General features: G+C 35.5%; 1 protein-coding gene and 1 pseudogene across 3 annotated transcripts; both read left to right on the top strand.

The window, feature by feature from the left end:
- Positions 1–16678: 16678 nt before the first annotated feature.
- On the top strand, positions 16679–23021 carry LOC123235668 (annotated as a pseudogene).
- Positions 23022–64381: 41360 nt separating this feature from the next.
- DICER1 (dicer 1, ribonuclease III) lies at positions 64382–133971 on the top strand. 3 transcript variants are annotated; one of them, XM_044664578.1, is made up of 28 exons: positions 64382–64461; positions 71919–72107; positions 72762–72924; positions 74317–74447; positions 76189–76323; positions 76970–77130; positions 83940–84108; positions 86137–86609; positions 88936–89068; positions 90535–90777; positions 92343–92497; positions 94661–94793; positions 95531–95606; positions 96352–96491; positions 103748–103927; positions 104188–104401; positions 104857–105010; positions 106982–107164; positions 107453–107558; positions 107680–107855; positions 108775–109564; positions 114352–114507; positions 119337–120219; positions 122684–122743; positions 125927–126195; positions 132130–132292; positions 132380–132455; positions 133722–133971. In XM_044664578.1, exons 2-28 carry the CDS (start codon positions 71964–71966, stop codon positions 133885–133887), a joined length of 5832 nt encoding a protein of 1943 aa, XP_044520513.1. In that variant the 5' UTR covers positions 64382–64461; positions 71919–71963; the 3' UTR covers positions 133888–133971. The 3 variants fall into 3 exon arrangements, with proteins under 3 accessions (XP_044520513.1, XP_044520514.1, XP_044520515.1); XM_044664579.1 differs by lacking the exon at positions 64382–64461 and having other exon boundaries at positions 71826–72107; XM_044664580.1 differs by lacking the exons at positions 64382–64461; positions 71919–72107; positions 74317–74447; positions 122684–122743 and having other exon boundaries at positions 72892–72924.
- Positions 133972–144179: the final 10208 nt, after the last annotated feature.

Here is a 144179-nt window from a genome sequence, read left to right as displayed (position 1 = left end):
CGATCATTAAGAAAGGCAAGAAATTATTGGCTAGCCCTCAGAAGATGATTAGATAATTGAAGTCTTCCATTAATATAGTGTCATGCTTCTATCTAAATTTATGATACATTTCCTGAATGCTTCATCTATGTGTTTCTTCTGTCCAGATAATCTGTAGTATAAAATATAGCTTACTTCTCCTTTGATTTTCACGCAAGTATTTTCTCTATATTTCCACCCCATTCAGTTTCTGTATTTCCTTGAGTTTATCTTCTTAATATATAATGCTACATTGCCTCCTCTTTATCCATCTTGTTCCTTTCAAATAAGGCATAATGAGTTTGAGTCATATTCTAGCTAATGTGTCCTATCTCCCAGAGATACTTATAAGGGGGTCACATTTGCTTCTTCGCATTATGATAGTTTTCTATGCCTATTACCTATACGTCATAAGGCATGCTCTTTATTGCTAGCACCTTTCTTTGATTTTTGTTTTCTGTAAATTACTTGGGCATTACAAATGTTATTCATCTCACTATTTCATATTTATGGTCTATAATTTCATCAAGATATAAAAGTTATCCAAGCAAGTACATTCTTATCAGACTCAATAACTATATTTCCTTTTCAAGAATCCATCATTCCTGTTTTTTAATTGTGATCTAGAAATACACTGTTCTCAAACTCTCATTTAAAAATTTTTTTTGCTTTTGTATCAATTTTTTTCTGAACATTTCCATTCCCCATCTCTACACAATGAGCTATCCCTGTAATAAAGAATATTTTTTTAAAAGAGAGGGAAAAAATAGTGCAGTAAAACTAAACAACACATCAATTGAGTCTGATGACATATATACCCGCGATGGCAAAGCTATGGCATATGTGTCAAAAATGGCATGCAGAGACCTCTCTGTGGGCACAGGCATAGTCGCCCACCAGAGTTACTAAAAAGGCAAAGGGACTCATGGAGCTGTTCCCTTTACTCTCTACACTGTGCCTCCCAGCCCCTCTGCCCAGCAGCCCAATGAAAGTGGTTACTCCCTCCCCTGAGCAGAGGGCTCAGGCCACTCTCCTCTCTCCCACCTCTATCTGAGGTAAGGCAGCTGGGGTGAAGTGAGGGGCAGGTCTGGGACAGGGTACAGCAGGCAGTCTTTGGGGTCAGGGCACAACACATGATCTCTAAAAGGTTCGTCATCACTGGCATACATTAATAGTTAGCCTTTACATAGCACTTTAAGATTTGCAAAACACTTTTCAAATATTATCTCATTTTATCCTCAAAATAGCCCTGGAAGGTAGGTGCTATTATTATCCTCATTTTACAGATAAGATACCTGAAGCAGAGAGAGATTGAGTGACTTACCCAGAGTCATATAGCTCAGAAGTATCTGAGTCTAAATGTGGTCTCTTCCAGATTCTAAGTCTAGCACTCTATTCCCTGCACAATCTAGCTGCAGAGTTCCACATCTATTGTCCCTCATCTCTGCAAGGAGGGAAGAAGCTACATTTTTTTCATCTTGACCAACATTAGGCATTATAATTACATAGCATTCTGTTTGGGGTTTTGTTTTCCTTTACATTTACATCATTATGATATATATTATTTGCTTCTTTTTGCAACATATCCCACTTTTTTACCTTTTTCTTCTGAAAATCCCTACCATCAAGTGGCACAATGGTGAAAACATCATCTGTACCCTAAGATCTTCAGTTTCTTGCCCAGGATTTCATAAACTACAGTTCTTTATGAAAGTAACATGTGTCCCCATGGGAACTGCCAGACATGATAATGGTCATTTGATTTGATAGGTTCTCTATCAGATCTCAAATACATGCCCCAGGAAGATAGCAAACCCTTTAATGCCCATTCAAAAAAATGTTTGCTCGGAGCGTGACCAATCATCATCATCTTTTCTTCCTCTGAGTCCACTAGAATTATTCTCATCCCCACTACCTTCCTTAAAAAGGGCAGAAAATGGCAGAAAGTTCAGCTCACTCCACTTTATATCTGCCCTTCACCCAATTTCAGCTCCATAGATCAAGATGTCCCCACACTAGTTATCCCCTGGTGTTCTCCCCATACCCTCTTTTCTGCTTCCTTTTCTGTGTTTTCCCACTTTGGATTATAAACTCCTTAATGGCATGGACTGTCTTTATTAATTGTATCCCTAGCACTTAGCATGGGATTGGATTAAATGAACTCTCATCTGATGATTCATGTTGATCCTTATAATAACTGGGAGGCAAGTAGTTGTCTAGCCTTTGTTTTAAGACATGTAGTGAGTGGAATCTTCTAAGTAAATATATTACACTTAGGGAAAGTCCTTGGGGCTTTCCTTGCTAGGTATTTGATACTTATTACCTTGTTATTTAGTCATTTCAGTCTTACCCAATTCTTTGTGACCCCATTTGAAGTTTTCTTGGGAAAGATACTGAAGCGCTTTACTGTTTCCTTCACCCTCTCAGGTCGAGATCTCTTTATCATCTCTGATAATCTGATAAGGACAGTTTAGTTGATAAGGAAATAACAGGACACTGAACATCTTTTACCTCATGCTTCCAGTTCTGGCTCCAGAAGCATGGAGTTTATCATATATGTTTCAAGACTCATTTCACACAAAATAACCACCCCCCTGAAACTTTGAAGATGCGTAGAAGTTATAAATTATGTCATATCAAAACACAAAACATTGGCTTCAGAATAGATCAAGGCCAAGGCTGAATTTTGACTAGGTTCTTATCAGAAAGACAAGTTAGGGAACGTTCCTCCCAGGGTCAAATTGCCCCCACTAAGGTTTTGGCCTTGGCTATACCAGGCAGCTGCATTCCCAGTCAAAAGGGAACGGTGTTAACCCTTTAAATTTGGGTTTGCTAGGAACAAAGCTTTTCAATAAGGCCACAATACTTTTCAACAAGAAATCACAAGGATCACAAAAGGGGTCAAAAGAGGAGTCTCAGATTTTTATCTATTCTCTTATTGGCTTCCTGCACTCTCATTTTACAGATGAGGAAACTGAGGCAAACAAGGGTGACTTTCCCAAAGTCACACAGCTTGGAAGTCTCTGAGGCCAGATTTGAACTCAGCTAGATAAGTCTTCCTGACTCCATGTCAGGCATCCATTTCCCCATGTGACTTTAGACAATTCATTTAACTTTCCTGGACCTCAATTTTTTAACGTGTAACATGAGGGACTGTTCTGAATAGCTTCTGAGGTCCTTTCCAGCTCTATATGTATAATCCCATCAATTTTTCCTTATACAGGGCTGAAAAAAATCTGTTTGCAAGATCTATCCATAGCACCTAGTTCTAATCCCCACTCCCTCCAAGTCTGGAGTTAAGCAAAACATATCTAAACCCTCTTGTTCTTGATGTTCACTTTCAAAGAGTTAAAGTCAACTATCCCTCAGGCTTCTCATCTCCAGGATAAATCTCTAAACAGTCCACCTCACTCTTAAAGTAAACAGAAATGAAAAGAAGTTAAGTGCAGTTTGTGTGTTGCTGAGTCCTAGACTTGAACACAAATTCTGGGTTTTAATTCCACATCTATCATTTTCTAGGCAAAGACTTGATCTCTATGAACCTCAGTCTCTTTATCTGTAAAATGGGAATAATACCACTTGAATCACCTGTTTTATGGGGCTTTTGTAACAAAAGAACTCTATTAAATGTGAAGTACCACAGAAATAAGAGATGTTGTTATTATAAGTTATGATTTTAATTGTGATGAAACATTTTCTTCTTACGCATGTCAATTATTTACTGATTTATGTTCTATCATTTGAGTCTTAGTCAAAGAACTTAGTTGCTTCCTACCTGCTTATGATATCCCTTTTGATTTGGAATATTTGGAAACGATATATTCCTCCAGATTCACCCACCCCCACACCATTATAAACCATCCTGACAACCTTCCTTTGAATAGCTCATTGGGCATCACAGATGAATTGATAGACATTATGGTGAAATGGACAAGTCATTTCATGTCTCAACCTTATTTTCCTCATCTGGACAGTAGGCATTCTTGCCAGTCTCCAAGAGACATTTTCCCCAAGGCTGTATTGAAAATGCAATAATAGCTGTGAATTCAACTCTACAAACACAAGTGACTGTTATATTGTTATTCAATAAGCAAAAAGCTCAAAAGCAATTGGTTCTTAGTGTTTATATATGTCTCTGATGAAAAAAAATCTTAAGTCAAATAAATAATATGCAGAAATAGTCCCAAATCACCTTTTTTTAAAAACTGAGTTGTTCATTAATATTTTCCTTCTTATCTTGAAAGTCATTTGGGCAAAGAGATACCCTACAGTCCTTCCAAGTGGCTGAATTTTTAACAGCACTATAAGATAATAATAAAAATAGCCCACATTCATTCTCAGTGCTTTAAGTTTTGCAAAGCACTTCCTCTATAAAACATTGTGAAATTATTATCTCTATTGGAAAGATAAAAAAAACTGAGATTATAAAAAATAAGGTAACTTGCCCACAAAATCACAGATAACAAGTAGGTAGAGCTGAGATTTAAACTTGGTCTTCTGACTCTAAGTTCACTCAATCCACAGGATGGCAATTGCTTGTCATTTTCCACAGCAATCCCAACAGAATTTGGAATATGCCCAAATTAATGATTTGTGTAGAGGATTTTTTTAGTCAGGGCTTCAATTTCTTCATTGGAGAAAGAAAAATCTGTTTAAACTCCTTGCCTCTCCCAATTTTGAGTTACCATACTCAAAGGTACTGGGAAGCTTTATTTATTTATGTTTTTAAGTTGTTTTGAGAACCTTGATGAAAATCTATCTTCTAGTCTATAATTCTCACACCATGGTTATAGGAACAGACATGCTGTGAAATCAGTCGTGGTTTCTGGGAAAGGCAAGCTCTATTTATTTGTATATGACATACATAGTCATATTGTTTTTAAACACACTCGTACCTCAACCCAACTATTAAGTCAGAATGTGTGACAAACAAACTTGTTCAATGATGTTTCATCCTTTGAACAATTCTAGTTTCCCTGCTCTGATATCCATTCAGAATCACAGACTTTTTTATTTTAATTTTTAATTTTTTAAATAGTAAGACTATGCAATGTATTTTCACCATTCCTATTTTGCAATATGGTCGAGTGCCTGAGTTTTAATTCAGAGCCCACCGGTGGTGGGCTACAGCAATAGACCATATTGAAATAAATGTGGTCATCTCTTTAAAGGAGACAGGAATGAAGGAAGAAATAGTAGAGTGAATATCTGAGTGAAGTTGGATGAAGAGAAAGAGGAAATTCTGGCCAAATGACCTCATTTTTTTTTTAGTGAAGATTGCTTCAGAATCACAGAATTTCTGAATAATTGCTCAGTCAGTCAATCAATAAGCTTGTATTAAATACTAACTCCATGAGAGATCTTGTTAAGCTTTGAGAATACCAAGAAAGGTAAATGTAATCCTTACCCTCAAGAAGCTCACATTCTAATGGGGAAAACCATAAGCAAACAACTATGTAGAGATAATCTGAGAGAGAAGACATTAGCAGTGGTATGGGTCTCTTGCAGAAGTTATACTGACTTTCCCTTTCCCTTCAATTCAACCATGATTTTCAACATTTACTAACTACCTACTATATTCGTGGCAGTGTAATACAAATTTAGATAGGACATGATTCCTGCTCCCGTACAGAAGGTGAGATTTTAGCCAAGTATTGAAGGAAGCCAGAAAAGCAAAGGACTTGCCTTGGATGGTCCTTAAGTTTCCTTCCATCTCTAAAAATTTGATATTAGCTAATTATGTCTTAATTTTTTAGGGATTTGCTGCCCCCAGAAAATGTTTTAAAATTGCATTTTGATCACTAAAGTGTCAAGAGACTTGAGTTTGTGCCTTAATAATGAAACAATTTTATTAAAAATAAAAAGTTCTTATGAGAAAACAAATGACAAGATTAATGGGCTGACTCATAAGGTATCAAAGGTAACTGGAAAGTTTTCATCTTAAGTGCTGTGTTTCAAGAATAGAGAAGCAAGTTTGAGAGGATGACAGGGAAGGGAGTTAACTTTTTTGGAAATTGGTTCCTAATGCTTTCCAAAACTGAGTAGTATTTCGAATCTCTTAAAAGCAGTTTCTATGAACTTGAAAGTACACGGCAGGTAGAAATGGATCTATGTGCTCTTTTTATCTAAAACTTGTGACTTTCTAGTTTATTTCTAGTGATTAAAATAAACATGTTCAAAATCATTTGAACAAGTTTTATTGACATAATTTATACATGTGGAAAATTAATTTACATATTAGATATTTGCCTGTTTTCTACAGAAGTAGAATAGTGATGCAGGGTTCTTTCCTTGTCTCCCTCATTAGATTATGATAAGGATTTTTTTTTGTTAGGGATTTTCCCCTTTTCTTTGTAGCCCCAGTGCCGTAGCCAAGTGTCCAACACATAGTAGGCACTGTCTTAACTTTACATGTAAAAGTTTTTGCTTTTTTTAAAACACAAATTTATGGACTGATCATTCATAGATGAAGATACACTTTTCCCACAAAAGCAATATTAGCATATTCCTGGCCACTTCTCTGCCCCACCCCAAAATAGACTATAGGACAACATATATACAAAAGCGTAAGAGAGATGCAACTTTCTTCTTCCGGTTTTAACTATAGTAAGAATGCTAAGATTATTATGATCTAATTCATTTGCAGTTTATGCATTCACTGGCCACCATTGTCCATCAGCAATTTATATTCAAGTAGAGGAGAAGATTTTGGGAATGCTTTGGGCTTAGGGTGGAGCTAAAGGATCCATACTGCCCAGATGTTCATAAACAAATGGAGACTATGACTGAGGTTAAGACCTCCAGGCCTTACCATCACACCCTAATTCTCCTACTAGCCCAATGCACAACAGTCTATAAGAACCTGGTTCCAAGGGATCCCTATTTTGTCTAGTTCACCAGTGGTTCCACTAGCTGCAAGAGAGGGAGGGATGCACACTGGACTTCAAAAGCCATCAATCTCCTAAAGGGAGAATACCTGTGGGAATGGAAGTTTGGCACATCCTTTCAGTGGGAAAAGCCATAGCTATATAGCTGGCACATAAAGGAGCCCTGAGAGAGAGTGCTTATAAAATCATCTGCACTGCTTCCTAAGTTGTGGTCATACCTGACTAAGTGGTCTGCAACTGAGAAATAATAAGACTGGGCAGTTAAAAGTATTTGCCTTTGCTATCAGGTCTGATGGAAGAATTTGACCATCACCTCCCCCAAATATAGTTTGTTTGTAGAGTATGCCAGCATTCATCAGAGGATGACACATGAACTAAACAACCAGGATCATGCTATTCTAAGAAAGTTTGGGGAGTGAGTTCATTTCCAATCTGATCATGGGGACATGATGCCTCGTAGTTAAGGGCAATATAATACCCCTAAGCACAATTCTGCCAATCAAATTCCTCATGCCAGTCAGACCACTACTACTGAAAATCCACTATTGAGTGATCTTAAAACAACAGCTTTGTCACCCTGCTTCTGACTATGGGGCTCAGGTGTCCTACCTGCCAGAAGCTGTGTCCTCAATGAATCAATACCATCCTAAGAAGGAAGTGGCCTTTCCAGCACAGCAATTTCTTGGATTAGCAGTCCCTGCAGACTTAAGTGATAGGGGTAGAGATCCCCTGATAGGGATTATTTTGGATATATTTTGGTTGATCTTCCTTAATCTTTCTTTATTTTGTCTCCAACGCAGTTTCCCAGCATCAAGGATACTGCCCCATTAAAGGGTTCTATCATTCCTGGGAAATGCCTCAGGCCTCCTTAACCAGGAGGTCTCCTTTCCTCTATGATAATTTTTACAAAACTTTCCTTTGGGTTTGAGCAATCAAGGCATGGAATTGTTGGAAGATAACATTGCTTTCTAATGACATGAGATGAAACGGTCTCTACATAACTATGGTGTATATGTATATTTACCTGAAAGAAAGGGATCCTTTTACAGAGTTGGAAGTAATTCTGAGTCTCTGGATGAAGGTGAGGGAAAATCCTTGCATAGCCCTCAAAAAAGAAAAGTACAGTCCCTAAATGGTGGCCCCTAAAATGGCAAAGATTTAGTATTAACACACAGTGGGATTTCTAGGAAATGGGAAGTCCTATTGAGTGGGCCAAAGAATACTGAGTGGTTGGTGATGCAGGACAACATTGACCCTATCATTTTGATATTGATCATAGCACCAATCTAGGTTGTGTGCAAAGGAGTAAGGACCTCTTAGCCACTTTACTACAGGTGAACCTAACCCTTAAGAGAATCAACGGTCTTTTTTTTTTTTTTTTTAAACACAACTTCTTTTGTATTGGATCATAGGCGGAAGAGTGGTAAGGGTGGGCAATGGGGGTCAAGTGACTTGCCCAGGGTCACACAGCTGGGAAGTGTCTGAGGCCACATTTGAACCTAGGACCTCCCGTCTCTAGGCCTGACTCTCAATCCACTGAGCTACCCAGTTGCCCCGAATCAATGGTCTTTTAAGAAATGCCACCATCTATTCTGTGGCTTCACTGTTCATGGTGTAGCTCCTGCTCATCACTGCTTTGGACCAAGAGCCCCACTGTGAACTGCAAAACATTTGGAATCATTTAATACTTTGACCAGATGGTTAGCATCTGGGACTTGATATTTTTGGAAGGGGGGAAATGAAGCCTGGGATTTCTGGTCTTCATTCTTCATATTGTCACTTCCTCAAGGGGCTATTATATTTCTCCTGTTTTTTGGCCTTGTATTTTTGTTTTTATTTTACTTCTATTATGCTCCTCCTGCAATTCCTATTCCCAAAGTTAGAATTATCTGATAATATTCCTAAAGTGATTTTAAATGGTGGAAGATCTTTAGTACTTTGCTACGAAGATGTGAGGTAAATTAGGAGCAACTAGGGTCTCTGCCAACTAGGGAAAGCAGCTCTAAAAGGCAGGTAAGCCATCCTTGAGACTTGATTGATCCAGAGGGCCAGAGCTTGAACCATTCATTGGCCATAGCTTCCTGGTCACTTATGTGCTTAAAAAAAAATAAAAGCTCAGCATGTGAAGAGTCAGGGTTCCTCAGACTTGACAGATCCATCTACTGCCATGCAATCCAACACATCATTCCAAACATGCATTTTTCCATATGGAGACAAGGACTGTTTCAACTACATAAAACAATTCTATACTCTTGCCAAATATGCTTTCTATGCTACTATTAAGTAAACTTCCTTTTTGTTAAATATTGATAAGGGTTGTTTCATTCATTGTATTTGTATCCCAGAACAATGCCTGGCACATAGTCAATATTTAATAAATATTTGCTAATTAATTAATTATTGATTGGTTAAATGGTCTATAAATGCCTCTTCCTATTCTAGTCCTAAGCTTGAATCAGCAGACTGACTTGAGAAAGGTCTGGCTCAGGAACACATCTAGTAAGAGGGAATAATCTGGAGATGGTATATCAACTGCAAAGAATAAATGCCCTATACAGAGCCAGAACTAATTGGAGGCCTCTACTGATTAGAGTTCTCCCTGTTCACCTCAACACAAAAATGAAATGGCATAGTCCTTGTCCTAGGAGAGTTTTTAGTTTAGCAGAGAGAAGAGAAATACAAAGAGTAGTGATACAATCTAATATATAAATGCGTGAGAAATATACAAGAATAGAGGGGAAAGATCTGGAGAGGGAGAAGGGAATAATTTCTAGAGCAAAGGTTTGGGGAATGTTTCATAGAGGAGACGTAGGTTGTGAAGGAAGAAAGAGATTTCTGAGACAGGGGTACTGAAAGCATTTTCTGGGCATGGAGAATAACTTGTACAAAGTCATGGAGGTAGAACTGGTCAGAGTAAGAAAATGGTCATAGTTAAAAGACGTATTTCTTGAGAGTAGCAAATAAACTAAGCAGAATTATTTTCTCTCTAACAATGTGTTCATTTACTTTTTCTCTCACATTTCTTTCATGGTACTGAAAATTATTTCAGTACATATTAATACACTTTCTTTGACTAAAATCCCTATGAAATAGTGTTTCATTTTGGATTCTGTTTTCACAGCATAACAATCCTGTAAATACCAATGTTTTGAAACCAAGACTTGGGGTTGAAGCAAGAGATTAAGTCAGTTTATATCAGCTCAGTTCCCTGGAATTCGAATTTGGCTCTGATGAGGAAATTCAGATCACCACAAAGGAAAAACTAGCTGGAACTTGTTGTCTCCCTAGGTTTGGTGGTGACTCTGCAAAATCATACAATATCCTGGTAAAGCCATCTGGATTGGGGCAGCTGGGTAGCTCAGTGGATTGAGAGCCAGGCCTAGAGACAGGAGGTCCTAGGTTCAAATCTGGCCTCAGACACTTCCCAGCTGTGTGACCCTGGGCAAGTCACTTGACCCCCATTGCCTACCCTTACCAATCTTCCACCTATAAGTCAATACACAGAAGTTAAGGGTTTAAAAATTTAAAAAAAAAAAAAAAACATCTGGATTATTGAAAAACTCTGGCCTGGGTGTCAGGAGAATTGAGTTCAAGTCCAATTCTACTACTACCTGGCTAGCTATGTGGCACTGGGCAAGTTGTTTTTCTTTTCTGGGTCTCAGTTTTTTCATCTCTGAAATGAGTATATTGAACTAGATGATCTTTAAAATGCCTTTTAGTACTGGCATTCTGGACATATACTTGTAATCATATTAAAGTTTTATGCTATGAATATTGAATTTTGTTAAAGGCTTTTTCATCAATTGATATAATTAAATGGTTGTAGATGTTTTTGTTTTTAATGTGATTCATTATTTTGCTTTCCTATTATTGAACCATACTTGTAACCCTGATATAAATTCACCTTGTTTATTATAAATAATTTTTTGAATATTTTATTCCCACTTTTATTCCTATTATTATCTTCCCACTAGGACTTTATTTAAAATTTTTATATCAGTACACATTAGTGATATTGGTCTCTATGATTCTCTTTCTTTGATTCATTCTTCCTTGGCTTAAATACTAGGGCACAAAAGGAATTTGGTAGAGCTTTTTCTTTTTAAATTTTTGAGAATAATTTGTATAATAGTTGGGTGATATGGTGGATAGCGCATTGGAGTTGGGAGTCAGGAAGAATGAGCTAACCTTGAGTCTCAAACACTTTCTGATATATTATCTTATGCAAGTTACTTAGCCTTTATATGACTCAGTTTCTTCTTTGTCTAGAAATTGTAAATGTATGTTGAATATTTTAAAAGTATGAATTGTTTGGGTTTATCTCTGAGAAATGATTATACCTAAGGCAGTGATGGGCAAACTACAGCCCAAGGGCCATATGCAGCCCCCCTGAAATATTCTATCTCTCAGCAAAGCATTATTCCTAATCTGATGAATACGAGTAGGACACAATACAATGAAATTTTGAAAGAGTTGCCTTAGAAACAGACTGACAGATGAGCATTTCCTTTCCTTTGGCCCCCTCTTTAAAAAGTTTGCCCATTACTGAACTAAGGGGAAAAAAGCTGGAAAAGAAACAAATATTCTTCATATAACAACGGCTCAGATTTCTATAAATAGTACATTTATAATTACTCTCCAATAAATTTCTGCCTCCTTTTCCCAAACTTTTTCTTTCTTCTTTGGAAATGATTCTGGGTTCTCAAATCATGGCAGGTCCTATCAAACCGGAAGTGGATTGTGTATGTTTATCACCCTAAGATCTTTTAACTAAGTATGGAGACAATTATTTTCAAAAAGAGGAGTACCAGCTGATTTTTTTTTGTCATGGGAACTCAGGAAAGCCATCTGATAAGTGGGGGAAGTGAGAGAGAGGAGAATCATCATCCATTTTGATAAAAGAAGGGCTGAGATCAATGATGTTTTAAATGCTAACGTGTTTTTATTTGCAAAGGATTTCCACCTGTTATCTCATTTGATCCTCACAATAAACCTTTTAAGCAAACAGAACAGGAATTATTACTATCCCTGAACAAATCAGGAAATTATGAAAAGCCAAGTCAGTTATTATAATAATTATTACAGATGAAAAAGGGAATGAGCTTTTTTTTTGTTAAAAGACCTACTATGTGCCAGCACCATGCTAAGCACTTTGCTAATATTATCTCATTTTTCCTCACAAATATATTGTAAGGTAGGTGCTATTATTATCTTGGTTTTATGGTTGAGGAAAATGAGGTAGACAGAAGTTCCTTGCTCAAAGTCCTACAGCAACTGTGTCTGAGGCTAGATTTGAATTAAGGTCTTCTTGACTCCAGACACGGTGCTCTATCCACTTTGCCACTGAGTTACCATGAGGAGGAAATTAAAACTCAGAAAATATGAGTAACCTAAGGCCACTCAGTGACAGAGCTCAATACCTCTAAACCCTGAAAAAAATTCAAGTTTAATGTTTTTTCCGCTTCCAGCAGTGGAGTCTTTGTTAGCAATTCAGTTAATCAACATGCAATTATCATTCTTTTCCTTCAGATAAACATTTTGATTTGCTTGTAATCTCTGCTTAAGCTCATCTGAAACAAAGCTGTGTATGAAAGCAGCAACAATGATTATTTAAAAGTGGCCCACAAGACTGTGATAGAGTAATAGAGGGGCTCACATTTGTAGCTTGAATTCTGCCACAAACTAACTATAAATGGTGTCAGTCAGTATTTATTAAGCACCTACTATGCTAGACAATAACTATTTAAGCCCTCATCAGTAAATGATGACCTGTTCACTGACCTGAACTGAGAAAAGGATGCAGAAAGGACAAATGCAGCTAGAATTTGAAGCCTATGAACTTCTCTCTCAGATTCGTGCTGGCAAGCACAGACCACTTGCCATTTGTTTCTCCCCTGAGTCCCTCCTTTGATAGGTCACTTTCCTTACACTTTGTGCCTACGTGAAGGCTTAGAGCCTGAGGTGCGTAGCTGCATACACATGGTGAAATCTTCAGACCTTGCAAGTGGTACATAATATGTCGAAGGAATATATTTCATCTAATTTTTCCTCATACCAATGAAAGGAAACATAGGAACAAAATTGGAAGGCAACTCAGAAGTTATCTAATTCAGGCAAGTAGAAATGAGGGCCTCTGCTCCAGGGGTGTCAATAGAAAGAGAGAAAAATGTATTGGCGTGAGATTTTTGTAAAGGTGTTATCCACAGGCTTTGGTAATTCAGAATATAAAAAAGAGAGAAAGAAGAGTACAGAATAAATCCCAGATTTTGGATATAGCATATTACCTATGGCCCAGAACAAAAGCTTGGATTTGATATAAACAGGTACTCTTTTCACATCACGACTTTCCTCATTCCAATTTTGATATATCATGGACCAGCAAAAGAAATTAAATGGGAATTTTGGGTGAGTTTTGCAGAAGCTACAGATGACATGTGAAGGCCTGCAGACAACATAGAAAAAATTTTAAAGTCAGAAATACATAAAATATATGTATTATATTATACCAGTATTATATAATATAATATCAATATAGGTATGATATTATATATTATATAATTATGATTATATAATATCAAATATATAACATAATATCAGTATCATAAATATATACAATTTCTTTTTTAAAGTTAAAATAANAAATCCCAGATTTTGGATATAGCATATTACCTATGGCCCAGAACAAAAGCTTGGATTTGATATAAACAGGTACTCTTTTCACATCACGACTTTCCTCATTCCAATTTTGATATATCATGGACCAGCAAAAGAAATTAAATGGGAATTTTGGGTGAGTTTTGCAGAAGCTACAGATGACATGTGAAGGCCTGCAGACAACATAGAAAAAATTTTAAAGTCAGAAATACATAAAATATATGTATTATATTATACCAGTATTATATAATATAATATCAATATAGGTATGATATTATATATTATATAATTATGATTATATAATATCAAATATATAACATAATATCAGTATCATAAATATATACAATTTCTTTTTTAAAGTTAAAATAAGTTAAACATTAAAGCTGGTGAAAACGCAAAAGCCAGCAGACAACCCACAAAGGCTGGAAATTTAGAGATATCTTAAAAAGTTTAGTAGCTACTAAATGCATATGTTTAACACCCCATAAAAGAAAAAGAAAAGCTTGGACTTCTTCTCTGGTATGAAGGGAGGGTCAAAAAATTTCTTGTGGATTTTCCAAATTACCACTCCCCTAACCCCCATAGTATAGAAGGGATAGCTGGACTTAGTTCAATCTTAGAGATTTCTCAATAATCAGATTTCAAGTTTTGTTGTTATTCAGTCAGAAATACCCAGTTCTTTGAGTACTCACCGGGAAAGTCCATGATGGCAGTGGGAAATGGGGCTTCAGTCACACTATACTGAAGAGGGTACAGGGGTGAATAGCAGAGAAAAAATAAAGACAAATGGTAAAAAGTGAGAGGAATATAGAGGTAGATGGCATGAGGACAGGGATGGAGTGGTAGAGTAAGGCAGGGAGTATGAAAAAGGAGAATGGAGATGGGGAAAGGCACAGAGATAACTCATGTAACCAGGGATTAGAGTTGGGAGCACTCAATAGCATGGATCCAGAGGGAGAAAGAAGAGTACTTGTGGAGCAGGAATTTGTAGTCTAATTTTTATAGGGTTGGGTTTTTTGTTTTTTTTTTTTGTGCGTGTGGGGATACAGACTAATCCTTATCTATACCACCTTGGGTTTAGTTCATTAGCATGTCCAAATCATTTCAAAGTTGTCAGTAAAACTTTAAAGTTAACATGTTCACGTTTCCCAAAATTATCAGCATCATTTGGTGTTCTCTTCTGCAGATGTCTGGAACTTATCTGAGATTTACATATCATAGGAGTGTAAGGCTCTGACAGCAAGGTCTTGATGGCTTCCTCGATTTAACACATGTTCACAGGATGTGAATTCTGGTTAATATATGATACAGTTTGCAAATTGTGCTCCTTTGATCTTTGGAACAATCTGTATATGACTTTTAGGTTCTCTTTTGCAATCTTATTTCCTAATATTGTTACTTTATGCTGAATACTTATAAACTTATATGGATTAGAAGAGGAAGTGAGGTGAGCAGGGGCATTGGAACAAGATACAATTTTAATAATTAGTAAAAGACAAAGTCTCTGCTTTCCCCTCTAGACTGTGAAAGTGTGGAGTCTGACCTATGTTGTCCCTTGGCCCATCTCTCATTTGATTCTGGCATTGCTCCATTTGATCCAGGAATTCATATTCCCACCTAGAACTAGAAGGAACTTCAGAGGTCATCTGTTCAACTCCTTATTTTATTCATGAAGAAACTGAAACCAAAGATCATAAGTGACTGACCTTAAGTCACAAAGGTAAGCGGTGACAGAGTTGGTGTATAAAATCAGGTCCTCTGTTTTTCAATCAAGTCCCCTTTCCCAATCTACCATGTTGCCTTCCTGTCTCCTAATTTGGGTTCAGGAGGTTTGGTTCATGAATTCCTCTATTATTTTATTATTGCCATTCTACTGGCACTAAACCATATTCTGTGTCTCTTGGGTTGGCCCAGGAATGCTTCAACACTCTGTCACTTTAGTCCCTGTGGTGAATAGTTCTTTGGAAGACCTTGTTCCTTGAGGAACATGGCAACATAAATTTATCTGCCTATATCCAATTGTCTTTTGTCTGTTCATCCTTCCTCTTCTAGTTTTCTCTAGCCTTCAGCCCATTTTCAAAGGTTAATCTTTAAGGATGTATACTAGGTACAAGTATTAGCCAAGAAACATCCATCATCATTAATGTAGAGCTAAAGGGGCAATCAGTAGTGGGGCAAGATGATTTATCAGCATTAATTGTGTAAAGTGAGTTTCATGTCTTCTTAGGGGTATAGCATCAATGCTAAAATGAAATCCTTATCAATATCATGTATGTAATATTACATATATACAATATTACGCATAATATATGTACGATGTTGTATAACATATAATATTTTATACATATAAAATCCTGATGAATATTATATAGGGAAACATCAAAAGGCAACTAGGTGGCACAGTGGGTAGAGTGCTGGATCTAGAGTCAGGAAGAGCTGAGCCTCAAACACTTACTAACTTTATGATTTTGTATAAGTCACTTTAACCTATTTGCCTTAATTTCCTCATCTATAAATTGAGCTGAAGAAGGAAATAGTAAACTATTCCACTGTCTTTTCCAAGAAAACTCTCAATGGGGTCATGAAGAATGACTCAACCACCACAACAAAAGGAGACATCATCAAAATGAAAATAAATTCTTCATCAATGGAGCAACAAGAACTTAGGAATCTTTTGGCATATCCACTACAAGGAAGGCAAGAAAAAGTATGGTATTACAGATAGAAAAAGTAAAACCAGAAGGAGTAGCAGATCTGGGGGAAAGATAAACTTGTTTTGAGATTGGTGAAAAAAATAGTGCCAATGAAATATCAAGGTTGAGATAGCCTAGCAGGGGGTTCTATGATGTTGTTTTCAAAAATATTGTGATAACTATTTCAACATCATTAGCTTCCTCTGTAATATTATGTATATTATTTTATGCATTTACATTTTTTAATTCAGAGAAGGGGGCCATATAGTACCAGCCTGCCAAAAAGGCCCATGACATAAAACAAGCTAAGAATCCTTGTCCTGACAGAAGTTGGAGGTTTGGATTTTCCCTGCAGGATCATACAGGATATGTATGAAGACATATATGAAATCAGCTTCCTTGTCCCACCTGAGTCTTCTTTTCTACATGCTAAAGATTCCCAGATCTTTCAAGTGACCTTCATATAATATGTATTCAGTACCCTTTACCATTCTGTTTCTCTGCTCTGGATGCAAACTTTTGGACAGGAGCCAGGGGGAAGTTTGAAGATGAGAAGTGAATAATTGGGATATACTTTCTAGAACATGTAAGTGTTAATGAGATTAGGCAGATGTGTGAGTCTTAAGAAGGAGTTGAGATAACTCTCCTATGACCAGTGGGACTAGACAATCTCCCCAGGTTAGGACTTAGCACAATGCCTTGCACCATTCTCAGATGAATCTTGGATCTCATCAATTCAGAAATTCTCTTTAATCAGTCAGTCAACAAATATTTATTAAGTACTTAGTTTGGGCCAGGCAGTGCTAAATATTGGAAATACAAATAAAAGCAAAAATAACAGTTCCTGCCCTCAAAGAGCTTACATTTTAATGGGGGAAGACAACTCATTAAAGGAAATTGAAACAGGGAAGGGGGAAGAAGTTACCCGGGATAGTGGAAAAATCTAGAAGAGAACAGCTTAGTGGGAAATGAAGAGATGGTTGCCCTAGGTGCTCTTTTTAAATGGGTTCTGGGAGGAGGCCTCCTCTCCAGTCAGAGGAAGGGTCCCCAGGGCAAAGGGTATTGCTGAGGTATGAGTGTAGGATACAGGGATAAAGTGATCTTCCAGAATGAAGAGCTTTCTGGGGCATGATAGAGAGATCATGACCCTTCTATTCTTACCTAACCTGTAAGACTCTTATTCAAGTCCTCTCAAATTCATATCCTGCCCAACATTCTAGAGTCCTTCCTCAAAATTTCCTGGCACTTTGAGGATGCTAATGAAGCAATCTGGCTGTCCACAATTTCATTTCTCATTCTTGCCACATGACCAATCCACTTTTTATTCCTGTTCTTCCTTCATGGTATTGCTTAATATGTTCTTCAATTGAAGAACACAATCAGGAATTTAGCAAGCATCAGATTATGGAATTTAAAAATTAAATTGGATGTTTATAACTGATTATGATTATATAATTTATTTTAGAATGGCTATCTATAAAATATTAGGACAATCATTAGGAAAATCAAATATCAAATAGAAGGAAAAATAAAAATGAGAGGAAATAGAAAGTAAATTAGGCAATTCTAACCTGACATTAATAGATTATTTATGTAGAAAAGCATGTGATGTGGATAAAGAAACACAAGGTGATATAAACTATTACTATTTCCTAGGCAAAATGAATTAATGTAAATTAAGCTTTCCAAAGAGACAAAAAGAAGTTAGAAAACACCTCAGCCAGCAAACAATTTCCTTACCAAACAGAAAGATGTGGCAGCTAACAGTAACACTAAATTAACATACAAATTCATTTGTAACTTTTCAGAGAAGCATGGTGGAAGATTAGGAACATTATTAGCTAATTAAACTATAAAAAGAAGTGTAGAGAAAAATAAATTTGCAGAAATCTCAGCAAAAGAGTCAACTGAACCAGAAAATCCTAAGGGCATTTAAAGATAAAACTGCAAGAACAATAAACAAAAGAAAAATGGAAAAAATTAATCATTATTTGTTTAACAAACTCCTTTATTCATCAGTGGTATTTGAATTCTAGCATTCTAGCCCCTAACCTGTATAGCCTGAGGAAATAGAAGTAATTTTTAAAAGGATGAAAAGAATAGCTGAAATAGATCAAATATATAAAGAGTTGATTTGTACTAGAAGCAACAGAGCTTTGAGAGGATTGGTAGAATCAGTTCTCAAGCTATATGAAAGGAGATGATGCTAAATACTTAGAAAAATTCAGATTTGTATAAAGCAATCAAGAAAATATTAGTAACTTTGTGGTCACTTGGTACTATTATAGAGAGGATATTATTCAAGAATGAGTTGGACTTGATGACTTCTAAAGTCCCTCTCAATTGAGATTCTGGGAATGTGTTTTGCTCTGTTTATAATTTTAGGGAAAATATTGAGGTTTGTGCTGGCCAAAAGGAAGTACAGTCACTAGCAAGTATTCATAATAAAGGTAGGAATGTAGACCAGAAAAGACAATGATTGCCTTGTCTAATTTACTATTGTCTTTTGTTCTTACTCCATTTTAATTTATGTAACAATCAGGAATGACTTCTGAATAAAGGGGAAACTATAATCTCCCTAGTTCCCATATCCTCAGGAACCCTCTAACTGGGTTTAGGAAGACACATATAATCAGGGATTTAACAGAAGTTAAAAGGAATTTCTTAACCTTAAGTCAGATAATTGTCTGAAATCAAGGAACTTTAATCAACATCAGAAGAAAGGTAATCAAAAGAATAGATAATTTTGGCCAGAGACATTTCTGTGATTTTTATAACTCATAGCCTTTGGCACCAACAGAACTATAACTCTCTCTCCTTGGAAGTTAGACACTAAACTCAGTAGATGAATATCAGAAGAGAAAGTTAACAGATAATCCTAAAGAGGTTAACTTGGCTTTGAAGAAACTAAATACTAAAAATGGATAAGATTGTGGAAGTAGTAACTCAGTGACCATAGACGAGTGAAGATAGCCAGAAGAGACAAGACACCTAGAAGAGAGTTATGGTGAGGTCTAACAGACAAAAATATAGATCCCCACAGTTAAACAGAGGTTAAAGCCAAAGATGGTTCTGCAACATCAGACCTGTGCATTACTCTGACCATGCATGTATCTTGACAATACATGTCCCTATCTATGTGTGTGTTCTCTCTTAGTTTACCTTGGCTACATGGTTTTCTTTATTTAAAAAAATTACATTTCATTTTTTCAAAGAGCAAAAATCCACCTTCCTACTCTCCCACCCCAATACCTCATCTCACGAGAGCTAAAGAAAAAGAAATCCAATTACAAGCATACAAACTAAATCAGAACAAATTTCCATGTTGGCCATGGTACATGGTAGCACAGAGATTTATTTTTACAAGTATGTGCCTATAAAGATATAGATATATGTCTCCTTCTGCATTCTGAGACCCTCACCTCAGTCATGAGATGGGCAGTATATTTCATCATTACACCTCTGGAATTGGTGTTTCTGCCAATAAGAGTTCATAATTCTTTCCAAGTTTGCTTGGCTTTACTATATTGCTATTATTATATAAATTGTTGTTTTTATTCTGTTCATTTTACTCCACATCAATTCATACAAGTTCTCCAAGGTTTCTCTGAGACTATCCTCTTCAACATTTCTTATAAGGCAATAATATTCCATTGCATTTATGTACAATAACTTGGTCATTCATTTCCAAAATTATAGGAACCCTCTCAGATTCCTATTCTTTGCCATCTCAAAAAGAGCTATAAATATTTTTGTACATCCTTTGAGTTCGTTTTGCTTAGTACTAATCACTCTCAGTCTACTTTCCCTCTAATTCCCCCTCCTCCTGCTCTTTCCTTTCTCTTCTATTTCTTTGTTGAATGAAATGTATTTCTCTATGTGTGTGTTTTCTTTCTTCCTTTACCCAGTTCATATGCCAGCTGCTCCCCTACTCCTTCTTCCCTGTTTGTATAGATGTCTACTTATGCACCATAATTGTGTAGGATTATTTTCCGTAACCTTCCTTTTTGCCAACTCCACCCCTTCTAGTCAATCCCTCTTCCTTTTCTTTCTATTCTTCTCTTAAGATACAAATAATAGCAAACATTTATATAGTCTTTACTACATGCCAGACACTGTGCTAAGCCGTGACGATTTATTCTCAGTTGATCCTTACAATAATTTTGAAAGGTAGGTGATATTTTGCATTTATTTTGCTATTTATTATTTTTACATTTATTTATTCCCCATTTTACAGAAGAGAAAACTAAAGCAAACAGAGGTTTAAGTACCTTGACCAGGATCATGTAGTTAGTAAATATCTGAGGCCATATTTGAATTCAGGTCTTTCTGACTAGCTGCCCAAGATCATCAAGACATAACAGAAAGGGGCTGCTAGATGGCTCAGTGGATAGAGAGCCAGGTCTGAAGGTGGGAGGTCCTGGGTTCAAATCCAGCCTCAGACACTTGCTAGCTATGTGTGACCCTAGGCAAGTTACCTACCCACTAAGGCAAGTCACATTGCCTAGCCCTCTCTTCTCTTCTGGTCTTTCATCTCTGTCTCATCCAGCAAGGCTGCTTGCAGACAGCTTCCTCCCTGTGCTCTCCATCACAGCTGTCACTGTCTAGGCCTTCAACCTATGGATCTCTTACTCCACCTCCCACTTCCCCTCAATTCTGCCTTCCTCCATCCCCTAGTCACCCAATGCCGCCATGGTGAAGCTAGGGAAACCTAGCTGAAGAAGATGGCCCCTCTTTCCAAGGAGGTAGAAGACAGTGAGGATGAAGACATGTCAGAAGATGAAGATGAAAGCAGCAGAGAAAAGGCCATGGCTGCTCAGAAGGGAAGAAGGTTGCAGCTACACCAGCCAAGAAACCTGTTATTGCTACCACACCTGCCAAGAAAGCAATTGTAACTCCTGTTAAAAGGCCACTGTGACCCCAGCCAAGAAAGTGGCCACCCCAGCCAAAGCTGTCTCCACGCCAGGCAAGAAGGGAGCTTAAGCAGCAGCCACCCCAGCCAAAGGGGAAAAAATGGAAAGAATGCCAAGAAAGTGGGAAGTGAGTCTAGTGAACTTGAGGATGATGAAGAATTTGAGCCCCCCAGGTGGAAGCAGCTCTGTCCAAACAAGATTCTGAGGAGGAAGAAGATAAGGAGGAGGAAGAGGACAGTAATGAGGAGGAGGAAGATGAGAATGACTCTGAAGTAGAAGCAATGGATACCACCCCTGCCAAAGGGAAGGCCAAGGAATTCCAGGATGAAGAGGAGTAAGACGAGGAAGAGGAGGAAGAAATGCCCATCAAAGAAGCCCCAGGAAAGAGGAAAAAGGAAATGGGCAAGCAGAAAGCCCCTGAAACCAAGAAGCAGAAATTGGAAGCTGAAACGTCTAGAAATTTAAATCTCTTTGCTGGTAACCTGAACTTCAACAAAACAGCTGCCAAGCTAAAAACTGCCATCTATACTTTTTATTTTTTTTTTCATCCATACTTCTTTGCAAAAAGGGACCTTATGGTTGTGGATGTCTGTATTGGTGCCATCAGGAAGTTTGGCTTTGTAGAATTTGAATCTGCTGAAGACATGGAAAAGGCTCTGGAACTCAGTGGCGCCAAAATGCTTGGCTTGAAATGAAGCTAGAAAAAGCAAAAAAGAAAAAGAAAGATCAAGATGCCAGGTCACTCTTTGTCAAGAATTTACCCTATAAAATAGATCCTGAACAATGACACATGTAAAATCCAGTGGAGCTGCTTGTTGGCTATGGGAGGGAAAGAATATGAATCATGTAACCATGATTCATAGTCTAAATATTCTAAATAAATATTCTAAATAAATTAATTAAATTAAAATTTTCAAATTAAAAAATAAGAATTTACCCTATTGAGTTTGAGGAAGCATTTGAAGCTACTATTGAGATCAGACGAGTCTGCACCAAGGATGAAACATCCAAAGGAATTGCCTACATTAAATTCATGACAGAAGCAGATGTGGACAAGGCCTTGGAGGAGAAGCAGGATCTGAGATGGATGGCAGGGCCCTCATTCTGGACTACACAGAGGGAGAGAAGTCAAGGACAAGAGAACTCTCCAGGGAAGAACAACTCATGGAGCAGGAACAACAGCAAGCCGTCAGACTCAAAGACTCCGGTGCTTAACAACCTTGCCTACAGTGCCACAGAGGAGAGTCTGCAGGAGGTGTTTGAGAAGGCCACATCCATCAGCTTACCCCACAACAACCAAGGCAGGCCCAAGGGCTATTCGTTCATTGAATTTGCCTCTGTGGAGGATGCAAAAGAAATTTTGAATTCTTGTAACAACATAGAAATTGAGGGCCAAGCCATCTGGCTTGAGCTAAAGCCGGCAAATGCAGCTCCCAGGAACCAGGCCTACAAAACCTTGTTCATCAAAGGCCTGTCCGAAGACTTGACAGAAGAAACATTGAAAGATTCTTTTCACAGTTCAGGAGGTGCCAAAATAGTCATAGACAGGGAGACGGGGTCGTCGAAAGAGTTCAGTTTTGTGGACTTCAACTCTGAAGAGGAGGCCGCGCCTGCAAGAGAGGCCATGGAGGATGAGAACATCTTTGGAAACAAAGTCACCCTGGACTGGGCCAAGCCCAGCAGCTGCAGTGGTGGTGGTGGAGGAGGCTTTGGAGGCCAAGAAGGTGGCAGAAGAGGCTGAGGGGGCTTTGGAGGCTGAGGCAGAGGAGGCAACTTTGGAGGATGAGGTGGTTTCTGATGAGGCCGAGGAGGAAGAGGAAAACAAGCCACAAGGGAAAAAGTTGAAGTTTGAATAGTCCCCTGCCCATTGGATAGAGGGTGGAGGGGAAGGGGGTAGGATAATGTGGGGGGAGGGGAGGGGGAGGTTGGAGCCTGTTGGCCAGTGACTGATGGAGCCTTCTGAGGACATTCCAAGTGTGTGAATGGAATTAGCTCATCCTCATTCATTTGTTTAGACTCTAGCCAACAGGAATAATGCCACCCCACCCAACTTAGAATTAAGTGGGGAAGGGGAGGCCTGTGACCTACATGTGATAGTAAGTGACAAATCAAAAACAAGGGACTGCCCTTTGGGCAGTCCAAAACAGTGCTGAGGCTGCCATTTGTGCACTTGAAATTGGAGATGGATGAAGGAAGTGATGAAAGCTGCTATCTTTTGAATATGATGGTAACTTCCTGCAGGGGGCTTTAGGCACTTTGAACTTGGTGTTGAAGGATCTCTGATGAGACCTCAGACTGCTTCCCTTTGAATTGTCATGTGGGTAAGTTAGGCTGACTCTCTCTTCCCTTGGTGTTTCTGGAGGCTCTAGCCTCAAGGAGGCCTCTCTTATTGGAGGAGGCCTTGTGGCTAGAAGCCTTGTTTAATTAACCTCTGTGCCCCTCTGCTGGGGCCTCTAAATTCCTACCTGGTTTGGGCCTTTGGTCTGGGCCAGAGTTTCTCTCTCTCAATTTCCCTACCTTCAACCTTCCTAATTGTAAATAAACCACCATAAAAGTCATCCTGTCTTCGGTCTCTTTTATTTTGAAATCGAGTTAATCGATTTCTGGCAACCACACCTTAAATATCTAGTCTCCTCTCTTACATAAGACAAACATGTGTTCCAAGGAATCAACTTGGAGAAAGATGGATGACATCTCATGAGAGAGAATGTTGGTTTTGACAATGGATGCTCCATAGAAACTTTTGCAGAGAGGAGTGATAGATGTGGGAAGTTGCCCTTTTTGACTATGAGTTGTCTTGAGTTTATAATGTTATACCCCATGTACAAAACCATTTTTTCCTACAAAATAAAAGACATAACAGAATTACTCCTGGGCCTTCTTTGTCATTTTGAGTTTCTTTCAGGAGGTGACTGATGGATTCTTTCCATTTCCATTTTTCCCTCTCCTCCTAAGAGATCTGAGCAGTCCCTTACAAACATCAGCTAAATCAAGTTCAAAATTTGTAATTATACAGAATAAGCACAAACATCAGTGCTTTAGAACATAGGGAATTTTCCTGGAGTCCCAGAAAACCGACTGTTGGTACCTTTGAAACCCAAATAAAACAAATGCACATTAACAATCCATATAACAGCCATGGCATTATACAGAGCATCATCTGGGAAGTTACTGTAGTGACATGCCTGACTACATATAGGACATACCACATACACACGTTGCAAAAGTGGATGCATATCAGGGTAGGTGACTCAGTGGATAGAGAGCTGATCTTTCTGCTCCTCTGCCAGTTGATATGGGCTGACCATCAGACTTGTTTGCCTATACCTAGCCTGGCAGCCGTGTTTTGTGGGTTGGTCTGTACCCCTGGGGTCTTTGTAGTAGTTTTGGACAGGAAAGAGTTGCCTCTGGATTCAATTCTCCTGTCCCATAATAATATTCAGTGAGATGGCACAGGAGAAAGAGCCCTGGACTTGGAATCAGGAAGGCTCATCTTCACGAGTTCAAATTCAATCTCAGATATTCACTAGCTGTGTGATCAGGCAAGTCATTTAACTCTGTTTGCCTCAGTTTCATTATTTGTAAAATGAGCTGGAGAAGGAAATGGCAAACTACTCTTAGTGACACTTGGAAGTATTGCTTTCAAGAAAACCCCAAATCAGGTGACAAAGAGGCAGACACAACTAAACAACAACATCACACTGCTACTAATAATAGGTACAGTCACTCCAACACTAGATGCATCATTTTCAGTGCCCATAGTTGGGTTAGAGAGTTTTTTGTACAGCTGGGGGACATTCTCTTTTTCTCAGCCTTTGCTTGGGTGAGTATCCATCAGTGCTTTCCACCTACTCATTAGAAAGTTCCATTCACTCAATGGACAATAGATAATTTAAGTGTATGTTCCAGCTAGGGTCCCCTCAATTTTCTGAGGCTATTTTGCAAATAGCCAAGTTGCTTAGTATCAATAATTTTGTATAAATTAGTTTTCCATTGGGTCAACTAACTTATAAGCCCACAAACAGATGAAAGTAATCTTTTTCTTGTCTTTTTCAGACAGAGGAATTTGATAGTATCCATGTCACAAGTCCAAAACTGAAAAATGCTAGCTACTGAATAGGAAATCCAGGGCATCTTGCACCCACATGACATGGTATAAGGGTATATTTTAGTCTGTTTGTTCAAAGCTCATTTTTCTTGATAAATTTGTATCTTTCTTTTATTTTCTTAGATAACCATTACTATGGATGTTGCATAGTGGCTGCTGGATTCTTTGATGATGCTGCTAACCAGCATTTCTTTGAGAACTCCTGAGTTTCTGAGATCTTCCATTATAGACAGAGGAATCCTCTTAGATTTTTCTCTGAATGGTTGGGAATTGGTCAGCTGGATTCACCTTGAGCATAGTCCATATCCCACTTGTGCAATGAGGACATACCTATCTCTTGCTGAGTTCTAACCTATCCTTTTGCTCTTGTGGTGCTGGGAAGTCTCTAAAGTCACATACCTTGGGATTCAGTTCAAAGAGTGAATAGTTAGGGTTGCTGTGATATATCACTGGAACTTTGTGAGTTTAAACTCTTTTAAGTCTCTTTAAGTTTCTATTAATAATGATTCTATGTTTTAAATATGATAATGGCCCTGTAAGATACTTGCTGAGATATTTAAATTTTACAATTGAATCAGTTTTTAAAATTTATAAAGATGGAAATGGTTAAATGCTATTTTTTTGTTAACAGTGGTGTGTTTATTTTGTGTATGTTCCTGATACATAAGGAACTCCCCCCAATTAAAATAATTCCAATGAACAAATAAAAAAAAAAAAGGATGGCTCAAGTGTGCATGATCCAAGGGATTTCAATTTGTTACAGTACCCTGCTAGAATTTTTTTTTACTTTTTAAAATTCCATGTAGAAACAATTTTTGACATCTGTTTTCTGACATTTTATGATTCAGATTCTCTGCTTCCCCTTGAATATTTGAGCTAAAGTTTTTATATATTCATTTTAGGTAACCTGTGGCCTTGCCTCTGTGAGGTCATTCACTGATACTTTAGTTTGGGCTATTTGTCAGTCTCATTATTTTATCTGCTTTTGGGGCTTTCTAGTATCTTAGGCACACTCTCCCAAAGTTGTTCTCCTGGGGAACACAGTTGAAGATGAGAGAAAACGCTAATTTGGGGCCTATGGTATTTGCCTACCTCAGAGAGTATAGCCTCAGACTTACTCACAAATGAAGTAGAATTCCTGGTCTCTCTCTCTCTCTGTATGAATACCTCTTTTGGTTGGAAGGGCTCCTATCTCTTTAAGCAATTTCTCAGCTTTAAAGGGTCAACTAGGCTGAAATTCCTCCAGCAGTCTCTGAGGTCAAAATACTCAGGTAGGACTAGAAAAACTTCCTGTGTCATCTCACCTTCCTTTACATCAGTGACCTTAATTGTATACTCTTCTAGTCTTCTGACTTTCTTATTCAATATCCATAAAATATCCTCATCCTTAAATTGTTGCTTTACTCATAATATAAGGAAACCTGCAGAAGCATGACATCACCCTTCAATTATGATAGCTCCCATTTTTTCTAGAGATTATATGAGTCTACATCTATATGAGTTTACATCAATTCACAAATATTAATGCAGTTAATAAATGTACAATATTATAGCAACATGGGTCTACTGGATTTATATACTATATTTTAGCAATAAAATAGTGCAGCAAAAGATATGAATTCAAATCACGAAAACGATATCAATTACTTTTCCCATATATCAACATATAGCACTTTTTTGTGTTTTGAAAAATTTCATTTAATTAATTAATTTAGAATATTTTACCATGGTTACATGATTCATGTTCTTTCCCTCCCCCTCCCAACCCTTTCCCAAAGCCAACGAGCAATTCCACTGGGTTTTACATATTATTAATATTTACACTAGAGTGATTGTTTAGAGTCTACATCCTCAATCATATCCCCATCGACTGTTGTGATCAAGCAGTTGTTTTTCTTCTGTGTTTCTACTCCCACAGTTCTTTCTCATAAGTCCCTCAGAATTGTCCTGGATTACTGCATTGAACATATAGCACTTTTAAAAAATACAACATATCAAAAAACGCTAACTTCAGGTTAGGATGAAGCTAAATCAGGATAAGCTCATTGTACCTACAAAAAAAACCCCCCAAAATAATAATCATATTTTTGAAATTCCAAGATACAACCAGGAAGAAACAGTTATCTATGAATCTCTTAAAAAACAAAAACTGTATTTTAAGAGGAAAAAAAATAAAAGAAAAGCACATGGACAAAATATATTTTCCAGAATGGGAAGACAAACTTTTCTGAGACAGAATTGGCCACAGACCCCTCCAAAAAAATTTGCCTAAAACTTCCTAAGTTGAAGAAGTTTCCTAGCTGCTTGCTCAGACTACTTTCCTGAGGCAACATCCATTCAACTTGCAAAGGGCTAGATAAGAACTGGCAACCTGATTGTGTAGTGGATAGAACGCCAAGCTTGAAAGTCAAGAAGACTCATCTTTCTGAGTTCAAGTGTGGCCTCAGTCACTTCCTAGCTATTTGACCCTGGGCAAATCACTTAATACTATTTACCTCAGCTCTTTATCAATAAAAAAATACTGAAAAAGGAGATAGCAAAACACTCCAGTTATCTTTGCCAAGAAAATCCTAAATAGAGTCACAAAGAGTCAGAAATGACTAAACAGCATTAATAAGGTTAGAACTGAGGCAAAGGAGATGATATCAGAATTTATTAATACACAAAAAAACTGTCTGAAAAAAAAAGATCTTCATCCAAAGTTGCTCACAAAAAACTGCTAATATATAAACTGTAAACCAGGGTGTTTGTAGAATTAATTACTATTTAATTAATTTCATCAGGTTTAAATAAACCCAAACAATGGGCTTTATAGAACTGAATGCAGGAGCTTTTAGGAGCCATTCAATAAAAGTCTGAGTTAATTTGGGTTAAAAGTTGTACTCAAGTTGCCCCATTCAGAAAACAATCAGCTGTTCTTTAGAAAAAATATTGAACAACCACAGAAGGACAAGAAAAAATAAGTCCAAGGCTTTTAGAAAATTAAGAAAAAACACAATTTCTTATAAAAACAGCAACTGAACGTAATGGACTTCTCTAACTAGCAGCAGTACAATGACCCAGGACAATTCTGAGGGACTTATGAGAAAGAATGCTACCCACATCCAGAGAAAGAACTGTGGGAGCAGAAACACAGAAGAAAAAGCATTTCCTTGATCACATGGTTTGATGAGGATATGATTGGGGATTTTGAATTTAAATGATCACTCTATTGCAAATATTAATAACATGGAGATAGATCTTGATCAATGATACATGTAAAACCCAGTTGAATTGCTCATTGGCTATGGGGGGGGGGAGGAAAAGAATACGAATCATATGACTAATTAAGTAATATATTATTACTTATAATTAAATATGCATATATTTAATTAAGTAACTACATTTAAAAAAGAAAAAAAAAACAGCAACCAAAAATGATAGCTATAGTCTTTACAGATTGAGTCCCAACACGTAACAAACAGTTGTGTGTGTGTGTATGTGTGTGTGTCTAGTTTTTCCCCACTCTTCTCCAGAGGAGACTTTGAATCCTACCAAGAAAGAAATAAGTGTTTGGGGACCAGAGGCTGGCCACTTTGCTCTTCTCAGAGAGAAGGGGACCAGGCAAAGATTAAATCTTCAATGGGGACTGTCTCATCCAGTTAGCCCTTTGAGCCAAAGGTTATTCCTTTATTCTTCTTAATTTCATTTCATAGGATTGATTGACCATCTTGCTTGGGTTTCAGGTCTCTAGGGACTTCTGGGATATCTCCATCTCCATCCCATCATCTTTCCCCCTTTTTGACTCATCTCCTTTTTATGTGTTATCTTCTTTTGGTAGAATGTAAACTCCTTGAATATAGACATATCTGGTATGTCTTGCTTGCTTTTATTTGTATTTCCAGTTGTTAATAATGCCTGACATATTGTAAATGTTTAACAAATGCTCATGCTGTCTATATCTATCTCTCTAGTTGTCTTTTTTTGCCTTATTCTTTCTGGGTTCTCTAGCCCACCCCTACACTTTTCCCCATTTGCTTTTAGGATTCAAAGTCCAGAAGGATTAAATATATAGTTCAATGATGCCTTATTTATGCCAGATTGCTAAAGGAATGAACTGTTCCATCAAAGTGACATTTCTTTCTTTTTAAAAAAAGGTTCCTTGATGCTTTTTTAAAATATCATTGTTATTTCCCAATACATCATAGCCCAGTAAAGCAAAACAAACTAAAATATCGATTTCATCTGTCAGCCTATGCTTTATTCCATACCTACAGCACAGTCAACCACCTTGAAACATAAAAGAAAGATATAGGTGGAGCAAGACATTGATCTGGGTTCTAATGTCTTTTACTGTTATTTTCCTCTATGTTATTGTGCTTCTTCAATATATTATTATCCCAAAGCAAGTTTTCCATACAAGTGTGATAGTAATTAACTTGTTTTAAGTTTAGGGAATAATAAAATGCTCTGTAAGTCTTTTGGTTTTCTCTTTGGCTTTAGGTTCCTTAGTTTAGTCCTGAGTTCAGTCCCAGCCCCCCAAATAGGAAAAGTCCTAATATTTATGCAAAGATAGGGCTCTTTGCCTCACTCTAGTTAACTCCTATATACTTTGTGTTGAGGCAAAATTAAATTTACAACTGGGTAATGGAGGCAGCAGAGTATATTTTAGTGTCTTTAGATTGTGAATAAATAAGCTAAGGAAGGGGAACTTGGGGAAATGGATGATTTTTTTCTCAGAACTTCTCTCAGCATGAATTTTCCATTTGAGACACCTATGGAGTTAATGACTCTCCATGATATTTACAATCTTTGCTTAGATAACTCCTCTTTGTGCTCCATTCTTGCTCCTTCTTCTGGAATCCAGATGCTTAGAATTTCTTCCTATTTAATTTTGAGATAGCATCTCCCTTTTATACAAATTGCTTATATGACTGTTGAAAAAATTTACTTTATTAATTCATCAAAGTATATAGACCCGCTCATTTCAATTATGATTGATTCACTCAAAAAGTGAATCACCTAGTCAAGGCATCAGAGCCGGATTTGATGGTTTTGACTCCCTGTTCCCTGACATAGGTATAGTCTATCCCAGGGGTTGGCAACTATGGCTCTCAAGCCATATCTGGCTTTTTTGAGGGCCAGATATGGCTCTTTCTGCAGGAGCCATAGTCATTTTTTTTCAGGCACTGTTACAGGAGCGCGCACTGTGAGCACTGTACGGCTCTCACGAAATTACATTTTTAAAAATGTGGCGTTTATGGCTCTCACGGCCAAAAAGGTTGCTGACCCCTGCTCTATCCCTTTAACTGCTGAAAATTAGAGTAGAAGTCTTTATAAGATGTGCTACATATTTGTCTGTTGTTTTTTTTAATTTTATTTATTTATTTTTTAAATCCTTAACTTCTGTGTATTGGCTCCTAGGTGGAAGAGTGGTAAAGGTGGGCAATGGGGGTCAAGTGACTTGCCCAGGGTCACACAGCTGGGAAGTGGCTGAGGCCGGATTTGAACCTAGGACCTCCTGTCTCTAGGTCTGGCTCTCAATCCACTGGGCTACCCAGCTGCCCATTTGTCTGTTTTTTGAGACAGATAATAGTAGATGTCAGGGCTTTAGTCACAGCAAACACATTGGGTGAATTGAACTGAATTGAGAGGCAGTGGCAAGCAACCTTATGCAAGTCACTTTACCTCCTTAGGTTTCAGTTTTCTCAGCTCTAAAATGGCATGAATAATACTACAAATGATATTCATGTGTGTATATACTCATGTGTGTGTGTGTGTGTGTGTGTGTGTGTATGGTACTGTGAGGTTTACCAAAAATGCTATGTAAATATCTATTGGAACCTTTGAACAACTTTAAACAATCTTATTTGCTTGAAGTATATCTCTTTGTGTCAAGTGACAATGTTCAAATTAACAGAATAATCAAAACTCATCAATTTGTAGATGCAGACAAAGCCTGACCTAAATGATATTGAAAGCATGCTCCTCATTGCACAAGGACATGTTTCCTAGAGTAATAATTAAGTCTAGTCAAGTTGTCCTTTTAAAAGGGTGTTGTTCTTTTATGTTCTTTTCAAGAGAAAGCAAAATACAGACAGATTATTGTGTGCTTGAAGAAGATGTTAATTTGGAGTCAGAAGAGCTGGTATTAAATACTGGCTTTCATACTTTCTACCTTGGGCAAGTCATTTAACTTTTATGGATCTCAGTTTCCTCATCTGTAAAATAAGGAAAGTTTGACTAGATTATCTTGAAATTCCTTTCCTACTCTGAATTCTCTCATCTTAAATATGAGCACCAGTTAATAGGTATGAAAAAGTCTAGCTAATGTCCATTACCAAGACTAATAGGACTTTGCAGATTTATCAGATAGGCCAGTCATTGCTGAAATTACTAAACCCTTTTATTTGGCATGTTTTTGGCAAGTCTATATGGCTTGACTGGAAACATCCTGAACAACTCAATTTACCTTAATGAAAGCCCCTTCCTGGTAGTTATCCAGGATATACCTTGTTTTTACATAGTTGTTTGCACGTTGTCTTCCCAATTAGATAGTGAACTCCTTAGGAAGAGGTAATATTTTTGCCTATTTTTGTATCCTTGGCACTTATCATGGTGTCTGTTCTATAGTAGGCATTTAACAAATGCTAGTTGCCTGATTGTTTGGTGTATTTTAATTATCAAGGAGTGTTTTGTTTACCACTTTCTGTTCTTTATTTTTTCCTAAAATTTTTTTTTTACCAATTATATGTAATAACAAATTTCCACACAGGTTTTCCAAAGTTAGATGATTTAAACTGTCTTCCTTGCTACTTCCCTCCCCCATCTTGGAGGCAAGTAATTCAGTTTGGGTTATCCATGCATTATTACCCAAAACATATTTCCATATTGTTCATTTTTCTAAGAGATTCATAAAACCAAAACACCCCAAACAAATACCCAAATAAACAAGTGAAAAATTGTATGCATCTGCATTCCTACTCCAACAGTTCTTTCTCTGGAGGTGGATAGTATTCCTTGTCATAAGTCCCTAAGTACTGTCCTGGGTCATAGTATTGCTGATAGTAGCTAAGTCTCTCACATTTGATCATTCCACAATATTGCTGTTACTCTGTAGAGCATTTTCATGGTTCTGCATCATTTCATGTAGGTCTTTTCCAGCTTTTTTTCTGAAACCATCCTGTTGGACAGAGAAAGAATAGTACTAAAAAATCTGGCCTTTCCATACTAACAGCAGGCCCAACACTACCATTTTCTCAAACTTCATTCTGGGGTTGGTTTGTTATATGAAAATGCTCACTGTGCTTTTTTTTTAAAATTTTATTTTTTAGAAAAAAATTTTTTCCATGGTTACGACTCATGTTCTTACTCTCTCCCCAACACTCTCCCCCCCCAAGCCGACACGCATTTCCACTGGTGTTTTAAGAGCCTTGAACATTTCTTTTTATTGTACAACTGAGACTAATACAAAAGATGAGCCATAGTTTCAGAACTATATGACACCAAGTTATTTTTACATATGGATAAGTAGGTTTTGTTTAAATTCTTCCGTCATTGCCCTTTGTTTTAAATCTAGAGACAACAATGGCGTGCTCTAGATTTTTTTCCACTTCATCTTTTTATGGAGGATTTATTTTAAAATTTAAGATCTGCCACTTTTAATGAAATGTGTCTAGTTGGTTATAAGGAACAAGAGGAAAAAGGATAAGGGAGGGTTTCTGCAAGCCAGTAGTCTTTGGGAAGATACTTCATAGGTTATGTTGCAAGGTCAGATAATTAGGGCCCCTGCTACTTTCTAGATGTGTCAACTTGAGCAAGTCAATTAACCTCTTTGGGCCTTGGTTTCCTCATCTTTAAATTGAGAGGTTGGAAATGAAAAGCCCTTCTAGCTTTAGTAGTCTTTGCGTATAGTGCAATTTATCTAGTTTTGGATTTTTGAGAGTTTATGTTCCTCTTTCTCTTCCTGTCTCTCTTGCTTAAAAATGCTCATCACCATCATCAAAAGGAGTGTAGAACTAGTGTGTTCAATTTTTTATTCCATTTATCAGCAATTGTAATAAAGCATTATTAAGGGAAGAAGTTAAATCTGTTTTTGAAATTAACCTTCTGGCAATGGCATATGTATTTTTTCTACAATCTGGCCTAAATCTATTCTTTTAGCCTTATCTTTACTTCTCACACTAGAGATATCCAACGATTATTTAAGAGGATATGTCAGAGGCTCCAAAGGTAATTCTACAAAAGGATGGCCCAAATAAAATGGGTTCCCTTTTGGAATAAGTACATGGTCTCCAAAAGTGAAAATTCTAAAGGTTATAATCATTTGGATTTATAAATTCCAAGATGTTAAAGATACTTAAAAAATTCTTCCACCTCTCTATTTTATAAACACACTTCAGAAATCACAACTCCAAGAAAGTAATGACAGCAGCAAACAGTATGTAATCCCATATAAACAGGGAAACAAATACAAAAGGAATTCGGTCAGTCCTCCCATGTTTGAGCCTGGCTCTTCCTGATCCTTCTGGGGCAAAACATTTTTTATTTTCGAAATACAGAACAAATTAAATTACCACCCTACACTGATGTGCTCCTACATGAAGATTATCTTGGCTTCTCAAGGCAACCTTCAGGAAATTAAGGCACTTAGAAGTTACATGAAGTACTTAAAGTTAGATGGATTGTTTCAAAGGAAAAACAGAATTACAGATTATACAGAAGATTTGCTGATAATTTGTTGTTTCTCCTCTAAGAGGACAAATGTCATCGCTGGGTAATAGCTTAACTTTTGAGTGAATTGGATTTAAATGTGGCAGAGTTGCTCAGAATCATCAGCCTCCCTCTTCAAGTCATCAAAGTTCAGTGACAAGATCAAGGTTAGGATGACTGATGATGGATGGCCTTGGAGTCTTTGATATCTGGCCAAGTTTTACCTGCTTCAGTCACCCATATTGCTGTTGGAACAATTTATTCTCATCTACTCATTCCATCAGGGGAAGTTTTCATATGCTTGGAGTCCTATCTTCCTAATTTACCAATGGGTTTAAGGTCTGTTGGTTACCCCCATCTTGGTTTAGCCCATCTGCAGAAAGTTTTACTAGGTTGTGGCAACTCGTCATGTTATAGCTTCTTGGAATTACAGGTGAGAGTTGGGTGAAAGGTGGATACTAAAGGTGTGTGGATTGGCAAGCTTCCATAACAGAGGTGCTAGTTGACCCTGAAAATTCCATATGCCTCATGATAGTGTTTAAATATTTAGATGACATTCAGGGTAAATTTTAGTGTCTTTAAATAGAAAGAAGGAAGCAGGTAAGTTCAACTAACAGTGAATTAAGGGAGGCTGCCTAGTAGAATGGGAACATGAGGTTTAGAATTCAGAAGACCTGGACCCTTTCACTAGTTTTCCATGTAATTTTTGACAATTCTCTTCCCCTTGAAGAATCTCGGTTTCTTCATCTACCAATTAAGAGACTTGGTTGGGAATCTGCAAGGTCCCTCTAACCATCAACATTCCATGTCTTATAATTCTGAGGGACTTCTGATAAAAAATGACATCCACTGCCAGAGAAAGAACTGTTGGGAGTTGGATGCAGATTAAAGCATAATATTTACCACATTAGTTTACTTATGTTTTTATTTGGAGTTGTTGAGGTTATGTGATCATTTCCTTACAATGACCAATATGGAAGTATGTTTTATATGATAATACCTATATAATCCAGATGAAAATGCTTAATTTCAGAGAGGGGGGAGGAAAGGGAGAGAGAGGGACAATTTGGATCTTATAATTTCAGAAAACATGTTGAAAGTTTTTACATGTAATTGGGAAAATAAACTATTTTTGAATTTAAAAAAATTCTATGTCCTGCAAATCTAAGATCTATTCCCACACACATTCTATGAGTCTAAAGTTTTTAAGATCATTTCTAGCTCTGACACTCCATGTTCCATTTCATCTCTACCATTCTAAAATTTGGATTCCCTGAGGATGAAGCAAATTGCATGAGGATGAGTGGTTTGTATGGTAAAAAAAGTGCTAGATTTGATATCTACATTTGCAATTTGGCTCTGCCACTTGTGGGCTATGTGGCAAGTTATTTGAATTCTCTAGGATTCAATTTTCTCATATGTAAAATAAAAGGGTTGGACTAGTCCAGGGTTTCTTTACTTATTTCTAGTTTTCCCAAACAGTTTTTTATAAAATTGAGAGTCCTTTCCTAAATAATTTATGTTTTTTTAAAAAATAGGACACTGGGTTGTTGAGTTCTATTGTTTTTGATTTTCCCTTGTCTTAATCTGTGTATTGATCTATTCAAAGCCAAGTGACTTATGTTTTATGATAGTTTATATAACCCCTGTAGACCAGGGCTTCTTAACCTTTTCTGTGTCTTGGACTTCTTTTGCTATCTGGTAAAACCTATGGACTCAGAACAAAGTTTTTAAATTAATAAAATAAAACACAGACTACTTAAAATGTTTATTTGTTATTTTAAAATAAAAATTCAGGTTACAAAGAAAACCTTTTTGTTCAGTTGTATTTGACTGTGACCCCATTTGGGATTTTCTTGGCAAAGATACTGAGCAGTTTGCCATTTCTTTCTCCAGCTCATTTTATGGATGAGGAAACTGAGGCAAACAGGGGTAAGTGACTTGCCCAACACCACATAGCTAGATAAATCTGAGACCAGATTTAAATTCAAGTTTGAGTTTTGACTCCAGGGCCCAGTGTTCTAGCTCTATCTGTTTCACCACCTACCTTACAAAGAAAACTAATTATATTCAAAAAAGGTATCAAAATACCAAAACAAGTTCACTGGTCCCAGGGAATTCCCTGAGATAAGGGTCTTCTCGGTATTTCCAGTGCCTGGCACATGATAGGCACTTACTGAATGCCAGATGATTGAGCTTTAAGGTCTTTTCTCCATTTAAGCATGTGAGAGATAGGAGAGGGAAAACAAACCCAGGTTTCCTCAGGTCTCAAGAGGGAACCAGCCCCGGGGGGCAATCCTATGGTCCCCTTGATTTCCGGGTTCCTATCCTAGGCTAGTCCATGGTCTCATTCTGGGCCGCAAACAACACCCCCCCCTTCACTCCAACCTCGCGCCCTTCGGTCTCGCCACTCTTCGAGTTAACCTTTCATTTCCCCGGTCTGGGCCAATCGCAGACTCGCTCTCAGAAGGACAAGGAGGGGGTGACTGCGTGAGTGTGGAGGGAAGTCAGGGGGGCTGTGAGTGGCTGTAGAGTAAGGGAGGGGAGCAAGCAGAGAAGTGGGAGGTGTGGGGAGTGGTGGTGGTGGTGGCCGCGAGTCAGTGGTATTCTCAGAGCTTTTTTGCGCTGCTGTCGCAGGCCGAGCGCTGGGAGCTGCAGGAAGTCGGGTGCAGCCGCTGCGCTGTCTCCGCAAGTGCGGCGGGGAGGGGCGGGGGCGGCGGCGGCGCGGCGGCGGTGGCGGCGGCCGGAGGCTGATCCAGGCCCAGGTGAATGGAGTAACCTGACAGCCAGGGGAAGAGGCGGCGGCGACTAGCGAGCGAGCGAGGGAGCGAGTGAGAGCAAATGGCGGCGGCAGCAGTGGCGGTGGCGGCGTCGGCGGGCAGCGACACAATGAGGCTCGGGCTGTAGCGGCCCACGGGAGGGGGGAGTCAGGAAATCGGGGTCCGATGCTTCCCGGAGCTCTTCTGCGCCCCATCCTGCAGGTAAGGCCGGCTCCAGACGAGCCGCGCTGGCGGGGCGAGAGCGCCGCGCTGCCGGGCCTGTCCGCCCGCCCGCATAAAGAGGCCTGCCCTCCCGCTTGTTCGGCTGTCCGCCGCCGGCTGGACCAGGCCAGGCCGGGTCGGGACGCGCCAGGCCGCGAGAGGCCGCTACCCGCGGGCTCTCTGCCTACGGCGCCAGGGCCCGCTCCAGGCCTCCCTCGGGATGGCCCCGACCTCGCGGGCCGGCTTGAGCAGGGATTCGTTTCTTGGGCTACCTTTTTCTCCGGTTTCGTTCCTCCCGCCATCCCTCATGCGGTCCATGCATCCCCTTCATCCCATCGCAACCCCACCCCCTGGAAGTGAAGGGAAACAAAAACCTACCGGGGATGGAGCCTACGGCCTTTCTGCAAAATGTCTGTGCATTTTACGTGGGGTGGGGGGGTGGGGAGGGGGAGACCAAAAAACAAACTAACACTCAAACCATGCTTCGAGCTTTCTTTGAATTCTTCCCCCTCATTCTCTCCCTAATAGATAGTTAAAGCACTTAAAACCATAAAGGCAGCTAGCTATAAATGATAGAAAAAAAAAAAAAACAATTTAGCGTGGAAGGAGCGAAACATTGCCCCTAACCCTGTACCCTGTCGCCTGCTGCTGTGTGTTCCAGCCTCCCCCCATTATTATCCCCCTATTATTCGTCTTATTCGTCTCAGTTTTATGCCTTTTTTCTCAACATGGGCTGGAGTAATCTTAAGAAATGGCAGGACTGGAAGGAGAGCTTAAGGCTATGATATCACTTAGAGTGAAAAGCTTGCTTGTATTTGTTGGCAGATGACCAGAGGAGAGTCCTGAGTGGCAGGTGGGTAGAGGCCATCTTTTTGCCCCTCCTCCTATCAGTTTTTATGCATTGCTTGTTCTGCCCGGGAGCTGAAATGCCTTGAATCCCAGAGGGCTGTTTTTGGGAGTTGGGTGGTGAGGGCTAGTGGGAAATGGATGCTTTTAAGTAATGAAGGGACTTCAATTTTGGTTTGTATTTTTTTCAGAAAATCTGGTTTTCACTAGTGATCGGTTTGTTCGTGTTGCCTGGCCAATTAGTGCAACTTTAATATTGTTCTGGACATTTAAAAGACACAGTGCTGTGTACATACTAGGTTCTCAATACTTCACTGAATAAGTTCCAGCATATTGTATTTGAGAACATTCATTTAATTAGTTGAATCAGTGTGCTAATAGATAATTAACCTTTATGGAAAAGCCATGCCTTGAGGGAATATATAGACATCTTATATGTATGATTCCTTATGTTCATAATAGAACTCATATCTACCTAGGTCTGTAGTTTTACAAATTACTTCCCTGGAACAACTCTATGAAGAGGTATTTCCATTTTACAGATGATGAAACTGAGGCTCTGGGTAAGTGACTTAACCAAAGTCATTTAGCAAGTACTGTAGGCAGAGCTGGGCTCAAACCTAGGTTTTACTCTTTCCATTGAACCATACTATTATCAATGAATGTCTGACAGACTGAAAAAAAATTATACTCTAGTTGATTAACCATATATTTATTACCTTTAGAACCAATACATTAAACATTTAGGACATACTTTTATACAATGCCTTATTTTCTTATTTTAGTCATCTTGGCTTTTAAATTTTAATTGGATTTCCTTAGCATTTAAAATTACTCCTTTAGAGTATTAGTCTAGGATAGCCTTTATTTTGGAATAGATTACAGAGGAAATAAAAGTTCTTAAACAGAGAGGAATAAAGTAAGTTCAAAAGAGAAACAGAATATATGTTGACAGTGCTGTAGTAAACATTACTTATTAACTTATTTTTAAAAGGAACTGAGCCCTGAGTACTCCTTAAAATAATTTTAACAATTTGAGAAATAAACTCATTTTTGGTGATGGGATTATTAATATTTGTGGAGCTTGGTATCAAAATTGAAATCATCTATTTTGCTGTATGAGTTTTTTATGCTAGTAAACTTTTTTATGGTATACAGTTAGTGATCGTTATCTCATGATTGTATCATGAAGATCAGTAATAATACATTTTAGGTTAAAAGATGAAATCTACATAAAAATTATAGTCTTACAAAGTATTAGATCATTTTATTAATTGATAGCTGAGTTTACATTGCCCTTTTCTTTAACCAAATCACTTTTTAATCATTCAGTTTGGAAAAAAATGAAACAGTTAAGAGAGAATTTTTTCATTCCTTTTTTTACAAATGCCTTGTACAGAATAGAGTTTTTTTCCCCATACTTCTAGCAACTGCAATTTCAAGAAGTAGTGGTTCTTTGGTAACCTCCAAGATATTAAAAGAAAAAAAAAGTTCTCCAGTGAGTTGGGGTAGACCCTCTCTGGAGTATCTATGGAAACACATGGATAAGAATCATATAGGATGAGAAGGCTTGAGGGTTTTGATCTACATTGGTGGAGGGAAAACCTACACTGATGAAATCACAGATCCATCAAAGTAAGAAAGATGCGTTTTAAAGTGCTCTGATTCTGAAATTCTAAGAGTATAATATACATCATTGGAAATTAACTTGATTCCTTGAATGGAGTACTATGTCGATAAAGGTGATTATTAGTATAGTGCATACATTCTTTAGTTGCATTATTTTTGGTAACAGTTGAGCCTCATTGATTTTGGATGTAGAAGACATTTTTATTTTCGAATTCTTTGTAGTAGTGCAAGGTTTAAGAGATTGATAGTTTTTGGATTATAATTTTCAGTTCAATTCAATAAGCATTTAAGTGTCTCCCATGTGATAGGCACTGTGCATATACAAATACAAAGACTGAAAAAGTGAATCAGATTGCTTGCTCTCAAGGGACTCCTAAAATGAATGACTGTACTTCTGTAGTTATAGATATTAATTTCTTATTGCTTTTTTATGCTTAAAATTAAGCTTTTTTCCCATGTAATTTTTCATCTATGGCCATTTCCCTTTATTTATAGTAAAGAAAGTGGTTTTTAGGAGTGAATCTCATCTTACAGTTCAGACAAGCAAGTTATGACCCAAAATATTGTTTGATCCCTAGTGCTTTGAATACTTTGGATCACTTAATTGAAGTAAAAATCTGGCCTTGAATCTTGTCTGTGCTGAGTGATCTTGACCAAGTCATTTCAGGTTCCTAGGCCTCTGCTTCTTCATCTGTTAAGTGAGGGGCTTAGACTATGTGATGTCCAATATGTGATGTTCAAGGGCCCTTTCAATTAGAATGTATATCTGATCTTATAATCTGATGTTTCTTGGACTTTTGGACAAAATACATGACAGTGGAGTTGCATAACTTCACAGTAGGGGTTTGGTTATAATGGATAAAGGGTTTCTTATAAACTAATATTGGCAAGGGTCATTGGGTTCTACATTGCAGCATTGTCTATCACTGGGCTAAATGTGGCAGTAGATTAGTTTGATTTCAACTGCTAATACTTAATAAACTTATTAAAAGAAAACCTTAGTTATCTGAAATGCTTTGGAAATCTACTTTTTCTGCATAGCTGATAGTTGATCAATTTAAGCAGCAGTGTTTTTGTTTTATTTTATGGTAATACTTCACTGCTCCCTTAAAAAGCATATTAAATATTTGACTCAAGTCAAGGTCAATATGGATACCTATTGTTTCTTATTGTATGTCTCATTCTTTGCTATTATTGTTTCTTGAATCTTTCAGTTTTGTCCCTGTGTATATCCCACTTCAATCTTTCCTTGTAATTTGTTTTTTGTTCTTTAGTCAGCATGTTTCAAGAAGGCAGTTACATATGGGAAAAAACCTGAGCCAGAGGGACTCAGGTTTAATTCTCAAGTCTTTCCTAGCCACAGTGCCATGGGCAGATCACTTCCTTTCTTTGAGCACAGCTTTCTGCATAGTAAAGAGGGGATGATAATGCCTGCACTAGAGGCTTAGAAAGGTTTACCAATATCATATATACTGGCCCTAGAATATTCTTTGATGGTATTGTATGTATGTTGAAACAAAATTCTTTTTTTTTTTAGTTTTGTTTTTTAGAAAATTTTTTTTCTATGGTTACATGATTCATGTTCTTACTCTCTCTCCCCCAACCTGTCCCCTCCATCCCCCCCCCGTAGCCGACACACATTTCCACTGGTTTTTTCATGTGTCATTGGTCAAGACCTATTTCCATATTATTGATAGTTGCATTGGGGTGATTGTTTAGAGTCTACATCCCCAATCATGTCCGCCTCAACCCATGTGTTCAAGCAGTTGTTTTTCTTCTGTGTTTCCACTCCTGTATTTCTTCCTCTGAATGTGGGTAGTGTTCTTTTCCATAAATCCCTCAGAGTTGTCCTGGATCATTGCATTGCTGCTAGTACAGAAGTCCATACATTCTATTTTACCACAGTGTATTAGTCTCTGTGTACAATGTTCTTCTGGCTCTGCTTCTTTCACTCTGCATCAATTCCTGGAGGTCTTTCCAGTTCACATGGAATTCCTCCAGTTTATTATTCCTTTGAGCACAATAGAATTCCATCACCAGCATATACCACATTTTGTTCAGCCATTCCCCAATTGAAGGGCATACCCTCATTTTCCAGTTTTTTGTGACCACAAAGAGTGCAGTTATAAGTATTTTTGTACATGTCTTTTTCCCTATGATCTTTTTGGGGTACAAACCCAGCAATGGTATGGCTGGATCAAAGGGCAGGCAATCTTTTAGCACTCTGGGCATAGTTCAAAATTGCCATCCAGAATGATTAGATCAATTCACAACTCCACCAGCAGTACATTAATGTCCCAATTTTGCCACATTACCTCCAATATTCATTATTCTCCCCTAGCCAGTCTGCTAGGTGTCTTTACATATTTTTGTTTCCTTTTGATTTCTTTTTTCCAGAAACCTTGGATTTGGAGTGGGGGTACAAGGGAGGTTAAATGAAGATTTAGATAGTTTAATTGAGGTGTATTTTAGTGAAGATTCTGTTTAGGTAGTTGGTAGTATGTTTTGAGATAGTTTGTCTTTGCCTTGTATCCAGAAAAGGTTCCTAGAATCTAAGGTGAAATCTATTTTTCTCTATAAGATTAATGTTCTAATTGTTGTTCAATCCTGTCTGACTCTTCATGACCCTTTTTGGGGTTTTCTTGGCAAAGATACTGGTGGGCTTTGCCATTTCCTTTCCAGCTCATTTTACAGACAAGGAAACTGAGGCAAAGAGGGTTAAATGATTTGCCAGGGGTCACACAATTAGTAAGTGTCTATGAGGCTAGATTTGAACTCAGGGAGATGAGTCTTCCTGATTTCCAAGCACAGTGTACCATTTTGCTGCTCAGTGTTCTAGCCTTTAATGCAATTAAAAGGTGCTGGATTTCAGAGTGAATGTCAGTTAGGAATAAAGAATTTCCAAAATGTATAGTTTGTTACCAAAATGCTATTTTGGACTTAAAACCAGGTTTCTTAGGGTTTTTTGGAAAGTGATTTTTTTTTTTAAGTAAGACCAGGGGTAATATGAAAAAGTCATGTTAACTACAGCAAAGTGGCACAGTGGATAGATTGCTGGTCCTGTGTAACCTTGGGCTAATCACTTCCCCCTATTTGCCTTAGTTTCTTCATCTGTAAAATGAGCTAGAGAAGGAAATGGCAAACCACTCCAGTATCTTTGCCAAGAAAACCCCAAATGGAGTCGTGAAGAGTTGGACTGAACAGCAACAAAAGATTAATTGCATGGATTTTTCTTCTTCGGTTTTTAATAGCTAGACTTGAAATAACAGGTAGATAGTAATTTTCTCTATCAAAATAATCAGATAAAACTTTTTCCATTAAAAATGTTCATTTTAAAGGTGGTTAATGATAAAGCCTTTTTTTGTTGCTACATAATATATGTAATAAGTAGTAAATGGAATTTTGTACTTTAGATGTAAGAATGATTAATACCATCAAAATTAATTGATAAAACCATGGAAACCAAAACAGTAATGTAATTTGATTTGGATTTGAAATATTACTATTTTGGTTAGAATAAATTCATCTTTGAAATGAATTAATCCCCAAAAGTAACACTGATGTTTCTTTCGAGAGGATTTATTTTCAATGTCTCTTACTGTGAATCATCTTTTAAAAAAAACCAACAAACCCTTACCTTCCATCTTGGAATCAATACTGTGTATTGGTTCCAAGGCAGAAGAGTGGTAAGGGATAGGCAGTGGGGGTTAAGTGACTTGCCCAGTCACACAGCTGGGAAGTGTCTGAGGCCAGATTTGAACCTAGGACCTCCCGTCTCTAGGTCTGGCTCTCAATCCACTGAACTACCCAGCTGCCCCCTGTGAATCATCTTGAAAATTTTATTCATATTCACTTTTTTGGGGTAGTCTGTTTTTCTGGTCCATGACTGAATAGACTTCTTAGAGTTATCTCTTAGCACTGATGACAATTTTTAGGGCAGGCAGATAATGCTGAAACTAGTGTTAAGTCAGCATAGACTATTTATTCTTTTAATACTGAGAGTTAACTAGATCCTTATAGCCCCCATTTGGACTCTGTGGCTGCTTTTGCCCTTGATTTCTTTAGGGCTAATTCTTACTATTGGTTCTTTGCAGGGTAAGTTGGTTTATATCTCATATCCAATGGCATATACTTAGAGCCCATTATATTGACATTCTTTAAAAAACCAGGAATGATTATTACATGTTCTATTCACTTCTGAACCACTTGTTATCTATCTAGCTTCCCTCCTCACCATTCAACATAAACTAGTCTCTTAAAGGTCAGCAATGACCTTTTTATTGCTAACTCCAGTGGTCTTTTCTCAAACTTCATCACCTCTCTTCAGCATTTGACACTGTTGATCACCTTTCCTCCACCTGGGTACTCTCTTCCGCAGACTTTCATGTCACTACTGTGTTGTGGTTCCCTTCTTGCCCATTGTAATGATCCTTCTAGGTCTCCTTTGCTGGAGCATCATCCATGTTTCATTTTCTGTAGATACCTCAGGGCTTTTCTCTGAGTTTTCTTATCTCTCTGCATACTCTGTTGCCAGTGTCATGGATCCAGATACCATCTTTATGCCCATAATTCCCAAATTTACATATCTAGAGCACATATCTCTCTTTTAAGGTCTAGGTCTGTGTCTCCAACTGCCATCCAAACATCTCTATTTGATTGTACCATAGGCAACTCAAAACTTGACACATATAAAATTGAACTCATTATCTTTCTGCCTAAATATAATCTTATCTTTTGGTCAACATCTTTCTTATATGCTCCCTTCTGTCCTCTGACACTGCCTCCTCCTCTACCCCTTACAAACTTATTATCTTACTCCTAGACTTTTGCAGTAGTCTTCTGGTTGTGCTCCCTTCCACAAGGCTTTCTCTACTACAGTCCATTCTTAACTCAGCTGTCAAAATGAGCTTCCTGAAGTGCGGGGCTAATTATATCATTTTCTCCCCCAAACCCTAATTAAACAACCTCTAGTAACTTCCTTTTACTTCCAGGATCAAAAATAAAATCCTGTCTTTAGCTTTTAAAGCCCTTCATGGACTGCTCCCTACCTTTCCCCTGTCCAGGTACTCAGTAATCTAGGGACACTAACCTCATGACTGTTCTTCTGACAAGATATTCTCCCGACCTTGGGCCTTTTTGATGACTCCTTCAATTAGAGAATTCTGTTCCTCCTATTCCTATCTCTCCTTTAAGCCTCAACTCAAATCCTATCTTTGGCAAGAAGCCTTTCCTGTGCTCTTTATTGCTATTACTTTCCTCTGTTATTACCTCCAATTTATTCTAGTGTGTATCTTATTTTTACATATATAGTTGTTTAAGTGTTTTCTCCTCTATTAGATTGTGAGCCTTGTGAGGGCTGGGGCTATTTTTTTTTAAATCTTTGTATCCCTCAGCACTTAGGACAGTGCTTGACACATTGTAGATGTTAAATAAATGCTCAATGACTTGGAAGAACACCAGCATTTTTCCAGTTACCCACGTTCACAACCTAGCAGTCATCCTGCATTTTTCCCTTTTTCTTTTCCTCCCTGACCCCATATTGAATCAGTTGTGCCAAATATTATAGATTTCACCATTTTATGTCTGTCTCATTCCCTATTCTAACATCACAACCACTCTTAGTTCAAGTACTAATGTCCTCTTGTTCAGACTGTTGCATTGGTTTTCCCTGCCTCCAGCCCTATGCTCCCTCTGAATTGTGCTTTATGGAGCTGCCAAATTGAGTCTTAAGGAACATGTCATGCTCAAGTAACTTCAGCAGCTCCCTTCAGTGATCTTGGGAATAAGAGATTCCTGTTTTGTATTTGAAGCCTTTCACAATCTGATTCCATCCCATTTTTCCAGGCTTATTATACATTATTCTCCATTACACATTCAAGTCCATTCAAAATGATTTACTTTCTGTTCCCTGTATTTGCCATCTTATGTTCTTTACCTTTACATGGACTAACCTCATTCCTAGAATGCCGTCCTTCCTCATCTCTGTCTCTTGGATCTCCTGGCTGACTTCAGTTCTCAGCTGGGAGAACCACATTCAAGAAGCCCTCTTAACTCCTCCCTCCTCTTCAAAGTGCGCCCCCTCCTCAACCACTATGTATTTATCTTATATTTACTTCACTGTGAATAGGTTTACTCCTAGGAGAATGTAAGCTTTTTGAGGAGAGGAACTGTTTTACTCTTTTTTTTTGTATGCCCAGTGCCTAGGACATAGTAATTGATTTGGTTTTCAATACAAAATCCACTAGATTGCTCTTGTTTGTCCCTGTAGTTCTCCCACTTCCCAGCGAGGTACATTGCTTTTTGTAGGTGCTTGATTAGTATTCATTGAATGTATGAAATCTGCATAGCCCCTGCCCCTGATGTGTCCTATTGAAAACAAACAAAAGAAAAAGACCAACCCTTTGCCAGGAAGGCAGCTGCTGAAGTAGAATGTTCTTAAATGCTTCTAACGGCCATTTCAGGAGCCAGGTCCTTTTTCTTGTTGGCTGAGTTCAGATTAGTGCTATAGAGGAAATTAGCATATATACTTATACATTTTATATAAAAGCTTTTTATATATTTTTATCATAAAACCTTAGAAAATACTGTAACTGCCAATTTTTGCTTCTCAGTTTATTGCAGTGTTTCTTTTCTTTCATTTCCTTAGGTTGGTTGCAAAAGTAGAGGCAAGGTATATGGAGAGATCAGAGCCCGTGAACTTTGTCTTGAGCTAGTAATCCTTTTTTTAATGAACTTTTTACTTTTTACCTTAATACTCTATAGTTCTTTCACTAGTTCTCTAGACTATTCATCATACCTCAAATTAAATTTAAAGCTGAGATGTTTTCTAGTCTTGTGATTGTTGGTAATTCATTTAACTTTCAAGCCTTGGCTTTCCTCATCTGTAAAGTGGTAGTGGTAATACCTACTTTATGGAATTGATATTTTGATCTTAAAATGCCGTATGTGTTGACTGTGATTATTCCTTTATTCTAAACAATGTTGGTCTGATAGGAAAAAGAGAAAGAGAATATACTCATGCATATTTATATTTGAGATATTTTTCTCTGTGGGCAGGAGTACTGTATAATAAGAACTTGATTGCCATTACAGGGAAACTCCATATGTCCTTTAAGAATTATAAATCCTAAAAGCCCATTGACCACAGAAATTATTTTTACTTTAATCTCTACTATCCTGCCTTCTAAATATAGATTGAGACCAGTATAGAAGGGATTTTGGAGGTTAAACCATACCTGGAGTGAATCCCCTCTATAGTATATTTGACAAGAGTTTTCCTGAAGACCTGAAATACAGAACTCACTTCCTATTAAGTGAAAATTAGCTTCCCTCTAACTTTGATCCATTGGCCCTAATTCTATACTATCGGTTGTAAAAAATTTTTATTCTGTTCTTTCACATATTTAACAACCACCTGTATACAAGACAAAGGGATACAAAATGCCATTACCTCTGTCCCTTCCCCAGTATTCTCAAATCTGGTTGAAAAGACAAAACAAACACATGAAAAGTTAATTAACAATATAAGAAAGTATATGATTGTGTTGAGTGAATAGTAAGCTTACTAATAAGTGGTTTGGTAGTTCAAAGGAGAAGAGTGATCAAAGGAGCTAGAGTGGTTATGGAAGGGTGTGTGTGGTGGAAGGGGAGGTGTGTTGGAACCTGGCTTTACTAGACCTCATTGGTTGTTGCATTTACACCTCAGAAATGGGCACAAACACCCCAAATCAGGACTTGATTTATTGTTTTTGTTGATTTTCTAGATTGAAGAAAGTCATGGAGAAAAAGTTAATGTATTTTAAACTTAAAAGTATGTCATATATACATTCCTCCCGCCCCCCACTCCCTTCCCCCAACAGCTGTTAAGCATGTATCAGTGTAACCTTGGATAGGATAAAGGAGGAATGAGGAATTTTGGTAGATTTTGAAGAATGAATAGGCTTGGTATGGGGGAAAGGATGAAGACTATTACAGTTAGGAAGGTACATCAATTTGAGCCAAAGGCATGCTAGTGAAATTTAAGTAGGCCAGTTTCTGAGACAGTGTACATATAGAGAGAATAATGAAACTAGAATTTAGAAACATTAGTCTGGTAGTTGTTTATAGGTTGGATTTAAATAGGTAGAAGACTGGAGACATGTGTAGGCAAGAGACTTTTTATAAGGAGAGGAAATAGACTAGCTTGAAGAGATGAGCCAGGATAAACAAAAGGTTTTTTAAAAACGAGAAACAGGCAGGTTTCTTTTATATGATCTGGGTGATGTCCCCTAAACATTTTGATTCATCTAGTAAATGTTTTAAGTGCTTAATTCTGGGCAAATTACTTCACCTGTGTACAGAGTAATTTAGAACAGTGACAAAAGCTGGGATCAGAGAAGGCTTCATGGAGGAGGTAGCAGCATTTTAGCTGAGACTTGAAGAAAGGTCTGATTTTTTTTATGGAGGGAATGTATTTCAACCATGGGGATGGCTGTTGAATATAACACATGGAAAAAGGAGGTAGAATGTCAGGTTTGGAGAAGGGTTAGTAGTTCAATCTGAGGTGGAGTACTTAAGTATAAAGTGAAATAAAGTTGGAAAGGTAGATTTGTATCATATTGTCAAAGACCTCTCTAGCAGATCTGTGCAGTTTGTATTTTATCCTGTAGGCAGAAAGGAGCTTTTGAAACCTATTTGGGTAGAGGAATGAAATGGTTAGAGATATTCCTTAGGAAGAGATTATTAAAATACTATTTAGAGGATCAATGGAGAGGAGACAAAAAATGAAGACTAAATTAATTAGAAGACTGTTAAGGGTCTGAGAAATAGTGATTGAGAACCTGAGTGAGATATTATGGAAGTAAAATTGAGAAAATTTAGCAAGGAATTGGGTGTGGGAGATGAGAGAGGGGAAAAAATCAAGGATTCTTCTCAGAAGTTACAAACTGGGTAATGGAGTGTATGGGAGCCCCTTTAACAAGCAGAAAAGTTTAGAAGGACCGGTTTAGTGGAGAGGCATGATGAGTTGTGTTTTGGATATTTTGAATTTGAAGTGAACCTGCTTAGTGATGTAGGATTTTATTTCAGGAGAGATTAGATTATATGAGAGCAAAATAGATCACCAAGAGAGAAGGGAGAGTATGAATCAATAAGGTTCAGTACTGAGGCTCTGGGATCAGATACTCTTAGATGGGACTAGGTGATAAATGGGCAAAGGACACTGAGAAAAAAGGAAATCAGTAAAGAACTCTTACGGAGTACATTCTTAATTCTTTCAGTTCTTGGTCTTTCCTTCACCCCCTCAATCACTGTGTATTTTGTTTATATTATATATCTTATTTCAACTTATCTGTGACCATATTATGACACCTTAGTAGACTATAAACTCCTTGAGAACAAGAATGGTCTCACTCTTGTATTTGTATCTTAGTAGTACAATTTTTAGTGTGATGCCTGGCATATAGTAAGCAATTAAGTGGTTATTGATTGTTTGAAAAGAGCAGAGTGTCCAGGGGATTTATGTGAGCAGCCGTGTGGGAAGTTATGGGAAATGAAGACTGGAAAGGATGTTAACTCTTAACAGTTAAGAGATCATTGGAAAGAGTAGGTTCAATAAAGTAGGGTTGCTAACTAGATTGCAAGTGTTTGAGAAATGAATGAATAGTGAGAAAATATAGGCAATTGGTATGGGTCAGGTGTTAACTTTAATTGTGTCATGGACTCTGTGGGCAGTCTGTAAAACCTGTGGATCTCTTTTCAGAAAAATGTTTCTAAATGCATAAAATACATAAGATTACAAAGGAACCCACTTATTTTGGAATGTAGTTAAAATAGAAATTTTTTAAAAGTTCCTGGGTCCCAGGTTAAGAATTGTGATAGATGATTGATTCTTTTAGGAACTTGGTGATAAAAGGGAGCAGAGCTGTAGAATAATCATTTCAGGGGATATCAGAGTAAATGAAAAATTTTCTGAATGCAGTAGAGACTTGAGCATGTATTTATTTGGTGAAGAAGGAGCCAGTAGGTAATTTTGAAGTATATGTAGAGGTTTTAGAAAGAGGAATTATCTTTCCCTCAAAGACTAGAACAAAGGAAGAGAGAGGTGATTTTGAAGTGCAGAATAGAATGACTGGAGAACTCAGGATCATGACCTCCATTTTCTCAGTGATATAGGAAGAAAGTTTATCTGCTGAAAAGAAGGCGTGAGACTAGGCAGTAAGTTTTATTTTTTTCCAGATTTCATGCTAATACAATTTTCAGTAATTGTTTTCTGACGTTTTCCCATCCATCTCCTTTCCCTCCCTCCCACCTCTTCCCCTTTCCCAAGGTAATATGATATAGACTGTACATGAGTCCATTATACAATACACATTTAAATATTCATCATGTTGTGAAAGAATATATATGTTGCTTACACTAGAGAAAAATTCATGGAGGAAATAAGTGAAAAAATAGCATGCTTCAGTCTTTATTCAGACCTCTTAAGTTCCTTCTGTAATAGTGGAGAGATTTTTTAATCATGGGTCTCTTGGAGTTGTTCTGGATCCTTGCATTGCTGATAATAGTTAAGTCGTCATACTTTATTGTTGTTACTAGGTACATTTTTCTCCTGGATCTGTTCCCTTCACTTTGTATCACTTCATATAAGCCTTTCCAGGTTTTTTTTGTGATCATCTTGTTTGTCATTTCTTATGTTGCAATTGTATTCCATTGTAATAAGTCTGAGATCCTAGTTACTACTCTTGCTTTTTTAACTTTGGCTGAAGTATATAGACTCTGTTCCAGCCTTTTACACGTTATCATGTCTTATTTACGGGTGTTTATTGTGCACAGCATATTGTAGGATTCTAGCTTCTAATCTACTCTGTCATTCTCTTCTGTTTTATAGGTGAATCCATCCTGTTCACATTGACAGCTATGATTACTGTTTCCCTTCTTTTTTTTCCCTGTTTCTCTTTCTCTTCCTCTCTTTTCAGCCTTTCCCTGTTCACAAATATTTGTGTTTCTGACTACTGCCTCTTTGAATTCAACCTCCCTTTTTTCTGTCCCTCTCCTTTTTCCTCCTCCCCTCCTTACTTCCCCTATAGACTAAGCTGGGTTTCTATAGCTAACTGCATGCAGACGTAAATTCCTGCTTTTTTTTTTGATGAGAGTTAAGTTTTGATGAGAGTAAGGTTCAAGCATTGTCCTTCCCCTCCATCTTCCCCTCTACTGTATTCTTACTTTTTTCATCACATGAGATAATTTACCCCAATTGTCTCTTTTTCTTTTTATCTCAGTATATTCCTCTTATCCTTGATTTTGTTTTGCTTTTTTTTTTTTTTGGTTTTGGTTGTCATCCCATCATATTTAATTTACTCTCTGCTCTCTGTCTATATATACTCCATTTCACTACCCTAATAGTGATAAAATTCTTAAGTATCTTACATACTTTAAGTATATCCTAAGTAATTTAGGTATCTTAGGTACTTCAAGTATCATAGATCTCTTAAGTATCTTAGTTATCAACTTATGTGATAATGCAGTCAGTTAAACTCAATTGTTTCCTGAAGTTACCTGAAGAACCTTAAGTATCTCCTATATCATAGACTTCCTAAATATCCATGTAGGAATGTGATGAATTTAATCTCATTGAGACCTTTGAGTTTTTTGTTTTTACTTTTTTTATGCTTCTCTTGAGTGTTAAATTTGATCTTTATATTTTCTTTTTTTTCCACGTCAGTTGTTTTTCTTATAAGCTATTTCAGATTTTCTAATTTTTTCATTCTTTTGAATTTGTTTTATTGTGTCCTGTTGCCTTATTTAGCTTCCATTTGTCCAATTTTAATTTTTAGAAAACCATTTTCTTTTTTAAGGTTTTGTACTTTGTTTTTTAGAGAGCTATTTTCCTGTGTGAGATTTTGTATTTCCTTTTTTAGGAATCTGTTTTCTTTAGTGAAAATTTTCCCTAAGCTGATGACTTTTTCTATCATTTTCCTTTCTAAATTTTTTTCTTAGTCTCTTGTTATTTGTTTTTTGATCCTCTTTTGACATTCTTCTAGGAGTTCATTTTGGGCCTGATATCCTTTCTCATTTGTCTTTGAGAATTCACACATTTCCATTTTGGCATTGGCGCCATCTTTTGACCTGGCATTTTGGTCTCCCCATTTGCTGAAATAGCTTTCCAGGGTCAGATTTTTTTCTTTGTCTTTTATTTATTTTGGAGATCTTTTTCCATGGTCTTGCTTTTGTGTTGAGGCGCTCAGCTCCCTTCTGGGAAGGAGAGAATGCTGCCCATGGGTTCCCTTGGGTGCTACAAGCAGTGGATTTAGCTGGATCCTGCTTCTCAGTTGTCAGCTCCCTCTGGTGTTGTGAATACCAAGGTTGTTCCTTTTGCTGAAGGTTCCTCCAAGGGTGTTTGCACTGGACCAATCCTTAAACTCCTCAGCATGTGCTTGCCCTGGGCTGTTCTTCATACTTTTAATTCCATTGCTCTCACCCCTTACCCCAAGGAGATGGGTCCTTCCTGCTTCCCCTCTACATTTATTTTGTCTGAAACCCTGCTTGACTCTTATCTTCTGTTAACTCTGCCCCTCCAAACTTTGTTTTAAGGCTTTTTTTTTTCTTTTGTGGTTGTTTTAGTTGTTGTTCAACTGTGTCTGATTCTTTGTGACCCCATTTGGAGATTTCAGCAATAATAGTGGAGTAGTTTGCCACTTCCTCCTCTATCTCATTTTACAGATAAGTCAAACAAGGTTAAGTGACATGCCCAATGTCACATAGCTAGTAAATGTCTGAGGTAGGATTTGAACTCATGAAGATGACTCTTCCTGATTCTGAGCCCAATGCTCTCTCCACTGTACCACCCAGCTGCATTTATTAAGTACTTACAGTGTCCCACATGAAGCTCTGGGGATATAAAGAAAGTTCAAAATAGTCCTTTCCCTCCAGGAACTTTCATTCTAATGGAGAGACATAAAAATAAATAAGGAGGTACATATTAGATATAGGCAAGTATATGGAAGGTAATTTCAGAAGGGAAGGTACTAGCAGTTAGAAAGTTAGGAAAATGCAATCTGCAGTACTTGAGAGTTGATCCGAGTCTTAAGGAAGTCATGGAAGCTAAGGGGCGCAGGGTCAGGCATTTAGCAGAGATACCACAAAAGCATAGATATGAAATGTATTGTAGTGCTTGAGGTTCAGAAAATAGGCCAATGTTGTTGGATTTTATGGGGACATGTAAAGTATAACAAGGGACCATGTTATGAAGAGCTTTACATGTCAAACAGAAGACTTTATAGTTAGTCCTGGAGGTAATACGGAGCCACTGGAGCTACTGAGTGGGTAAGTTATATGGTCCCATCACCTTGGCAGCTAATTGGAGGGTATATTCCAAAGGAGGGAGACTTGAGCTAGGGAGACCAGTTATAAAGCTATTATAGTAGTTTAGGCAAGATGTGATTAGGGCCTGAAATAGGGATAGTAGCAGTGTGAGTCATATGATGAGAAGGCAAATAAGAGATGTTGTGAAGGTAGAATTGATAATATATGGCAGTTGTTTACTTGTTTGAGGCAAATAAGAGTGAGGACTTAGTGGGCAGTGAGGTTGAAAGTTTGGGTGGCTGAGAGGATAGTGATGCTTTTTAGGAAATTTTCAAAGAGGGTTTTGTGGGGAAAGATAATGAATCTGTTTTGGACATATTGAGTTTAAGATACTTATGGGATATCCTGTTCAAAATGTCCAAAAGTCAGTTGATGGACCCAGCCAAGATTGTAGAGTAGGGGGAAGGGGTATAGCCAAGCTTCTCCCACAATTATTTCAGCAATAATCTGAGAATAACACTAGATTGAGTATTGAATGAGAAATTAAAGGAAAAAACTACAATGATCCATATTTCCAGCCTAAGATTATAAATTTAGTGGTGACCAAGGCAGTAACTGTGGAATGGCCTGGAATTATGGAGTTAGAGTCAAACTCAGATCTCTGGAAGCATTATGGGGACAATACTAATAGCTGATCACTGACCCAAGCCCAACCCAACAATAAGGGATTTCCCAAAGGGGTTGCCTGGGCTCTGAGTTAGGACAGCCTAAAGTATTTAGTGAATTTAGTAAGCTACTCCTCCTGAGCAAACAGCTAACTTCTCAGTGTTCAGAGCTCTGACCAGACCTTGTAGCTCTGAATCTGGAATTTGGACACAATACAAACTAAGTTCCAGTGGCTTCCAACACAGAATCACCTTGATCAGATCATAGATTTAGTCCATTGCCCAAGAAAGCATTGTAGAGGGGTCTCCCAGAGGTGTAAAAGAATGCTATCCATGTTGAGAGAGCTATGGGAGTAGAAATGCAAAAGCAAAACATATGACATCACTTATCACATGTATAATGAGTATATGATTTGGGGTCTAGGCTTTAAAAAAATTACTCTACAGCAAAAATGAATAATATGGAAATAGGTATCAAGTGACAACATTTGTACAATCCAGAGGAATTGCTTATTGGCTCTGGGAGAGGGGTGAGAAAGAAAATGAATCATGTAAACAAAAAAAAAATTCTAAAAGATAAAAATTAAAAAAAATATATATAAGTTAATACAAAAAATAACTGGACTCCCTGAAAGTTATAACTACAAAAAAGTTTGAATTCCATATTTCAAGAAATCATGAATAAAAGTTACTTAGAACCAAAGGGAATTCATTAATATTTATCTTTTTTTTAGTTTCTCCTTATTACCATGTTTGTAGTTCAGGGGTTCCCACTAAGCTCTGGTCTAAACATTAAGAATGCTTAGAAGTTCGCTTTTTCATTAAAAATCCATTTCTTCTTCTCCCCACCCTACCCTAACTTCTTTCAGGAAAATACTCAATTTTGCTAGATAAGTTATTCTTGGTTTTAAGCCTGTATCATTTGTCTATCTACTTCTAGTGCTAGTTGCTAAATTGACTATAGAGCTATGATACAGACTTCTTTCTTTCTGGCTGCTAGTGGTATTCTTTCTTTGACCTCTAAGTTCTCAGGTTTAGCTATAACGTTTCTAGGTTTCATTTTGTGGTTTTTCTTCGGCAATGACCAGTAGACCAGAGCTTAGTGGAAACCTCTGAACCAGTGGTTCTCAAAGTTTTTTGGCCTACCACCCCCTTTCCAGAAAAAATATTACTTAGCGCCCCTGGAAATTAATTTTTAAAAAAATTTAATAGCAATTAATAGGAAAGATAAATGCACCTGTGGCCATCACTGCCTCCATGGATTGCTGCAGCATCCTCCAGAGTGCGGTGGTGCCCACTTTGGGAATCACTGCTCTGAAAGATGAACATTGGAATAAGGAGAAATCGAAAAAAGATAAATACTGTTGAGTGGTTGGAAGAGACTTATAAAAAATGTTTTCATTCTAATAAAGATTGATAAAAGCATTTTTAAAAAACTGTCAGCTGTGCTTTCAGGGGTCATAGAGGACATCAAATAAGATGGAAGACCTGTAGTGTCTCTTGTTAGGTTTTGATAACCTCAAAGGAAAAATGAAAGTGAGAGAGAAATGGATACATTAGTGAAGAAAAGGAGGGGATGAATTGGGGAGGGAACTTCTCTTACATAATGACAAGGATGCAAATAAAAGTATATATGGGTAAAGAAGAAAGGAAAAAGTGGCACACAATACTTGAACATCACTTTGCACTAATGCAGAGTGAAATGAGAACCAGAAAAATTTGTACAACATTACAATTTTAAAAGACTTGAGAACTGATCAATGCAGTGATCAATCCTAGCTTCAGAGGACCCATGATATAAATGATCCCTCCTTCCTCAAAGAAAGATGGAGCACTAGATATACATACATTCAGACACAAAATTTTAGACATGGCCAGTATGGGAATATATTTTTGCTTGACTATTTGTGTCAGGAGTTTTTTTCTTTTTTTTCTGGGGGAAGGGAAGAGGTAGGAAGGATAGAAAGCTAATGCTTGTCAAATGAAAAATAGAACTTAAATGGAAAAAAAGTAATTTTGAAGCATTTAAAAAGCAGTCTGTAAGAGAGAGTTTGGTGCTAAATATTTAGATTTGTGATAAAACAGTTTGAGGAGCATAGAAGTTTGGATCAAAGATTTGTTAGAAATAAAAGTATTTTTGTTTTATTAGTGAGGACTCATTTGAGATTAGATAGTTCATATAGAGCCTAGACCAGTAATAAGCAAGTAAAATAGATCCTTTCCTCAAATAGCTTATATCTTAAGGGGGTAGATAGCACATATAGGAGAATGATAGCTAGGGGATAGTATTTTGGTGAGGGAAGTCAAAGAGAAGGGTGATGCAAATAAGACGACTGATTGAATTGCCCTTGTCATTAACGATAGTGTTGACAGTGGTTTTTTCTTGGAGCCAAGAGTTGGAAAAGAAGAAGGTAAGAGAGTATGTTCATGATGGCATGGCATGGAGAGCAAGAAGATGACTTGGTAGAAGGCATGGCAGTCTTGAGACTGGGCAAGATTAGGTGAAATGAAATACAAAGGGTAAGAAGTTGCAGAGTGTGGTATAAGCAGAGAAAGGTCTAGAAGCGATAGGAAGTGGGAAGATTTTTCTGACTGAAGTGTTTGCGTTTCTGATGCATGTAGACTGGAAGTGGAGGCAGGGCAGGAGATGAGAAGTCTGTGCTAGAAGCTAGAAAGGTAGACAGACATGAGGTACCATGAAGGGAAATTTATGTTTTTATGAGACCCACAAACTAGAAAGAGAAAGAGAGTTTGTAGATTTTTTACTTTATTCCAGAGGGTTTCAGTAGAAGCCTAGGATAGAGGAAAATGAAGAAAGGAGGTGGAATTTTGGTAGCTATAAGACAGTGAAAGAAGCAGGTGGATTGGGTATTTAAGGGACCTGTGGGTCTGGATTAAGGTAGTCAGGAAGGTAATCTGTGAAGAGATGACCCTAATGCCAAGTAACATGTGGCAGGCTAGATTTGTCCGGGAGTACCCAAGGATAGGTGTGGACTCTGAATAATAGACAGCAGGGAGTAACCATAGATTGTTAATAGCATAGGGGAAGATTGGAATATATGAACGTTTTTGGTAATGGAACTAATACTGACATTGGGAAATATTTATCCTGAAATCTTTGGGTCTTGTTTATTGATTTTCTTATTGATATTCCCTTTTTCAAAGTAAAATATTCTGATATACTATGACCATTGTCCTTGTAAACAGGATATTGTATAAATCTCATAAATGTAACCTGAATTCTTTATGGTCTAGTGCAGTGATGGCAAACCATTTAGAGTGGTGGGTGATGTAAGAAATGTCCTCAGACCCGTGTGGAGATGGGGAGGGGTGCAGCCTGGCCCCCTGTCCCTCTGGCTTTCTAGTAATGAACTTTGGTGAACTCTGTGCTGGAGTAACAGTGTGTGTGCCTACAGAGAACACTCTGAGTGCCCCCTCTGGCATGCATGCCATACGTTTACCATCATGGCTCTTGTGGAATTGTTATGCTTCTATCTTGTAATCAAAATGAGTAATTCAAATATTTCCTAGTTTATTATGATTTGCCGAGCAACAAATGCCACTTGGGAGTTATTGATTATTAGAGGTTTTAAAGGGAAAGGGTCTTGGAGTGGCATCATACCTGGGTTTGAATTCTGGATCTTCCACTGGTTGTGAACCAGAAGAGACCATTTAACTGGACCTCAATTTTTCTTTTCTGTAAAGTGAGAGAATTGACCTAAGTGACCTCTGAAATCTCATTTCTAAATCTAGGATCCTATGAAAGTATCTAAAATGATGAATAATTAGGTTTTTGGGTTTTGTTATGCATAATCGTTGGTGTGACAGTATGCTATTTTTTCCTCAATAAAAATTTGGTATTTAATTTTTTCTAATTACAAGTAAAACATTAAAAAATATTTTTTAAAATAATAAGCTCCATATTCTTTCCTTTTCTCCCCTACCTCCTCCTTGAGAAGGCAAGCAATTTGATGTAGATTATCCATGTGCATTCATGCAAAACATATTTCCATATTAACCACGTTGTCAAAAGAAAAGAGAACAAAAAAATTCAAGAAAATAAAGTTTAAAAAAGTATGCTTCGATCTGCCAGTTTTTCTTTTCTAAGATTATTTATTGAGTTATTAGAAATCAGACTAAATGTAATTATGTATACACATATATTTACTTGTAGTTGGAGCAGTTGTAAATTCCAGGGTTAACAAAAAGTAATTTATATAGCCAGATATTGCTTGAAATGTGAGAGTGAATGAGATGGCTAAAGATGGAAAGATGCAAAAGCAGAATCTTGGGAGATATCTTTCTGAAGTCAGGAGGAGGATAAAGATTCACTAAAATAGAAGAGTGGAAAGAGGTGGAGATTCAGCTTGTTTCTTGGATGCTAGGAGAAGGGGAATAGATCTGATTGGGGAATGGTCAGTCATGTGAAGATGACTAGTCACTGGACACAGATTACTGTGTTATACAGCCAGTATACATTTTGATTTTCATCTTATTGGCATGAATTTTCTGAGAAAATGATGAACTATTTTTGAAAACTATAGATTTATTATGAAAATAGAACAAAAATCATGCTTATAAAATATATGCTTTATATGGAAAATATTATAAATTTTGTTCCCTGGGAAAAGAGTAAAGAAAAAAGGAACATCATTTGAGCTTCTTTGACTGTTCAAATGTGTCTGCTTTTATTTAATGCAGTATTAGTAAGCAAAATGTTTCCTTGGACAACTTTTCAGTGGCATGTCACCTTTATTTCAGTACTTCAATAGATTCATTAATGTGGTATAGATGTCGACAATGCCTTAATTTTTTTAATTAAAATTTTTCCCATTAAGAAACCATTATTTTCTTAACCATCTATTTCTTTCAGCTCTCAACAGTTGAACAACAATAAAGAAAAAAAATCTTTCTAACATATGCATAATCAAGTAATGCAAATTCTCTTTGCCTTAAATGTTTTAAAATGTATTTTTCATTCTGCATTTTAAATATGTCACCTCTCACAGAAAATATGTAGTGTATTTCTTCCTCATTAGTTCTCTGGAATTGTGGTTTGTCTATAGTCTTTGAAAGTTTTCTTTTTAATGTTGCTATCATTGTATAAATTGTTTTCCTGGTTATACTCACTTCATTTTGCATCAGTTCAACTTTTTTTTGGTCCTTTTTTCCTGGAACAATAATATTCCATTTCATTCATATACCATAATTTGTTTAACTATTCCATCTAGGTGGGTATTCATTCCTTTAGTTTCTAGTTATTTTGCTACTGCAAAAAATGGTACTACAAATATTTTTGTTCATATGGGTATTTTACCCCTTTTTTTGATCTCTTTGTGTTATAGGCTTTGTCTGGGTCAAAGGACCATGATTTAGTGACTTTGGGGGCCTAGTTTCAAATTACTTTCTAGAATGGCCAGACAAATTCACAGCTCCTTGAACGTTATGTTTGTGTTTCTGTTTTCTAGAAGTTCCTCCAGCAGTTGTAATTTTCCTCTTTTGTCATTGCCAGTATGATCAATGTGAGGCGATTTAATTTTTATTTTTCTAATTAGTAGTTCTGAATTATATCCATTTGATGTATGATTAATTTACCTCCTTTTCCAGTCATGTTTGCTGGATAATTACTTTGAAGCCAGAGCAGTAGTAACTCTGGCTCTGCCCTTGCTTGTTGGTTGGTTGGTCATTAAGTGACTCTGGACAGATCACTTAACTTTGTAGTGCCTCAGGCAGTTTTTTTTTTTTTTTTTTTTTTAAACCCTTCTGTCTTAAGACAGAAGAGTGGTAAGGGCTAGGCAATTGAGAGTTGTGACTTACCCAGGGTCACACAGCTAGGAAGTATCTGAGGCCAGATTTGAACCAAGGACCCGCATCTCTAGGCCTGGCTCTCAATCCACTGACCCACCTAGCTGCCCCCTAGCAGTTCTTTAAAATTAGAAAGTTGTAGTACAGTTGCTGACTGGGAAGAGAAGGGAAAGAAGTGTGTGTGGGGGTAGGGAATAAATACTTCATATGTACTTACCATATGCCAGGCACTATGCTAAACATTATACAATATTCTTTTATTTGATCCTCACCACATCCCTACTGGGTAGGTGATGTTATTATCCTTAATTTACAGTTGAGGAAACTGAGGTAAACAGAGGTTAAATGACTTGCCCAGAGTCACAGCTAGTAAGAGGCTTGAGACTGAATTTGAGTTCATATCTTCCTGATGCCAGGCCCAATGTTATATCCACTGTGCCACTAGCTGCTTGATAGTCATTGATAAGGGAAATTTCCTGCATGGATAAAATCTAGGCCAGCCCCCCCAAAAATGTTTAACTTAATGTGCTGCAAACTATTTATGACTCTTATGTACCTTTCCATGGTACTTTAAGTCACTTTGGGAGCTTGTATTTTTTGTTTGAAATCATATAACATGATTCACTGATGGGGTGTTTTTTTAATTGGATTTGTTTTAGGCACTTGAAAGTGCTTCACAGTCTTCCCAATGAAATCTAACTTGCCCTTTTTCTTTTATTCAATTTTGGACCTAGCTCTTTTATCTGTCTTAATTGCCTAAGATATACTTGCTGATGGAAAACTCAAAGGTTTGTCCATCAGACTTATCCTTTAAATTCTAATCTAAATGTTCATAATAGTAAAATCTCCCAGATAACTACATCTTGCAAAATGAGAATGGGGCCTAGTACATGCAAAGTTATGTAGTTTTGAATAACTTCTGATGTGTAAGCATTTCAGATGCAATTGTTAGTGTGTGCTCTAACTATATAAAAAGTATTTTCAATAAAAACAAGAAAATTCTAACTTCAGTATCATCTACAAATTATTTCTTTTATTTTTATTGTAAATTTAGACATCAGCCATTACGACCATTTTAGTAAATAAACAAAAAAGGCTGAAATATGAAACATAACTCATATTCCATACAGTTTTTTAAAATTCAGCAAGATAGTATAAAAATTGTCTTACTTGTCTATCACCTTCTGAACTGTTCTATGCATTAAAAAGTTTCATTGATGTTCTTTTTTCTTCTTTTTTCATTACCCACCTGTTCTATCCCGTTGTCCCCTCAGAAACCCTTCCTATTCAAGGGAAACAAATTCACACGTTAGCCACATATGAAAATGTATGTCTCATCCTTCACATCTTACCTAAAAGATGGGAAACATGCTTGCTTCATCATCTGGAGTCCTCAGATGGTGATTGCATTGATTTAGTTATGTCTTTATTTTTTTCAGTCATCATATCAGTTATTCTTAGTTATGTTCACCTGGCCAATTCATACAAGTCTTCCCAGATTTTGGAATCTAATGTTTCTTATGACACAGTATTATCCATAATTATTTAGTTATTTCTCAATTAATGGGCATTAACTTAGTTTTCAGTTTTTTACTGCAACAAAAAGTGCTCCTATAAATTCTTTTGTTCGTATGAGTTCTTTTCCTTTTCTTTGACCTACTCAAGATATATGCCTAATAGCATATCAAAGTTAACTCTTGGGATTTAGGTCCAAATTGTTTTCCAGTTTGGTTGGACCAATTCACAACTTCACCAACAGTGTTTTTTGTCCGTTCTCTCATAGCTCCATATAGCAGTTGTAATTTTCTTTTTATAAGATTTTTTTCCCTTACATTTCTCTTATCAGTGATTTGGAATATTTTGTTTCATGTGGCTGTAAATAGCTTGTAAATTACTTCTTTCAAAAATTGTTCATAATATTTGACTATAGGGAAATGGCTCTTGTAGGAATAATTTCTCTATTGTTTTAGGGTTTATGTAGCATTTTACTTACAACAATCTTTTTTAGTAGTGTTAAATATTTTACCCCTGTTTTTATAGCCAAAGAAGCAATTTCAGAGAAGTGAGGTTATTTGCCCAAGGACACACAGCTGAAGAGTAGGAAATTTGAAATTTGAACCCAAGGCTCCTGGATTCAAGTCTCGTTCTCTTTTTACTACATTTCCTACTTCTTCACTCGGTGTGATTTGGTAGTTATTTAAAAATATCTCTGATGTTTAAGTATCAAGAAATACTATAATCTAGACTTCAGTTTTAGTTGAAATTGTCAGAATGTCAATTCTGAACTTTCCAGGACTGTGCTTATTCACCCTAATCAACAGGCTTTTTTCCTTCCCCCTCATTAACTCCTCCCCTCTTCATGTCTTATTAGGAATAGGGACTGTACTTGTCATTTTGGCATGGGCATTGTACCCCCAAATTATAGAAGTGTTTTGGGCAAACTGTAAGCAGGGAAATTCCTTTGCTCACTTCTATCCTTGTGACTCCTAACCCAAAATATCTGATAACTCCTATAAGACCCTGAGAGAATTATCCTCCTTGGATTGTCCTTTAGATTTGAGATGGACAGAGAGATGCACCTCCTTGATACCATCAAGTTGTATCTCAGACGTCCATCTGTCCTCTAACCTATGAGGGTCACCCCCTATGTGTTCAGATAATCCCCCCTTCCCCTGTGCCTCAGTACATACCACTCTAGAGTCATGTCTTTACTGTTGTAAAGGGTATAAAGACCCCAGACCCGATATTGACTGGAGGACAGTTTTCCACCTATGCTGTCCTCTTGGCCAGATTCAACATTACCTTCTAAATTAATAAATTTCTCTTTTTTATTTTTAAGTTAATTTTTGGAGTCTTGCATCCTTGCAAAAGGTACCCTTCCCAAACCCCAGGGGTTCACCTCAAGCCCCCCACAACAATTTCATTGGTTTAGAGAACACCTGGGTGAGCAAACTCCCTGTACCTGTGCAAGCCCTCTATAACTTAATAGTCTTAGAGATTTGCTTAACATACTGAAAGATTGTGCCTTGCCCAATGTCACATTGCCAGTAGATGTCAGAGGTCTTTCTGGTTGCTTCTCTAGACACTGAGCCATTACTGCTTTTCTTGTAATATTAACTGCAATCATAGCCACACTATCACTGTTTCTGGAAAGAACACTGACAATCAACTGCCTTTTTGTTCTACTTATCTTCATATTCTGTTCCCATTATTTGAATGTAAGCTTCTTGAAGGCAGAGTCAGTCCTGCTTTTTTATATCTGTATATATTTGTATCCCAGGTGCTTAGTTAGCACTGTTGCTGGTACATGGTAAGTGCTTAATAAATGCTTTTACATTTATCAAAACCTTCATTTCTAAACTAGTTATAAGTTTCTCCAAGGTAGTTGCCTTGTATTTAAAATGAAAACTTAAATCTCTGCAGCATTTTCTGCCATAGAAGCCCAAAGATCTTGAAAATTCTTTTAGTTTCCTTAAATTATTAGGCAGACATAATTCTTATGGTCTTTTAACAGTCATGATCCTTATATTTTGTTTGCCTCCTTGTGCACTGTTGGGATTGTGGGGAGTTTGGCATTTTTTGCTTTTAGGAGAGGGGGAAAGAAATCTTGACACTGTTATTAGTGAAGTTAATGGTATTTGAATGTGACATTAGTAAAATAGATGAATTAGAAATTTGTTGGAACCATTCACTATTGACCTATTGTTCAGAAAATCTCATTGGGAAGCCCCTGATGCCTTTAGCTTTCTATTGGTAAAGATTGGCTGCTACCAGCCTTTGTCTGGAAGATAGTAGCAAAGCTACAGTATTTAAATGCTAATGTAGGTTAAACATGCTTATTTGTACTAGAATTTAGGACTGAGTCCCTGATATGCCAGGATTTAGGGTTATCTTCAGCTTTTTAAAAGGGTCTATTTGGCAGAAATGAGCAGATTTTAATTTTAGTTTTACTAATCAATTAAAATTAGAATTTTGGGTCTTTATTGCTTTGTTGCATCAAAACAAAAGAGGCTACCAATAGATTGTACTTGCTGTCTTTTTAATACTTTTGTCCCCGTTAGAATTAAAGAATTATTAAGACCCAACTTTTATTTTGTAATTTAATAAAATAGCATTGTGACTTTTTTTTCATAGGTTGTTTGTAGACTGGAGATTAATTTAAACTAGGAAAGCAAAATATAAACATCAGGCAGTGATGTCTTTGAAACTTGTTAGATGGTATGCCTTAGAAATTAAAAACAGCTTTTTCTTGATTTTTTAAATACTCTTAAATACATAAAATATGATCATATATGTTAAGTGCTTTAAAACTTAAGGTATACTAGGAAATATTAGCTTCTTGGAGGCCTTTTTAAAAAAGAACAGCCCTTATAAAAGTGTACTTTTTATTGGTGGGAAAAGAGTGCCAATTTTTAAAGACTTCTTCATTGATTACTACTTTAATATTCAGCAAAGCATGCTGCCATGTTAGAAAAAAATGTTCTTTTTTTTTATATTACCTTTTAGGTTACCTAGGGTGAAACAAATTTACAAATTTTGGAACTCTGGAAGAGCTCAGAATCAGCATTTTGAGGTAAACATAGATATCAAAAGTATTTTTACATGTAATTTTAACATTTGAAATTATAACTGTTAATAACTTCACTTATAAATGTATGGCATGAGCAGTGAATAAGGGAGAATTAAAAAGTAAATATAGGGAGCTGGTATCCACACCTAATTTTCTTTTTGTTCTAATATATCTTTTTACCTTTCAGTGACTGGCATTATCTATGCTTTTTTTTTTTTTTAAAGTGGTTATATGTTTTTTAACTAAACTTAGTTACCTTTAGAAGAACTCATTTCTGAGAATTGTAACAATTATTTTTTGTACATTATATAAAGTAAAATGTAAACTCCAATCTTTAAAACTTATCCTCTTTCTCTGTAACTTTCTGCCCAACATTTTTTTTTTGGGAATTTTATATCGAATGTTCTCATTTTCTCAAATTTCTGTCAGCTTTTTATTATAACTAGTCTTTTAAAGAACCCTGAAATGGAGTTAAAAATAATAGATTATTTTGTTTGGTTTTTGACATATAGAATATTCTTTTATTAATTCCTTTATGCCAGTGATGTTCTCCCCTTTCTGATTTGTTTGTTTTTCATGTTCACGGAAATCTCAAACTCCACTATTTGTTTATTTTTAGAGCAGAAGCTTGGTCATGGTGTGACTTTTCCTTATAAACTACTATCAGTGTCAAAATGCAGTTCCTCCGACAGCAACACAGAGTTCTCAGAAATTAAAACGGTAAATCAAAAATTCACAAAAATAAACCACTATATGAAGTAGGTAGTATAAGTTTTGCCCCTCATTAAAACAATGACTCTAGAATCAAAGGACTGACTCTAGAATATGAGTTCAGGTCTCGATCACTGTTTTTCTCCCTTTTAAGACTGTATAAGTAATAATGTCCTTCAGTTTCTTAATCTGAAATGATGGAGCTGGACTAGCTGACATCTAGGGTCCCTTCTAGCTTGAGCTCCATGATCTGTGGCCAAGGTGAGCAAACTGAAGTTATGAGAGATTTGTGATTTGTCCACAATCTCCCATGGCTTGTAAAATGAAGAAAGAGAATGAAGCCAGAAGTGTGTGGAGCTATTATTTTTAGCTAAATAATTTTCACTTAAGCCTCAGAATTTAACTTCAGATATACTATATATTACCATTATTGTGTTCTCATATTACATTTTAATAAGAAGTTAAAATTTTGTTGGGGAAACAGCAAAATAACATGACTACATCTGCTGTCTGCTAAAACAATGCTATTTACATTCAGTTCAACTTTATCATGTAATGTTTATGTATACTCTTAATTTGTTTTACATTTTTAAAGATTCATGAAGTTAAAAATTCAAAGTTTTAAGCATATTCTAATTTGCACTTTTGAGAATTCATGCAGTTAGATTCAGTTTCACCATTCATCTCTGTCAGGATAAAGCTTTAGTTTGGGAATAAATTCTCTCTTAACCACAAGAATGCTAAAAATCTGTCTCTTTCCCTAAGTATACATATATAAAGTATGTGCTGTCATTTGAGATGTGCATGTCACATGTAGGGCCCATAGATTGTCTAAATTCAGCTCATGGGTGGGCATGGATAGATATCTCTGGGATCTTACCTATCCCTTTCCAAAGTGAGACTTTGATTCCTGCCTGGAAGGAAGCAAGAAAAGAGGCCATGGAGTTGGCCACTTAATTCTCCTCTTAAACAGGGTACTGGACTGGATTTTTATTTCTTTGTACCTGAGGCCTCCCTCAATCTCTTCCCCCAAATATTTCTGGTCTGAGGACATGCTTTTTTTAAGGTTCAAAAACAGCAAAGTCACTCACTTCCCTAGGTTATCTCTTAAAGGAGAAAAGTAACTTGCAAACTTGACTCCTTCCTACCATATGCTAGTTGTTCAAAAGACCATCTCAAACAGTAAATCAGTGTATTATAGAAATTGGAGTTGTACAGATTATTATTCAAGAAAATATGAGAAAAAGTTGAAATCATGATCAACCAAAAGAGAAGGTGCCTAAAGAAATTCCCCTAAAGTCTTAATGGAGACAAATAAAAATCAGATAAGGAATATAAGGACACCTAGCTTCCCCTTAAATATCTTTAAAGGGAATATTTCTCTTTTTTTCCCCTTGGACTTTGTTCCTTGAAAATACGAGTCACATATTAGTCTTTTAAAGGTGGAATGAAGAATATGTCTTTTATCTAATGTTCTCATGGCAACTCTGTATCTTATGTAGACATATATAGCCTTTGTTCTCTCTAGCATTTAGGGAGAATTTTAGACATACACATAATTCTTGAAAGTTGTCACATCAGAGATTATTTCCTGAGATTTAAAAAATTTCAAGCTTGTGTCTTTGTGCTAAACAAGCATGCTCCTAGACCCAACCATTATGTGCTAGAATGTGAATTAATTTGAATATTATTAATCTTAAGAAAAATTATATATAGGAAGAGCAAAACTATTGCCTCTAACCTCTTCCCTCTTCCCCAAGAAAAATCCCCCCCAATAAAAATATTTTTAGAAAATATATGCTTTATAGTCCATTCTTTTATTGTAGATGATCATGAGTTTCTAGTAATATTAAAAATAAGAAGTTTAACTGAATTATCTGAATAAGAATCCTTCTAAAATTATTTAAAAAATTACTTTTTCTAATGCTGGTATTGGGTGGGTCTTCTTCAGGACCATTACTGTTTTTGTTGTTTATTTAGACTTTGGCTTTCTTTTTAGTACCTTTTCATTAAAAAAAATATTCTTTTGGATTTGCTTCTTTTGCTCTGAATCTATTCATACAGAAGTTTTCATGTTACTCTGAATTCTTCCTTCATAGTGGTCATTTCTTATGCACAATAATATTCCATGACATTTATGTACCATATTTTTTTCATCTATTACCCAATCAGTAAGTACTTTCTTTGTTTTCAGTCCTTTGCCACCATGAAATAAAATGCTGCTATGAATGTTTTGTTCTTTTTTTGGACTTCTCTTTAAAATAACAACACCACAACACCTTTTAGAATATATCCATGAATGGAGGTTTTCGAGTCAAAGAAAATGAAATTATTCACTTTTCTTACATAATTCCAAACTGAAATCAAGAACAGTTGTACCAGTCCCACTAAGTATTAATTTACTTTTTTAACAAACTCTTTCAATATTGATTGATTTCTGTTTTTTTTGTCAATGTTCTTGGTGGGAGGTGAAAGTACATGGTTATTTTAATTAATAATTCTCTTAATAGTTAGAGGTAGCTTATTGGTGTAGATTGAGAGATAGCCTCATTTCAGGAAGCTGTGGTTTCAGGTCCTAACTGATTCATGTGGACTGTTTGATAATTGGAGCAAGTTCAAATTCCTTTTAATACTTCCAGATCTTTAGGATTATTAAATTCAGAAATAAGTGCTGAAATGCATTGTTAGAGTTTTTATAATGAGTGAATGAAATTTCACAAAATGGAATCTAAGATCTAGACCAGCCAATTTTTTGAAACATGCTTTCTCATATGATCATTAATTATAATTCTTTGGAAGACTATTTACTCAATATCCTTTGACCATTTGCCTTTTGGGGAAAGATTCTTTTCCTCTGACTTTTTGAGTATAATACAACCTGGAGGAGGCCCTGTGAAGCTTTAGACTCTAACCCGGCAACAAATCTGATCAATACATTTGTTGTTCAAGGATAAGCCTAACAATATGTGTACTAAATTTTTTAAGTCATAGCAAGAATATTTACTAGTGGACAAGTTATAGTTTATGTATTTGGAGGATGTGATGACACCAGTAAAACATGAGTTACTGAAGTATGCAGATTGGTAAATTCTTAATATAAATGACTAACAAAAACATTTAAAATGTGTGGTAGTGACTCTTGATTCTTAAAGGCTATGATAGTGAACTATAAACTCCATCAGGATTTGGTCATATGATTTTTTACTTTTTAATAGAAATTTTATTATATTAAAAAAAAAAAAACCAAAAACATTCTTAGCTCCTGACTCTGGAGGCAGGTCAATTTTGCTCTTGGTTGTAGCTTGCTGACTTGTTCTAGAAAATTCTTATCAATGTAACAAATAAAATGAAAATAAATAATAATTTGTGTTTTAACTCTGAAATTATAATCAGAATTATCTGTAACCATCATTGCTACTTCTGAGTTCTTCTCTCTTTTGGAAAACAGTACTAACATTAGTCTTTAAAAAATTTTCTTTATAGTGTTCTGTCAAAAAACACTATAAACAGTTCTTTCAGTAAAGAAATTCTCTTCTTCATTCTCTTGGTACCTCAGTCTTTCTTCAGCCATGCATGTAATAGTCATTTCATAGATGAGTTTTAAAACTGTCCATCTTTACAAATAATTAAAACTCTGTCTCTTCACAAATGGTGAATAGAAGTCTCCATCTCTTAGATTCCTCATAGGTGAAAGTTAAAGTATTCACAGAACTCCATTGATTTCTCTGGGAGTGGTTGTTAAACTGTAAGAATGCAGATTTTTAAGTAGACAATGATGAAAAGGCAGTTGAAACTGGTGTTACATAAAAAAAAAATCTGGCCACATCTTTGTGAAATAATGCAACATGAAAACAGAACTAAAATAGAGTAAATACATAAAGAAAATATAGGGAGCTTGGCTTAGGGATAGCATACTTAGCCAGTAGTCAGAAGGTTCTAAGATCATATTCTGACACTTCTTAGATGTATGACTGTGGGCAATTCATTTAATTTTTCTTAGCTATTTTCTATATCTCTAAAATGGGCATAATAATAGCATGTACCTTACTGAATCTGATAAGGAGCTGTTTGTAAATCTTTCACAAAAACTTAAAGCACAATATAAATGTTGGCTATTTCTTTCTAAGCACAACTCCTCCAACAATGACTTCCCATATTTTGTCATCGTTGCAAATTTTTATCAATAATAATAATAAATGTTGTTTATTATTATTCGCTACTGGAGTATATATACTTACTACAGTTGTATGAAAGGGAAAATGAATGAGAATGAAAGGATAAAGAACAAATCCTGATTGGAACTTTGGAATCAGTTGCTGAAAAGTTATACTTAAAAAATATATAAGAACTATGATTTCATTGTTATTGGTAACTTCTTGGCAAAGGAAATAAAGACTTTCTATCATTACAGTTTGGCACCTATTTATTCTGCAGTAGTTTTTGATAGGTTCCTAGGGCATAATACTTATTCTGCTTACTTCACAAGGTTATTTTAAGGAAAACACTTTTCTGTCTTTTTAATTGTAACCCCGAGTGATTAGATTTGATGAATCATGATGCCAGACATAGAAATGTAGAAATAAAAGAAATTCCCAAGTCATTCTTTCTCTGCTCCCCTTCTTTAAATGGAAGTTTCCTTATTATTTGAGTTTAAGATTTCTGTGGGACATCTAGTTTGAAAGGTCTAGTAGGTAATGGATATTCTAAAGTTTGGAGGAGAGAATATGGTTAGAAATATAGCTTCATCTGCCTGGAGATAATATTTAAACTATAGTATCTGATGAGTTTTCTAAGAGACAGAGTATGGAGGGAGATAGAAGAGAAGAGGGCACAGAACAGAACTTTGGGGTACAACCATAGTTAGGGAGCATTATATGGGTAATAAGACAGCAAAGAAGATAGAAAAGAAGCATTCACATGGTAGGAGATGAACCAGGAGAAAGAAGTATCACCAAAACCAAACAAAAAAGTGTTATCACCAAAACTGTATCCAGGAGGAAAAGGTGGTCATCAATTTCAAATGCACAGTGAGGTCAAGAAGGAGTAGGATTGAGGAGAAAACCCATTAGGTTTGTCAGTAAAGAGATCATTGATAACTTTAAAGAGAGGAACTTTGGTTAGGTGATCAGGTTGAAAGTTACATTGCAAAGGATTAAGGTGTGAATGAGAGGAGAAGGTGGGAAGTCAGGGAGTATAGACAAAATTTTCAAGGCATTTGAGAAAGGGAGGAGGAAAAAAAATCAACCAGACTCTCTTTTTAAGAGTTTCACTTTCCAAAATGAAACCAATCTGGGTTTTTAATCAAAGAGAGACTGAGGGTTCTGGGGTAAGAAGGAAAATATAAAGGAAGAAAGTAGAGATGGCATGAGGATTGAGGGTATGGGAAGGAAATACTTCAGAGTTTTACCTTTCTTTTTTCATTGCTTCTCATCACAGCCACTTTTTCTGCTTTGAGGTTCCCGAGGTACTCTTATCATAGGGGCATGTTGGGATGTGGGTACAAGGCCTGGAGGGACAAAAGGAGGGAAACCTCTAGGTGGTCATTATCTATCTTAGATTGCTCTTTTTATATAAGAAATGTATCAAAGGCTGTATAGTGTTATTGAACTATTGGCTGGGCAATCTTGAGTTGATGGTTATGAGATATACTTTGTGCCCAAGTGACATAAATAATAAAATCTAGGCCTGAGGGAAGCTAAAGAACATTTGGATTATATCCCAGGGAATAATGGACAGATTATGTTTGATGTAGGACACTTGTTTATTCTTATATAGACAAAACAAGTGCTTGGTCATTTTCGAGAACATAGAACAGATGCCTTTTGTAAAGCTTTGCTATTTTTACCACAGTCTGAAAAATGTTTTAGAATAACTGTACTGAAGTAATCATGACCCACAGTTCTAATCACTTTGGACATCCATTCAACTCTCAGTGATGATGCTGTTTTATCATCTACCTTCAGTGGGTTATGCAACTATGGATTGCTGTAAAGGATTCCTGTATACAAAGATGATGTTATAATATTTGGATTGTAGGTCAAATTAAGTAGAAAAAAATCTAGTCAATATACTACACTAACATTGAGGTATCATCAGGAAATGCAAAAGTTGCCATTGTCATGGAACAAAGACATTATTTTGTCTATCTAAGTTTTAGGGGAGGGTTAAAAATAGTCAAATTTAGAAAAGTTTTCTTCTGACCACTCTTATTATGAAGAATGATGAAAGAGATGATTTCTCCCACACTGAATAGACAGCTCCCTTGTGTGTCTATAAAGGAAATGGTACTTAGTTCCTGTCCTTGGGTTGGAAAATCAGAATGAATAACTTATTCATATTGAATGATTTTAAGTAGTCAAGCTAATGGAAAAGAATATGTGGGCTATGTCTATTACTGGTAATGAGGTTTCTAGACTCACTGAAGTATAATTTGTCAATCTAGTTTTGTGTGCAGTCAAAATTTTTTTTATTCATGTATTTTTTCATCTCTTTTTTATGTCATTTCAATTTGGAAATGATTGCTCATTGCCTTTCAACATAGTTAAATTTTGCTTGTATTGGAATAAAAAAAAGTGGAAAAAGTTCACTAAAATCAACCAAGCTTGGCCATTTTTGTAGTGATTCACACCCAGTTTCCAAAGAAGGAGAGGGAGATGTTTTTTCTCATTTCTTTTGGGATCAAGCTTTGTTACTGTAATTATTAACAATTCAATTCCTTTTCTTAAAAAAAATTATAGGGGCAGCTGGGTAGCTCAGTGGATTGAGAGCCAGGCCTAGAGATGGGAGGTCCTAGGTTCAAATCTGGCCTCAGACACTTCCCAGCTGTGTGACCCTGGGCAAGTCACTTGACCCCCATTGCCTACCCTTACCGCTCTTCCACCTATAAGTCAATACACAGAAGTTAAGGGTTTAAAATAAAGAAAAAAAAATAAAAAAAATTATACTGATGTATATTATATTTTTTGATATAAGTATTGCATATGTTATTCTGGTTCTGCTCTACATCAGTTCATAAGGTTTACCATTGCTTATCGTTTCTAAAAGATTTGAAAACATAGATATGTGTTATGTGTACATATGTGTATACATATGCATATATGTATACATAGGTATATACAGGCATTCATGCATTTTATTTAAACAAATGGTTGATCAGCTTGAAGGCTCTTACCTCCAACAAGGTGAAATGGTAATCTGTCTTGGTTTGAGGCTGATCTGGCACTTAAAAGATTTTTTCTAGTGTATTGATAGGAGTATCTTACCATTAGCAAATACTTTCTGGAATTTAGATAGACTACTGTACTTGACTTTGAATATGTTCTTTGGGGATTGGAAAAATGCTACATTGAGTAAAGAGTGAAAATGACCCTTAGATAGGCTATTCTGAAATTCTCTTTATTTCTCTGCTTTTTTAATGTTTTATAACAATGCATGGTTCTATAATGGTATTCTTTTTCTCTTTATAGTAAGCTGTGCTAGAACAAAAATGCAATGAAAGAAACACTGGATGAATGAAAAGCCCTGCTTTGCAATCCCTCAGCATGGCAGGACTGCAGCTCATGACCCCTGCTTCCTCACCAATGGGTCCTTTTTTTGGACTACCATGGCAACAAGAAGCAATTCATGATAACATTTACACCCCAAGAAAATATCAGGTACTAATGCCAATACTAATAATTCAGCATTTTTCACTAACATGGAGTAAACTAGTTTGTATATGACACAAGTTACATACATCTAGTTTTACTGGTATCAAGTAATCCTATTCTGATTCATTCTTATTCAAAACACTTCTTTTCAGAGTTCCATTTTACCTTAACATTTGTGTTTAATTGATTTGACATTATTTCCTAAGTTCTTCATTTTTCCTTAGTCAGTTTAAAGATCTCACTGTACCTGGACATCCATTTCTTAGGCAATTTGGGTGGGCTCCTTACTTTTGTCCTAATGGCTCAGGAATCTGAATTTCTTTAAAATTACTTGCATTAACTTGTCAGAACAAAGTTTTTCATAAACTTTAGATGTCTTTCTCTACAAGTGAGTGTGTTTAGTATTAGAATAAAATTTCTTAAAGAAACTTTGGTAAACCAAAGATGTTATATGAAATATAAAAATATCTTACCAGATAATTCTTGAACGCATCCTAGCAAGTCTAGCTGTCATTCTTAGAAACCATTCTAGAATTTGTTTTTGTGAATTCATTTCATGAATTCTTTAGGAAACAATTATACATTTCTTTCATTCATTATTGTTGTTGCATTGTATGCTTACCAGGTAAAAAGCTTTATTTTTTCCCCATATATTTATAGGTTGAACTGCTTGAAGCAGCTCTGGATCATAATACAATAGTCTGTTTAAACACTGGCTCAGGGAAGACATTTATTGCAGTACTACTCACTAAAGAGCTGTCCTATCAGATCAGGGGAAATTTCAACAGAAATGGAAAAAGGACGGTGTTCTTGGTCAACTCTGGTAATTTTTAAGATATTGTTTTGTCCAAAAAAGTGTATGTAATAAAGAAAATTTTTTCTTGTGTTTATTTTTAAAGGGAGTTTGATTAATGATGGGCTTAAGTTCTTAAGAACAGTCATATTACCTTTCGTTTTCCTCTCGAGTTTACTTGTATTCTATTTGAAATATTTTGGTTTGCAAGTTCAAATGATTGGGCCTGGTAATTTTTTCCTGGTAAAAAATTTACAAAAAGGAAAAAAGTAAAATAATCCCTAAGATTTTGACCTTGAATAATATGGGTGATATTTGTTTTAACACAGTCAATTAACACATTTTAAAAGATTTTCAAACAAATTTTTTATTTAAAGTAAGGATGGTAAGATTCTTCATCTGTCCTTTTTAAATTCTACCATATACTTGACTGATTTTTTTGAGTATAGCAAGTAAACATGCAATGTTTAAGGTGCTTACAAGTTTAAATCTTTGATGAGTGATCAGATGATCTGAAATAGGTCGTATAGCTATAGGATAACTGTCATTTCTGCCTAAGATCATTTCCCTTTCCCTTAGCCTAGAACAAGTTGCTCTTTGGTGACTGTGGGACTTATGAGAAGTAGAATTGATTTGTAGAAGTTGACAAGAAAGATTTCTCTGGATGCTGTGACCAAGTGAATGAGGATGGGTAGAAAAGTGACACTAGTTAGTACTTTGGAAGAGTGCATTAAAACTCTTGTTTGATTGATTATATATCCTTCTTTAAACTTAGTATGTAAAGATTATAATTCCATATACTTTAAAAAACAAACTATTATACTGTTAGTGTAGAGCTGGCTTAGGTTAGAAAGAGCTAGGTTCTAGATCAATCAGCATTTGGTATATCCTGACTCTTATAACCCGAGCAAGTCACTTAATCTCTTAGTACTTCAGACAGTTCTTAAATGATAGATAAGTTGCCCATGTGCATGGCAAATAATAGACTGGCCTTAGAGTCAGGAGAACCTCATTGGAAACTTCCATTGTTAATAAAATCACATCATTCCAGTACAGAAAATAAATATCATCAAGAAGCCACTTGACATAGTAGATAAGAGGATTGGCCTTGCAACCAGAAAGACCTGAATTTCAAGTCCTGTTTCTAAAACATATTAACTATATGGCCATGGACAAGTCATTTACCCCCCTGTCCATGCCTCTATCCAACTTTCTAAGACTCTTAAATGATAGACTAGTTGGCTGTCTGCGTGGATGAATAGAGCTTTGATTTTGAGAGGTTCCTCATTCGGATAAAATGATAGTTATGGCCCCTGAAGTACAAACACACACACGTACACAGATGTATATATTTTATTAGGCCATAGAATCAGCTAGGAAGTTTTTATTTTATATCACATGAAATTGTATGTTTGTATTCAGCAAACCAAGTTGCTCAGCAAGCATCAGCTGTCAGAACACATTCAGATCTCAAGGTTGGAGAATATTCAAGCTTAGAAATAAGTGCATCCTGGACAAAGGAGAAATGGAACCAAGAGTTTTTTAAACATCAGGTGAGATGTAGAGAGATTTTTATAATAATATGAATCATTAAATATTTTTTTAATTTGATTTATACAGGGATCTGAGCCTTAATTATCTGTTAGAAATGAAAAGAATCTATAGATAAAATTTGTTTTATTGTTTTGATCGGCATAATAAATCAATGTCTTGATGAGATAACTGAATTAGTGCAGGAATGATAATTAACTGAAATATTTTTTATCCTACACACAATAGGAACTTAATGATTGTTGAATTAAAATATCAGTCCTGAAGTCAAATGTCACTAGTTATTTAGAGTGGTAATATGATTTTAGTCTATAAAGTATTAGATTTTGAGTCAGGAAAGCTTAGGTTTAAATTTGCCTCTGATTCTTAATAGCTTATTGCAAATCTTTAATCTTTAATTACCTTATTTGTAAAATAAGAAGAATATTACCTATAGTACCTGACTCACAGGTTGTTTAGACTAAAATGGAACATATAATGTGAAACTCTTTGAAAATCTCAAAGTAGTATTTAAATGCCAGTTCTCTTGAGAGAAAAATTAGAGTTTTAACTTATGGGGTGATTTACCTATCTACTTGACTCTTAACTGCTGGATTCTTAGCTAGTAATTATAGGCATTTGGGGACCACTTGGAGAAATATGAATTATTACCATATTTCTTCTCCATAGCTTACAAATAACAACTTATTTTTGTGTGACAAAAAGTGAAACTACTTTCAAAATATTACTTTTAAATTAGAATGTTTATAATCCAGGAAATAAAATGAGGAATATAGTTGGTATACTGGATAGAGCACTGGACCCTGAGTCAGGAAAACCTGAGTTCAAATCTAACCTTAGATACTATATGGGCAAGTTACTTTATCTTTATGTGCCTCAATTTCCTCATATGTAAGTAAAATGAGGATAATAATAGCTCCTGCCTCCCAGGACTGTTATGAGGATAAAATGAAATAATATTTACAAAGTACTTTGCAAATCTTAAAACACTATAAAAATGCCATTTTATTATTGTTGTTTGTTTATTTAAAACCCTTACTTTCAATCGTTAGGTCAATTAGAGTCAATGTTCTGTATTGGTTCCAAGGCAGAAAAGTGGTAAGGGCTAGGCAATGGGAGTTAAGTGACTTGTCCAGGATCCGACAGCTAGAAAGACTGTGGGGTCAAATTCAAACCCAGGACCTTCTGTCTCTTAGGTCTGGCTCTTAATCCACTGAGTCAACTAGCTGTTCCCTGTTGTTGTCATTAATAACTTTTCTGAGTTGGAAGAAAGTCTATGCAACAGTATTTATTAAAATTTGACATAAATCCTCATTAATTTCTACTGAGATATCAAATGAATGTTAGAATCTGGGTAAAAAACTCACTTGATGTATCGATACCAAAACAGTTGTTTTGTTTATTTAAAAAAAAGTCAGTCTAGGAGATTGAATTGATTGGTGTTTTATCTATTTGACACATCAGTTCAGTGAAAAACCTACTAACCCTAATCTGAATTTAATCACATAGGCAGTGCCCCCATCATTGGAATCTTTGGTCTTTACTTATAGTTTTGCTTCTATGTAATACATAATTGTACTTTTCTTGCAAAATATGTGCATGAATTAATTTTATTCAGAATTTTTTGTTTAACTTGAGGTACTAAATTTTGAAAAAACAGTATTAAAAAAAAACACCACTTGCTATTTTGTATAGTTTCTTTTTTTTTAGTGTATGATAGATTTTCCATTTATTTTATTTTAGGTTCTGGTTATGACCTGCCAAGTCGCCTTGAATGTTTTAAAAAATGATTACTTATCTCTGTCCAGCATTAACCTGTTGGTATTTGACGAGTGTCATCTTGCAATCCTGGACCATCCCTATCGAGAAATTATGAAGGTATGGCTACAGCAGATGCTCTCAATAATCAATGTTTTAAAATTATTAGCATCAGTGATTCTTGAAATTAAGTTGTATACCTAATTAATTTCTTACAATGACAGATTATTACTCAAATAACTATAGCTGTGAACTGATGGGTGATCTCTTTTCTGTTTTCAAAAATAATAATTTAGGCCTCTTGATTTTAGACTTAAGGCTTTTTATTACTCACTAAAAATGGTTAGGTGTCCTAGGGCAAATTATTTCATCTCTGTGAGCAATAGTTTTCTTATTTGTAAAATGAAGTGTTTGGATTAGTTTTGGATTAAGTTCCTTTCCAGCTCTAATTCTGTAGGTATCTAAATAATTTGCAATAAGTTGTTAAACATAATTCAGAAAACCTGTATTAGTAATGCTTATTTATTGAACCTATAACTAAACATTTGGCAAACATAAATCACTTAAATATAATACAAGTAGGAATTATTATATGATACTCCTATTTGTGAAAATGCATTGGAATTGTCTTTAGAATTTCTGCTACATATATCTTTATTTTTATTTTACAGAGCTGACTTGAACTCTTTATTTGCAAATTTAAGATCAGCGATGATAGTGTTATTAGGACAAAATGAAATTCCTAATATATCTTTTGTTATATTAGATCTGTGAAGATTGTCCATCGTGTCCACGAATTTTGGGATTAACTGCTTCTATTTTGAATGGGAAGTGTGATCCTGCAGAATTGGAGGAGAAGATACAGAAACTGGAGAAAATCCTTAAGAGTAATGCTGAAACTGCAACTGATTTGGTAGTCTTAGATAGGTAGGCTATACACTTTGTGTTAAAGGGGCAAGCTCCTTATTTTTGTTTTTTAACATTTAAATCTATGCTTCGGACTCAGTGAATATTTATTGAATAAATGGAAGTCCTTTTGGTTGGCACATAAAAGCCCTCTGTGTATTAACTGGGTATAGGAGAACGGCTTTTTGCCTCTTGAAATCCCCCCCCCCCCCTTTATGTGGCTCAAATGGATATAGTATTGCTTATTTTTCACTCTGTTCCTCTTGCTCTGGAATACTGTCATTCTTCACCTCTGCCTTTTAGGATCACTTTTCAAGCTCACATGCTATTTTCTACACAAAACCATTACTGATTTCCCATAGCTACTAGTACCTCTTTAAGTACTTGTATTTATTTGTATACAGTCATATGTACATGTTATCTCTATTGGTGGAACTAAGCTTCTTAAGGGCAGGGACTATTTCATTTTGACTTTGTTACCCCTAACACAATCCCTAGCACATAGTAGGCATTTAAAAAATGCTTATTGTTTGATCCCAGACATGGAGAATTCATGCTTGCAGAGGCACAAAAAATGTAATTTTCTCTAGAGGAGAAAAACTGGTAAAATAAAGAGTTTTGTAGTTCCTTTTCCCTGTCCATATTTGGCATAATTATATCCACCATCAGCTGCAATACTAATTCTTTGCACTTTGTCTTACCCCAAATAGCTTTAAAAATCCTTTTTGTTGTCCTTGCATTTGACAAAACACTCAATTAGTTCTAAATTTTAGCCCATCTAACAGTATTTTTACAGAACAATGTCATGCTTTTGTATTAATCTTTTTTATTCTGTTCTTACTTCCAAGTTTTAGAAACCTTGATACTTCCCCTGTGTAGTTAATGACATCCATTTCTTTAGGCCAGTGATTCCCAAAGTGAGTGCTGCAGCGATCCAGGGGGGTGGTGTTGGCCACAGGTGCACTTATCTTTCCTCTTAATTGCTATTAAAATTAAAAAAAATTAATTTCCAGGGAGCTAAGTAATATTTTTTTTCTGGAAAGGGGGTGGTAGGCCAAAAAAATTTGGGAACCACTGCTTTAGACAATTGTTCTTGTTGATCCATGTTGGAGTTGTTTCTCTTAGGGTTTTCAGAATTTCATATGTAAAATCTTTTCATTTCATTCCTCCTGAACTGACTCCTCTGTAGGATTTTAGGTCATGAATTCCTGTTTGTCCTTCTCTAAAGCTCTCGATAATCTGCTCTGTCAAAATTTAGGGTATATTCTTTTTAGAATGTGCCTGTTTACTCTTTTGCATATTCTGAAAGTGAATGGTTCTCATAGGTACCAAGGTTTCCGTGATTCAGCAATTAATTAGTCTTTGGTAAGTATTTGAATAGTTTGCATTTGATTCCTCTTTTTTAATGGATACAATTATTAAGGCTAATCAAGAATTTTTTGCTGTTCTACTTGGGTAGAGAGAAATCTTTAGAAGATAATTCAGGTATTTTCCATTAACTTTATCCCTGAGGACCAGACTTTCATTATGCCTTGTCTTTTTGTACAAGTGATCTACAATATACTTATTCACTCAAATGTTTTCTACCTTGCTTTCTCTGAATTTTCTCACATATATACATCTTATGTGATTTACATCTAATAATATAAAATCCTAAACTGTTTGGCTTAACTCTTATTCTGTTTCTTTTGAAGTAGTGTTTTCCCTTCCAGAGATGTATTTCAAATATGGCTGCATTCCACACAGTTCCAACAATATCCATGGGAGGAAATTTTTTTCTTTGCCTAATTCCCTATCACCTCTGTTCTGCATTTTTGCAAGGATTATGTGAAACCATGAGTTTTATTGCTTGCTCTTTTTATTTTTTCTTTAATTTTTTTGGGGACATTACTATTCCTTTACAATCTTTTTTCTACCTATATCATATTTTATTTTTATGGTATCTCACTTGATAGATTTTAGATGATTTTTCTCCCTCCAACCTCTTTTTCAGCTTAAAAGTCTTTTGATATGATTTGCAGATTGTAGACAAATAAGGTTTAACCAGTCCTGCCAGATACATTTCATCCCTGGTAAAGAACCCACTATAATTTAATCTATGGGACTGAAATCCACATTCTTTCATGTATGGCATGTGTTTTGAAAATAAATATGTGGAAATTGATTCTTTATGAAATATTAATTGAAAAACAAAAATGTCATAAGGGGTAAGAAGGCAAGGAATTGTTGAAGTCTTCATGAATGGATGTTCTAGAACTACACATACAGCCTCAGGACTTAACTTGGCTTACAAAGGTTTCTACAACTCAGCTAGAAAAACTCTTTTGGATATTAGCTTCCTTTTATCTCAAGTTTCTTAGATTAGTTCATCTATTTAGATGAAAGATTTTATTAAACTTACCTCAGTCATATACCTTTCTTTTCATATTTAAATGTTTCTCTTGGTTTCTTTTTTTTTTTTAATCAAACTATGGTTCTAAATTCAATTCAAGTATTTATTAAGTATCTAAAAAGTACAAAGTGTTGAGCTAAGGACTAGAGATATAAAAGGGGATCCAGGAGGCCTTTAGGAAAGGTTTCATTCATATCAGAGATGGTAACTTATATGAGCTCTAAAGAACAGTCAGGATCCTAAAAATAGATATAAAGAGGGGTGTAGTTCAGTTTTGCTTTGTGTGTAGTTCAGTTTAAGTTAACCTTTTTCGAAGTGGCTATTACAGGGATCACAATAAACCTTTCACCTTCATTTATTTATATATCCCTGTAATGTTATCATAAAGACTGACAGCCTTTTAGTATCTCTTTGGATATCCTGTTGGCATCTTAAATTCAGTATGTCTGTAATGGGACTCTTTATCTTCTTCTTTAAACTCATGCCTCATCCAAACTTACCAGGTTTTTTTTTCTGTTGAGGCCACTGCCATCATTCTTATTATATTTGACACTTCCTTCTTCCTTCTCCCCTCCTCCCATCAGTTGTTATTGTTGTTAACTCTTGTTGATTATCCATCAACAGTATTTCTTGCATTTTTCTCCTTCTTTCTTCCCACATAGCTACTGATCTGGTTCAGCTTCTCATCATCTCTTATCTGGATTATTATAGTTACTTCTAAATTGGGTTCCATGATTCAGTTTCTCCCCTTTCTAATATATACTCTGCATTTTTGTTGAAATAATTTTCTAATGCACAAATCTGATCTCGTCATTTCCTGGTTTAAAAACTTCAGATGATTCTCTATTATTTCTTAGAATAAAATATTAGCTTCTTTGTTTTGAATTTAAAATGCAGTATGTCCCCAATCTACCTTTTCAGACTTCTCATATATCACTTAACTGCCCTTCATTTGCTTGTTTCAGAATTGTACTTCTCTTTACCTCTACCCTCAGAATCCTGACCATTGTTTAAGGTTCACCTAGCTAACACCTCTTATGAGGAACCTTTCCTGAAGGCTTACCCTCCCAACCCCACCCTAGTTTTGTGTGCCCAGCTCTTAACTCAGCACTTTGTACTTTTTTTTAGACTTAGAATTGTTATTTAATTAATTTAGAATATTTTTCCATGGTTGCATGATTCATGTTCCTTCCCTCCCTGCTCCTGTAGCCAACGCACAATTCCATTGAGTTTTACATGTGTCATTGGTCAAGACCTATTTCCATATTATTAATATTTGCAGTAGGGTGATCAGTTATAGAATCGACATCCCCAATCATATTCCCATTGAACCATGTGATCAAGCAGTTGTTTTTCTTCTGTGTTTCTGCTCCCACAGTTCTTTCTCTGAATGTGGATAGCGTTCTTTCTCATAAGTCCCTCAGAAATGTCTTGGATCATTGCATTGCTGCTATTAGAGAAATCCATTACATTCAATTAGCACCTTATACTTTTGCATATGCCTAATAAATGTTTGAATTGAATTTAGACACATTGTTTATCTTTTATACCATTGCTGACTTCAAAACTGTAACATTAGATCCTTTTATTTTCTGTTCTGCCTTTCAGGGACAAGTTATGGAAAGCTACATTAGAATAGAGCTCAAGACTTCATGAAAAGGGACAAAGGAATTGTTAAGAATTTTTAAAAAATAAGTATAATAGAGCTAGAGAAAATAGAGGATAGCTCATATTAGCAAGATGTGAGAATAGTTTTTTAAAAATGAATAAATATTAGTAAAATAAGTAATATTAAGTTTAGTAAAGCAGTGGCTAAGAATGGATAAAATTGAAGCCTAAAATTCAAAAGGCTAATCTCACTGTGTGAATTGGACCTTTCTGTTGGGGCCAGACCTTGCTTGGTTCTACCCTTAATATATTTTGTCATTGTCCTTCTGCAGTTTTCAGTCATGTGATTGGTTCTTTGTCTCCCTCCCCCCACATCTATACCCAGGCTTACCAATCTGCTGAAATTTCTAGCTTCTCCATTCATTTTCTGGTGATTTAACTTGGATGTGGGCTTTAGCCCTGTCCCTGTCCATTTCCTTGCATAGTCACCAGTTGGGAGTTGGCTTTGTCTGCTGCAGAAGCATGGCTAGACTCCCTCTAAATATTGGAGATTTTATTGATTTTCAAACCTCTTAGAGAGTCCCTCAGAATAGGCTGTCTGAGCATCACACTTTTCTGTTTCCTTGGGCGGTGAACTGGTCTTCAGCCTTATGAAGGGCCCTTAGTACTCATTGCCTAGGGTGGAGCCATCTCAGTTTCCTTTCCTAGTGACCTACTGGGGACTGGTTGTTCTTGCTACAGTGGCTCCATCAGGTTGAGGCTGAAATCCTATTGACTTTGAGCCCTATTTGTTGCATTTAGTCTGGGTTTTGGCTTCCTTCGTACATCCTTGTTTGCTGAACAACCCCATATTTCTAGTTATCTTTTAAAAAATTTTCTGCACAAGGAAGTAGTTTTCTGGTGTTTTCCTTAAATTGTATTGAGGCCATTAGCTGAGAATTGCTTCTCCTCTTTATCTCATATCATCCAGATGCCTTTTGCAACTATCTCCTCATTTACTCCTCTCATATGACAAACTCCTACATGCATAAGTGATTCCATTTAATCCCATCTTCTCTAGTATATTGCCCCTCTATCATCCTCACTCTCTCACTTCAATTTCTATATAATGGATATTTCCTTACTATTTACAAACATGTCTGTATCTCCCCCATCCTCAAAAAACATTCACTTGATCCAGTCATCCCTGCCAACTGTCATCTCATATTTCTCTCTTTTTATGGCTAAAATCCTTGAGTAGGTCATCTATAGAAGTGCCTTTTCTTTCATACTCTCTCATTCTCAGCTCTGCAGTCTGGCTTCTGTTATTATTCAATCAAAACTGCTCTTTCCAAACATAGTAAGAATTCCTCAGTTGACAAATCTAATTACTTTTTCTTAATCTTTCTTGACCTCTCCACAGTTGACACTATCAACCTTGTCTCCTTAATACTCTTTTCTCTAGATTTTTGAGACATTACCATTTCCATTTGGTTTTTCCTGTCATTGCTTCTTCTCAGTCTCCTTTGCTTGATTTTTATCCAAGTCCTGCTTGCTAACTAACTGTTGATAATCCCCAGGGATCTGTTCTGAGCCACTTTCCCTTCTCTGTATAATTTCCCTGGGCGATTTCATCAGCTTTCATGGATTCAGTTAAAGTTGCTCTGTTGATGATTCTCAAATCTACTTATCCAGCCCTGACTCTCTGCTGATCTTTAGACTTACATCTTCAATTGCTTATTGGACATCTCAAACTGAATTTCCTTTGGATATCTTCAGCTCTATATGCCCAAACTGAATTATTTATCTTTTTCCTGAAATCTTCCCCTCTTCCTAACTTCTCTCTGTAATCTTTTGTTAAGATCTATTACTTTTGTTTTCTTAACATTTCTCCACTATATCACCTTCTCTCCTCTGACATGCCCTCTGTCTGGTACAGGTCCTCATTACTTCACTCCTGGACTATTGCAATAGCCTATTTTTTTTCCGTGCCACAAATCTCTGCATCTATCTTCTTCTCAACTATTAAAGTGATCTTTGTAAGTGCAAGTCTAACATGGCACCCCCCTCCCCTTCCCAACCAGCCCTCTTCACTCAACTCCAGTTGCTCCCTATCAACTCTAGCATCAAATATAAATTCCTCAATTTGGTATTCAAAGCTCTTCATAACCTGCTCTCTCCTCTCCCCTTCCAGTTTTTTTATACTTTATAGCCTGCTTGTGCTCTTTCTATCTAATTCAACTGCCCTTTATGTCACTCACAACTTTGATTCTTTGGAGATTGCAATATTCCAAGAGTCCCTAAATTAAAAGGCTATCTAGTGAGAGATTTTGTGCTTGTTGTTATTAAAAGCCATGCACAGTTTGCCAAATGAGAAAAATTTCCAAACGGAACCTAGTATATTCTCTTTTTCCTTTTAATTTCTGGGACCAGTTTTGCAGAAGAGTTTTTTTTTGGGACAAAGAAAAAAGAATGTCCTGCATTATACAAAAAGTAGTAAGCCTAGAGAACTTACTATCCAAGGAAGTGTGATATATTTTGAAAGTATAAATGGTTTCAAGAAGTTTTCAGGTAAGTTTATGTTTGAAAGCTCCCTGATGAGTTATTAAGAGAAGCTTAAGATGTTTTGGGTAAATGCCCAGCCTTTTGAAGTTGACACTAATGGAGAGCAGGCATACTCCCTTACATTATGTCCCTTAAAAGTTACTGTCAGATGAATTCTGTGTTGGGCGAACAATGGGCCTGTCTTATGATAGTTATTATATTTTTATAACTATGTCAAGAAAAAAAGTTGTATTTTCAGCAGTACTTTATTTCCTAATGAAAATTTGTGTTTGCTTTTTTCCTAAAGATATACTTCTCAGCCATGTGAGATTGTGGTAGATTGTGGACCATATACCGACACTAGTGGGCTCTATGAAAGGCTGCTAAAGGAATTGGATGAAGCACTTAATTTTCTCAATGACTGCAACATATCTGTGCATTCAAAAGAAAAAGATTCTATATTAATTTCTAAACAGGTAAGAGCATAAATATTGGTAATAGGGAAGAACTGCTTTAATTGTTTCCTATTTGCTCTTTGCCAATTGTTTTGCAATAAACTGAACATTATAACCTTGTGACTTAAAACATTTCAATTTATAGTTAAGAAGTTAGACAAAGAAATGTTTAATGATACTCTGGTAGTTGAAGATATAAAGCTAGAACATAAATTTTTAATAATAAAAAATAATTCTTATCTTTTTTGTCTCTTCAAATTAAAATGTATGCCTACTTCTCTCTTTGAAACTTTTTTTCATGTTCATACTGTATTTGAATGGGATTCGGAATCCCTGAAATCATAGCTTTTTGAAATCATAAAGGTAGTGGCATTCTTGGGCCATGCAAATTTATTTTTGAGAAATGAGAAATACCAGCTTTGGTCTTCTGTCAGCTACAAAATTTTGTAGTAAAATTTACCAGCTGCTCATGTCCTCACTGAGCACCTAGTTTTGAGCTCTGAGACTGAATTAATTCTTGTCTGCCTTAAATATGTATGCATATACATGTTGTTTAAAATTAAAAGAGGTCTCTAGCAACTTTTGTTAAGATCATTCTTTGATTTGTACCTGATTATATTTGGATCATAGGGATCCATTCTTGAAAGGAATCCTTAGTGTTAGTAGAATATTTCTAGCTTATTTTATGTATAAGGAAACTAAGGCCCAAAGAGAAGAAGTGATTTACCTGGGTGACTTAGTAAGAAGTAGAAAAGACAGGATTCAAATCCAGGTCATTGAGCTCTAAATCCATTGTGATGTCTGCCATACAACACAGCCTTGCTCTTAAGTATATTTTTTAAAAAGTAAAAAGGCTAACCTGCCTAAAACTCAAGGAACCACCTTCTGGAAGTTTCTTCCTAAAGTCAAGTGATGATTCCGCTAAAGTTGAGTTTAACTGGCAAATGTGACTGAAAGATGTATTTATACTTAAAAATTGAGGAAATTTAAGACTTTTATGTCAGCCTTTGCAAACAATTCCTTTTTATTTCAATAATTATTCCACTAAATCAGAGGACTTTTTTGTATTTCATGGACTCTATTGGCAGTCTGGTAAAGCCCATGAACCTTTTCTCAGAATAATTTTTTTATTTTAAAATTAATAATTGAAGGAGATGCTAAATTTCATTAGAGGTTAGTAAAAATAAGTTGTAATTGTTTCTTGGGTTTCCTGATATCTATCCATTAAGCCCTTGGGGGAGGTTAGGTCCATGGACTCCAGATTTAGAACCCCTGCTCTAGTTCAGAAAAGTTAAAACACTCATAAATAGTACTATTGTATAAGATCCTGGCTAGAAATGTCCTTGATGGATCTTATTGAAGCCACTTGTAGTAAAGGAATCCCCTGTATGCATAGATCTAACTTGAAATTTCCCTTCAGTGTTGTTTTTCTTATATTATTATATCTACTCTTACTCTACTCTACTATAAGCATGTCAAATGTGGACTTAAAAACCTGAGCTTCTTTGGTATGACCTACCACACAAAGTTGTAAGCAAAATGATTTGTAGACTTTAAAACATATAGAGGGAGTTATCAGCAATTTTCCCATCATTATCATTAGCTAGGTGAGTAATTATAATTGTATTATGTGTGCAATAGAGTTGTCCTAAAACTAAGGGAAAACATTTTCCCTTTGCTTCTTAAACTAATTGACCCTTCCTCATTACTTTTTGTATTATTTATTTAGAAATAAGTTAATGAGATTGTAATTCTAATTTATGAACTTAAAAAGCTTATGCTTTGAATTCTTGACTTTTAATGTTTTTGCATTTTATAGTCTAATAAAGTCTGATGAGTTATAATAGACTTATCTGTAGGTTGTAATAGAATCATAAAATACTTCTCTGGAAAGAGAGCCTTAATCCTTAAGTAATTCATCTTTATTTTTGTGTCAGTGAAATAAATTCATTAGCACAGCTTGAGAAGTGAAGGCTTAACATTGTGAATTGTCATCATTATTTTTTGACTTTTTTCTTTTTTCATTAACAAAATTATATATTTTTATAGATTCTTTCAGACTGCCGAGCAGTATTGGTGGTTCTGGGACCCTGGTGTACAGATAAGGTAGCTGGAATGATGGTAAGAGAACTTCAGAAATATATCAAACATGAACAAGAGGAGCTGCACAGGAAATTTTTATTGTTTACAGACACTTTCCTAAGGAAAATACATGCACTCTGTGAAGAGCACTTCTCACCTGCCTCACTTGACCTGAAATTTGTAACCCCGAAAGTAATAAAACTGCTTGAAATTTTACGTAAATATAAACCATATGAGCGGCAGCAGTTTGAAAGCGTTGAATGGTATAATAATAGGAATCAAGATAATTATGTGTCTTGGAGTGATTCTGAAGATGATGATGAGGATGAAGAAATTGAAGAAAAAGAGAAGCCAGAGACAAATTTTCCCTCTCCATTTACCAATATCTTATGTGGAATTATTTTTGTGGAGAGAAGATATACAGCAGTTGTTTTAAACAGGTAAAACTCTTACGGGTAATAGTTTTTCTGTAGAAGAAAAAGAAAGCATCTTGCACTTTTAAAGTGATGCACAGAAGTACCTTTGAGAGCAAAGATGAAGAATATATAAATGTTATAGCATTACAATTTTTATATAATTATTAAAACAGCTGAATAAAGTGAAATGTACATTTTGGGAAGTCTGAAATGAGTACAAGAAGTACAGCCTAAGCTAGTTCAAAATGATGTATTTCTTATACTATATTATTTTTATATTGTTGATGATTCTAAGATCAAAATAGGTGGAAGCTACCAAGAACTCTACCACAAACTTAGAGTTGTTAGGCTGTTCTATTTAATCAAAGGACATGGCTTTAAACTAGATGGATTAGAGTATTTGTAATTGAATATTTAAAAAATAATTCATGTATGTTGAAAATAATTGTTGCTTTTGGTGGATGTATTACCAAAACATATTTAGTGTGTTAACTTTCTTTAGCTTTTTTTTTTTTTTTAAACCCTTACTTTCCCTCTTGGAGTCAGTATTGTCTATTAGCTCTACGGTAGAAGTGTGGTAAGGGCTAGGCAATGGGGGTTAAGTGACCCAGGGTCACACAGCTTTCTTTAGCTTTTAGTTGATAGGATATTGCACCAGATTGGTACATTGGATAGAGTTTTGGGCTTGGAGTCAGGGAGACATCTTCTTGAGTTCAAATCTGGTCTCAGACATCTATGAGCTCTGTGATTATAGGCAGGTCACAAAGGCAAAGCACTTTGAATCATCTATCTCATTTAATTTCATTTGCTGTGACCACTGCAAGAACAGAATGCTTGACCTAGTTCTTAGAGAAATCATTTGTTATTACTTAGTTTAATCTCTCCATTTTATAGGCAAGGGAAAACCAAGTTCAGAGAGCCTATAGGTGACGACAGGTGACGACATAGGTAATTGTCGTCAGTTGATAAAGTGAGCTGATATTCTTTTTGTTTTCTTCTGGATATTTAGGCAATATTATGGATACTTTTAGTAAAAATGCGTTCCATTTTCTGCTTTTTTAAAATATTGATTCACAACCTGCATTATAAAATAATTTTAAGACATTTCATTATAGTCTAGTCCAGAAATTATACTGTTCTGTATAGTACTGATGGAAATTTAGGAAGACAGTATCCATGTTTGAATGATTGGAGTTTTTGTTTTTCAGATATAATAGAACTGATTAAATAACAGGCCTTTGAAAGTATTGAAATAAGTAATAGATTAAATAAAATTGTTTTTTTAAATGAAGTGATGTAAGCCAGGTTTAAAGGAAATAAAATGTTCAAAATTAAAAAAAAAATTCTGTGGCTCTAGAAAACCCGAAAGTAGTTTGTCTATTAATGCTTTTTTCGTCACTCCTTACAACCCAAACAATTAAGTCTATATAAAGGGAAGTTGTAATTCTTCTTGTTGAAATGTCACTCTCCTCAAATATTTTCAGTGGTTCCCTATTTTCTTTAGGATAAAATGAAAACTTCTTGCTCATATTTAAAGATCTTCACAGTTTGGTTCCCACCTACTCCTTTAGCCATTTCACATTACTTCTGCTTTACACATTTTGTTTTAATCCAGCTGACTGCTGGCTATTCTTTGTAGTCGACATTCTATCTCTTTGCTTTTGTGCCTTAGTATAAATTATCATTCTCATATCTGCCTTGTACTCTGTACTCTCTGTTGTCATGTGAAATCCTTGTAGCTTCTTTTAAAGAACATCTCAGAGGCCACTGCTTATATGAAGCTTTTCCTGATCTCTCCCCAGCTCCTCAACTCTCCATTGTGAGCACTTGCTTCTTGTTGAAATTACTTAAGTTGTTTCCCCAGTAGAACATAATACCTTTGATGGTAGGCTCTATTTTGTTTTTCTCAATATCAGTATTTAGCATACTGCATAATAGGCACATAATAAATTTTTGTTGATTGAATACTCTTTAGACAATTTGGCCAACCTGCCATTTGAAAATAGCATTTTTCATACTGTGTAAAAACTCTGTTTGTCCAGTATAGGGTTACACAGATTATTTTCCTACATTTCATGGAGAGATTAGCCCTACTTCTTAATAAACTGCTATTTTATTATATTTATATAAATATAACATGCTATATTTATATTATAAACTGTCTCTTCATAAACTGCTATTTAACAAAAAAAGTAGTTAGGAAGCAGAAGAACAGAATACCATAGCCATTTAATATATGTTAGGAGAGGATGGGGATTGACACTAATTTCTATTTTTTCATATAGACTTTACAAGCAGAAGATTAAGTGAATTATGTTTAACTTCCAAAATTAATGTATAATTTTCTTAGATTGATAAAGGAAGCTGGCAAGCAAGATCCAGAGCTGGCTTATATTAGCAGCAATTTTATAACTGGACATGGCATTGGAAAGAATCAGCCTCGTAATAAACAAATGGAAGTGGAGTTCAGAAAACAGGAAGAGGTAATTTAAACAAAAATAATTTTATAGTAACTAACTTATTTATGCAGATAATCTGTCCTTAGATAATTTTGTTATTTAGATCTCTAGCATTTGTTTGAAATATACATGGTTTACTTATACAAAAGGCATCTTATCATTTAATAACTCCATATTGAATCATACACTGAACTTGAAAAATTGTTCAAAAAGTTAGTCTAGTTTTAATTGATCTGTCATTATCAATTTCATTTTCCTTCAGAGAGTTGATGGCAATTTTAACTACTTCAAAGGGAAAAAATCAACTTCTTAGTTCTTGTTTAGACTAACAAAATACTGCTCAAGACTTGTGTAGCAAGTTATCCCAAGTGCAATTTGTTGTTTGATTAACATGAAAGACTTCTAGACACTTGAATGTTTTTTAAGAGACATTGCACTTTTAGATTTTGGGAACTCAATTCTTATTACCATCTTTAATGTCCAAATTTCAGGTATAGTCTCATAAAGAAACTTAAACTGGGGGCAACTGAGTGGCTCAGTGAATTGAGAGCCATCCCTAGAGATGGGAGGTCCTGGGTTCAAATTGGCCTCAGACACTTCCTAGCTGAGTGACTCTGGGCAAGTCACTTGACCCCATTGCCTAGCCCTTATCACTCTTCTGCCTTGGAACCAATACACAGTATTGATTTTAAGATGGAAAGTAAGGGTTAAAAAAGAAACTTAAATTACAGTTTAAATACTCTTTTTCAAAGGACAATAAATACTTCCAGGTTTGTAAGTTTGTTTTCTATTAAAAGAACTAAAGTGGTATGGTTCTTGAATTATTTTTACATAGGAGACTCAGAACTAGTCCTGTTATTTCACTTTTTAGAGACACAGCTGAATGTTTAATTGGTTCCAATAGAGAGAAACAAAGGGACTGTTGAACTTAGTATATTTGAAAATTTTATGCAAAAATGGAATGTATATTTTTGCCTAAAAAGCTATATACCATGGTTGCTGATCACAATTGTTGGTGATTGATGAGCCTCCAAACAATAAAATAAGTAATTACCTGCAATATGTAATTGTGAGTGATTTGACAGATTTAGATTATTGAGATTAGCATATTTTAATATCTATGTGTAAAGCAAATTATTCAGGGTTCTTATATTAATAATACTTCAGAAGTTATAGCACATTTGGTCACTTAATTGGATGGACCCATTTTATAGGAGCTTAACATTTTATGGCCACATTAGGGTATTCATTTGGAATTTACTTTTTGTATTTAGATTGTTTTTCTTTCCTTTACTATGCTGTTGACATTTTAGCTTTAATACTCAGAGTCCATTATGGGCATGGAAATAGAGGCATCAGTTTGCTTACCAATTTTTAGGTTTAATTACTTTAACTACCTACTCTTCCATGGTGTTTAACTTCTATAATGCTGATGGCTATGTGATTTAAGAACTATTTTTATCTTGGTCCTTTTTTCTCTTTAATTACAGGTACTTAGGAAATTTAGGGCACATGAGACCAACCTACTTATTGCAACTAGTATTGTAGAAGAGGGTGTTGACATACCAAAATGCAACCTGGTAGTTCGCTTTGATTTGCCTACTGAATATCGATCTTATGTACAGTCTAAGGGAAGAGCAAGGGCACCCATCTCTAATTATATCATGTTAGCTGATTCAGACAAAATAAAAAGTTTTGAAGATGATCTTAAAACTTACAAAGCTATTGAAAAGGTAAGTTTCATAAATAAATGTACTCTTCATCAGCAGCATTTCTAGAGAGCTCAATGTGAATGACAAACTTTTCTGCATATGATGTGTTAAGCATTGTAGTCAGCACTGTCACAGAAGATAACAGGAATAGAAGAAACCAAAAACTTGTAATCTAATGAAGGGCTAGATCTTCCACATTAGTATGGATCTCATTTTGCTTGAAATGGCATAACAGGTATTGCACAACAGTAGTATAAATTAGAAGTTCTGAGACAACCAGAATAAAGCAGCAATTGTATCAAAATTGTTTGAATGAGAATGGTTTTCTGGGAGAGATGAAATTTTGAGTGGTTGTGAAGGGTTCACTGGGTATGGGTTAGATCAGTGTAGGGAAATGTGATAAATTGACAACAGTAACTGATTTTATATAGCAATTCAATGTTTATATAACTATGTACATTTTCTTATTTTGATCCGTATAACAAGGTTTGGTGGAGGAAGCACCAGACCTAGCTTTGAATCTTACTTCTTCCATATTCATTCACTCAGTGACCTTGAATAAAATAATTTTAATCTTTCTGAATATATTTTATTATTTATTTATTAAAGGGATTAGACTAGATTGGGAGTGCTTAACCTTTTTTGTGTCATGGATCCCTGTGGCAGTCTGGTGATGTCTATGTACTTCCCAGAATAATATTTTTAAATGCTTAAAATAAAATACTTAGTATTTTAAAGGAAACAAATATGTAGTTATCAATTTTTATAAAAAATAAGTTCATGAACTTCAAATTAAGAGTCTTAGGATTAGATGATCTCTAAGATCCCTCCAGCTCTGCATGGTTCTGAGACTCTGGAAAGTAGATGGTACAGTTATTCTCATCCTGTTGTTACAAACAGCCTTGTATCAAATGATTTGCCTAAGATCACACAATTAATAAGTCACAAAACCTAGGTTTAAACCCAGACTTTCTGATTCTAAGCGTTTTGCCTCATAGGAGACTGTTTTTGAGGAACCTATCACATGATGGAAAAGTTCAGCAAATACATTCATTTTTTAAAAAAATTTAACATTTGTAGAGAAATGTACAAAGATGTACAATTATAGTAGAGACTTTTTTCTTTGTTGAGGGAATATGGCATGGGAGTCATTGGGAAAGCCTTTTTGAAGTTTAGAGTTTGAAATGAGAAAGGGACATGGGTGTAGAGATTAAAATTAATATGCAAAAGCTAAGTATTATATTTTATAAAAGTTTTATTAATAATAAACCAACATAAAAAACTAGAATTAAAAGGTATTAAACTAACTCAGCTGCGCTCATGAAGAAGAGAGCCAGAGGGAAGAGCTGTAGAACTAATAAAACAATAATGTGACCATGTAAACATGGAGGCGCAGGAGAGATTAAAGGGAATTTTGTGAAATTCTAAGGGACTTCTGGGGGGGATGAAGTTCAAAGGTTCAAAATCTCCATTTATTCATAGGTAAAGAAACAAATTCCTATTAAGGATTGGCATATATAAAGGCAAAAAAATTCTACCAAAAGAGGTAATATTTTCATCAAATATTTTATGTTTAAAACATTCAGATCTTAAGAAACAAATGTTCCAAATCAGTTGATACTGGTGAGACTGAAACTGAACCTATTGTGGATGATGATGATATTTTCCCACCCTATGTTTTGAGGCCAGATGATGGAAGTCCAAGAGTCACAATTAATACAGCCATCGGACACATCAATAGGTATGGTGCTACATCATTTGTGTTCATTTAAAGACTAAAAACCTATGGCTGTTACAAGATTTATATATATATATTTTTTAACCCTTAATTTTTGGTGTATTGTCTTATAGGTGGAAGAGTGGTAAGGGTGGGCAATGGGGGTCAAGTGACTTGCCCAGGGTGACACAGCTGGGAAGTGGCTGAGGCCGGGTTTGAACCTAGGACCTCCTGTCTCTAGGCCTGACTCTTCACTCCACTGAGCTACCCAGCTGCCCCCAAGATTTATATTTTTAAAAGTGAACAATATCATTTTAGATATACACAAATAATTTTGAAATATCCTCTTCCATAAGGGTTATGTATCTTTGCACATACTCATCAGTTTTTACCAATACAAACAATAATTCATATAAAAAGTATGTTTCAAAAAAAACCAAAACAACCTAAAAATTCTGGTTGGGAGGTTTAAAAAAAGAGGAACCTAATGTTTAAGCATTCATTATCAACTCTAGGTTAATGGATACTTGCTTCTGCTTAATTATATTTCACTTTCTGAGACATGTAGTAGTTCCTTTTTTAAGTATATAAGTATCAGGTGAAGTTGTATTTTTTGAAAAGTAGTGACATGAGGTTGTTTTACCAATTTTTATATATGTATATTTTTAAAATTATAGATTGTTTTTATTTGTTTCTTACAAGATAAATCTAGAGTATATCTATATAGAACTTATAAAGTGCTTTCTTTACAGTGAACCTGTGAGATAAGTGGAACAAGTATTATTTCCCCCATTTTACAGATTACTTTAATTTGACATACATTTAAAAAATAATATTTTATTTTTCCCCAGTTACATGTAAAAATAATTTTTTTGCCTTTTAAAATAAGTTTTGAGTTCCAAATTCTTTGTCTCTCCCATCTCTCCCTCCTTTCTGAGATATAGTACACAATCTGGTATATATTTTATATGTGCAATCATGTAAAACATTTTTGCATATTGGTTATTTTGTGGAAGAAGTCTCAAATTAAAAAAAAAGAAGTAGAAAGTGAAATTCAGTATGTTTCAGTCTGCATTCATATTCTGTTGGTTCATGGAGGGAATTTTTTCATCACGAGTCTCTGGATCACTACATTGCTTAGAATAACTAGGTTGCTCACAATTGTCCAAAAATATTGCTGTCATTGTACAATGCTCTTCTGGTTTTGCTTACTTCACCTTGCAATCAGTTCTGTTAAATCTTTCTAGATTTTTCTGAAGTAATCTTGCTTGTCATTTCTTATAGCACAAACTATTTCATCACAATCATTGTTCAGCCATTCCCCAAATGGTGGATAACCCCTCAATTTCCCATTCTTTATTACCAGAAATAGAGCTACAATAAATATTTTTGTACAAATAGGTCTTTTTTCCATTTTTAGAATCTCTTTGGGATAAAGACCTAGTAATGATATTGATGGATCAAAGGGTATGCAGTTTTAAGAGTCTTTGGAGCATAGTTCCAAATTCTGCTCCAAAATAGTTGGATCAGATCACAACTCCCCCAACAGTATATTGTTTTCCAGTTTTTATACATCTCTTCCAACATTTATTATTTTTATTTTCTGTGAAAGTAGCCAGTCTAATAGCTGTGAAGTGGTACCACAGAATTATTTTAACCAGTTTATATTTTTGACATGATATTAATTTATTTGAATCCAAGTGAATAGCTTTCTCATTATGTCTAGAAAAAGGTTTGACTGTACATACCTGGCTTTTGTATTATGCTATGATCTATCTAAGCACATAGCAAAGTGAATACTAATATGGTCCTGTGTGCAAGAGTTATAAATCAAACTCTTTATTTTATTTTTTTGCCTTTTAATTTTTTTTATATTTTTAATTTTTTTTTGCAAGCCAAGCTCATAGTGTTTCCCAAACTTTTTTGGCCTACCACCCCCTTTCCAGAAAAAAATATTACTTAGCCCCCTGGAAATTTATTTTTTAAAAATTTTAATAGCAATTAATAGGAATGATAAATGCACCTATGGGTATCACTACTCCCCTGGATTGCTGCACCACCCACCAGGGGGCAGTAGTACCCACTTTGGGAATCACTGCTCATAGTCAAGGTAATGAAAATAAACACCATTATTGTTCTACCTGACTATTTTCCATCTTTTTAATTTCTTTTTATCTTTATCTTCAGATACTGTGCAAGATTACCAAGTGATCCGTTTACTCATCTAGCTCCTAAATGCAAGACCCGAGAATTGCCAGACGGTACATTTTACTCAACTCTCTATCTGCCAATTAACTCGCCTCTCCGAGCTGCCATTGTTGTAAGTTTGGAAAAATTACATGTGCTTTTGTGTATAGAATCTGTAGAGAACTATTTCTTTGTTTTGCATTATTTACTATAGAGGAAGCTATGCAAGTTATTTCATTTTTTCCTCTCCTCCGTCTCCCAAAGATTCTGTTCTGTGATTAAATCTTATGCTTTTAAGATCCACTAATTTGGTTTATAGGGGTGTAAATAAGATTTGGGATGCTACCTATGATACATAAAAACCAAACAGTTGTATCCTTGTGGAGGAAGAGAAATACTTAAGTATTATTTTTGTATTACTCATGTAATTTTATGGTTGGAAAGGACCTTACAGGTTATTTAGTCTAATATACTACCCATTTCAGAGGTCCCTTCTTTATTAATGTGTCATAATTATATATCAGTCTTAAAATACATAAGTGCTTGTAATTTACAGTTGGAATGAAGATTTTCTTTTTACTGTGTACAAAAGCTGTTTTAATTTTATTAAAATTAATTGATTCATAATTTAAAACTGTAATGATCTTTTATTCTTCCATAGGAATTTATAAAAATGCATCTTCTCTTAAATGGAGATCAAAAGTTCCATAGAAATTCCAGTATTTCTCAAAATATAAAGTTTTCTAATGTTAGATAAACCGAACTTAAAAATTTTTTTGAGGTTAAAAAAGTATATTGCCTTTTAAAAAATAAATGGAGTTGATAACTTAGTGATGCTAATGTGAAAATTAAAGTTCTCATTATTTTCAGGGTCCACAAATGAATTGTGCAAGACTGGCTGAAAGAGTTGTAGCTCTCATTTGCTGTGAAAAACTACACAAAATTGGTAAGGATATTTGAAATGCAGCATCAATATAGAAAATGCATGAAAAAAATTTTGAATAAAATTTATTTATGGACACCCAAATTTATACTTTGTAGGGACTATTACTGCTGATGGTATATTTTAGTTAAAGAACATTTTAGCCATATTCTTAACAAACAAGACTTAAATAATATACGGCTATTCTGACTATATTGTGTGTGAAGAAATACCCATTTTGGATTTGCATCATTCTAGAAATAGCATAATTAGAAACACATTCTAAGTGTCTCAGTTGTTGTCATTGCCATGACCTGAGCAGATGATGTCTTTTCCTTAGATAGCTGTGGAAAATTTGTTCTTGTCAACCATCCACTTAGATAATTTTAGCCTAATCCATTCTTACAGAATGGAAAGCAAAGAATTTGCAGTTTTTAAGGAAAAAAGAGGGTTGTTTTTTTTTTTCAAATCCCATCTCAGACATTTGTTAGCTTTTTGCCTCAATTTCCTTATCTGTAAAATGAAGAGTTGAATTTATTGGCCTCTAAGGTCCTTTCTAGTTCTGAATCTCTGATCCTTTGTTCAATAATGTAATTCACAACTGCAAATTCATGTTAAGTGCTTCTAGAGTTTCAATATTGAATGCACTCAGTAAAACTACAAAATTTAGTACTTGACTTCTAGAATATAATTTTAACTTTTAAATAAGTAATATTTAGGTTATTTATGCCAAATTCCTTTCCTTTTTTTTTTTTTTGGTAATGAACAGGTGAACTAGATGATCATTTGATGCCAGTTGGAAAAGAGACTGTTAAATATGAGGAAGAGCTTGATTTACATGATGAAGAAGAAACCAGCGTTCCAGGCCGACCAGGCTCCACAAAACGGAGGCAGTGTTACCCAAAAGCAGTTAGTATTGATTATAACTAAATACAGATATAACATCTTCTGGGATCTTCTTTTCTTACAATGTCAAATCTCAGGCATTTTGTTTCACTTTCAGTAGTTTGAACTTCTTCTGGTGACAATTCATATTTATATGATAATAGCTTCATTTGTGTAATGCATTTAGGGTTTGAAAAGTGTATGTGATGTATGTATACTATATAAGTGTCATCCCTGTTTTGAAGGTAAGGAAACTGAGGTTCTAAGAGTTGGAAGTGATTTGTACAAGGCCGTATAGCAACATAAATGGCACAGTTAGGATTGTGACTACATGCCACTATTGCCCAACATCTATCTTCTGCTACAGCAAAGCTAGTCTCCTCACTGTCCCTGAGACAACCAACATTCTTTCCTACCTCTGTTGTTTTGTTCATGTTATTTCTACATCTAGATGTCTTGCCTCATCTATAAAATGAAATAGTAATGTTCTTCAGTTACCCACAAGATTGCTGTGAGAACCATATAAGATAACATAATATATATAAAGCCAGCCACACAATAAACATTGAAGCACTTATTAAATACCAGGCACTGTGCTAAGCTCTAGAGATACAAAACAAAACAAAACAAAACAAAAACACATAAGATAATCCCTGTCCCAAGGAGTACATGGTCTAACTAGGGAGACAACATGCAAACAGCAATGTATGTACAAATGAGTTATATACAGGATAAATTGGAGATATTAGAGGGAACACAGTAGCAGTAGGAGGGTGTCAGGAAAGAGTTTCTATATAAGCTAGGATTATAGCTGGAACTTGAAGGAAGCCAGATGGTAGGGATGAAGAAGGAGAAAATTCTAGACATGGGCAACAGCCAGAGAAAATGCTCAGAGGGGGGAGATGGAGTATTATGTTTGAGGAACAGCAAGAAGGCCAGTGTCTCTGGATTAGAGTGCAGGGGAATAAGTATTTCACCATATTCTACTATTCTTGTTACTTTGTGGTATTTGTGACAATATCAGTGTATGTAGTTCCTACAATAATTAAAGATTGCAACTTATTCACAATTTCTCATCCTCTGTTGTAGTCCTCTAACTCATACAGAGGATTTACTATCCCACCTTTTTGTTTATGCATAATTTTGTGATTTCTGAAATTGTGGTGTTCTATGATTTATAGACAGTATCACTAGATGACTCTTGGTGATAAAAGGTTGGGCCTACCAGGATCCAAATAGAAGTTATTATTCAATCATATCCAAATCCAAATATCCAATACCCCCATTTAGGATTTTCTCCCTAAAGATACTGGAGTGGTTGCCATTTGCCTTCTTTAGCTCATTTTGTAGTTAAAGAACAGGGTTAACTGACCTACACAGGGTCATATAGCTAGTAAGTGTCTTGAGGCCAGATTTGAACTCGGGTCATTCTGACTCCAGACCCAACACTACCTACCCAGCTACCCCCTCAAAATGGGAGATTCCTTATATTTGGTCAGGTCTCTTTGTGTGTGATAATGCTCCAAGCCCAATAATAAAGCAATTTAATTCTGGACACTAGAAATACATATGCAAAAATGAAAAAAAGTACCCCTATCTTTAAGGAGTTTATATTTTCTTTGGAAGTTTTTATTTTCTTCTATATAAACAGATAGGTAAATACAAGGTAATTTGAAGATAGAAAAGGCATTGGCAACCAGCAGACACCTGAGAAGTTTTTTTATAGCAAATAGGATTTGAGCTGAGCCTTGAAGAAAGCTGAGGATAGCAAGAAGTGATGAGAAAAGAAGGAAGACAAGGGGGGCAGACAACCTGGACTTCTTCAGAGAGGTCTTTGACCAGTCAAGGAGAAAAGCCTAACATTTTACACAGGAAAAAAATCAAGTAAAATCAAGTCAATATGCACTTACTAAGCATTCTCTGTGTGCCAGACACTGTGTCAAGTGCTGGAAATACAAATATAAGCAACAAGACAACCACTAGCCCTTGTCATCAAAGACCTTCCATTCTTTTTTTTTTTTTTTTTTAAATAATCCTTACCTTCTATCTATCTAGGCAATTGGAGTTAAGTGACTTGCCAGGGTCACAGAGCTAGGAAGTGTCTTGAGGTCAGATATGAACCCAGGGCCTCCTAATTCTGGACCTAGTGCTCTTTCTATTGTGTTACCTAGCTGCTCTAAGGAGTGTACATTCTAATGAGAGACGACAATATATAAAAAGGAGCTAAAAGGGGATATTTATCAGAATGAAGGTGTCCTGCTCAGTGGGTGTGGTAGAGAAAGTCCAGATGGTATAGCCTGGAGAAGAATGAAGAAATGATCTTCTTAAGATGGATTGTGGGAGGAGCTAGCCAGTGCTCTGTATGTGGGTGCTTCTTATTGGTTGACCTATCTGCCTCAATTCTCTCCCTATCCTAGGCTAGCCTCCATTCAAACTGTCCAGTTGGTCTTCCTAAAGGATGGTTCCCTCTTCCCTTATGTTTCCCTGCCCCCCCCCTTTTTTTTAGTAAACTCTAGTGACTCCCTTATACTGCCAGGATCAGATATAAAATACTCTGGGCATTCAAAATTATCCATAACTCAGCCTCCTACACTTTACTTTTCCCTGTGTACTTTGCAATCCAGTAATACTGGCCTCCTTGCAGGTGCTAAGAACAAGACACTTCTGTTTTCTTATCCATGCATTTTTATTGCCTGTCTCCCATGCCTGGAATTTTCTTCCTTATCTCTGTCTTCTGGATTCCTTTAAGTCTTCAAGTTTGTTTTCTGCAATAACCCCTTTTTAACCATAACCTTAATGCTAGTATTTTCCATCTCTTGATAATCCAGTTTATCCTACATATTTATATCTAGTTTATACATAATTTTTTGCATTTTATCTCTCCCATTAGACTGAGTTTCTTGAGAACTGGGATTTCTTCATTTAGTTTAACTGTTTTCCTTTTTTTTTTTTTTTGTATTTTCAGCACTTAGAACAGTGCCTGGCACATAAGCAAATGCCTAATTGACTTGTGCTTGTCAACTTGACTTATTGACTATACTTTTTTTCCTGAAGTGTAAGAGCTTGTAAATTCAGGTTGTTTCAAAACGATGTGAGCAAATAGCATTTTAAAAGCTAGATAGATATTAAGATAAGCTGCACAACTAATGTATACTCTGCAGCAGTCATAAACTTTACTTAATTGTCTCTTGGATCCTGAAAATGGAGAGAGAGAGAGAGAGAGAGAGAGAGAGAGAGAGAGAGATATTTGTTGATTAAACAGTAACATTAGTGATTCCAGCAACAACATTCTCCTTCAGTGTAGATAGAGAGGAACTGTAAGGATTGTGTGCTGTCTTGATTAAAAAAAATCATGTGTTAAATAAATGAGTGCACCTCAGTATTTACTATATAACTGTCTTTCAATTGAGTTGTTTCTTTTCCTACCCTCAGGGTAGGAAACTTGAATTTCTCTCCATTTTTATTCATTCTTTTAGGGGCCATATCCCAATATTTGCTGACTTTACAGCTTTAGTTCTGAATTTTTTTTAAATCATGTTATTGGGAGCTCTTGAAACCACTTTCAAAATTCCTCTTACCTTCAGTGTGATTTTATCATTCCCTTTAGAAAGTTATGGTGACAGTAACGTCTTTCACCCATTTCCACTTAGTGGTGGTAAAAAAGATGTAAGATGTTAAGTATTGGAGTAGAAGATCAGTGGTTTAGAGTTTAAGGACCTGGCTTCACATTTATCCTTTGATACTTATTGTCTGCTGTGACCTTGGATCAATTTATTAGCCTTCTTGAACCTTGGTTTTTTTCAACTGTAAAATTAGAGAATTAGTTTAAATGACCTCTGAAATATCTTCTGGCTCTTAAATATATGATCCTACAATAGTTTCAGGGACTGAGTTGTATAATTCTAGATTGCTTTTCTTGGGATCTGATCTCTAGCTATAGAAACACTGGTCTGAAGAACTTCCTAGAATTTTTGTTAAGATTTCCAAGTCTTTATTTTTTTAAGAGAGAATAACAACTTATCTGTTTGTAGCCTCATCTCCAAGATTTTGCTTTGTTTTGCTTTTGCTGTACGTACTTTCACCTTCAAAACTTAATGCCATTCAGCTAAGATACTTTGGACTATTTTTAATCTGTTGATAGTTCCATTGTACTATGCTTTCCTCATACTTCATCTGGAATGTTGTGTTCAGTTTTAGGTTCCATGATGTAAGAAGGACATTATCATGCTCAAAAGTATTAGAAGAGAGCAACCAGGATAGTGAAGGGCCTTGAAATCTTGTCATATAAAGATTGGTTAGATATGGAGAAGAGAAGACTCAGGGGAGAAATGGTTGCTTTCTCAAGTATTTGAAGAATGGTTTGTCTCTAGAGGGCAGAACCAGGATAAATAGAAGTTGTGAAGGGGCAAATTTAGGCTTGATGTTAAAAAAATTTTTCTTTGGCAGTTATTTCTAGTAAAAGTAGAATGGGACTCCTGGAGAGGCTGTGGGTTCCTTCTCTTCAGAGGTCTATGGGAATTTCTTTCATGTGTGTTTTAGATTCAGTGGCCACTTAGGTAAACCAATTTAAATTAATTTTCAAATTTCCCAAATACTCAATTTCTTGATTTTTGAATAGTAATATATTGTATTTTGTTCTTTAAAAGATTATATTCTTAAAGTTTAGCAAAAAAAAAAAGTTTCAGCATTAACAAATGTAAGACCATCTTTCTACATCTCCCCATTAAATTGTAAGCTCCTTGAAGGCAGGAACTGTTTTTTTTTTTTTTTTTTGCCTCTCTTTGTATCCCCATCATAGTCATCATATGTGTTCAGTTGTTTCAGTTGTGTGACTATGTAACCCCATTTAGGATTTTCTTTCTTTTTTTTAAAATTTCTTTTTTAGAAAAAATTTTCCATGGTTACATGATTCATGTTCTTACTCTCCCCTCCACCCCCCCATATCCCCTCCCAAAAGCCCTCCCCCACTTCCCCCTCAAACCCCCTACCTCCGTAGCCAATGTGCATTTCCACTGGTTTCTAAATGTGCCATTGATCAAGACCTATTTCCATATTATTGATAGTTGCCCTAGGGTAGTCATTTAGAGTTTACATCCCAAATCATGTCCTCATCAACCCGTATGTTCAAACAGTTATTTTTCTTCTGTGTTTCCACTCCTGTAGTTCTTCCTCTGAATGAGTAGCATTCTTTTCCATAAATCCCTCAGAATTGTCCTGGGTCATTGCATTGTTGCTGGTACAGAAGTCCATTACATTCGATTTTACCACAGTGCCTCTGTGTACAGTGTTCTTCTGGTTCTGCTCCTTTCACTCTGCATCAATTCCTGGAGGTTATTTCAGTTCACATGGAATTCCTTTAGTTTATTATTCCTTTGAGCATAATAATATTCCATCACCAGCATATACCACATTTTGTTCAGCCATTCTCCAATTGAAGGGCATACCCTTGTTTTCCAGTTTTTTGCCACTACAAAGAGCTCAGCTATAAATATTTTTGTACAAGTCTTTTTCCTTATTATCTCTTTGGGGTATATACCAAACAGTGCTATGGCTGGATCAAAGGGCAGGCAGTCTTTTATAGCCCTTTGAGCATAGTTCCAAATTGCCATCCAGAATGGTTGGATCAGTTCACAACTCCACTAGCAATGCATTAATGTCCCAATTTTGCCACATCCCCTCCAGCATTCATTACTCTCCCCTGCTGTCATTTTAGCCAATTTGCTAGGTGTGAGGTGATACCTCAGAGTTACTTAGGAATCTATCTACCAAACAAACACAAGGATTATACGAACAGAACTACAAAACACTTTCCAAACAATTAAAACTAGAATTGGAAAAACATTGATTGCTCATGGGTAGGATGAGCTAATATAATAAAAATGACCATTCTGCCCAAATTAATTTGCTTATTTAGTGCCATGCCTATCAAAACTACCAAGAAACTTTTTTTTCAGAATTAGAAAAAACTATAACAGTTCATTTGGAAGAACAAAAGATCAAGAATATCAAGGGAAATAATGGAAAAAAAAAACGTGAAGGAAGGCCTTAAAGTATACCAGTGATGGGCAAACTATGGCTCGTGGGCCAGCTGTGGCCCCCTGAAATGTTCTGTCCAGCTGCGTGACATTATTCCTAATCTGACGAATACAATGAGTAGGATACAGTAACATGAAACTTGTAAAGAGTTGCCTTAGAAACAGACTGACAGATGAGCATTTCCTTTCCTTTGGCCCCCTCTTTAAAAAATTTGCCCATCACTGAACTATACTATAAAGCAGTGGTCATCAAAACAATATGGTACTGGTGAAGAGACAGAAGGGAGGATCAATGGAATAGACTTGGGGTTATTGACGTCAGTAAGTCTGTTTATGATAAACCCAAAGAGCCCAACTTTTGGAACAAAAATCCACTATTTGACAAAAACTGCTTGGAAAATTGGAAAACAATATGGGAGAGATTAGGTTTAGATCAGCATCTTGCACCCTACACCAAGATAAATTCAGAATGGGTGAACGACTTGAATATAAAGAAGGAAACTATAAGTAAATTTGGCGAACACAGAATAGTCAGATCCCTGGGAAAGGAAAGATTTTAAAACCAAGCAAGAGTTAGAAAAAATTACAAAATGCAAAATTAATTTTGATTACATTAAATTAAAAAATTTTTGTACAAATAAAAACAATGCAACCAAAATAAGAAAGGAAACAACAAACTGGGAAAAAAAACTTTATAACAAAAAACTCTGACAAAGGTTCTAATTACTCAAATATACAAGGAGCTAAATCAATTGTACAAAAAATCAAGCCATTCTCCAATCGATAAATGGGCAAGGGACATGAATAGGCAATTTTCAGATTAAGAAATCAAAACTATCAATAAGCACATGAGAAAGTGTTCTAAATCTAATAATTAGAGAAATGCAAATCATTTAGGATTTTCTTGGCAAAGATACTGGAATAGTTTGCCATTTTCTTCCCCAGTTCATTTGCAAATGAGGAAACTGAAGGAAACAGGGTTAAGTGGCTTGTTCAGGATCACACAGCTAGTAAGTGTCTGAGGCCAGTTTTGAACCCAGGACCTCACCTCACCATTAGTTGCCTCACATCACAGAATAAATGTTTACTGATTGATTGGTTGTCATAATTTTTATGCCGTGAATTTATTTCTTAAGCATTTTCTTAGAGACTTCTAACTAAATTGAGAAAAATTACTTAATTGCAATGAAATCATTTTACATGAACTTGTTTTAATGTTTCTGATTTTTTTCTCCCCAACTATAGATTCCAGAATGTTTGAGGAATAGTTATCCTAAACCTGATCAGCCCTGTTACTTATATGTAATCGGCATGGTATTAACTACTCCTTTACCTGATGAACTTAACTTTAGGAGACGAAAGCTTTATCCTCCAGAGGATACCACAAGATGCTTTGGAATACTGACAGCCAAACCTATACCTCAGGTAGCAATTTTCTGTTACTTCTTTTCCACATTGCCTTCTACTTCCTTGTCTTATCCTTTATTTTTCTCCAGAGTAAGAATAGGATTTATAAAGAATCTTTTATTAGCCCAAAATTAAGTTTAGTGTTTGAAAAATGATACTTCCTCTTTTTAAAAAATATTTCACATCTGTATTTTCTGTGTGTTTATAGGTGATGTAACTCTATATTCACCATTTGATCATTAACTTTTGGCTGGGGGCTTTTTTGTGTTGGTGCTTAGATTCCTCACTTTCCTGTGTATACACGCTCTGGAGAGGTTACTATATCTATTGAGTTGAAGAAGTCTGGTTTCACTTTGTCCTTACAAATGCTTGAGCTGATCACAAGACTTCACCAGTACATTTTCTCACATATTCTTCGGCTTGAAAAACCTGCACTAGAATTCAAACCCACAGAAGCTGATTCAGCCTACTGTGTTCTACCTCTTAATGTTGGTAAGGCTTCAGTCTTGACATAGAGTAGAAATCCCAACTTTAAATACCCTATTCATTATCTCACAAAAATCACTAATTCTTTTTGCTGGCAAATTATAAGGTATAAATATGGGCCTAATGATAGACTATATTTCTGTGGTCTGAGCACCAAGCTGTGTGAATTCTGAGATGGCCATCACCATGTAGGTAACAGGGTTGGGAATTGCTCACCTGTAGCAACTTTTACAAAGTATCTTCTAAGCCATGGAGGAATGGCTATGTGCACTGGTGGAAAGTGGACTGACTGCATCACTGCAATCACAGGTCCATGAAATATTTAAATCTAGGATATCAAAATTTATTATTCTGTTCATAAATTAGAGACCAGTCTGGTATTGTATGATCAGAATTGGAAATCTCTTGTCTTTGTCCTTTTTATTTCTAACAAAGTAAAGATTTTTTATCCTTCCTCTAAGTTAATGACTCCAGCACTTTGGACATTGACTTTAAGTTCATGGATGATATTGAAAAATCTGAAGCTCGTATAGGCATTCCCAGTACTCAGTATACAAAAGAAACACCTTTTATTTTCAAACTAGAAGATTACCAGGATGCAGTTATCATTCCAAGGTAGGTATCCAATTTTTGCTATTTTAAATGGTTTCACTATTTTTCTGCAAATATACTTACCAGTATAAAAGTTTATATGTTGATTTTGACAAATGAGTATAGAAAGATGCTTATTCTTATTTTCAAATATCCCATGTCCTCTAATCTGATTGTGTTTAGAAGCAGCTATTTCATGGTAGAAAGATCTCAATAGAGGAAAGAGAGAAAAATTTAAATATTTACTACCTGTAGAACTTTTTAGATTAACTTTCTTTTGCCTCCCTCCAATTACCCATAATCTCAGATCCCTACTATGGAATGCAAATGGTTCTCAGTATAGTTCCTAAGAATTCTGTCAAGAAAAATACATTAAAAGAGTAATTTGCAGTGATAGAATGTTTTGTTTTGTTTTGAGAGAGGGCGACAGATACAATATAATAGTGTTATACAACTTTTCTAGGGAATAGCAGTGATTATGTAGTTTACGATGTAGATTAAACAAGTTAACAGTTTTCACAGAATTTTTTTTTTTATCCTGGGACTCCATTCTAGGAGCATAGGGCCACAACCAGTAGGCAATGGGACACACAGTCGCTCAGGGTCACCCAGCTGGGAAGTGTCTGAGCCCGGACTTGAACTGAACCTAGGACCTTTCGTCTCTAGGCCTGGCTCTCAATCCACTGAGCTAGCCCAGCTGCCCCTACTTTAGGTTGCAGTTTCTTTAGCAGATGCAGTTTTTACAGGGTGGGGTTGCTAGCCCCACGCCCAACCCTCCTTCTTTTTTCATCCAGGCTAGGGACCGTCCTTGGCCCAGGAGTGGTAAGGGTGGGCAATAGGGGTCAAGTGACTTGCCCAAGGTCACACAGCTGGAAGTGTCCAAGGCCGGACTTGAACCTAGGACCTCCAGTCTCTAGGCCTGGCTCTCAATCCACTGAGCCACCCAGCTGCCCTTCACAGAATTAGAATATTAAAAATGTTGAGTATATTTTAATCTTTCTGTCAAAAGACAATGCAGTATTTTACTAAGCTTTGTGATTATTATGGAGTTATGTAGATTAACCAGAAATGAGATAAACCAACTGTTATTTTTTTTTTTATCATTTTTGAATAAATAGATTGGTTGTACCTAAAGTATTTACCCTTTAATTTTTCTGGTTTTAGGAAGGTTTTTTTTTATCCTGTCCAACTTGGTGAAACAAAGTAGAAATAATATTCTTAAAAAGCACAGGGGTAGCTTTTACCAAACACAAATATTTACCATTAATGATAATAAAGGGAGAGGGAAAAGTCAAATGCTAAAGAAGTGATTTTTTTTCTTGTTGTAGAGTGACATATATTTTGTGTCCCCACTAAATGTTGAAATAATGTCATTATTACATTTTAGCCAAGCCTACCATAATGCCACGAAATCTTGCTATAATGTTAGGCCAACTCCCCATTTATAACATTCTTCTTGTAGAACCATCTGTTCCCTATCTTATAGTTTCACATAGGGTCAAGTTTTACATAGCTACGATAGGCACTTAATTAAGGGTTGTTGAATGAATGGAGAGTTAAATATTAGTCAGAATATATTATCTTTGTACTTGAAGTCATGTATTTTATTTCTGTAATTATGTCATTCCCTTTTTAAGTCTGTGTAAGCATGAAAAGCATAGGAAATAATGGAATTAATGAAAGGGGCTTTATAGTAAAATTTAAGTGAAATGTCAAGGTTTTAATAAACAGGAATGTAAAAGACATGACATGGAGTTCTTAATTTTTTTAAAAGTTAGGTGCAGATCTTGCTTTTAGGTTCTATTTGAAATGAACCATTTAAGATACATTATTACACATTTAGAGTTTTCTTAAATGTCATCTAATTTTTCATCTTTAGAGTTCTTATTACCTCAAACTAATAAATGTTTAAATAAATTTTCTATTAGTTGTGATAACCTAAATTTTAAAGATGATCGGTCTTGACCTCCTTCCCCCATACCTTTTTTTGTTTAGGTATCGGAACTTTGATCAGCCTCATCGATTTTATGTTGCTGATGTATATACTGATCTTACACCACTCAGTAAATTCCCATCCCCTGAATATGAAACTTTTGCAGAATATTATAAAACAAAGTACAATCTTGACCTGACCAATCTAAACCAGCCACTGCTGGATGTGGACCATACATCTTCAAGGTAAGAAGTCATTGAAATATAGGAAAGTAGCAGTGAGCACTGTTTGTGGAATCAGAGGAACTAGGTTTTAATTTCCCTAATGCTACCTTATTACCTTTGTGAACTTATAATATGAGGAGCTGGATTTATGGTTTCTTAGGTCCCTGATAGCTGTGATTGTATGAAAGTCAGTTTATACTGAAGACTATTTTTAGTGGTAATGACAAAAGTGTTTATTTTTTGTCATCTAAAATTTGTTTTCGTTTTGACTATTTGTTAAAGTAAGGGAAATTTTATTTCTAATTTTAGACTTAATCTTTTGACTCCTCGACATTTAAATCAGAAGGGGAAAGCCCTTCCACTAAGTAGTGCTGAAAAAAGGAAAGCCAAATGGGAAAGTCTACAAAATAAACAGGTACTGCTTTTACATTAATATGATATGACTAGATAAATTTTTTATATTACCAAAATGAGTAAATATAATTTTTAAGGTTATCACAAATTATCTGATTAACTCTTTTCCTTCTTGTTCAAAGATATTGGTTCCAGAGCTCTGTGCAATTCATCCAATTCCAGCATCATTATGGAGAAAAGCAGTTTGTCTCCCTAGCATACTTTATCGCCTGCACTGCCTTTTGACAGCAGAGGAACTAAGAGCCCAGACAGCCACTGATGCTGGTGTAGGGGTCAAATCACTCCCTGCTGATTTCAGGTATTCTTTGCCTTATTTTAAAAATTTTACTTGCTTAGTTTGAAATTCTAGTTATAGAGGAATTGAATAAATGAAGTTTCTAACTTGAAGTGAGTTCATATTTTTATACCCTTAAAAAGTTATTCTGAGAACATTTTAAAAAATAAGCATGTTTCAGTGTATGAAATAGATTCATTCTTTGCTTGTAACTGAAATCCTTTTTTTCTTATACTTTTTCATTATGTAAAGAAAGATCTATTCCTAAGAGGATTAATTCTTGATCAGAGATGGAAGAATTCTGTAGGAGATCTGATAGGAGAGTGAGATGAAAGCCTGGCTAGGATCATTTCATTTTTTAAAAATCCATATTGTCTTTAGTTCTTTACTCCTCTACCCTTTTGTGACCCTCTGCCCTCTCTACTTTAATTGCAATGTGAGGAACTCCTCTTTGTCTCTTAATGTATTTATTTTTCATTGACCTGATACAGATGAAACAAAATAATGAAAGGGACCCGAAATTTTCTTTAGTATAACTATTAAAGTAATAAAGGCTCATTCAGACTTATAGAGTTACTTTCTTCATTACAATGTAAAAGCTTTGGGAGGCTTTGTAAAGTTGGTTGTTTTGCCCATAGCCATATAATTAATAAGCTTCAGAGTCATAGTGCAGTCAGCCCTTCTGACTCTCAAGACCAGTGAGTGCTCTTTCCGCTATGCTTTTTACCACTTTCATTTGCTCTAGATTTAGTCCTTTCTTAACTATGGCATAGCAGATTTTTGTAAGCTGTCTTCTTATAATGAGGACTATCTGGATAGGAAGAAGGTTTCTCTTTTGAGCCAATAGAAAATATGCAGGCTTATGTTTACATATTTCAGTTACTATATTTTGCACTTATCATTTTGGAATAATAGCTCTTCAACAATCATATTGTCTTTACAGATATCCTAACTTGGACTTTGGATGGAAAAAATCTATTGACAGTAAATCTTTCATCTCAATTCCTAATTCCTCTTTAGCTGAAAGTGAAAATTATTGTAAGCACAGCACAATTGTAGTCCCTGAAAATGCTGCACATCAAGGCGCTAATAGAACCTCCTCTGTAGAAAATCATGACCAGATGTCTGTGACCTGCAGATCATTATTCAGTGAGTCACCCAGTAAGATACAAATTGAAGTTTCCACAGAACTCACAGCAATTAATGGTATTTCATACAATAAAAATCTTGCCAATGGCAGTTATGATTTAGTCAATAGAGACTTTTGCCAAGGAAATCAGCTAAATTACTACAGGCAGGAAATACCTGTACAACCAACTACCTCATATCCCATTCAGAATTTATACAATAGTGAGAACCAGCCCAAATCCAACAATGAATGTACTCTGCTGAGTAATAAATATCTTGATGGAAATGCTAACAAATCTACCTCAGATGGATGCCCCACAAAGGCAGTGACAGCGACCACCAGTACTTCAGAAATTTCTATTGCTTCAAAAGGGAGAATTGATTCTGAACAAAACCCTTCCAACGGGTACTCCTCAAAAACCCTTGGCCCAAATCCTGGACTCATTCTTCAGGCTCTGACCCTTTCTAATGCTAGTGATGGATTTAACTTGGAACGACTTGAAATGCTTGGTGACTCCTTTTTAAAGCATGCAATCACCACATATCTGTTTTGCACTTATCCTGATGCTCACGAGGGCCGCCTTTCTTATATGAGAAGTAAAAAGGTAAGCAGTTACATACCTTAAAGTTAAAAATCTTCCTTAAAAATAATTATCAAGCTCTACTCTTTATGTGGTATCATAGTTTTCATTAGTGTTGTTAATCATAATACCATTTTTGAAAATATTATTTGACTATTCTACGTACTTGTCATTATTGACTCAAAATCACTTTGTTCTAGTATTCATTCCCCTTCTTTTTTTCAGTGTCTCACAGAGCTCTAAGCAATAAGGGCATAATTTTTGACATGAAACTTCTCTTCAGCAATGCAATTTAAAATTTTCTTTGAGTATCTGATTTTCTTAGTTACATTGTTTTGCTAAATTGCTTGAATTCAAATTCAGAAACAAGATATTTTTTGATTATCAACTAAACAGGTGCAAAGCTCTATTCTAGGCCCTGGTGTTGTGTTGGGAGGAGTGGAGTGATAAGGTTGAGTGGGAATATAAAATAGAGTATACCTTCCTTGTCCTAAGGAGTTTGCAGTCTGATTAAGGAGATAAGTTATAAATGGGGGAGTGGTTTGGATGGGAAGTAAAATTTCACTAAAATATTTAAGTATCAGTACCAATTTGCTAAATAAGAATTGTCATAAGATAGTAGATGCCTAATTACCAAGGGAATTTAATGGGTAATTATTGTTATAATTCAGAGTAGAGAGAGAACTTCAAGATAGGGTGGTCAGAAAAAGCCTTACTGTGGAGATGAATTTTGGTCTAAGTTTTGAAGATTTTGCAAGAAAGGAAAATAAATGTTCCATGCAGGTGGAATGTATTAAGCTAAAACTTAGGGCATTCTTTGAATAGTATTTCAAGGAAATCATCAATTTCCTGGCAAATAATAATAAACCTGCCAATTTTAAACACAAATTTCTTGATTAATGTCATCATATGAACAAGGGAGAAATTAGACATAGTAAGAAAAAGAGACCAATTGGGAGGATTTAAATTATCATATGGATATAAATATGGTAGTTTTCTTTAACATAACCTTTTTCTTTTTATGGAATTGCAAGATGATATGCTATGTAAGATCAAAGAGTAATATTTGAGCTGTACTCAAAAAAAGTGAATCCATGCTTTTATTCATCTAAATGTTGAGACCATTTAAGTTTGTCCACTTTGTGTGATTTGAACTACATTATAGTTAGAATTATATCAGTGGTTAGATTTCAAAGAAACTAAATTTTTTTATTGTTTGATATCAAGTTTCATTCTAGACAAAGAATTTGTGATAGTCTGTTGTGCATTTAATTGGGCATATTATTACATTACTGACTTCTAATATGGGATTTATTTTTAAAATTTTCTTAATCTGATACTTAAGCCTTTAAGTTGTGAGTATGAAAAGGTAGTTTTAAAATTTGCTGGTGTCTTAGTATACAAAAGTACATTTGTTTAATTTTTCGTGTTCTGTATTTTTAGTTGAAAAAAAGTTACTTTTCAGGTTAGTATTCATATATACTAATGTTAAAATATATACAATATTAGTTGTATTTTATAATACTTTTCCATCTAGTATTCAAGTTTTGTGCTTTATTGAATATAGAAAATCACTAGAAGGTTTGCTAATGTTTTGCTGCTACTTCAAAGATCTATAGCAGTGGTTCCCAAACTTTTTTGGCCTATTTCACCCTTTCCAGAAAAAATATTACTTAGTCCCCTGGAAATTAATTTTTTAAAATTGTAATAGCAATTAATAGGAAAGATAAATGCACCTGTGGCCATCACTGCCTTCCTGGATCGCTGCAGCACCCACAAGGGGGCAGTAGTGCCCACTTTGGGAATCACTGATCTATAGTTTCATAATTATGGGGTACTTCTGTTAATAGATTATAGCACAATTTTAGTTTAGTAGGCAATTTTCAAGAGTTGTTATTGTGTAATCATTCTATTGAAGAGCTTCTCTAAATTTCATTAACCTGGTCCTTGGACAACAGATATAGTTTTTGACTAGGCTTATACTTTGAAGCTCTGTTAGCCTTGTGGGAGCTGCTAGGGAGCTTGTACTTCCCTGAAATAACTTTTAAGAACACTTTTGTTCCGTAATGAGACATCAGTAAAAGTTAATATTGAAGTAAGTTATTGTTAAATGCATTAACTGTCTACACACTACTATTCAGAAAATAGAAGGAAACAAAGAGAAATTGTATTCAAAATGACCACAAAATACATAAACTATCTTGAAGTCACACTTAAGACTTTTCTAAATATAACTAGAATATTCTTTCTGGAAAAAAGAATTAAAGAATTAGGGATACAGTTATTGTTCATTGTTGGACTGAACCAATATAATAATTACAATGCCAGCAAAATTAATTTACAAGATAAATCACCAAGTAGTTAAAACAACTTAAAAAAAGCTTAAGAATTCGTTTGGAGGGAGAAAAGATTTAGAAGCTCAAGAAAAGTAGCAAAACAGGAATGAAAAGAGAACATAGAATTTATTGAATCTCAAACTATATTATAAACTATTATAATTTTCAAATCTATTTGGTAACAGATAAACATTAAAAAAACAGATTTGGGGACTGAGAATCAAAATTCTTAAGTAATGGAAAACAAACTGGTGTTCTATAAATCTAAGAAAGCACACAGCTGGGGAATGCCTATTTGACAAGAATTATGGAAAAACTTGAAAGTATTTTGGCAAGAAACAGGTATAGATGAGTATACTCCATAAGCTACCGTAAATTCTAAATGGATACAAAACCTCAGTATAAAAAGGTGATTCTGTCAATATAAAAAAAATGACAAGGATGGAAAGAGGTAACCCAAGTACCTGTAAAGTCTATGGCTAGAGAGAGAATTAAAAAAAAATGTTTATTGGTATCTTTTTTAATATCACCCATATTTGCCAATGTATCTTTGTTCCCAGTCTTCACTCAAAGATCATCCTTAAAGACCAAAAAAACCCCTACCCCCAAAAGGAAGAGATTCAGCTAAACTAATCAGCATATCAAACTATTAACATATGAAATGTTCCACATCCTTGATCTCCCATCTCTGCAAACACATTATGGAAGATATGTTGCATTATATCTTCTTTGGGGTCAAACTCCAGTTATTATAATTTTATGAAATTTAATTGAGATCTATTTGCTATTATTTACATTTTATATTATGATTGCATATCTTGTTTTACTGACTTCATTTTGCATCTATTCATATAAGTCTTTCCGTACTTCTTGGTTTTCATTATTTCTCAGAGCATAGCATTATTTTATTACATTTATGTACCACAGTTTGGTTAGCCTTTCCCCAATGAATGGGTTTGTATTTGTTTTCAGTTCTTTGCTATCACACACCCAAAAAAATGCTACTGTAAATACTTCGCTGTATATGGAATTTCTTTTTTCATCTACTTTCTTGGGATATATTCTTAATAGTGGAATTTCTGATTCAAATAGACATTTTAGTTACTTTTACTACATAATTCCAATTGCTATAAGAGGAGATTGCTTAACCACCAAAGAAATTGAAGGTGGTGGTGGAGTGTTCATAAAATACAAAATAGACAGTTTCATTTATGTAAAATTTGCATAAAAAAGTTATTTGCATAAAAAAGTTCACCCAAGGGATGACACTTAATTATCTAAGTAAGATCTAGAGCTATTATCCAAAAGATGAGAAGAAAAAAGTTCTCAAAAGAAGAAATGCATGCTCATAATTATATGAAAGAATTTTATAAATTACTGCCACTAACAATGAAAGTTAAAGAATTCGGAGGTTCACTTCAGCTTCCAAATTAGTATCAAGGATGACAAGAGATTGTAACAGTAAATGTTAGTGGGCATAATGGGCACAAGTAATACTGTCAATTGAGCCATTACCAACTATACTGTAAAAACAGTTTGGTATTACAAAACAAAACCTACTAAACTATTAGTATTCTTTGACTTAACAACTCCTTTCTACCTGTCCTCCATGAGTGTACCCCAAGAAAGTAAGTTACAAAAGTAAAAGCCACATTAATTAGCAAAATATTCATAGCAGTGCTCTTTGTAGCAGGAAGATACTGGAGCTAAGTATTATTGATTGGGGAGTGAAAGAATAATTTGAGGTATAGGAATTTAATGGAATATTATTATGGTGCAAAGAAATGATGAATATGAAAAATTCAGAGAATGATGGGGAAACTTTTGAAATGATATAAAATAAAGATTAAAACAAAGTATATCTTATATAATGACTATAATGTCAATGAAAATAATATTAAAAGGCTGCTTTACATTGGTTGCATTGACTAATCTTTGCCCTTGAGAAAAGGATGGGAAATATTCCTCCCTTTTCTTCTTAGACTGGCAGGAGCCAAGGGGAGCAATTGGGGGCTCAGTAGATAAAGAGTTAGAACTAGAAAGGGGAGGCCCTGGGTTCAAATATGACCTTAGTCACTTCCTAGCTTTGTGACCTCCATTACCTAGCTCTTACTGCTTTTTTGCCTTAGTCAGGTTTAAAAAAGAAAGAAAGAAAGGCAGAGGCCTGCCAATGTGGAATAATGTTGGAATTGCTTTAATTGGTTGGATTTGGCTTAGAATTTTCTTATAGGGGAGGATGGGAGAGGATAAATAATTAGGAAATCAGTTTAAAAAATATATAAATAAAAGTTATTGGGGAAAATATGTGGATGGAAGAGGTTAATGTGGGAGAGAAAAAATACAATATTTATTATAGACAAATCTTGATCTGAATTTGGGAAAAAAAATCAAACAAAAAGCATGAAACAATTTAACTTGTTTGAGGTCCATTACACTTTTCTGAGTATTGGTATTTTATGAACATTTCTGTTGAAGGTCAGCAACTGTAATCTCTATCGCCTTGGGAAAAAGAAAGGTCTGCCCAGTCGCATGGTAGTGTCAATTTTTGATCCCCCTGTAAATTGGCTTCCTCCTGGTTACATAGTAAATCAAGACAAAAGTAACACAGATAAATGGGAAAAAGATGAAATGGTAAGTTTTTATTAACCTCGTTTATATAAAATAAATTAGTTTGACATTTTTATATTGCTAGCTTTGTATTTCACTTTGTCATTAGCATTTTCTTGTACAGTAGGAATATATGAAGTAAATTTTGGGACCTATCCATGTGAACAAAGCTTTCTTTAAAAAAATATAAATAAAATTGATTAACTGATTGACTATCCTTGTTAGGATGAAATGTTTTCAAAATTTGCTGGAAACTAAATTCTTAGCCACATTCTAAATGAAAATAAACATTTGAAATCCAGTCCAGTGATAACAGAGGCAATACCAGAACTAGTTTTTAGAAGCTCAATATAAATGAGTTGTGTTGGAGATTTTCTGCATATTCTTTTTATTATTTTATTATTCTATTATTCCTAATGTATTTTGCCTTTTCTGGTGTTGATTGCAACACTTTTCAGCCTATTATTCTTTGGTTAAAACTAAGTAAATTGTTTTCTTTGAAGCTGGGAACTTTCTCTGTTATGTCTGTGATTCTCTTTCAGAGAGTATTCTTTTTCACTGCAAAACATCTTTTCTATTTTCTCAAAATGATTGTTTCATTTAACATATAATCTTAACTGTTTAAAATAGAATGAAAAATGGCTTGTAGTCTCTAACCATAATTCCTCTACTCTGTAAAATAAATAAAAATTTCAACAAAATAGTTTTTGCTAGCAGAATTCAGAAATTACTAATCTCTACAAAAATGTAATTTTCCAGTGTACATTTTAGTTAGATAAGAATGTTTTTTTATACTGCAAACTTTAAAAAATTAAGCAGTTTATTGTAAACTTGATATTAAAAATTCAATACACCCAGTTAAACTTGCTTTGTAACTATTTACATTTGAATAAATTTCATTTGGTCATGCATAACCTTTTCATCATTTCTGCTTAAGTTTCCATTTAAATCTATCCATTTTTCCTCTTAGATAATCATAGTTTGTGTACTCTTTGCCTGTTTCAATCCTCCCACCCCCCCATTTTTCATTATTTCAATTAAGGTCTATTGATATTTCTTTGCTCCTTAAAATTGTCACTTTGAATTACTTGATGACAGTGTTGCATTACACTCATATGTTGTTTTTTCCTTTTGATTATTTTTTGTCATTATATAAAAATTAAAAATATATTATCCATCACATCTTAATATGCTTAATATTTTAATATTTAATGAAAAAATCACCCCATTATAGTTCTGATTATATTCCATTTTCCCTTGCCTTTTTATAGTTCATTTCTTCAACTTGTGAACTTTAATTAAAAGCAGTCAAACAAACAGAAATTCACAATAAGGAGATTGTAGGTTTCTCAAAAAAAAAAAATAAAAAAATTCATTCTTAGTAATGAAAAGTGTTAGATCATCTCTGATGTTTAGACTTAGCTTCAAGGCCACCAGAGGGCACCTAGCAGGATTACTGAAGTAAACTAAATGTTGATTAAAAAGAGCTTACTGAATTTTCAGAATTGGTCTTTTGGGCAATTTCATCTCAGAGATTTATATTGCTAACAAAATGCTAGCTTATATATATGCGTACTAATTATTTTTAATAGTTGATTTTTCATTTCATGCCAGCAGATCTTTTTACAGTTTCATAGACAACCACGTCTGTAAATAAATATACATTCCATGAATGACTTTTTATAGTCTGGCCATGCATATTAAATGTTTCCAAATAGCATAATTTCTTCTTTGAAAAGTTTAGTGAGTGAATAGAGTTGTCCTCAAACTCTGTAAAAGTTGTTTCAGATCAAGGCATTTCACACATACTGGCTGAGTGATCTTGGGAAGTTTAACCTTCCTGTATCCTTCATAGCTCTGTAAGATTTTGAATTGCCCAATAGTTGCTAATCACCATTGGTAGAGAGTTTCTTATACTAATGAAATAATGGGTCTAGGCTAATAAAATAAATTGAAATATATTTATTGAAATATTACATTTTCTTATTTGGAGAGACAGAGGTATTATATAGCATTTGACTGTTTTTAAAATGTTTTATATGGTACTGAAAGTCTGGGTGATAATATACAAGGAAAAAATAAAACAATTGAGATACTTGGACGGTAGATCAGGTACAATCATTTATGGAAAATAATGGAGGGAAAATTTAAATTCATTTGCTTCGTGTTGTGAAATTTAAAAGTAGCACCCACAATTTAATTTAAATTAGGATGCAAATTAGAGAAAAAAGGGTTTTAATTGGACAATCCAGCAAAATGTTAGCTTCTTAATAAAAACACAGGCAGGTTATTCTGCTTTGTAAAGATCTATATTGAATATGGTTACTACATTATTGTTGTATGGGGATAACTTCAATTTTAAATCAGTTTTAATTTTATATTTTCAACATGAAGTACTGTCTTAGGTTTAACCAAATTGCTTCCCACTTTGTGTGGCATTTCTTACTCCTTCCTGTGCACATCCCACACTCCTTCATTTGACCTTTGGGCTAATAGAATGAAAGCATCTCTCTTCATGCTTGGTTTGTTTATTTATTTATTTTTAATCCTTACTTTCTATCTTAGAATCAATACTAAGTAGAGATCCTAAGACAGAATAGCAGTAAGGGAAGGGCTAGGCCATTGAGATTAAGAGACTTGCCCAGAGTCACAAGCTAGGAAATGTCTAAGGTCATATTTGAACCCAGGTCCTCCTGTCTCCATGCCTGCTCCCTATCCAGTAAGCCAACTAACTGCTCCTCAAAGTTTTAATCATTGACAGTTCTACCCAGTTTTTGCTGTCAGAAAAAAGTATAAGTATTTTTATTTGAAGAAACTTATATACAATTTCTACATTGATGCTCTGAAATAACCAATTTAAAAGAACTTTGAAGTGATTTAGGTATCTTTTTCACCAGATTGCAATTTATATAATATAGAATTATGTATATAATTGACAATAGGCACCATGCCTTATTCAAACCAGAGGAAAACTCTTAAGACCTAGCACAGTGCTCTGGACATACTAGGCACATATTAAAGGCTTATTGAATTGAATAACAAATCTCTATTAGCCACCTACTGTTTTCGGTGCACTATTTTTTTCCTCTTGAGTTATGTAACTGCCCTTGCCCTCAGAGATCTGCTGGGAAATACTTGAAATAATGTACATCAGACAGAAACTTTAGTTCAGTTGGAACCAGGGATATATATTGCTGGTAAATATTTAACAACTAGACTTTCTTAAAAATATGATGCACTTCTGTATTTAAAATCTGCATTATTAACATTTCCTCTTCACTTTCTCAAATTTGGTGATAACCAACAAAACAATATATAAAACCTCGTTTTGTAGTTTGCCAATTTCCAAAGTATAAATGCTCACACTGGAAATTTAACAGTTGCTTTGCAACTGTTTTTAACTAAAATATATAAAATCTAATTGTTTTATTCCCTACAATTTGATCATTCAAAACTCTACTATGAGAGCCAAAGACTGGCCTATTCATCAGATACCCTTATAACCTTATATTTGATATTGAGGTTGTGGTTTGGAAAACAGGAGTACTTAGCATAGAATATTTAATTTAGTTTTTTTTATATCTTAATAGAAGCTAGTTTCTCTTGGTTATAATTTTGTGGCAGAGGTGAGGGCAGCTATATAGTCCATTTCACTTCATTAAAATTAAAAGTTCTTGCAGTTCTAGGAAAATTACCATTATAGTCATAATTTGATACCATTCCCTATTCCAATACCTTTATAAACTTATAATAAACTAAAATTTAGATATACACATTTGCAAATATTTGGGCTAGTTAACCACTTTTTTTCAAAGAAATATAGTATAATTTCTCAACAGTCTAATAAGATATTTGTAAATTTCTGAAATTCTTGAATACCAAAATTAAAAAAAAATTCAACAGAATCATTTTAAAGGTTGCTACTGTTAAGACCAAAATGCAATTTAAAAATAACTTGGAGGTAGGTACTGTTGTTTGGCATATTTCAAGAGTTACATCACCATTGAATCTTACTTAGCATTTCCCAAATAAGCTTTGCCAAAGAAATTAGAATTAGTATAGGTTTCCTGACAAAATAAATTATCTCCTGTTAGTCTAAACTTATCATTGATTTTACTAGTTATAAACTGTAGTATCCTAATAATAATTGTAGCATTTTCAAAGATAAAATACAACAATAGACATTTGTATTATTACCTACTGCATAAAAATGCAAAAAATTATCATGTTTTTCCTTTTTAAGCAAAGGAATTTTTAAAAATGTGTTTTTTTCCACATGCATAAACATTTCCAGGAACTTCAAAAAAATACTAGCTCTAGATTTTTCATGAAAACTTTAGTCATCTTTTCTACTTTAGTAATATAACTTTTCTTAAATGTTGTAGGGAGATCATTTTGGTACATCAAGAATTTAACTTTACTAACTGGGAAATCCCTTGTTTTAATTCTGTTACCATAATTAAAAGAATATATGGGATCTTTTATGTAAGGTGTAAGACCACCATCTGTGAAAGGATTCTTTTTTTTCCTGTAAAAGTTAGAATGCTCAGCTTAAGTTCTGCATAATGAACATTACAAATTTATGCTCTTTTGTACAAATCTTAGTTCTTAGTGGATAAAGGTCACTGTGTAACTTCAAAAATAAACAGTAAAATGAACATGTCTTTGTTTATGTGATTAAATAACTTATTTTATGTTAATTGGAAACAAATGGCTGATTTTAAGTTGACTTTTAGTATTTGAGGTTGTCATTTGAAATTATCCATAACCCTTTGCTTTTATTGAATATCAAATTGCTTTTTAAAGTGGTAGTTATATTTCTCTTTCATTCCTCCTTTGTTTTCTCCTTTTAGACAAAAGACAACATGTTAGCGAATGGTAAACTGGATGAAGATTATGATGAGGAAGAAGATGAAGACCTTATGTGGAGGGTTCCAAAGGAGGAAGTAGATTATGAAGATGATTTTTTGGAGTATGATCAGGAACATATTAAATTTATAGATAACATGTTAATGGGATCAGGGGCTTTTGTGAAGAAAATTTCTCTTTCTCCATTTTCAACCAATGATTCAAATTATGAATGGAAAATGCCCAAAAAATCATCCCTAGGTAATATGCCATTTTCATCTGATATTGATGATTTTGATTATAGCTCTTGGGATGCAATGTGCTATTTGGATCCTAGCAAAGCTGTTGAAGAGGATGATTTTGTAGTAGGGTTCTGGAATCCATCAGAAGAAAATTGTGGCATTGACACAGGGAAGCAGTCAATTTCTTATGACTTGCATACAGAGCAGTGTATTGCTGATAAAAGCATTGCAGACTGTGTGGAAGCTCTACTGGGCTGCTATTTAACCAGCTGTGGTGAGAGAGCTGCTCAACTTTTCCTCTGTTCTTTGGGGCTCAAGGTGCTCCCAGTAATTAAAAGGAGTGATTGGGAGACCACATTATACCCCAGCAAGGATAATTTCAACAGTCAGCAAAAGAATCTTTCAGTGAACTATGCTTCTATCTCTGTAGCCAATTTACAGTCTTCTTTATATAAAGACTTAGAATATGGCTGTTTGAAGATTCCACCGAGGTGCATGTTTGATCATCCAGATGCTGAAAAAACACTGAACCACCTTATATCAGGCTTTGAAAATTTTGAAAAGAAAATTAACTACAACTTCAAGAATAAAGCTTACCTTCTCCAGGCATTTACTCATGCCTCCTACCACTACAATACCATCACTGGTAAGGTTTCCTAAAATACAACTTTATTCCTTTGAAAATGGAACTTTGCATTGATTACTTTTTGGTTTTATAGAGAGTCATACTTTTATGTTTATACCAAGTGCTTACTTTGTCTGAGGGCCAAGTTCTTTGGAAACCATGAAAGCATTTATCCTTGACTGTGCCAGCATTCTCAGTATTCATATTTACCAACTTCTTTTTTAACATAGTCATAATTGAACATACCTCCTTTTCACCTCCTTTCTCCAAATTCATACCTACATTATAACAAAGAAAAACAGTTAAGCAGAAACACCCATGACTGTCTGTCAATTTATATTTTTGCTTAGTAATCTCCTCTCAGCAGTGTAGATGGAAGGAATATTTAACTTATCTATTCTTCAGCACTTTGATTGCTTTTCTAGTTGCTCAGGGATTTGCTTCCTTTTACTGTCCTTTTAATTTTACTGTTATTATCATTGTGTATATTGCTTTTTTAGTTATGTTTTTTTGATCTGCATTAATCAATAAAATTGTGCCATGTTTCTCTCAATTCCCCATATTTGTAATTTCTTAATGTAGAACAATCTATTATGTTTATATTCTGCAGTCTATTCAGCCATTCCCCCAGTAGATTGACAGCTGCTTTGTTTCTAGTTTTTTTTACCTTTGAAGTAGAGAATGCTGCTTTTTTTTAGCCTTTTTCTAAGATGAACACCAGTGTCAATGAACTTGATAGGCAGCCCCAAAATTACAGTATATCATTGCATGTAATAGTTATTTTAATTTTTAAAGACTATATAAATTATATATCAATCAGTTCTTTTTAGAACAGAATCATAGCTATCTCTACCTCCCCTTCCTGAGATTCCTTTTTCCTCTGTAAACACAATTCTGTGTTATTTTAGCTTAATTTTTTTAAGGCAACTCTAGTACCATGAGCTTTCTTCACCCTCCAGCCTGCCCTCTCTTGCTATTTGTTACCTTTTCTCCTACTTTTGGAGTTTTATTTAACTTGTTCCCTTTTTTTTGTTGTTGTTGTTCTAGTTATTTCTTCCTTCTCTTTGTTTTCCTCTGAGTTAAATGGTCTAGCAAAATCCTTTTTCCTCTCTTCCCTTTTAGCTAGTTTATTAGTTAAAAAATAGAATTTTCTGTGCTCTCCCTGAAAAAGCATTTTTTTCCTTTGTTCTCTATTAAATGTCTTCATTTCCTGTCTACTCTAGAATTTTATTCATAGATACATGACCTTTATACTTATCTCATCCTTTGTTAGTGTTTGTATTCCTCACAGAATTGAAGCATTTAAAGTGCCGTTTTTGGGGTTTCTTCTAAACAGCTTTTATATTATTGCCTTATATTTTTGGTCTCCCAATTCCTTTTGTAAGAACCAGTTTCTGTAGGAAATAGAGAAGATTGTCCCTGATTGTACAGTTTATTATTGAATTTTACCCTTCCCTTGCTAATTTTTTCCCTATTTGCCTTAAAATCTGTTCTCTGGGTCTATGTCCTTCCATTTTTCTGGTGTCAATTGTTCCCAGGGACTCAGATTCCTTTTCTCATGAGGCAGGATGAATATTTTCTCTAAGGACCAAATTCTTGCAGTTCATACTCACATTTCCCTTTATAATTTGTTTCCTCTCATAGAAGCATTTATCACTAGTACTCTCTTTGACTGCTGAAACAAGGTTTCTCCATTTCTTTCTCCCTTTCAGTTTCTTCCTTTCCCTGATTACCCATTCTCCCATAGGCTGTCTTTTCCCTGAGAGACTTCAGTAGTTATTTTCCCTTCATAGTTATTAGTCTTTGACTAATTTTCCTTCCTTTCCCCTTCTTGTGCACCTTCCGCATTGGTCTACCTGTAGGCAGGATATTGTGAAGTTTTTTCATTGTCACTTCTATTTTGTCTTCTGCTTTCATTCTTGTCTCCTGTGCATTTAGAAAGAAACCTCCTAATGGTTTTTCTGTTATTATTCTTGGTTGCTATATTTGTTTAACTTTCTTTTATTTCTGCTGTATGGAGTTTTTGAGAAGCAATTAACTACAATGTATTTTGGAATTTTCAAAGAAGGATTTTTTTTCTGGAAGCAATCTATGGATTCTTTTGATCCTTGTTTTCTGTGTTCAGAAGTTATAGGCAGATTTCTTGTATTATTTCTTGTCTCTTGGTATTCACATTTTTGAAATTATGTTCTTCTGGGAGCCCTAGAATCCTTAAGTCATCCATATACACATCCTGGCTTCAAGCTCAGTATGTTTTACTTGTATAGAGATCATGTTTTCTTTTGATGTTAATATTAATTGCTTCTCTTCCATTTTATGTTTTACTTTTGTGTATTTGCATTCCCAATTAAGTCGTTCTTTCTTTTGTGTTTCCTTGATGAGCCTTGCTATAATGATTCAAGTTTTTCTATTCTGCCAATTATTTCTGCTTTACAGGCCACAAATTCTACTTTCACAATTCTTATTTTTCTCTTAAACTATTCAGGAACATCCTGCTGTGGTTCTGTGCTCTCTTTGGAATCCATGGGGTCCTCTGCTTCACCAGGTGCTGAATCATTTTCCTTTTTCTTGCAGTATTTATTCATTGCTGTCTGCGCTCTTTTTGTTTATCTGGTGGCTGTATTTCCTTCTGTTACTCTCTCCTGCTTCTTTGTCTGATTTATGCTCAAGTTTTTAAACTGAATTTTCTTCCTCCTAAGATCTTTGGTAATTTTACCCCTTCCCCCATTATAATTACTTATCATTCATTTTCTGACTCCTCCGCCTAGGGAAAGTAGTGCTATATCCCTGGAGCTGAACATCAGAGCTCCACATGTTGGGTAGTACACAGCCATAGACAACTTAAATTGCTTTATCTAATGCACAGTTCTGTTTTGGAGAAGTTTAAGAGCTACTGAGTATCAGAGAAAATATCTAGTCCTTCATATTGTTGGTCATATGACCCAAAAGTCTTATGCTTCCCAATAATGTGTATTCAGAATGACTTTTTAACCTTGAATTGGTTCCTGTACTTTGGATGAGGCTTCATATCCTTTTGTTCTTTCTGGTCTTGAGGGGAAAAAGGCCAAATTCCCTTCAAAGCCCATTTGAAATATTATATTCTGTATGAGGCCTTTCTGGTCTCCTAATCTGCTAGTCCCACCTCCCAATCCCTCCTCCTCATTTTTCTACTTACTTTATATATACTTTTGTTCACTATAATAAAAACTATAATAATAATTGTTCATATTAGTGACTAGTAAATGTCATGCGGTGCACTGTACTAAGTGCTTTACAACTGTTATTTCATTTGATACTCACTACAACCCTGGGAATTAGTTATTATTGTTATTCCTATTTTACAGATAAGGAAACTGAGACAAACAGAACTAAGTGACTTGCCTGTGAACTCAGGTCTTCCTGATATTAGAAACAGTGCTCTATCCACTGTGACACCTACCTATCCCTGTTCATATGTTGTACTGTCTTCTTTAAAGAATACACTTTTGTTGAGGGGCTCAGCTATTTCATTTTTATCTTTGCTTCCTTTACTCCTGGCACAGATTATTTGCTTAATAAATGCCTTCCTATTGATGGTATCAATGATTCTTGCATCAACATACATAGGTAGAGAATGTCCTCAAAACATTTCAGTTAGCAAAGTTCTTTCTTGCTTATCCAGCCGGGAAATTAAAAAACATCACCGTAAGATTGAATTGTACATGAAACACAATTGGAGTCCTGACTTCATACTGATGATGTTCAGTGATTCCATCCAGTGAACCCAGAAGTGAAGTTGAATTTTTAAACTTGGATTAACAATTGTTTAAATTATTTCAGTGAGTTCTAGAGATGGTTGTTGATAATCATTGCCTCCACTTCCCTCAACTCTTTACAATATATCTTTCAACTTCAGTCCTCAAATAAAATTGCTCCCTCTAAAGTTATCACTTATTTCCCATTTATAGAATCTGATGCTCTTCCCTCAGTCTCTTTTCTTCTCTCCACACTGTTTCTTAGTGACCCTAACAGCCTCCCACTGATTTGCACATGATTTCTATTCACGTATCTCAGTCTCTCTTCTGAGCTTCAGGCTTACAATAGCAATTGCCTATTGGTTATTTCAAATTGTATTTTAAATTCAGCATGTCCAAAACTTAACCCATTATCTCCCCCCATCACTCTTTTTCTGTTCAAGGCATTTCACTTCTAGTTTCCCAACTTCATAAACTTGGCATTATCCTGAATTCTTCACTCTTCCTCATCTGGTATATCCAGTCAGTTGCCATATATTGCTGTTGCACCTTTACAAGATTTATTGTATTTTCTTTTGACTAATAGCCCTTTATGAACACTAAGCTTTTAAAGCCTTTCATCATCTGGTCCTGAGAGCTATTTTTCCATAGCCCCATTGGCTATCACTCCCCCTACTATACTCTTTGATCTACCTAAACTGGAATTCTCTCTGTTCCTCACCCATGACACTCTATCTCCTTTTCTCCTTGATTTTTTTCGGACTGCTTCCCACTCTAACCCTCTCCTGCCTCATAGAATCCCTCTAATTCTTATAGTCTCAGATCAGGTACTCAGATTGAGAACTACATCAAGGCTTCCTGATTCCCCCCAACTACTAGTTTTCTTTCTTTGAAACTTACAGCATATCTAACTACTTTCTATTTATTTCCTTTATTTATTCAGTAGGTACATAATTTTATTGCCTTTCCCATTAAAGTGTAAGCTCCTTATGAGTTTTGATAATTCATTTTATGCATTTATATCCCCAGTGTCTGACAAATGGTAAGTGTTTAATAAATATTGGTAAATAGATTAGCGATTTATAGTTGAGGCTACTGGAAAAAATAGGTTTATCTTGTATAGACCTATTTCTTTTTCATTACTGAGCCTGAAAATTCAAGGGACTAAAATCTGATGATATTATTGAAAATTTGATGATGAATTAGGTATATCTTAAATTTTAAGTCATCCCACAACTCTTTACTTTCCAAATACATAAATAGGTGTCAGAATTCAACCCTACTAGTTCACATATAGAAAAAGACCTTCTAGTTCCCAAAAATCATGTGGAGTAACATAATACTTATTATGCTACAGTAATGATATATGACTGAAAATATTAGAATAATTCACTTATTGGTCACTTGGTCAAGTCAGTGCCTGAATAAAAGCCTTTATTTGGTAAATATTCCTTAGTGAGGAGTCATTTAGGTTTTTATAACTTATGAAATAAGTGACTTTTTGTAGTATGAATATTAATTTCCAATGTCTTTTAAAATATAATCCCTCAAATTGATGTAGCTTTCTGAAATAGGTTCATGCCCATCCCTCAATCAATTATAACAAGGCTAAATTGCTGTGTGATTTTAGGTAGTTCAGTCAACTTCTCTGGCCCTGATTCCTCATAAATAAAATGAGAAGGTTGGATGGGATGTTTTAAGTTCCCCACCAAATCACTCCTTCTATGAGTTTATGAAAGTACCTTTTAAAAAATTTTATCTTTTCGGTAAGATCAGTTTCTGGATTACTTAAAATTGTGTTCAGAGGGTCAGATTTCTTCTTGCTCATCACAGTAATATTCTATTATATTCATATGTTCTAATATGTTTTAACTATTCTACCAAAAGATGAATACTTATTTCCAGTTTTTTTGCTGCCATAAAACATTTTAAGTAGGTAATGTTTTAAGAATTTGCTGTGACAATTGCTTTAAAAAATTCCTCCTCCCTCACAGATTGTTATCAGCGCTTGGAATTCCTGGGAGATGCAATTTTGGACTACCTCATAACCAAGCACCTTTATGAAGACCCACGGCAGCACTCCCCAGGAGTTCTAACTGACCTACGATCTGCTCTTGTCAATAATACTATCTTTGCATCATTAGCTGTTAAGTATGACTACCACAAGTACTTCAAAGCTGTTTCTCCTGAACTATTCCATGTTATTGATGATTTTGTGCAGTTTCAGCTTGAGAAGAATGAAATGCAAGGAATGGATTCTGAGGTTAGTGGTTTCCTCTGTTGCAGTATATTTGTTACTTTATATTTTGATGTTTTTATATCAGCAGTGTAAAGAACAGGTGAATGCTGATGGGAAGTTAGTGATGATGCACATTGATTTTCTTTAGGGTTTATTTTTTAACTTGTTTCAAGTCCTCAAATAGCCCATTACAGGTGTGGCAATCAGAGTGCAAATGGCCTGACAGAATTAGCTCAAATTCTGTTTTGATCTTGAGAGCATAGTGGTATATTTGCCCTTCATTTCAAAGGACTTTTACTTCCTATTCTTATTAGACTTAAGTATTCTAGATCCTTTTCTATTCATTGTGGAAAAAATAGTGGCAACCAAAAAGTTAATCAGTCAGTCAGTAAACATTTATTAAGCACCTATTATGTATCACTAAACTAAGATCACTAAACTTGGAAGAAAATATAATTGCTTTTGCACACTCCTACATTTTATTCTTTGAATAGGTAGATATCTCAGCTACACAATTCTGATTCTGTTTGGAAAGGCAAAATATTCTTTTTGGGAAAAAAATGGTATTTTGGTTTTCACACATTGACATATGAGAGGCTTTTCAATAACTTTAAAAGATTCTTTCACAGGGGAGCTAATTCTGATATCTTTGAGATGTAGCTGCTGTTTTTGATATTTGATACTAAATCTAATGTCTCTCATATTTCTGTATCCATTCCAATCTTTTGGCAAGTCAACCTCAAACTTTCTAATACTAGAAATAAAGTAATCTGTGAGTAATTCCCATTAATAAATCTAGCCTCAGTCTCTCTTCTGGACTTTAGTCCTTTGATAGCAATTGCCTATTGGATATTTCAAATTGTACATCGAACTTAACATGTCCAAAATCTAACCTATTCTCTTTCTTTTTGGCTTTATATTTATTTAATGATTTTCTTTTGAAGTTGGAAAAATTTCATTTACTTCCTAAATTACCTACAATCTAATCACCCTATTCTTATTCCTGGTTTTCCTACCTATATTGATAGAATCATTACCACAGCTTGTGACCTTTTGCTACAAGGGCTAGTGTTTTAGGAAGAGCAGATATTATTTTGAATGGATCCTTTCTATTTCCTTGATTTCTTGGCCTTTCTAGCACAGGTAGTGTTCTCCAGTTCAGTTACATCAAGATCAGCCATCAGTTAGGTAACATTATGGTGAATGAAAATTAAAATTCACACTCTTCATATTTAAAACATTATGATGTCAATATAACTACCTAAGTATAGCGCCAGTTTTAATTAGAATGAAACTGCTTTCACATAACATTTGTCCAAGAATCCTTCTCTATTAAAAGAACTTATCTCAGTTTTCTCTAGAGAAATATAAGAATATAATTACATGAGTTACTTGATGTTCCTTCTTCTTTGATGTCAAGTGTATGAGGCAGTTTTTGTAAACTTGAGACCACTTTTCTGTTAAAAGTTAAGAAATATTAGAATCAGTAGTGTCATTTATATTACTTGTGGCGTATGTACTTTTTGAATGGTTCTTGTGTTTTCCAGTAGATATCTTTTTAGCTACATGTAGCTTGCTACAACATATAGCTGAAGAAGAAGTGCAGGTTAAAAATACAATGCTTTGGCAAAGATTCTGTTATTAGAGATATTGCTAAGGATGCCATGGAAGGGATTTGTGTTTTGGGTAGGGGTTAAATTAGATGATGTCCCTTATAGGGTAATGTGTGTACTAGGAATCAAATTAAAATGAACTTGTTAGTCTCTCAATACATGTTTAATTTATTATATTATATATAAACACATATACATATAATAAAATATATATAATAACAAATGCCTATGATGTATCAAACACTGCTAATAAGCACTGGGGATAAAAAGAAAGTTAAAAGACAGTTCCTGATGTAGGAGTTCACGGTCAAATGGCGGAGACAACAGGCAGACAGTTCACAGTCTAATGGGGGAGTCAGCAGACAAACAAGCTAAATACAGAATAAATAGGAAATAATCAATAGAGAGAAAGCACTACCATTAAGGGGGATCAGGAGAGGCTTGTTACAGAAGGTGGGATTTTAACTGGGGCTTGAGGAAAGCCAGGGCAAAGATGAGGAGGAAGAAAATTTCAGGAATGGGAGAATGCCCTGAAAATGTCCAGAGCCTAGAGATGGAATATCTTGTTCAAGTTGCAGCAAGGAGGCCAGTGTTATAGGATCACAGAGTTTGGAGGGGAAAGAGGGAGTGTATAGTATGAGATGACAGAAAAAGTGGGGATGACAGGTTCATGAAGGACTTCTAATGCTTAATAGAGTTTTACACATTTAATCTTGGAGATAAAAGGGAATCATTGGGGTTTATTAAGTGGGTAGTTTGGTGGGGAAGGCAGTCATAGTATGATCAGATCTGTGCTTTAGGAAGATACCAGCTGAGAATGGAGTTGTAATGGGGAGAAATTTGTGGTAGGGTGACAAACCTGCAAACTATTGCAAGATAGTACAAGCATGAGGTGATATGGGTCTGTACCAAGGTGGTGGCAGTGTCATAAGAGAGAAGGAAGCATATTCAAAAGAAGTTGCAAAGGTGAAGTGGACAGGCCTTGGCAGCAGCTTGGATAGAGGGGAAAGAAATAATGAGAGAAATAACCTACATCGTGAGCCTGGGGGACTGGGAGGATGCTAGTGCCTTTAACAGTAATAAAGAAGTTAGAAATAAGAGTTTTGGGAGTTATCAGGGGTGGGTGGATCAAGTGGAAGGTGGGAGACATAGGCAATAGACAAGGAGAGGTTGAAGATAAGTGAGAATGTGGATGATAGATGGGCAGTCTTTTTGAGGAGAAGGGTTAAAATGGGACCACTTGGTGCATGTAGATAGGTTTGCCTTGGCAAAGAGAAGGACCACCACTTTATGTGAGACAGGTGAAGGAAGAAATAATAGCAGAAGGCACCTGGGTGGTATGTTGGCCTTGATTATTTCAGTAAAATGTGAGGCAAGTTTCTCACCTAAGAGGATGAGTGATGGAAAGCAATGGGAGGTTGAAGAAGAATAAAAAAGAAGAGTTGTTGTGATGAGTGGGTTAATTATGCAGATGTGAAAGGATTGCCTTGCCAAAGTGAAGGCCCAGTCAAGGTTATGTAACATGAATATATAGTAAGCCTAGTTAACAGTTTCTTGATTTTCTCCAGCTTCAGTTAGTCACACCTGTGTAGGAGAAAAGTTAGGAGTGATTCAAAGCTAAGGCTTGGTGGGGAAATAGCTGTAATAGGATAAGGGGCAAGGGAATCAAGAGAAAAAGTATAGAGTTGAATTGGTTCACCAAAGGCTCAAGATGGTGAGAGGAGAGAAGAGAGTAGCTTCTGCATGGATGTTGACCTGGAAAAGAACTGAGGGGACCTGGAACTAGAGGTCAGGGTGGGGACAAAGATTAGGGTTTGGAGTTGCAAAGGAGAGGTGGTATGATAGTAAGATTATGATCAGTTAAGTGAATTAATTTCAGAGTTCATAAACATGCAAATGGTATATTTATGGGTGATGGCAAGACCAAGGATATGACCCTCTTTATATCTTTATATAGCTGTAGTGTAGCTGAAGTGGGGTGGAAGAGTAGGTCAGTTAAAATGAGTAAATAGAGGAATGCAAAGTTATGGTTTTGAAGGAATGTTTTGTGTGTGTGTTTGTGTGTGTGGGTGCGTGCACAGCTACCTCAACAAATAATCATAATCGAGTAAAACAAATTCAAATAGTGGCCATGCCCAAAAATGTGTATCTCCTTCTGCACCTTTCTGTATCATCTCTGTCAGGAAGTTAAAATGCTTCATCTTGAAGACTTGGTTGGTCAAGAGTTATTTTTCTTTACATTGTTGTTGTCATTATATAAATTGTTTCTTGGTTCTGCTCACTTCATTCTGCATCAGTTCTATTTCCCTGGATTCTCTGAATTTGTCTCTTGTCATTTCTTACAGTACAATGATATTTTTTTTTAAACCCTTGTACTTCGGTATATTGTCTCATAGGTGGAAGATTGGTAAGGGTGGGCATTGGGGGTCAAGTGACTTGCCCAGGGTCACACAGCTGGGAAGTGGCTGAGGCCGGGTTTGAACCTAGGACCTCCTGTCTCTAGGCCTGACTCTCACTCCACTGAGCTACCCAGCTGCCCCCCTACAATGATATTTTGTTAAACACATATTTTCTCATTTGTTCATCCATTCCAATTGATAGGCATCTGCTTAGTTTCTAGTTCTTTGTTTTTTTTTTCCTTTTAATCTCCCTTTCAGCACCTAAAAGTATATTTTGTCTGTGTTCACTTCCTCTATAGCATTATCTTTCCTTTTAACCCTGCCTTGCTCTTTCCCCATCTGTTTGCCTGTTGATTTTGACATATTTCTATACTCAGCCTCTGTGTGTGTTCATTCATCCTTCCTTTGTAAAGTTTAGATAAGAGTGAGACTCATTTCATGCCTTCTTTCTCCAAACCTCCCATTAATTATGAGGAGTAGAAAGGTCCTTCTCCCTCTTCCTCCTTTCTTTGCTAGTGTGTTTCTCTTAACTTCTCTTCCACTTCTAACACCAACTGCAGTATAGAAAGGTAGAGAATTAATCCTAAAAAGTGACATTGACATACAAGAGTGGCAATTATGGAAAAGGGATGCTAATGGAAAACAGCATAGATTCTTGGCCTTCCTTGTCCCTAGTTCCACAGGGAGCATATGAGATGGTTGGTTGGTCTTGTAGTAGAATGCACCCTGATCAAAGGTCCCTGAAGGCAGAAAACCATGCGAGGTTCAAACTTATATGAAGTTTTGAAACAGAGTTGAGTGAGGCAGTGGGGGATTATGAACCACTATAATGAGGATATTCTCTGAATTACCTGAAGAATGAGGAACAAAGGACAAGGATCCAAGAAAATTAACTGCATCACAGGGTAAAAGTGATGATGGCAGAGAAGGGGTGAGGAGGAGGAATTCTAGGTTACTAAAGCTTAGTGTACCTTTATCCAGTGGGGCTGAGACTGAACCAGCCAAACTGGGTTTTCCAAGGCTTATAGTTGGGTTTTGGATATTTCTGGATCTGTTCTGATTCCTTATAGTAGAGTGTATCTGCCTATGTTTTATTCATCTCTCAAGTCTTAGTTTCAGACCTTAGCATTATGCTGCCCATACTAGTCACTGCTACTTATCTTTTCTGACCACCTTTGGTATTTTCTCATGGGAACATTTTTGCTTTCATTAACTGGATAGAGTCTTGCAGACTACACATATCTAGTACATTTCTGGCTGCACTAGGAAGCTACATTCTTCATGGCTTATTCTGCTGTTGCCTTTTTCTAGTGACTCCCTTTACTATTGTCTGTGGACTTCTGAGTGATGTCTTATGTAGTTTTCAGATTGAAGAAGTCACTTAATGTAATTTCTCATTTCATATCATTTCTTTACTTTTTTTTAAAAAACCCTTACCTTCTGCCTTGGAAACACTACTATGTGTTGGTTTCAAGGCAGAAGAGTGGTAAGGACTAGGCAGTGGGAGTTAAGTGACTTGCCCAGATTCACACAACTATGAATCTCATTGTAATTCTTGATCATTTTTCAATTCAGTATGATTTTTAGGTTTTTGCTAGAGTAGACACATAGAAGTTGTGGCTGGCTGTGTGTACTCTTTCAGGCATCAATCTTGACTGGAAGTATCTCTATAACTGGTGTATTGAACAAAATAGACTTACAGTGGGAGTTCTTTTGCTTAGTTATTTTAATTGAGGTTAGTTTACTTTTTTTAGTTACATTGTCAGCTCAGATTTTTTGATATTGTAGCATTGTGATTATATTTTGTTTGGGATATTGAGAAAGTTGCTGACCTTTACAGAAATGAAATATTAAGGAAAATGATGATGTTATCTGAAGGTGAATTTTTAAAAATATATTATCTTTTCCCCCAAACTCCATGAAATAAATATTCTTTCTTTTAACAGCTTAGACGATCTGAGGAGGATGAAGAAAAAGAAGAAGATATAGAAGTACCGAAGGCCATGGGAGATATATTTGAATCACTTGCTGGTGCCATTTATATGGATAGTGGAATGTCATTGGAAATGGTTTGGCAAGTCTACTATCCAATGATGCGACCATTAATAGGTATTATTTACTTTCAAGAGATGTTGAATTGTAAATGAATTTCTCTCAGGGAAAGCTGTTCATATTATGTTTCCAATCTGATTATAGAAAAATTTTCTGCAAACGTGCCCCGTTCTCCTGTGCGGGAATTGCTTGAAATGGAACCAGAAACTGCCAAATTTAGGTAAGAACAACTTCATGGGGAGGCTCAGGTCAATTCAGCAATCTTTAAGTTTCTATTATACACGTGTGGTCCTCCTAGGTGATAGGCCACTAAATGATGCCATTAACAATAACTAAAGGGGAAATGATGCTTTTTCATGCAAAGACTCAACGGTAGAGTGTAATGGTCACTAGGCAAGAGAGTTAGAAGCCCCAGGTGCTTGTCTTGGCTCTCCTGATATTTACATTATTATGAGCAAATCACTCCTTCTCTTTGAGCCTGAGCATTTCCATTTATATAACTAGGATAATTATATGGTACCATAGGTCTGTTTATAAGTTGTAAAGCTGGAAGGAACTTTAGGTAATCATCTAGCTCAGTGATGGGTAAACTATGGCCTGCGGGCCATATGTGGCCCCCTAAAATGTTCTATCAGGCTGTGAGATTATTCCTAATCTGACGAATGCAATGAGTAGGATACAATACAATGAAACTTGGAAAGAGTTGCCTTAGAAACAGACTGACAGTTGAGCATTTCCTTTCCTTTGGTCCCCTCTTTAAAAAGTTTGCCCATCACTGGTCTAGCTCAATCTCTGTACTTTACATATGAGGAAACTGAGACCCAGAGTAGTTAAGTAGATTGCCTAAAATCCCACATATATAGTAAAGAGAAGAGTTAAGACAGTTTTTAATTTGTAATTTTGTAGGATTTCTCTGAGGAAAATGCTTTGTTAAACCATACCCGTTAACTTATAGATGAACAGGGATAGATATACTCATATAAGTGGATATATCTATATTTGTGCTATTAATATTTACTCTGTGTTATGGGTTGTTAGCCTGAGAGAAGAGGAGAGGAAGCTTCTGGGAAATTAAGTATATTTATTGAGTATAAAAGTATACAACTTAAATTGAGATTTTAACTAATGAATTTTAGACATAAGTTGGCTTTATTTCTAAATAAAATCATCTTAGTGTGGTTAAGTAGTAATTACATTATAAGATGTAGTGGGTTAAAACCAAGTCAGTCTCCATATGTATTACTGTAACCTTTTATAGTCACTAAAAAATTAGAATCGGTAATTTTATTTCTGTCATTTCAGCAGTCCCTTTCCTAGTTGTTTATGTCTTTTAGCTTATTTGCTTATAACCCTTTTAACTTTTACTATTTTGTGCTGATTAAAGGACAAAGGAAAAAGCTAAATCTTTTTTTTAGGCAATCTCCACAGTGTCCCATACAAGAGAATGTGATCAGGCCTCTCATTAGGAATGTTGACTTTCTTTCAGCCCTGCAGAAAGAACCTATGATGGGAAGGTCCGAGTAACTGTGGAAGTGGTAGGGAAGGGAAAGTTTAAAGGCGTTGGCCGAAGCTACAGGATTGCCAAATCTGCAGCTGCAAGGAGAGCACTACGAAGCCTCAAAGCAAATCAACCTCAGGTTCCCAACAGCTGAGACCACCACTTGGAAACAAAGTGTAAAACTGAGAGTAAAACACATTTTTTAAAGAATTTTAAAGTTGATGTTGAGAGGAACAAATTGAAGACAGAATTTAAAGTTTGTTTGAAAACAGAGTAGTAGCAGAGTCAAACATTTAACATGTATAAAAAAATGTTGGAACTAATGGTAGTTTTAGTCTTTTGCGCAAACACAATCTTGTCTTCTTTCCTCACTTCTGCTTTGCTTAATCACAAGAGTGCTTTAATGATGACATTGAGCAAGTCTCCAAAACCATTGTTGTCAGGTCTTTTGTCAGTGCAGCTTTGCTTAGTGTTAGAAGGCCAGGGAGCATACAACTAAAGCAGTTGCTAGATTTCTATAGTGTGATCTTGAAATTCCTCCATCTGTGCACTAGTGCCAGTCATGAACAGTTTATAAACCGTACTGAATGATATGGGATGAGAGAAAATAAGTGTGCCAGTCAGTATTGTCCTCTATTTCCATGTTATCTTTAGTGTCAGATGACGTTCCCAATCATTATTGCACTTATTAGTTAGGGACGGATTTATAATTGAAATGGCTGGGCTGGCATACTGTTAGAATAAAATTTCAGTTTTCTAATGCCACATGATCTTGCATAGAAAAGGTTCTTGCCTTAAAAAGTAAAACCTCATGGATGTACTTTTTTATTTCTAATCTTTTTAGAACAAATTTATTTTACATTCCCTGCATTTTATCATGTGTCATATGATGAAACAGCTCAATATTTACAATTCATTAACATAGCTGGATTATAACACTTTACCTTCATAGTGAACATATTATTTGAAAAGAAAACACAGAATATTTGGTTAATCTATGGAATTTTTCAATGCCATAAATACAAGTGGTCTTTGGCTAAATCTTTAATTTTACTGAAAAATGCCAGCTAGATAGTTCTAATTAAGGGAATGTTTATGGGGAAAAATTTTGCCATGAAAGCCAAGCCGTTGCTCTAACAAAATAACCTTAGACATATCACACCTAAAATATGCTGCAGATTTTATAATTGATTGGTTACTTATTTAAAAAAAAAAAACCAGAGCACCTTTACACTTAGACTTCTCATAGGAATTTCTTACTGTGCTTTTCACAATGTTGCATGCGTGTGTCACCTACCAAAGCTCTGCTGTTAAATGCCAGGAAAGTTTGATGTTAGAGATAAACTGCCGTACTCGGGACGCCTGTGATTTAGGTCATTGATTTAGAGAAACTAGCTCATTGTTGTTTCAGTCTATTTGAGAAAAAAAACAAACCACAAGGAAAAAAGTTGCATTTGTAGGCTTTGGGCCTAAATTTCTTTGATTAGATTTGGTAGGCACTCTTCACTTAAATACCTCAGTTCTTTTTTTTTTCTTTTGCATGCATTTTTTTTTCTGTTTGGTGCTATGTTTATGTATTATGCTTGAAATTTTAATTTTTTTTGCACTGTAACTATAATACCTCTTAATTTACCTTTTAAAAAGCTGTGGGTCAATTTTGTACTCCCACCAATATACCAGTAGAGGTTTGCTGCAATTTTGCTCCATTAATTATGCTTGAAGTTTGAGAAAGCTGAGCAGAGGTATTTGATGTTTTCTAGCACATCAGTCTGAACTTGATGCTTCACGTAATGCTATTTTTTGATGTGTTAACTCACAAGTGAATACTGTACTCCTTGCTTTTAACTGCTCCAGAGAACAACCCCTTTGTGCGTGCACATGAAGAAAAAACTGTCAGCTCCAGCTTTCAAAGAAGCCCGAGTGACAGGGGAGATTAAGCTTCTGGGAAATTAAACTTATTTATTCGACTCAGATGTCTTAACATTTAAATTGAGATTCTAAATTATTTAATGAATTTTAAGAAAATAATTTTAAGGAAAGTCATTTTAATGTGGTGATATTTTTAAAAAAAATCTCAACCTAAGATATCATAGCATGCTAAAACCAAGCCAGTCTTGATCTGTATTACCATAAATTTTTAGAGCTGCTAAAAATAAGGATCGATATTAATTTTATTTGCATTGGTTATATGTGGAAGTCATTTCAGCAATCCCTTGGTAATTTGTAAATTACCTGATGCCAAAAATTGAGGTTTTAGGATAATTTTAAAGAAATTAATAGAAAGGTTCATTTTTAAATAAATTAATAGAAATTCCATTATATCCTGGCACTAAGATCAAATTTTTTCAAAGTGACACGACATTGGAGAGAAGATGCCTCAGTATCTTTTGTAACTTTAAAAAAATAGTAATTTCAGTTGATATTTTAACAAAATTAGGTCATAGGATTCTCAGGGGTTCAAATTTCCTGTTGCCATCAGAATGTTTTATCAACAACTATTCCATTTTTTTGTTGGGGGAAAAAGAGCTTAATTTAATTTGTATCTTAGCCTTTCTGAAGCATTCAATGATCCCCTTGTTTCTAGGTGAGACTATGACTTAGGTATCTGAAATGGGTATCTTGTGACTGCTAAACTATAGTTCCTGCTGCTGATATGTTTTTGATCCTGTAAATTTCTTCCCAGTGTAACCTCATTGAAATGTTTTGCATCCATCTATTAAGACAGATCACCCTATGTTGCCATGTAATGAACTTTGTATTCCCTTCTGTTCACGTGTTTGCAGTGTTGAGCAGAAAATACTGTTAAAGATCTGATAGTTTGAGGAATAGTCAGTCACGGGAGATTGTTGCAACCAATCTTGAGAAAGGATATGGACAGAATCCTTCTGAGGATCGTGTGGGGCTTGTTGGCATGAACCTCCAGACATTAAAATTTTTTTCTTATTTCTATTATTATACTGTACTTTCAACAGTTCTAACTATGCTGCGTTTTTAATAGCTTTTTTTGCGCTGTTCTGTTCATGTAGCACAATTAAGCATTGCACTTGGTACCATGCTTTACCTCATTTCAAGGAAAATATGCTTAACAGAGAGGAAAAAATGTGGTTTGGCCTTGCTGCTGTTTTGATTTACTGAATTTGAAAAAGATAATTATAATGCCTGCAATGTGTCATTTACTTGCACAACTTAAATAGGTCATTTGTAATGTCTGTGGCATTTTTACTGTCTGTGAAAATACAACAAAGATGTGTTAACAAAATTCTTAATTATGTTTTTAAATTGTTGGTTATATTTTTTATTGTTATGTGAAGTGATTAAAATTAGAATGACCTCTGACACTCCTGTAATTATCTCTGAACAAACCAATATTTCACATACCTAGTGTACTAGATTGGCCTCTGAAAGAGTCAAGCGCCTGTAATAATACACTCTGTCTAAATATCAAGAAACTCTGGTTCTGTTTGTTCAGTTCATAACTGCTATTATTCACATAACAGCCTATTCTTTCAGCATTGTTACTGGAAATTATGCTGTGACTTCAGAGTACAGAATATAATAGAAATTTAAGCCAACCACAGTACAGTCTCAGAACTCATTGAAAGGCCCAGTTGACTTAAGACTATGAATGCTGAATTAAGACTTCAGCTCCTTTACATATAGACGGTGCCACCCAGCTGAGATCCTGAGACCTCTATTTACAGTATACATAAAATCCATCCCTCATGGGGCTTTCATATCTACAGAACAGAAACTCACTTGTCATGTTTGTTACCTTATAAAGTGATTTTAAGTATGTTCAAATGTGTATATTTTTCAACCACTGATTAATTTTCAGGAATTTATTTCCAAATGAATTCCTTTATTTTATACTGTACATTAAGTGTTTTTAAGTAAGATATGCCATTTTAAGACCAAGACTATTATTAAAATGAATATCAAAATTGTGGTTATACCATTAGCAATATGTTGGGAAATTTCCATTGAGGTAGGTCATTATATACTCCACTAGCAGTTAAAATGAAATTTTCAAAGGTAACTTGTAAATACATTTCAATCATTCGTTGTGTCGATTTTTTCCCCCAGCCCACTTCTGTGGGCAAGCAACCACAGACAATTTTAAATTGCTTTGTCAGTGCACTCAATATCACTGCAGCAGCAGGTTGTGTAGCAAAAAGCGCAAATGTTTTGTGAACAGGAATGGAAAATTGCAGGCTTTTTAAAATTGTAAATAGTTTTGATGTAAAAGATGGTTAAAATCAAGTAGAATTAATAAAAATATAATTTGATGGACAATAAAATATTTACCATCACATGCTGCAGCTGTCTCTAAGGGACATAAAATGTAATTCATTCATACTGTAATCATGCTGCAGAAATTTGCAGTCTGCACCTTATGGATCACAATTACCTTTAATAGTTTTTTTAATGTAATAATTGTAGCTGAGTATATCTCCAATAAAGTTATGGTCTGTTCATTTTGAGTCCTTTTATTTGTTTTTGTTGCAAGCTCAAAGATTTTCAGAATTGAAATAAGGTAGATTTTTCTCCTTATTTAAAGTGCTTATTTCAGAAATTTATTTTTTAATGTAGATTTCACTAAATGAGTAATTTTATATCTAAAACTTAGATAAAGGTAGGGTAAGAGAAAGAACATTTATTCAACGTGTACTGAGTGCCAAGCATTGCGCTAAGCACTTTTACAAATATTAGCTCATTTCGTCCTCATTACAATCCTGTGAGGTAAGTGTTATTATTCTCATTTTACAATTGAGGGAACTGATATAGATATTAAATGACTTACTCAGGCTCACACAGCTTATTAGTGTAAGAAGCTAGATTTTTATCTTAGGTCTCCCCGATTCCAGGCCTACTGTTCTATCTGGTGTGCCACTTAATTAATACATTTTCCATAGCTTTAGCTTGTTACATTACTAAATTTTCTTCCGTGAACCCTTGGAAGATGAAATAATTTCAAATTACTTGAGAATATCAGCATGGTATAATAATATAAGTTCAGAAGTTAAAAGATCTATCTGGTCTCATCTCTTAATTTTGCCATGAATTGGCCATATGACCTTCATGAGCATTTTTGTTAAAACACCTACTATATTCCAGGTGTTGTGCTAAGTCCTGGAAATATAAGGAGAGACAAGACAGTTCCTGCCCTCAAGGAGCTCATAGTTTGATGGGGAAACTACATAGAACACTTGTGTACAAACAAGATATATTTAGGATAAACTGGAGATCATGCCTGAGGGAATGAAAGGACATACATTGAGACCCAAGAAAGATTTCTTGCTGGAAGTGGGATTTTAACTGAGACTTGAAGCCAGGAGATGGAGGTTGGGAGAGAGACATTCCAGGAAGGGGGACTGTCAATGAAAATTGCCTGAGGCAGGAGATGAACTGTCTTTATTCAAGGAGTGGCTAGGATATCAATGTAGCTGGAGGAGAGAGTACATGGAGGAGAATGAGGTTAAAGAAGATTGGAAAGGCAGACAAGTGTCAAATTATGAAATGCCTTAAAAACCAAAGAGAAACATTTGCCCCCTGGGGGTATTAGGGAGCTTCTGGAGTTTTATTGGATGAGGGAGTATCATATTCAGACCTAAACTTTAGGAATATCACTTTGATAGGTGAACTTCACTGGAGAAAGACTTGAAGTATAGAAGCCAACTAGAAGGCTATTGTAGTAGTCCATGTATGGACAGATTGTGTGCTCCTTGGTTTCTTCTTTTAAAAACAGGCACTTCAAATTAATGACCTCTTAACATCTCCTTCAACCCTAACCTACAAATCAATTTTCAATTAAAAAGAAACTTATGAGCTTATTTCTGATACTTTTTTGTTCATTGGCTTATTAACTACATGATTTTTTTTATCAGTCAGTTATCAAAGTCTTCATTCTACATTTAGATTTTTCAGTGTACCCTTTAGCACAGTGATTCCCAAAGTGGGCGCCACCGCCCCCTGGTGGGTGCTGCAGCTATCCAGGGGAGTGGTGATGGCCACACTTTTTTGGTATTACATTCTATTCTGAGTTCAATAAATAGTTTCACAATTTCCAGGGGGTGCTAAGTAATATTTTTTCTGGAAAGGGGGCGGTAGGCCAAAAAAGTTTGGGAACCACTGCTTTAGCATAAAGGAAGATAAAAAAGGAATTATGTATCTTTGTCTTGGCTTTTGAAAAGGGAAGAAGGAAGAGTCTGCAAGCTCTAAGCCCCATTGAGATTTTCCTCAATTCCTGGTAAAATTCTAGAATATGTGATGAAAGGGGATAAAGCTTTGTAATTGAAAGGAGTCAGAATGGCTTCATGAAGAACAGGAAATGGGCAACTAGTTGACTCAGTGAATAGAGAGCCAGGCCTAGAGATGAGAAACCTTGGGTTCAGAAGGGACCGCAGATACTTCTATCTGTGACTCTGGACAAGTCACTTAAACCCTAATTGCTTAGCCCTTACTGCTCTTCTGCCTTGGAACTAATAGTATCAATTCCAAGACAGAAGGTGAGGTTTTTTTAAAAAAACAAGCAGGCCATGTAACAAGATTAGTTTCATTTTATTTTTCTCACAAAATTACTACTACTACTTTATCCCAGGAGTACAGCTCGAGAAAATTTCAGCATAGATTTCAGCAAAATGTTTGACAAAGGGACAGTGTAGAGAAATGTTGGCTCTATGATAGTATAGTTAGGTGGATTCAGGCATGGTTAAATGATTGGACCAGTAAATAATGAATGGGTTGATATGCATGTGGATTTCTTAGGGATCTGTTGCCCTGAAGGATCTGATTCTTGGCCAAGTATTTGTTAGTATTTTGATCAGTTCAACAGCAAAGAACTTAGATGATATGCCTATCAAATTTATATTTGACATAAAGCTACGAGGGGTGTCTATCAGTAGATACAGAGGATTCCAAAAGGCTTCTGACTAGACAATTGGATCATTTCTAATAGGGATGAAATGTAATAAGGAAGAGTGTTTTATACTTGGGCTCAAAACATTTGCTTCACAAGTTCAAGATCAAGGAGGCATCCTGCATTCATTGAAAAAAGGTTAGGGTTTTAGTAGACTCTAAATACATGAATATGGCAGACAAAGGTAAAAAAGCTAACATCCTCCTACTTAGACCATGTTTTGTGCAGTGCCCAGGACAAGAGAAATATTTGTATTATACTTTCCTTAGTTCAGACTTCGTCTCAATTAAATTCAGTAAACAGTAAGGGTTTGTATATGGTCTATAGAGCCAAAAGGACTACTATTCCTAGCCCCCATAGAAAGCTTATATTCATTTGCAGTATTGTGTTCCATTCTAGGTATTTGTTAGTTTGGAAGAAGATGACCATGATGAAGGACTTGGATCAGTTCTAAAAAATTGAAGAAAATGGGATGTTTTGCTTAAGAGAAAAGAATTAGGACAGTCTTAGTTGTTTTTTGAAGCCTGTAATTGAGCAGGCATTAGCTTTAATCTCCTTGGTTCAAGGGGAGAACCAGAAAAAATGGGTAGAAATTTTAGATATAAGTATCTGATAAAAGAGGGGAAAAAACTTCCCCATAAATTAGAACTGTCCAGAAATAGGATAAGCTTCAGAAGGCAATAAGCTTCCCTTCACTAGGGGTTTTACAGCAATGATTGACTAGATGACCCATTGTCAAAGATTATTGTAAAGGGCCTTCTTGGATAGCTATAACTTGGACTAAATGATCTCAGGTCCCTTCCAGCTGAGATCATGACCTGGCTATCTTTAATCCTTGAAAAACAATTTGCTAAATTTGGTATAGATGATAATTATTTGGCTTACAGAAAAAAAAGCAACAAGTATTGGTATTCAGAGAAAGTAATAGTACTTTTTTTCCCCCCTTTTAAAACTCTTACCACCTGTCTAATATTTAGTTCTAAGACAGAAGAACAGCAAGGTCTTGGCAATTGGGTTGTTAGTGACTTGAGCCAGGCCTATATATGAAGGGCTTTAGAGGCTAAACAGAGGAGTTTATATTTTATCTTGGGGGCCAGTAAGAGCCACTGGAGTCGATTAAGATCTCAGAACAGGGTCACACAGCTAGGAAGTATCTGAGGTAAAATATGAACTCGGGTCTTCCCAACTCCATGTCTGGTGCTTTCTCCACAACTCAGCTGTGCTACCTAGCTGCCCCAAGAGTACCCATTCGATACTATTTTAAATTTCTTAAAATTCTCTAATTTGAAATTATTTCAGTCTCATGAGGTGGGTAGGAAAGATTATTACTGTCCTCATCTTACAGATGGAGCTGAAGCTTAGAGAAGTTAAAGCAAGGTTTGAAACCTAAATCTCCTGACTCTAAGCAAGCCCGCTTTCCAAGTTAGTCTGGGAAAATTTAGCAATCCGTGGTGAATCACAAACATCACTGATTGGCTTTCCTTGTCTCACTACGTATTTTGTCAGGTAAGCTGACATTTTAAAATCACTGTAGGCTAAAGGGCCAGCCCCAGATTTATGATCTTGTGTCTAATGTAAAGGTCCATAGCTTCAGAAGAACTTTCTAATTGACATGCTGCTTGCTTAACTAAACTGTTGGACCTGTTACCTCCCTTATGGCCTGTGTTTCCTTCTCTATAAAGTGAGGATGTTGGACTTTAGTACAGTTTTTGAGGTCTCATTAAGATCTACATTTTCCAATCCAATGAACAGTAAGATAAACTTTGGGTTGATAAGGCAGACACACCCTCAAAGGGGAACACTACTAAATTAATCAAAAACTGGTACTACAGAATGGGGAGGAGGGCACCTAAGTCAGAAACCTCCACTGTGCCTATGGTTCCCAGGGCCAAGAGAGCTAAGAAATGAGAAAGTGTCCCCGGTTATTACTTTTTTGAGTGCAAATAGTGTTGTTTTATGTAGATGTAGAAAATTTTTTAAGTAACTTGATATTTATTCCACCCCAGCTTTCCTGGGATAAAGAATTAAGACTGATGTGTTCCTAGTGTACAGGTGTTGGGCCTTAGAACACATTTTCACATAGAAATGCTGTTCTAAATGATGGTTAAGTATAAATAAAAAGTGTAATATAAAGCAATCAAAATCAGGTGTAAAATTATAAAGACCAAGCTTGGTCTAAAGGAAGAGCTATAAAAAAAAATAAAGGAAGAACTATGAAAAGATCCCCTTCTCTCTCTCTTACCCTCTCCTTTTAGATATTTCCAAAATGTGTTGATTGGATTTGCTGATTTAAAAAAATTCTTATAAACGGATAGCTTTCCTGGAGGGGAAGGAGAAGGGATATCCAGAGGAATGTAGGTGAGATCTATATTTTTAAAATATGGAAAAAAATGAAGATTGGATTAGGTCATTAAAAAATCTCTCCCACCTATGAATCCCACGAGACTATATATATGAATATGAATCTTGGCCATCACATTAATTTCATGATCATGGACAGGTCACACACAACAACATCTCTGAGCCTGTTTCTTCTATTGTGGGACTATAAAATCTAGTGTTTAAATAGATCTTAAAGATCTAGGTCAAACCATTGCCTACCCTCTACCTTTATTTTTTTTTTAAGCAGACTAAGAAACTCAGATTCAGGTGAGATGAACTGCCCGGGATCGCTCATAGTTAATTAGCAAAGTCAGGATTTACCCCAGATTATCTGCCTTTTTAAAGCTACTCTGATTTGTACTTCCTCATCGGCTTGTGAAGAAAACCACTTATAAACCTTTAAGGACTATAGAGTTGTAAGTCGTTAAGTGGGTTACTGTTAGATCAATTTTGGCCATGCCCTATTACTAAGCAAGTCAGTCTAGTACCCTATGACAAAAAATGCTAAAATGAATGTGATAAATTCAGTTATCCCTTGTTGGCATACTGTCTTGTGAAGATCAAGACAAGTCCTCTATATGCAGTCACAATACATTTCTCTCTTTCATGAATCTTACTCTTCAATTATTCAGTCATGTCCAACTTTAACTTCATGGACCATATTGTCCATGGGCTTTTCTTGGCAAAGATACTGGAGAGGTTTGCCATTTCCTTCTCCATTTGGTATCTTTTTTTTTTTTTAACCAAGAGAAATAATATATTCTAACAGATGACTCCAGCTCAACATGCCCCAAACAGAATTCATTATCTTTCTCTCTTAAACTCAAACCTCATCCAATCTTCCCCTTTTCTGTTGAAGACAACTTGGTTCTTTTCATCTACCACCCTTATCCTTCTCTTCTCACTCTCCTTCACCCAATATAATTAAACAGTTGCTAAATCTTGCTATTTCTGCCACTCTAACAGAGCTTGCATCTGACCACTTTTCTCTATTTAGAGAGCCACCATTTTAGTTCAGAATCCCATCACCTCTGACCCAAAACGATTACAATGGCCTCCTGATTGGTCTCCCAGTCTCAAATATCTCCCCACTCTCAGCCATCTTCCATATAGCTACCCAAATGATCTTCCTTAAAGTACACATCTGG

The sequence above is a fragment of the Gracilinanus agilis genome, chromosome 2 (assembly GCF_016433145.1).
Source record: "Gracilinanus agilis isolate LMUSP501 chromosome 2, AgileGrace, whole genome shotgun sequence".
Taxonomy (NCBI): domain Eukaryota; kingdom Metazoa; phylum Chordata; class Mammalia; order Didelphimorphia; family Didelphidae; genus Gracilinanus; species Gracilinanus agilis.
The sequence above is the reverse complement of the archived record's forward strand: the minus strand, read 5'-3'. Positions and strand labels throughout refer to the sequence as shown.

Excerpts from the sequence above, each read along its gene's own strand:
- DICER1 (XM_044664578.1), top strand. The coding sequence starts at position 71,964 with ATGAAAAGCCCTGCTTTGCAATCCCTCAGCATGGCAGGACTGCAGCTC. Across the intron at positions 120,220-122,683 it reads CCACTACAATACCATCACTG|GAACATCCTGCTGTGGTTCT; the intron begins GTAAGGTTTCCT and ends TAAACTATTCAG. Across the intron at positions 122,744-125,926 it reads GGGGTCCTCTGCTTCACCAG|ATTGTTATCAGCGCTTGGAA; the intron begins GTGCTGAATCAT and ends CCTCCCTCACAG.